This window comes from Meriones unguiculatus, chromosome 8, assembly GCF_030254825.1.
Source record: "Meriones unguiculatus strain TT.TT164.6M chromosome 8, Bangor_MerUng_6.1, whole genome shotgun sequence".
NCBI classification, from domain to species: Eukaryota; Metazoa; Chordata; class Mammalia; order Rodentia; family Muridae; genus Meriones; species Meriones unguiculatus.
In genome coordinates, this window is record NC_083356.1 from 117,644,867 (window position 1) to 117,789,045 (window position 144,179).

The following is a 144,179-nucleotide window of genomic DNA, read 5'->3' on the forward strand; positions in this document are numbered from 1 at the left end:
TTTTGTTGTTTGTTGTCATCAATTTATAATTGTTTCAAAATACACAGTTAAAGAAAATAAGCTTTAAAAGAGTGAAAACAGAAAAAGACACGGCTCTCACGGTTGGAGAGCTGAGTGAATCTTGTACTTTTTCCTCTGCATGCTTCCATGACCGGCTAAATGAATAAATAGTGGAAAATGCAGATATTGGGGTTGGAAGAGACCCAGATCGACGGACCTCTAGAATCTCCGATTCCGGAGATCTGGAATGGAGACCAGGAATGTGTGTTTCCAGTAGGTTCCAAGGTGAACCGATGCTGCTGGCCTGGAAAGGCTTTGAGAATCACTGATTAAAAGGAAGAGAAAAATCAATTCAGTCTTTGCATGTCTGGTTTAATCCGAAAGTGGCCCTTGATCTGGTGGTTAGATAAGTGCTGCTACTAATCTGAGCTATCGGTTCAGATCTCATTTCTTTCAGACAAATAGCAGCTCAGATAAAATGTCTTTCCATTCAAACCCATGGCTGCTCAACCGGATTCTGGAAAAAGGCGGGGGGGGGGGGGGCGGGAAGGAAAAAAGGAAGAGAAATAAGGAAAATTAGCTTGTAAAGGGACAGAGGTCCACATGATCTACACCGCCGAATGAATCAACCCTTCAGAGGCGAGCTGAGGACATCGCTACGAAATGCCTAATCCACCTCTGTTTGGTGCTCCAGGGCACCATATTTTTGTATCTGCCACCACCGAAGGGCTCTGCCATCTCGTGGGGAGAGAGGCCTAGCATAACACAGTGAATTAAATGTGATCTTTCTCTTCCAAGTCTTCTCTCGGTTACATTTCATGCCCTTTTCTCTGAGTGTTTATCACCGCCAAGAGCCGTATTTCTGTTTGAGTATCTGCAAGTGGCTCCCCACTGAACAAGTCAAGAGAAAGGTCCCATAAATCAGAGAGTCTGTAGACCACATCCTCACTCCCAGACCAGCACTAGGGCTCTCAAACATCCTTCAAAACTGAGTACTTCAGAACAGCCTTCTTGACAATAAAGTTTCAACACATAGTCCTGGATGGCATTAGAGAAGCTTCGGGTCCCCAAGAGGGTGCAGCCTAGAGAGGCCCTGACAGTCGGTCTCCTCAGTCTCTTAAAAGCCCAGATCAGGCACTGACCCAAGAGAGTGAGGACCAGTTGCCTGCTTCCCTCTTCCCGTCACAGCCTGTCCGAAATGAGAACAAGATACTCCTGGGACAGCAGGAGACAGAAACAGCATGGAAAATCATGGGCTTGTAATCACCACTAAGAAACTGAGAGGATTAAGCAGAAGGAAGCTCGGTAAGAGCACAGCACTTCCACTTTGAAGAAAAACAGAGGACTTTGGAACATGACTCAATGACTCCCGAGTACTCTCCAGCCCTTGAAGAATCTCCAAGCCCACCTGGCCTGCCCAGCCCAAGTTTGTATTTTCTTGTTTTTGTTTGTTTGTTTGTTTTGATGAAGAGTCTTATTATGCAGCCCTGGCTACCCTGGAACTCTCTGTGTAGACCAGAATGGCCTCAAACTCAGAGATTCATCTGCCTCTGTCTCCCAAGTGCTGGGATTAAAGGTGTGGGCCCCATGCCTGGCTGGCCCAGTCTTCATTCCTTTAAAGCTTCAGTGTCCACAGGGGCACACGCATCTTTCTCACTTTCACAGCGGAGCCATGTGATACCAGCCTTTTGGGAGGAAGAACATCCCTGGGGCAGCCTTCTAGAGTTTATGGCTTCACCTCACTTCCGGTGTGCTCTCTCTGCTTCCTGTGTGCTGTGGAGATGACATCAGCTATGTGGACTCTGCCTCTGGAACCATAAGCCGAAACAAACCCTTTCTTCTGTAACCTGCTTTTGGTTGTGGTATTTTTTAATCATAGCAATAGAAATCATAGCAATACAGTGATTGATGGAGATAGTACCATAAAAGCTGTTAGGAAAAGTGAGGATGTCTGTGGTCTTCCTCTCCACCAGAGACTATTATTCTGGAAAGCTCATTAGATTCTGAATCCAAACATCACTCTCAGAGAAGCACTGAGCCCTATTTAACATTCCCTCATTAGACTTCTCAAATAACTGGCAGTTTGAGTTTGCTGAGCCTAACTGCTGGGGAAAGTTTGAGACACACTGAATGATGACCCATCTTGGAAAGACTGAAAATTTACCAGAGAGCAGTTGTAACTGTTAACTTCTTTTCTCTTGTCTTTCAAGGCTCTTATTATTTGTGATGAACCCACAGACACTCACAATGGAGAAAGAGAAGCTGGAGGGAGGGGGCTTCGGAGCAGTGATGGACAATGGAGAAAATTTCCAGTTGCTGGTGTTTCAAAGGCTTCTTGATTGTTTACATGCTACATACCTTTTAAAGGTAAGGTTTTGTGATAACCACAGTAACTAGCAATGTTCTTAAATATCTAAAGCTCAGATTCATGGGCCATTTCAGCACTCGTTTCAAAACATTCTAACTACAGAAAATGCAGACTTTTTCAATATGGGATTAGAATACTCTTTCAACTTTCTCTCCTTCTGAAAAGACATCTTTCAATAAAGATATACTTGGGAATCTGAGGTAGAGAATTTGAGACTATATAGCGAGTTAAAGACCAGCCTGGGGTACACAGCAAGACCCTATCTCGAAATACCAAAGAGGGGGGAAGGGGAGGGAAGGAGAGAAAGAGCACATGTAGCTCGCCTCTATACGTAAGTATTTTGTAAAGTATTAGAGAAATTCATCTCCTCAAAAAGGCCTTGCTAACCTTTTATGTCTTTACAGTTTTTCACGGAGCATATTGAAGGAGCAACTGCCTTTCAGGAGCTGTGTCTTGAGGAGGAAGGAGGCATACAAACCTGAGGAGAAGCAATACAACTTGAAGTCAGAGCACCACAGAATGCCAGGGCAGGGAAGGGAGAGACCGTTTTCAAGCTTGAAGATTAGAATGCGGCTGATGGAGGTTGGGATAAGAGAGGTGAGCTCTGAATGAGAAGAGATGCACTTGGTTTGGGCTCAGAGAGAGAGGTGGCAATGAGGCATGGACTTATCAAGCAATCACTATAGAAACTGGCAGGGGGGGTGAGTAAAACAGACTAGTCTGCAAAGGAATGAAGAGTGACACAAAGCTTCGTGAAGGACCTATGGTTTGTTTGAACCTTAAAAGAGATGAATTTGTTGAAGGTGAAGTAGAGTCAGTTAATGGCAGAACTGTCAGTACAGGAGGCCTTTCAGATTTCACTATCTGGGAAAGAGACACGGAAGATGTTTAGGCGATAAGTGATGAAAACAGTATATTGGGAATGTCGGAGTTTCAACCCCCTGTTGAGAGAAACTGGAATCAACGTGAAAAGGACAGATAAAAGGCAAACTTTGAAGGAAAAATAGATACAACTGTGAGTCAAAATGTCAGGGAGCCAGAAGACATGATAAATGAACCTAATGGAGAGATTTCTGGAGCTTTTGACAAGGACCAGAAATAGAGATGAAGAGGGAAGGGTGGTGACTAGAAAGAAGATCAAGCCAGAGCGGGCCTGGATACATGGTAGCCAGAGGGAAAGTAAAAAGGCAAGCCTCCAGTTTAAGGTAGTGTGGATGGCTGCTGTCTTAGCTGGCCTGCCTACCTGAGAACAGATACCTCCTTAAATTTACACCCAGACCTTAATTCTCTCCCTCTAGTCCTTGTCCTTGTATAAGTTGAAATATGAATTTAAGCCAGGTGTGGTAGCCCATAGCTGCAACCGAAGCATTTGAAAGGTGGAGGCAGGAGGATCATAAGTGTGAGACCGCTTCAAGAGCTTCTGTCCCTGCCCTTCCCCGCAAACAGCTGAAGTACAAGGGTGTCCTCAGCAACTTAAGAAGATCCTGACTCAAAAGGTAAAAGGAAGGTAAAGGGTGCCTTGCACCCATGAGGCTGTAGGTTCAATCCCCAGTACTGCAAATAATAGTAATTATTATATGATTTATAATTTTATTACATATATGAAACTATATATTATATAAATTATATACTTTTAAATATGTAATATAATTATGTAAATAATTATATAATAAAAAGAATTATTATTTTTAAAGGGTAAAAGAAAGAAAGATACATGAACTCAATCAGACCATGGCTATCTGGACGGAGTCAAGCGAACACAAACTGAAGGCAGCAGGGAGGTAAAGTCCAGAAGCTGTGTAACTGCAGCACAAAACCCAGAAAACCTTGCGGTCTGGAGATGCCTGGTTTATAGGGATAAGGAAAAAGTCTCCACATGAACAATGCCCTTCCCCCACTGGACCCCAAGATGGGAACCTGTCTTATGGATGCCAGGCAGGCTTTCTCTCTGAGAAAACAAGCTGAGCTGAAGAAAATCAGGAAGTGAGAACAGCTTGCCTGGTCCCCCATGGGGACTTGGAGAAATGGACACAGCAGAGGCATGCAATCCTTCTCTTGATGCACGCACACTCACGCACGCACACACACACTCAGTTTCCAGGGCAGGGCAGAGACTTACTCTCACAGATAGACAATAATGGGTCACTAGACATTTAGAAAATATGTCTAAATGAAAGAGGAGAAGGAAAGAAACAGGGAAGAAGAAAGCAAGAAGAAGAGAAAGGAAGGCGTAAGGTGAGGAGTGATTAGATCCAACAAACAGACAAAGTAAGGACTGAAAAAAAATGAGCAAGGTCCTTAAAAAATGGTAAGAAAAATATTTTAAGAACAGTAAAATAGTCATAGAAATTATGATCTCAGAAATGAAAAGTAATAGAATGATCAGAAGAGATTATTGAAGAGAAATCCAAGAAATATCTAGATATGAACATGAAGAGAACTGGAGTAAAAAGCTTAGATAACCTAGAAAGCCTAACTTATCAGCTCTACAAAGAAAACACGGGGTAAGAGGTGAGGAGGAAGCCATCACAGAAAGGAAGTGAGAGAGAGAGAGGAAAGAGGGACAGAGAGAGAGAGCAAAGAGAGACAGAGAGAGAAAGAGAGAGCAGAGAGAGACAGAGAGAGCAGAGAGACAGAGAGAGAGACAGAAAGACAGAGAGAGACAGACAGAGAGAGCAGAGAGAGACAGAGCAGAGAGACAGAGAGAGAGACAGAAAGACAGAGAGAGAGAGCAGAGAGAGAGACAGACAGAGAGAAAGAGAGAGAAAACTAAAAACAAAAGACCCAGGAACTTCCCGAGCTAGATTATTATCCACACCCATCCCAGGAAAGGACGACTGTGGCATCACAGCGCAGAATCATGAAATTCCAGAACTCTGGAAACCAAGGCAGGCAGAGGAAGCGTTGGTCACAGAAAAAAGGACCATATGCACAGGAAGACATCAAAAATCTTCACGTCAGATAGGAAGCTAGAGAACAATGGGGAGATGCCTGCAAAACAGTGGGGGTGGGGTGATGTGCATACTGAGATTCTCCTCTCAGCCAACCTACTGATCTCTGGACTGTATGAATAAAGTAAAAACTGTAAGAATAAAATAAAGAGTCTCGCAAAAAAAAAAAAAAAGCATCTTTTTTTTTTTTTTTTTTTTGTACCTTTTATTGGAAATCTGATTGAGTAGAGACTTATTACCCAAAAGGATGGCTCAGGCAAGGAAGAGATCCGGAGGATTCAGAATCCCTAGGAAGAAATGCAAATGAAAGGTCAAGGATGCTTGTAAAAGGAGCTTGTGCGATGGCACTGAGCAACCAGCCTAGAGAGAAGCAGGTGCCACAAGGTCCTATATGGAGTGAGAAAAGGGGGTGTCCCAAGTGTTTGATGTAGTTCAGAGAAGATTTACAGCTCTGTCACAGATCTGCGGATAGACTAGAGCAAAGGTGGAAGGAAAAGCAGTTGAGGAAAGAAAGCAACCGCTTCCCAAGGAAACAAAGTATCAGTAAAGAAAAGGATCTTCTGCCCCATAGCTCAGCTGTGAGGGTGAGAGAGCTGTGAGAAACACTGAAGCCATGACCAAGGGGAGGAAGCAGAGATGGTGCCTGAGGCAGAAAAATTAAGAACGTTTAAGGATGTTTCTCAAAGTGAACACAGCATTCTGGAGTTTGTGTGTTTGAAGAGTGTAAAGTAGTTGCATTGTCTGGAATAGTTTGTCTTTTAAACTTTTTCACATTAGCCTGGCATGGTAGTGTACTGTTGTAGTCCTAGCACCTGGAAGATGAAGACAGGATGATCATGAGTTCGAGGCTACTATCCCTCTGACACATAGGGCACTCCAGGCCAGTGTGGACAACATGAGACCCTGGCTCAGAAGACAAAACAAAACGAACAAACAAAAATGCAGAAATTAAAAACTGAAATCATATGACTTTAAAATAGAGAAAAAGAATATAGTAAAAGAATTAAATATAATAGAATGGAGATAGCAAAATAAATGTATATTTTAGGAGCAAATGCAATTATGAAAGCAAATGCTCATCTCAAATGTACTGACAAAAATAATTTTAAACTTCCCAGCTCTAAGTGCTTTTCAGAACAGAAGGAGGCAACTGAGATGATTAAGCTAAGTACACTTTAAAATCCTGTTTTCTGTTCTTCTTGATAACACACATCAATCTCTCTTTCCCAAAGATACATTCATTACATTCATTCTTGTATCCAAAACAACAGTGGAAAAATGTTCAAGTAAAAGATCTCCAGTTGTCAGACATTCAAAACTTTACTCCTCATGTCTTCCAGGAGTGTGTCTGATGGAAACCTTCACTGATTTCTTCCTTCCTTCTTTTCTTTCTTTCTTTCTTTCTTTCTTTCTTTCTTTCTTTCTTTCTTTCTTTCTTTCCTCTTCTTCTTCTTCTTCTTCTTCTTCTTCTTCTTCTTCTTCTTCTTCTTCTTCCTTCCTTCCTTCCTTCTTTCCCCCTTTTCTTTTCTTCTTTGGTTTTTCAAGATAAGATTTCTCTGTGTAGACTTGGCTGTCTTAGAACTCTCTCCATAAACCAGGCTGGCCTTGAACTCAGAGATCTGCCTGCCTCTGTCTCCTGAGTTCTGGGACTAAAGGTGTGTGCCACACCTCCCAGAGGCACTTATTTTCTTTTTCAATTCACCTTTTGAATAACATTTCCCATGTGTAATCCTAGCTCCAAACTGTGGTTCCCTGCTCATGTCGACTTAAACACGTAAACATTCAGTGGGCCAGGAAATGGCACTTTATTCAAACAATAGATTAGGAATGAAATAGTGGCTTTAAGGTTGTTTTTGACACTTAAAAGGGGCTGAAATATTTTTATCCCTTTGCTAGCTGTTGTTTTTCTAGAGACCTAATAACTTTGAAGAGACAATTGCAGCCGGTTATGTGCGATGAAACCCTGTCCGATGCAAAGTGATATTTTCTTCTCTATTTTTCATTTCTGCATGCTGGCTCCAGTCAACAATATAATCACTTTCTTTTATTGATTTTCTTATAAAATGTATCCTTGTTAGGTTCATTGATGACTATACATTACCGAGGCATCTGATAAAATTTCATCGTGCTATTACCACTGCACAGGAAATGCGATCGGCTGGATGAAAATAACTGCTTCTCAAGGAGCCAAGGATGTGGGTTTTGATACAGAGAGCCAGAGAAGGGCCTATGTATCTAAAGACTGACAGCCCCTAGGCTCTCCCTGCCCCCCCACCGCTTGTCAATTCTTTGTTGTCTTCTGCTTCTGAGATACACTGTAGCGCTGTAGCAATCTCAGTTCCCCCATTTAAAAGAAGAGGGTGGAGGGCTACAGCACTTATGGCTCTTCCAGAGGACCTGGGGTCGATTCCCAGCACCCACACAGCACCTCACAACCATCTGTAATTCCTGTTCCAGGGGATCTGATGACCTCTTCTGGCCTTCACCACCATTAGACATGCATGTGGTATATATACACACATGAAGGCAAAACACTTATGTATATAAAATAAATAATTTAATGTTTATATAATCATATATTATATATAATAAATACAATAAAATAAAAGAATACTGAGAGAGTGTTTCACTTTAAGTACTTAGCAATCTAAAACTTTTAATTCTTCAAAACAAATTTTTAGGTTTTCATGATTGTCCCACTACAATGCATAATCTTTGGTGAACTGTGTCTGATCATTTGGGTTAACTTGGGTCAAAAAACTTGTTGAAATATCTCACTGGGGCTCAGGAGATAGTTCAGTTGGTAGAATGCTTATCATGGAAGCAAAAAGAATGAGTTTGATCCACAGAACACCACACACACACACACACATACACACACACACATACAAAAAAACAAACAAACAAAAAACCAAACCAACTAACCAACCAACCAAACAAAAACAAACCCTACAGGCAACTAAGGAATGCTGAGAGAGGGAGAAATAATAATTTTCCCCAGGAAATAGCACATCAGTTGGTTAAACAATACCAAATGGTCAGCCCTGAGAACATATGAGACTAAGCAGGGTGTGTTTACATATTTAGAAGTGTGTGTGTGTGTGTGTGTGTGTGTGTGGCAACAATTGATGAAAAAAAGGCTATGAATTTGAAAGGGGGACTGGATGGAATGGAGGAAGGAAAGGCAAGGAGGAAATGTTGTGATTATATTATAATCTCAAAAATAATTAAATTAATGAAACAGTTGTGAATGAGAAGGGCCTATTCTAGGCTCATATGTGTGAACGCTCGGTCACAGTTAGCTGAACCGATTGGGAAGGGTTAGGAGATGCGCCTCTGTTGGACCAGGTGTGTCACCGGGTGAGGGCTTTGAGGTTTCCAAAAGCCCATGCCAGGCCCTCTGTCTCCCTCTCTGTGTGTAAAACAGGGTATAAAATTTTCAGCAGCTTTTCCAGCACCGTGTCTGCCTGGACGCTGCCATGGCTCCAGCCATGAGAATAATGTACTAACCCCCTGAAACTGTACATAGACTAGCAACTAAATGTTTAAGAGGCTTTGGCCATAGTGTCTCTTCAGAGCAACAGAACATTAACTATGATATGACTCAGTCTTATTAAATAATTGAGTTTTAAGTTAAATTTCCTTTTAGCCTCTTACTGTTCCTAACCGGTGGCTCACGCAGACACTGTTCAGGCTTCACGTCGGCTTCCTGGTTAGGGGAGTGAGGGTTATCTCTGACACAGACTATGTTGCCTGCTAACTGATCACTTCCGCCTGGTGGGACTTCCCTACCAGGACAGAGGGGAAGAAGAAGAATTCAGTCCTCATGTGACTAGAGGAGCTGGGGTGTCTGGATAGGGGGGCTCCCTTATGCTGAGGAATAAGGAAGAGGGAATGAGGGAGGGAGGGTGGAACAGGGAGGGGAAGAGGGGAGGCCTATGACCGACATATAAATTGAATTGATTAATAAATAAAATAAAATAAAATAAAAAAGTTAAAATTTCCTCTTCTTGGAAAATGATTTTTTTAACCCAGTTTCCCCACTTAAAATTATTGTTAATTTTGCAGAATGAAAGTATTCAGAACCCCAGAAAGATTAGATAACAACAAATTCATAAGTAGAGCTAATTTTTCAAATTAAGACATTCAATGCTAGCACTTTTCTCCTACATGAAAAATGACACAAAATACTGGACTGCTCCTTAGTTCCGTCTTATCTGAATTAGAGAATATTTTAAATCAATGCGGCTTTATTTCCTTAAACCGCACACAATAACTCATACGGTTGGCAGGGTTCTACTTAATAAGAAATCATTTAGGGATCCGGTTAACAAGTAGAGAAATGCCCCGGTTAGCATGCCCCACTGTTCAGGACTGGCTGCCTCCCTGGAGTTAGATAGCCTGTGCTCTAACTTCTCCTCTGCTGGCTCCTGGTTTTCTTGGCAAAGCGGCTCTCCAGTCTAGCGGTGAGAGCCCATTTCTTATCTCACTTTCGGGCTGCACATTAGCTAGATGTTCTAAAGCTGACATGTTCCTGATTAGTTCCTGCCTTTGGCTTTCGCTGGGGCAAGATATTTGTATATCTGAAACCCTTAATCTCCCCCATTTAAAATCGGGGCCAGTGGTCAGTAAGGTCAAGAGAGTTGACGGTTAAAAAGAACTTGATGCTTAGAGAAATAACCAGGCAGATAGGATTTTTCTCCACATATCATCTTAAGGGATTTCTGACCATTGTAACATCTCCCTTGGCCATTGTAGTAAATGTGTGTAAACAAAGCAACTCATTCAGCCATTCTAAAAAATATGCACTAAGGGACTTATAAACAGCATATTTTCACTCATTAAATCATTTTTAAAGTGGGCCATGAATGGCAACTTAAAAGCGCTTAAGAAAATATTATTCATTCTGCAAAAGAGTTACTCTGGCCTAGAACACAAACTGGTCATCTGGGACTATCTGAAAATTGCAAGCAGGAAACAGCCAGGGTCACTGCACAACTCCCTCTAAAGCAAGCCAAGCTTCTGAGGCTTGGCCAGACAAGTCAAGGGCGGGCCATCGCTGGGACTTTTGCAGGCTGGGCCCGAGCAAGTTTTTTCACTTGAACACCAAACAAAAACAAACTCACAGCAAAGCAAAAGAACGTACGCTGTGATTCAGATTTTATATGAAAACATTTATTCAGGCTTCTAGCTGAGTCCAAGCCCCACAGCCTAAAGGCATTAAACTGTATTGAAGCTCAATGGCCTGAGAAGTGTCCTTTTGAATTAGGACTCCAGTCACTGAAGTTGGGGCAGGAGGTGTGGGGAGGGCATCTGCAACTAATCTGAAAACTCCATTTCAGATCCTGGACTGGGAGAGCACAAACGCTATCTGTACAATGCTTTCACATGGCACAGGAGAGAGTTATCTTTCTGACAGCTGCATCTTGGGAGCAGAACCCAGTGAAGGGACTTTCCGCTAGTGACGGGTGACCTGTAATATAGAAAGGTTTAGATGGGTGCTAAGAGAGAAAGAAAAAAAAAAAAAAAAAAAAAAAAAAAAAAAAAAAAAAAAAAAAAAAAAACAACAAAAAACCAAACTTCTGTAAGTCTCTCAGAGCCTTACTACGAAGGCAATTCTAGAACCTCTCATTTTGCAGATGAAATGGGACCCTTGATTCCAGACCAGTGGATTTCAACACAGAAATGAGTCGTGTCAGTACAGGCACAAGATTTTAATTTTTCACTTAGGTGATCTCTAATTTTTGGTTTGGTTTAGGCGATGCATATGTAAGATAGAGTGTGCTCATAGCTCCCCGTCACCCATCTATCTATCATCTATCTACCTATCTAAATAAATGTACCTGTGTTGAGGTACTCAGTCAAATAAATCCAAGACAAATAGATTCTCTAGACAATAACCCTGAGCCACAGCCAGCCTCGCTGTAGGACGAGAGAAGGATGAAACTGGAGGCCGTTTTCTCAGTCTGTCTTACCCTGATCTGCACACCGCAGGAAGGCACAGCCCCGGTGGCTGAGACCTGCGTGACACTAGCTCTGGGCAGATAAAATTTCTGTTCTTGAACCTTTTTATTTCTTGGCTTATTTTTCCCCCAGTAAGTTTGTTTTTAAAACTTCTTCCTAGGAGAGTAATCAAGCAAGCAGACAAAGGGAGAGAAGTGAGGCCTCTGGCAGTCTGACTTTTAGTAGCAACTATTCAGCAGTATCTCTCTGGGGCTCAGTGCATATCACAGCCATTTAAAATGTACAATATATGTATTCATGCATAAAGATACCAATGGCCTATTGACAGTGGGGAATGATAGATTTCAAGCATTGTGTCTTATAATGGAATCATTTACAGAAATGTTTATAGCATAAACACATGGCTGTTTTTTAAAATAATGATTCTTTTTAGAAGGTATGATTGGTTTTTTGTTTGTTTAAAGATTTCATTTATTTTATGTATGAGTGCTCTATCTGCATGTACACCTGCATGCCAGAAGAGGGCATCAGATTCCAGCATAGATGGTTGTAAGCCACCATGTTGTTGCTGGGAATTGAACTCAGGACTTCTGAAGGAATGGACAATGCTCTTAACCACTGAGCCATTTCTCTAGCCCCCAAGAAGTATAATTGTAAATGAATCTCTGTTCCTACACAGTGTTTCAATAGTTTATCAAACATATTAGAAAACCAAAAGACAAGTCCTATTTAGAAGATACAATGCATTGCAAATAATTTATAATACAGCCTTTGCTTTCAACCCTACAGCAAAAGTACTAGACTTCTAAAGAAAATTGCCAACATGAAGACAGAAACCTAGGCTAAAGGGCTCAGTATAATGAGGAAAGGCTGTTGGAGAAAGAAACCGAGCAGAGGACAGAAGACAAAATCCAACATTACAGTTAACATCAGCAGCAGGAGAAGAGAAAGCTTGAGCTCACAAAATAAAATATCATTAAAAAGGGGCGACAAAACCAACAAGGAAAAGTTTTTAGGAAATAAAACTGTGACGGTCAAAAGAAAAACTCAGGAAGAAAATATAAGTAATAGACAAAAAATAAAAACAAATAAAAAAGCATGAGGAAATGAGAAGGTCAACCCAGAGTATCAAATGGCAAAAGAAAGAAAAGAGAAAAGGGTTGGGAGAAAATTATCAACTGAATAATATAAGAAAGACTCTTGGAATGGAAGTCTATGAATCTGAATAATGACAGCCCTTTAAGAGCCTAGCATAATTAATGAAAAATGCCCACATCTGGAAATTTTAGACCCCTGGAAATGAAAAGGAAAGTCCTAATAATTTTCAAACGGGCAGGTCAGAGTGCAGGTAGATTGAAATGATCAGGCAGAAAAACACACTTGACGTCTCAAAGGCTACATACACCAGGTCCTAGAAGTCAGTGAAGCGCTGGAAATGTGATCAGTTTATAAGCCTGTAATTGAACCACCCTTGGGCTGGGGGACAGACAAAACCATTTTAATAGCTTCAGGATATAAAATTACCGACTCCACCCTTTTTCTCCAGGAACTTGTCTGCCTGTCCTCCCCTCTCTCTCTGACAGAAAAACAAAAAAGAAGACTATAAATGCTTCAAGAAAATGAAGGATCAATGTAGGAGAGAGGCCAGGGAAACCCCAACAACCATGAACCCCCAAAATCTCCCAGTCAGATGGCAGCAAGAAGGCACAGGCCTCAGAGGAGAGATTTCAAAAGAAGAGAATGCTGGGGATGAGAGCTGACAGCGACTTAAGGATAACCATGATAGGTATCATACTGAAAGCACTAGAGACAGAAAATAAATAAATAAATAAACAAACAAACAAACAGATAAATGGGCAGAGAAGGAGAGCCTGGGGCCTGTGGATATTTAGAATATCATCTTGATCTTTGAGAATTTAGAAACAACACTGGGGTATATGGACCATTTCAAAAAATATTTTTAAATATACACAGTTAATTGGGGGCATGGAGTGTACATCTTTAATTTCAGCATTTGAGAGACAGAGGCAGCAGATCTGTGAGTTCAAGGCCAGCCCGGTCTACACAGCAAGTTCCAGGACAGCCAGAGGTACATAGTAAGACCCTGTCTCAAAATAAAACAAAACCAACCACACAAATGTGCATGGCAGTTTCCTTATGTCCCACAAGAAGTTATCAAGCAAACAAGGAAGATGATGATGGTACAATGATCAAAATGTTTTTTGCATGCTCCATGGGGGATACAGAGACTGCAAATCCCGAAGTTGTGATAGGGTTTCTTTCTGCCTTGATACATTTGTCCTTGCTTGTTTCGTGTGTGAGAGTTAAGATTAAAGATTCAACAGATCAGCCAGGCAGTGATGGCAATACGTTTAATCCCAGGTAGAGGCAGGTGGATTTCTGAGTTTAAGGCCAGCCTGATCTACAGAGAGAGTTCCAGGGCAACCAGGGCTACACAGAGAAACCCTGTCTCAAAAAACAAACAAACAAGAACAAAGATTCAAAAGTCACAGATACAGTTAGTACATACTAAATGCCTTTTTTTAATGCCCATTAATAATGCTTTTTTTTTTTAATAATGCCCATTATTTCTGTCTTCCTGTATTTTGGAGATTTTTTTTCCTAAAGTTTCTCTCTGATTATCTTGGCTCTTTTCTTCTGAAAACAGCTCTTGGTGTCTCAGAGACAAAACCCGCTTTTAAACCAGAGAAGCTGAGGTTTAATGGAACTCACACCTCACAGACCACACATCCAAGAACCCCCATACCCGACAGGGTCCTGGGCAGAATGAAACAAGAGGCTCATAATAACCCTTCCAGTCTAAAGCTGTCTCAGCTTTTTGCCAAGGGCTGAGAAACATGTGCAGCCTCAAGCTCTTGTTTCCCAGAACAGTCAGAGGAAAGAAGAGAGGGAATAATTTCTTCTCTTATTTTTTTTTCTGTTGACTTTTAGCATATTAACCAACCAAATAAATCCTCACTATAAGTCTGTTTTATCTAGCACCATTTCATTTGAAAGATTAAAAAAAAAAAAAAAAAGCAAAGGTCAGAGAGGTTAAGTAACTAATCTAGCATCACAGAGCTAAAAGTGATGAAACTTTAATTTGACCCAAGCAATCTTGTCGCAGCATCTCAAATGGGGAAACTGGGTATTTCCTTCCGGGACATGGATGGCGATGGATGATAGACAAAGTAGGAACAGATGAGCCCAAGCCTGGAGGCCACTCATCAATAGGAAGTAAGTCAGAAGTGCAAGACGAAGACTGTTTGTCTTGTAACTGGAGCCCTCCTGGTTATCTGTAGACAGAGCACATTGGAACATTGTGCCAAATGGCTCCCATCAGAGCACATGAATGGCATTTGCACACCCGGCTGCTGCTCCTGGGCCCTCAGCTCAGGCTAATAAGAGACAGCTAAGAGATAATACAGCATGTAGTTGAACGGTGTGGGATACAGGACAGGTTTTTTCAGCTCCACAGAGGCTTGCCCATTAGCTAGAGGAACCATGACATGTCTGGGGAAGGGGAGGATGGCTGAGCCCCCCCCCCCCAGAGGCCTCAGGGTACCCGACAGGACAGCGTGCAGGACAGGAGCAGTAGAGCTTCTAGGAAGCAATACCCGTTGGAGCAAAAATAAATAAAAAGTAGAGAGAAAACAGAAGGGCTGGTGTTAGCCAAAGTCAAAGAAATTCTCAAAAGGCAGGCCAGCAACGGTAAGGACAGAGGTCCTGCAAATATCAAACTGGGCCGTATATAATGTCCCTGCTCAGCCAAAACATCTGCTTTCCCCAGCGCGTGACGGTCCAGTATTCTTTACTCTTGGGCATTCCTTGTGAGAAGACATATGTGAGAGAGGCTTTATTTGACACTTTTCTGTGAACTACCAAATTTGAGGTAGCTTTTAGAACAAATTATAGTTCAAGAAATAAACAGGCACCCATAGTTGACTCAGGCTTAAATACTGGCTCATATTTTTTAGAATATGTCTAAGAAATTCAAGCTGACTGAAAGGTAAGAAAAATCATGTTAGTTCCTAGTTTATTAAACAGTATGGAGTTTTTTTGTTTGGTTTTTGTCCTTTTAATCCAGCAAAACATGCATGGTCTGTTCCTCAGTTTCTCTAACCGTAGATAATGCCATTGTTTGCATAGACACCCAACCTCCTCCTGCCCCCAAGGCTGAGAGGTGGGCTTAATCAGTTGGGTTTCTGTAGCGATGATGATGGATTTGCTCTAATCCTCCCTCACCCTTCCTCCCCTTTCTGCTTGTGATGAATGGACACCATTACAAGATGGCGGCTGAGGTGAAGCGGGCAGCCTAGAGAGCTCACCCCCACAAGGGAATCAGATGCTGGACTTTGGCCTCTTTTGAGTGATGCTTTAACCTACTGAACCAAATCAGCCACAGAAAAATAAGGATGCCTGTCACTGCCAAATAGGAGTGCTCTGAGAATATATTAACCAAAAATGGGGGTGGGGGTGAAAAGCTTTGACTCTACTGAAAAGCAGCTATTCAAATAGCAACTAATGTTACTGTAAGTCAGGAGCAGAGGCAGTGCAATAAACTTTGATTCTCCCAGTCAACAACTGGCTGGAGACTACATGTGTCTACAAAATGAGCTTCATAAGGCTGTGTTTATTTTAGAAGCATCAATACTAAAACAGCAGTAACAGAAAGTGATCATCCCCTTAGTTTAAGCCCTGCTTGGATATGCGTTTATCCAGGCAAGCAATAACTGAGCAAACTCCTCTCTTCAATTCCCCCAAGTTCAAGTACATAACTCTGAGCACACCACAAGCTTTACAAAGCAGCCTAGCCGTTAAGTGTGCAATAATCACTCATTTCCTGGCCATTAATCCAGACATCATGCAATCACTCAAAGGCATCCATTTTCCTTTGCTATTTCGGGGACTGCTGTCCTATTGTCATCCCTGCCTCAGACCCCTGACTTAGTCATCTTTTAATTAGAGCCAGCAAGAGCGGTAGGCGGGGCCAGCCGGCTGTGGGTCATCCATCACATGGCTTGCTCTGCTCCTTGGCCTCTTGGATGACTGTTTATAAACAGGACATCTTGGGGACTGAGATAGCTGTTTAAGGAAACAGGAGACCAAATGGTGACCATTTCGTCAGCCCCCTCTGTGAGATTATAAACTCTGGTGAAGAGCTAGAGCATGGCACTTCTTAGTTTAAGTATCTAAAGACATTCTCCCTGTGATGGCTTTTCTGTTTTAACTGAGCCTGGCCTCAAACAAGTAGATAGATGCCCTAATTGAAAAGTTGCCTAAGGTATTAACTAACATGCTAATGACTGGGCAGTTGAGTTTATTTGAAAGGGATCTGCTTCTTAGCTCAACCGCGTCTATGCTGTCCTCAAACATAAAAAATGAAAATCGCCTCAAAGTTGGTAAGCTACCTCACTGTTGTTGTAGAAAGCACTCAGGGTATTGCTGTTCAGGATTATCTTCCCAGGAAAACTGATGCAGGCCCACTGAACCCAAGAGTTAGCCCAGGGAAATGACATGGAAAACTCAAGGTTGCATTAGATTGAGATTCAAATCCAGACCTATGTGGCAGGTCGGTCCATGGGCTAGTTGCTGGGGTGACAGAAGTCTAGCCCCTGTGCATAGCTGAAGAAGGATGTGAGTGGGAGGCAGTGGCCCTGGTGAGAGTCTGAGGACAGTTAGGGGTCATGCAAGAGAGAGGGAGTTAGCTGACTTGATGCCCCGGGGCTCCTTCACTTAGCAGCTACGTGACCATGACAGCTTACTTAAGCCATTTGCCTCTTGGTTTTGTTAATGCCTTCATATATTTCTTCCCAGTCTTTTCCAATCCTCTACAACAAAATGAAATGAATATTTCACATACTTGCATCTTAAAATTATGAAAATATCAGAAGCCTTTTTCCATAGCAATACAGGTACCCCTCAGTATCCACAGGTCCCACCACAAAAATACTCAGGAAAGAAAGAAAGAAAGAAAGAAAGAAAGAAAGAAAGAAAGAAAGAAAGAAAGAAAGAAAGAAAGAAAATCACGCAGCACAAGTCTTGATAATACTGTTAACAGAACAGCACAACAACTGTTCAGGGTGGATACACATCGTATTGTAGGAAATCTAAAGGTGATTTTGCATATACAGGAGACTGTGTGCAGGTTGTGGGCAAATGTTGCACCATTTTACAAAAGAGACTTAAGCTTATGTGATGCTGGTGTCTGCGAGAGGTACTGGAAGAAACACCTAGGACATCCCAGTGTATGCCTATCATTTTTTTGTAAGTATGTAGAAATAAAATATATAGCTATATTAGGGCTGGAGAGGTAGCTCAGTAGTTAAGAGCACTTGCTGCTTTTCCAGAGCTCATGAGTTTGATGCCAATTACCCACCCGGTGGCTCACAATCATCTGCAACTCCAGTTTTAGGGGATCTGACACCCTCTTCCAGGCATCAGGCACCAGACATACATGCAGGCAAAACACCCAGATACATTTAAAACTGTACAGATACAGTGGCTTACCAAGCAACACCGTATTGTTGAACACCTTGCTTCCAATTTCCGCTGCAGTTAGGATGAACATTAGCTTATCATCTAAAAGGTCTTCAGGGTACTAGATTGAAATCTTTCAAGGAGTTTTACATCTCAATGGCGAATTTGCCTAAAATGCAATAATTTAAGAAGTAAACTTTTTCAATCTTCCATGTTATTCATTTTGTATAATAATGTCATTTTTAAGATACTATAGAGTATAGCTTAAATCCAATATTGGTTGATCTCCAAGCCTATTACCAGATACTGGTCTAAATGCTAGTGAGTGGCAGTGAACAAGATGAATACTGAAAAATACAGCAGATGGGCAGTGATGGGCGCTTTGGAAAACACCGAAGGCCGTGAGGGAGCTGGAGAGGGTCCTAGCAGAACTGGTGTGCTCGTGGTTAATGCAGTGGTCAAGAAATAAGTCTGAGAAGATGATAAGTGGGAAGAGAGAGAAGGGAAAGATGGGAAAGGACTGGGGGGGGGGGAAGGCACAAGTGGGAGAAGGGAAGACGGTAGGAGATGTATTCAGAGAAGTAGCCGTGGGTAGTGCACTGGGAGCTAGTGGGCCTTTGCAGGGACTTCGGGATGGTAGACATACATTCTTAATAGATGTTTTCATGTACATTCTGAAAGCGCTTCTTTTTAAGTATGGTCTCCAAAACAACATTATTTGGGATGAATGCCACGTATTGTTATATCCTCTCCTTCCATCTTAATCTACCAAAATGTATTCCATTGCAATCATTCATATCCAAATAACTACTTAATACACTTACTTGATCTGTCTTTAAAAAACCGTTGTCTGGGCAAAAAGAAGAATGTTATATTGGCTAGCTTTTTTTGTTTGTTTGTTTTTGTCAAGTTGACACCAGTTGGAGTCGTCTGGGAGGAAAGGACATGAACTAAGGAATTACCTCCATGAGATTGACCCTAGTCAGGTCTGTGGGGCATTTAAATTAATGATTGTCGTGGCAGGCCCCTGCAGATGATGCCATTCCCATCCCCAGGTACCTGGGTTGTAAACCGTGTGAGCAAGCCAGGAAACAGTGCTCCTCCAGGGCCCGTGCTTTGGTTCCTGCCCAGGCTCCTGTTTCAGTTCCTGCCTTAGCTTCCCCTCATGCTGGACTGTAAACTGTAAGATGAAATAGATCTTTTATTTCTCAAGCTGTTTTTGGTCTGTGTTCTACCACAGCAGTAGAAGGCAAGCTAGGGTAGACATGCAAAGGTTAAAAACAAAAGGGAAGTGGAAATTGGTATTTATATGGGTTAAAAAAAATGATTTTCTGGGTTTCCACAGAGCTCAGAATCAGGATATTCTGATGATTTTTAAGTGAACTGCAAGAGAACACACAGGAAAGGTCTCTGATTATGGCGATGCCAAGATCTCCAAAGTGTGAAGCAATGACAGGATGGGAGAGCAGAAGGATCTCTCAGAGCCGTGCTTTGATATACGAAGTTGGAAGGTAAGTCTTAGTATTTAAGAGCCACCTGGCAAATACCTATGAGGATCCAGGATCCGGGTTTTCAGATCTGCCTAGGTTCAAGGGCTTGCTTTATAGACACTGCCCCTGTACAGGCCTGGAAGCAAAGACATGCTTGAAAGCTGAAGGGCACTAGGAAACATAACCCAGACATTGTTTCTCTCAATAAATATGCACTGAACACAAGCCAGGTGCCAAGGGCTGTGTGTGCTGTTGGAAATGCAAGGCTTGTAGCCCAGCAGGCCAACATATGAATTAATGGAATTAGTGAGTTCTTCCCAGGTGCTGCATGGGAAAGGGCACCTACCCTTGACTGAAGGGCTCAGGTTGGCTAAAGGAAGTGGAGGGACTACTCCGGATATGAGCGGACTTGGATTTGGCATCCCAGAAAGAATCGAAGGCCTACAGGAATCCGTGGGCATTACAGAGCTGTTCTGTGTAGTCAAAATGTAGATACAGAGAGGTGTCTTCTGACGTGCCAGCGGGAGAGGCTAAGGCTTACCCTTACCTTTTATCTTAGTCACTTCACTATTGCTGTCATGAAACACCATGACCAAGGCAACTTCCAGAGGCAGCGTTGATTTGGCAGGGAGCAAGACAGCAGGAAGACCAACATGGCTGGAGCAGCTGACAGCTCAGCTCCCCAGACGGGAAGCAGAGAGAGACAGAGAGCACACTGGGAATAGCCTGAACTGTTGCAACCATAAGCCTGTCCCCAGTCACACACCTCCTCCAACAAGGCCACACTTCCAAATCCTCCACAAACAGCCACCCAAGCATTCAAATGCCTGAGACTGTTAAGAGACACCTCATTCGGATCACCATACCTCTCCTGGACACAACAGCAAGACTGTGTTTGGAAAATGGCTTGCAACTGTGGGCTACACAGTGATGCTAACTCCGTCACTCCTGGTTCTCTACATCACCAAGGACTGGTGTGCGCCAAAAGTTTAGATAAAAGGCAACTAAATAACCCCTTGAGTGAAATGAATTTCAAGAAAGAAAAACAAACAAGCAAAAAGATTTGGATCATCAACCCCTCATTATAATGTTGAAATATCTAGGATATTTAAATAAGAGCTAGATCAAAAAATATGATGTGTTTCTTCAGCAGAACCCAGGAATTGAATACTAGGTGGTACCAGGCCCACCAGGGCATTTTAGACATTAATCCCATCAAGAGTAAATTTCTTCTAAACTTGACAATCAGAGGGTTCATTGTCATGTTTACGGTGGTGGTTTGAATGAGAATGGTGCCCACAGGCTCATCTAGTTGAATGTTTGCTCCCAGTTAGAGAAACTGTTTGCAAAAGATTAGGAGATGCGGCCTTGTTGGAGAAGGTATAGCAATGGGGTAGAGCTCTGGGGTTTCAAAAGCCCACAGCAGGCTCAGTTTCTCTCTCTCTCTCTCTCTCTCTCTCTCTTTCTCTCTGTCTCTCTGTGTATCTCCCTCTCTCTCTGCCTTGAATTTTCAGTTTGGCTATGAGCTCTCAGTGTGAGCCAGAAGCCCCCAGACGGTATTAACTGTGCAATTGTCTCACTGATCACACTGGCACATGCCAACCCTCAGTCCCTACCCAGAGAGCTTGGAGCCCCTTGCCTGGCAGCACTCATCAGATCAACAACCTGGACTATCACCTAGTGGATGGGACTAACCCAGACCCTGCTGCTTTCCTCGTCGTCACTAGGATATGGAACACAAAACACTCCGTTTATTATTTGATGATGGCCAGCTCAGTGTTATAAGGAACTGTATGGAACTTCAGCCTCCTTCGAAATCACTCCCTGTTGTTTCTAGCCCCAAGGAAGAAATCCATTCAGGATCTCTCTCTTTCTCAAGAGCCACCATGAAGAGTTGGCATTATTTAAAAACCATTTGGCAATCATGAACCATCAAAGGAGGTCCCACATGATAGGTCCAGCTTCTCCTGTCCACTGCCCTCTTTCCCCCTCTCCAAATGCTCTTCCATAAGCCCTCATTCCTCCCTTGGCTCTCTCCAGCATAAACAAGCCAGAGGTAAGGCCTGAGATTAGTGTTCCCATTCCATCTTTACCTTATCCAGGATTTTGCTGCAGCCTTCCTGACAAGGTGTGGCTCCCATCTACTTGTCAAATAATAGATTTTCCCATTGGCAACAACCGTATTAGATAGCATCTCCCAGAACATCAGAGAACTTTCAAAAACCTATCTAGAGAGTAGAAATTGTCTTACTAAATTTCAGTGTGGTGGCATTTGAAATACTTAAAGTCAGAATCAATAAAATTATGGGATTTCAGTATCCTAGGGACCATTACAAGTTCCAAAGAAGGAAAATGCTTTTCCTGGGATTTGCATAAGTTAGCCAACATCTGGAAAACATATGCAGCTTAATGACTATGGTGCATAGACACTTCAAAAATGCACTTGCATTTCAATAGCTCATAATTAGTGGATGTGGGCCCAGCAAGGGCTCAGTTAACTGTCTTAGAAGCACAACTGTCTCTCGAGGCCACGCAAAACTTCTAAGGTTAAAAACAAGGATATGATTTGTATTAGCCTGAATAAAATTTTATATCTTGCTTTTTGGTCACTTTGCTACTACATAAACCTTCAACAAAAGAGAAAAGTTCACAAATCACTCACTGACAGATGACTCACTGACATGCTAAACAAAAGCGCTTCTGCTGTGGGAATCGTGTTTATACTTAATAGAAGATAGCCGGGATCTTGTCCAGACCAGAATCAACTTCCTGTGGACAAGTGACTTCCACGTTTGCATGAGGGAAGAAGCCATCCCTAAACAGAGACACTCCTGAGCAGACACCCAGTGGCCTCATCACTTGTTGAGTGCTTAGACCTTTAAAAGAGCTCTCCCGTTCAGATGCTTGCCCTGGCATAGGTATGCTTTGTCCATCACTCGTTCCTCACCTCACCGAGGACTGGTCTCTTGGAAATACAGACCCTTACTTAGAAAAGAGGACAGCTCTCTCCAGAGAAAGTGTCCTCAGATGCATAGGATAGCCAGCTCTTCTCATTATTTAACATTTTGTGTTATAAGACCTTTTTCAAAACAAATTATGACCCAGCATGCTTGTTCATCTGGCATGTTTGTGGACCCTAGGCATACATCAAATGTTAATGCCCTATTTTCTCCTCAAGCCACTGAATAATAGAGCTGAAATGCTTCTTTCAATTAAACTTGTGCTAGATCTAAAGATCTGGCTTGTATGCTCATTACAATGGGAGCAACACAGAAGAACAATGCCGTTGCTGGTGGCCCTGGCTACCAGACATAAGGGGGCAAAGTCTTTACAACAAGTTTCAAATTGAATCTTTGTATGAGTGGATTCAACTCCTTTCAAAACAGACAGGATCAGACATCAAAATTCAATAAAAGGAACCCCTGGGCATAAAAACCCAGTAGTTGTGAAATATTCAACAAAAGCCAAGTATTGAATTTGGCCTTGGAATTTTGCTCCTCTGGTGACCTGTTGGAGGTGAGGTGGGATGCCAGGCCTTTAGCTGAGCAAGAACGTAGGAGGTGGAGGTGAACAGTGGGTAACAGAGAAGCAAGGAGCCCCCGGGGGGGGGGGGGAGTTCAGTACAAGGACAAAGTGAACACGCAGGTTTGGACTTACCTTAGACATACTTTCATGCCGAACTTCACAGATAATTAAATACGAGCAGTGCTGAGAAGTTATCCTTCAAAGACCCCAGCTAGGACCAGCAAGTTTAGCAAATAACCCGAAAACATCTTTAGACTGACGCCTGTGACATTTTTTAGAGATATTTACAACAGTGGATCATTCTAGTTTTTAATAATGTGTAGCTCAAATTTTTAAAAGCTTAGTTTTTTTAAATATTGAGATTAGGGGATATGCTAATTAGCTTGATTTAATCATTCCACTTTATATAACATGATGTGACTGGAGTTAAAGTAACTACATGTTACGTGAAGTGATTATATGTGTAATTAGCATATTCACATATATAATTTGTCAATTTATAATAAAACTTCTATTTTACTCTGAGAGGAGAAATTGGGTTGAATACATCAAAATACATTATATGAGCCTGGTGGTGGTAGCACAGGCCTTTAATCCTAGCACTCAGGAGGCAGAGACAGGTGGATCTCTGAGAGTTCAAGGCCAGCCTGCTCTACAAAATAAGTCCAGGACAAGAAAGCCAGGACTGCACAGAGAAACCCTGTCTCAAAAAACAAAAACAAACAAACAAACAAAACCTCAACAAGTAATTTTCAAAACAGAAAATGTTTTGAAATGTTAAGAAAACAACTATAAAAAAGAAATATACAGAACATCAGTTAAAATTTAACTTGGTGAATGGTTATATACTTTTGAGTTGGTACATTCTGCGTAAGACCTGGGCCATGCTCATATTAAATGCATATTCAGTCTTTATCTGAAACTCAGATTGAGCTGGGCATCTTGTGATCCAGCAAAGCTATCAGCTCCCACCGCTGTCTACACCTGAATTCATAGATAAGAAACTGAGTTTGAGCTAATTTGTCTGCTTGCTGTCACCTGGAGACAGTGCTTTCACCAGCAATAAACCCCACCCGGAGGGGAAGCCTCAGTAGCTCCGCTGAAGTGGGCCTGACAGGTGTGGTTGTGCCTTTGTCTTTGTTAAATTCCCTTCAGTTAACAGGAGGTGAAGCCATTGCATCTTGGGGTAGCCTGTGCAAACCAGCAAGGTCACCTCTGTGGGATGTTACGTGCATTTCTCATGGGACTGCCCTAAGCAGGAATTAAATCCGAGCATCTGTTTGTTTAACAAAGGGGGAAAAAAAAGCTGCTGATGAGGCCCATAGACTGAGAAGCGTCAGATTTGGGGTGGTTTCTTTTCTTGTGTGGGGTTTGATATGTCGGCATAAATGTGCTTTAGGGTTTCACTCCTCACAAAAGGGCTGTGTCTCAGAAAGACACTGAATACCTCACTGACAGAACTCATCTCACTTTTTTGTGGGTAATGATAAAACTACCAATATTTTGGCCTTACGCAGAATATGTGTATTTTCATAGGTAGGTACATGCTAAGCTCATGCAACACCTCTGACTCAGCAGTTATTTAAATTACAAAGTCAGTTTACGGTGAATGTTCAGCAGGACTCAAGCTCACATTCACGTGTTTCCGAATGCACGGTATACCTTTGAGGAAAGTATCTATACCTGTTGACGTTTCTTGTGTATTCTCAGGGTTTCTTTGGGATTTTGTTTGTTTTAATTCACAGAATCCTATTTTTTCTCATTACTGATCAGGCTCTCAGAAACTGCTTCTAAGAAAACCTGAAGCTTAAACCTTTAATCTAGACACCAGGCTCCTGTGTTTATCTGGAGGGCTGACTCTACCGGGGCTGTTTCATGGCCTGGCAATGCTGAAGCACAGTGGGGGCCAGGATGAGCCAACAGGATCTGCTTGGCAAAGACTCACATGTTAACATCGTAACTTGCATTTCATCACATCAGATTTATAAGTTACGGGGTTTATATCATTTGACTCTCAGGAAACTGAGCTCTGCCTCTGACACTCCTTGACACTTCAGCTCTAAGGCCTTCACCTGGCCGAGGCTTTCTCTGTACCCAGGAAGGAGCTCTGTGCACGCCTCAGCAGGAAGCCGCAGATATTTCGGGATCAAGCCAACTTTTCCAGCAGACTCTCCCGAAAAAGAAGCAAGGGTCCCGGCCGTCTCTGCTAAAACCATTCTTTCAAAGAAATAAACACATCCCTTTCTCTGTAGCATCCAAACTCTAAATAGAGTGACATGGAATTTAAGCATAAGTTACTTCACCAATACAATAATCAGAAAGTCAAGATCACAGCTGCCATTTCCTGGCTGTATTGCTGTTGCTCACAGAGAAAGATAATACCAACGCTTTAACAAAGAGGACAAGGAGACACTAGTATGTAATAGTTGAACAGCCCAGCATCTATGAGGCAGGCAATAGGGTGCTCGATACAAACGAGGAAACCGAGTTCCCCGAAGTTACAAAACTAGGAAGTGTTAGTGCTAAGATTTGAACCCAGATCTGATTAATTCCAAAGGCTTTACTAATGCATAGTGATTCTCCCAGCACTTTCTCCCAACTATTCCAGGAGCAGATGGCTTACAGCAGGCCAGCGTTGTCCGTGGCTAGCCATTCTGTGCACAAATCTAAGACTAGACCAGACGAGTCTTGTATTTGAAGGGCAGCGGACAACCCCGTCCCTGTGGGAAATGCCCAAACCAGGGCGGGTCAACTTCTTTAGAAACTGCACGGGGACACAGAGTTAGGCTAGCACAGAGCGATAAGATATGCTGTTACCTCCTTTGTTGTTTTGCTCCAACTTCTGTTCTCCAGGTTTTTCTCGCTTGCTAGATGAAGCGCCAAGGTTAATGTCTCAGTCAGACTCCCCCTTCCCAAATGACCTTAATCCCAATTACCCCTCCGTGCAACACCTGCTTCAGAAAAATTAACCTTCAAAATGTTCCTCAAATAGGACATTTCTCTATAGATCACTTCCCGCCAAATAGCAAGTGCCTTCCGCTCATTCTCAACTTTTGCCTGCAGTTAAACAGGCAGGTTATGGAGTTAATGTAACACAACAAACGAACCAGTAATCGCCAGGAAAACAGAGAGTTAACTAACAAAGTCTCAAATATCAAATATTGTCTTTTCGGTACACTAATGAGGAGAACAATAAAACTATTAAGAAAGCCTGAATTAGACTCAGAGCAAGGAAGAATTTTTTGCATTTAATAAACATTTCAAGTTTAGGATTTAATAAATATTTAAATCAGTGAGGGAAAATTGACTTTTTAATAAGAAGCATTGGGTCGCCTGGAGAGTTACATGTCACAAAGATAAAACTAGATGCATTCGTCATATCACATAACCAGGACGTGTGCCAAGTAAAAGATTTTATGTTTTTAAAATGAAACTATACAATAACACTGGATGAAAATGAATGGCTTCCTCCACGCTTTGGGTGGGTTTAATTAATAAGTTTTTATATTACATATACACATATGTGAACTAGCTTCTCCATAGCAAACGATGTTTTCTGAAAATAAGGACACCAATACAAATTAGCAACTTATTTCATACAGTTAATATCTTTATTTTTACACACAAACACATGCATCTGTTTATAAAGTATATTACACAGAGTACATGTCTATACATGCACAGAGAGAGAGAGACAGAAAAAGGGAGCGAGAAAGGGACAGTATCCAATAAGATCACAGAAAAACAGGCTAACAAAAGGAAGACAAGTTGTCTTTAACCATCTGGAAAAATATCCAAACTCTTAATAGAGGGAGTGAAAAACAGCTTTTTGCTTCTGACAGTGAGACTCATCTTTCCCTTTTAAACTACATAGAACATGTAACAAAAATAGAAAATTCACCCCTTTTTTTCAGCTAGACAACACTAAGGACCCCCCCCCAAGGGAGCTATGAGATTCAAGTCACCCAAAACACGCCATGTGGCACTCCCCTCGTCCAAGTGTGAGTATCAATGTGGCTTTCCTTTACGTTTGTACACTGGCAGTGATAGTGGGGGTCTTTCACAGGCTCAGTGGGACAACGGAAACTCTGAATGTGTTGATTTGGGTGACAGTCACACAGCTGTGTATATTTTTTCTTTATTAATTACACTTTATTCACTTTGTATCCCCCCTGTGGTTCCCTCCCTTCTCCCATCCCAATCCCTCCCTTCCTCCACCCTCTGCATGCATGCCCCTCCCCAAGTCCACTGATAGGGGAGGACTTCTTTTCCTTCCTTCAGATCCTAGTCAATTAGGTCTCATCAGGAGTGGCTGCAGTGTCTTCTTCTGTGGCCTGGTAATGCTGCTTCCCCCTCAGGAGGAGGTAATTAAAGAGCAGGCCAATCAGTTCATGTCAGAGACAGTCCCTGTTCCTATTACAATGGAACCCACTTGGATACTGAACTGCCATGGGCTACATCTGTGCAGGGGTCTTATCTCCATGCATGGTCCTTCGTTGGAGTATCAGTCTCAGGAAAGACCCCTGTGCTCAGATTTTTTGGTTCTGTTGCTCTCCTTGTGGAGTTTCTGTCCTCTCCTGATCTTACTATTTCCCACTTCTTTCCTAAGATTCCCTGTACTCTGCCCAAAGGTTGCCCATAAGTCTCAGCATCTGCATTGATGGTCTGCTGGGCAGAGCTTTTCAGAGGTCCTCTGTGTCAGGCTCCTTTTTATAGACCCCAAATATTGTACACTTAAATTTTACATTTTAAAATGTAAATTACATGACAATAAAATGTATTTCTAAAATTAAAGTAAGGCACTATTTCTTATCTATGAGATAAATAAAAATGAAATCATTAAAACTCAGTTTCTAAAACCCAATACAGGGGTCACATAACTGAATGTGAAAATCACAAAAACTGTGGGAATAATTAAGGGTTGCTGAATGCTGGACAAGCAAAAACTTAATTCCCACCCCAAAGCACGAGGAGGCCAGGATGTTTGGGCAGTGCCGGGCTGTGCCATGAGACTTCACTGCAGACCTGTGAACGCAGCATGAGCTCTCCATACTCCATGACACCAAACCTCAACACGCCAACAGAAACTGAACAAAACGCTCAGACTCCAGGCCACGGCACACTGCGAATCACAGTGTTTTGAGTACATATAAGGTTTCTGTCCTTGAAAAATCATTGGGCTTAACTACGGACAGGTCGTCTAGTAACTTTCCCCTGGGGTTCCTCAGCGTGCACCAAGTCAATCTACTCTGGGTTTGTATTGTGTAAGAAAGCTTAGCTTGTAAAATGCTGTTTGAGTTGTTGATGATTTTCATTTAGAAAGACGAGACAGTTTTGGCTTGGGTTTGGGGCAGAATTTCTAACGGTTTCTGAAATGCTTCTAAACATACTTGTAGCATACATTGCTAAATGTTTAGGGAAGGAAAAGTGGAGTTCTTAGCATTGATTATGAAACCAAAATAGCACCGACTCTGAAACATGAAAAAAAATGCACCTTCGAAGTATATGATGGAAATAATTCACTAATCAAAAATTATACAATGAATAAATGGAAGAAGACACCATCAGTAAACCCAAACTATAGAAAAGGCTACAGGACACATACCTACCACCCCAACAACTAAATTCCAATTTAAAAAAAGTTCTTCAAACTTAAGACAGACCAGCTGATAGAAAAGTGTGGTCTTTAATTGGGTTTTACTTAAACAAACACAATTTCTTTTTCACTGTTTTGTTTTGTTTTGCTTGGTTTTTTTTATTATCTTTTTGATATAGAGTCTCCCTATATAATCTTGGATGTCCTGGAACTTGCTACATAGATTCGGCTGGCCTTGAATTCACAGAGACCCGCTTCCTCTGCCTCCACGAAGCGGGGATTTAAAGCATGTATTATCTATCATATGCAACCTGAATAAATACAATTTCAAAACTACATTGTGAGAGAACCAAGAAACCTAAACTTTGATTGCATATTAAAAGAGTATGACAATTTTGCCATCATGATATGTAAGGCCTCAAAAGATTTTTATTAAATGCATACTTTATGTGAGTTTGTTTATTATCTCATATCTTTGTCAAAACCAAGGAGCATGGGGGCTAGTTGTCTTGAGGCAGTAAGGTTGTCCTTAGAGCCATTATTGCTGAAGCCAGATGATGAGGACAAGAAACTCACTATTCTATACTCTGTCTGCTCAAGTGAGTGTGTTTTTTTCATAATGAGTTTTTAAAATAATTATTATGTAAAACAATTGAGAGACAGAGAGAAATCTAGGCCTGGACATGTAAGAGCCACAAGTAGATATTAAGAGGTCAGACTTTGTAAAAGGCACAGCTATAAGAATTACAAATTATAGCCAGGCATGGTGGCACATGCCTGTAATCCCAGCACTTGGGAAGGCAGAGACAGGTGGATCTCTGTGAGTTTGAGGCCAGCTTGGTCTACAAAGCAAGTTCAGGGCAGGCAGGGCTACACAGTAAAACAAACAAACAAACAAAAAGAATTATAACTAACGTAGAACATAGTGACACACACCTTTAATCCCAGCAGTTGGGAGGAGAGCAAATAAATCCCCATGAGCTTGAGGTTAGCCTGGCCTACATATAAAGTTCCAGGGCAGCCATAGCTACATAAAGGGACTCTGTCGCAAACAAAAATTATAAAGAATAGCCAAAATTAAAGAAGAATTGCAAACTAAAATTAAAAAGAAAACCCCTACAAATGTTAGTGTGAAGATAATATTTGGAAAGTCCTGCCGGAGAGAAATAATGCACAGCATCTGAGAGTCCGTGGAGCAGAAAGAGGAAAGCAGAACACGGACCTTGAGGAAGCGTGTATTCAACTAAAGCAGGTGGTAGGACAGGAGTGTCCTTCTGAAAGGACTATTTAGTGAGTCTTAGCAGAGGGATGTGGTGGGTCTGAAGCAGGGGAGGGCAGCAAAACAGACAGGTAGTGGGTTCACCAGCAGCTACTGACAGTACAGGACAACACTGAGATGAAAAATGAGTGTTTAAAAACGATTCAATTCAACCAATGTTTACGGAGCATCTTGTACCCAACACAGTATCAAAGACCTGTAGAGTAACGAAAATGGAAAGAACTGACTACAGCATAGACGTGTTTTATAACAGAAATTAGCATAAAAGGTGCAGGACAGAAGGGAGAGCACTGAGTTGGTGAAATTAAGCAAGGACGTGTTCCTGAAGAGCATGCAGGTTTGGAGGCACACACGGGCATCCGGCCACACAGGCTCAATCGAAGGAGAGACACAGAAGCGAAGCTCTCCAGCCAGCAAACTGGCAGCAACTCACAAAATAATGGCTTAGTTAAGCTTGTTGGAAGACAATGAAAACAATTCTGCTTTCACATTTAGTCCCTTAAATATAACATTTGATTGTATTGGCATCCTCATCAAGCCTAAAATTTTTGTTTAACTTTGTTCTGAGTGCCAAGTATGCTCCAATTTAATGCTACTATAAAGATTTTCTGAAATCATCTAAACTTAATGTCAAATCCCCTAATGTACCGTTTAAATGCACCATTTAAGACAGGTTAAAACAATTTGTCTGTAAATGCATGTCTCGGGGCACTTATCAGACGGCGATAATTACGACAGCAAACTGATCGTGGCTACCTGGCATACGAATAAATACTATTTCAAAGATGGAAATGCAATAAATCTTTTCTAAGGGCTGCACCGTGAGAGGCAGCAGATGCGGCTTTGTTGATATCACAGAGTGGAAGCAACTTTGCCAAATACAACAAATCATATTTCTCTGGGAAATCTTGCACTCGAATTCTGAGTGCCCTGTTTTAGAATTTATAGTTTTCTTATAAACTCTGGGAAATTGAGAAACTCTCTCTAAAGGTCATTTATCAATTGGCGCAAATATGTGCGGTACAGCAACGACTCCGATACCTTTTCAAACATTTGCTCCGGATGGTTCCACTGTTAGACGCAGTTCTCAACACCAATCGCTATCGACTGCTCAGTAAGTGAAACATGACATGTAGCATTAAGTTCATACAATAGAAGCAAGGACACCACAGGCCTGCTGTTTAATCACCGTTTGCAGCTAAATTCTTGGGCTGGGAACATAGGCAATAATCCACATACGGATTAACGGAGGTTTGGACATATCCTGGACACTTGCATACTAACTTTGAACGAATGAAGAAGCATGGTTAAGGAGGAGCCCCGTGTGAAGCCTTTTCAGTCCTGCACAGCCTGGGTAGCTTGGTGATTAGAAAGCTAACACTCCCATAAACAACCTCACTAACTTGAGGAAGGAACTAAAGTTGAGTAATGGTGCCGACGGAGAATTTTATTCGGGCACCGCCTTACAAAGACGGGAAATGGAAGAGACGGCCTCAAGACCCCCATGCTACGGAATGTGCGCTTTTGTTTTTATCTAAGCAATGTGTGTGATACAGTACATGACTAAACACAATCCAATATGATTTGTGTTGCCATGGGTCCCCACAGAACAAATCTGTAAAATTACAGCATGTGAAAGCTTTAACACAGTGATATAAAATGGCAGTGGCACGGTTCATATCTTAAACTGACAGACTGATGGTGATTATTGCAAGGACAATGCCCTGCATATGTCAAACGATTTGCAAATAATTTATGTCACCTTCCGTCCCATTATTGTTTTTGCAGAGGACATAAACTGTGTCACCGATATTAAACTGTCTGCAAAAAGAGCCGAGCTCAGCTTTCTCGTCTCTGAGAACACAGAGCCATCTGCACCCAGACAAACATGCATATGGCCATCATTTGTCCAACACCTTACACAGTGTGAAGGTTTTTTACTTGAAATGCCAACCTGTGTGGCAGATGATGTATGTGTTTCCTCAGTCCTGTGATTACCAGGCCCGCGCCGCTGTGCAGCGCTCTCACCTCATCAGTTCCACAAGCCGCACTCCTAGGTGTGTGAGGCATTTGCAGCAATATGGCTTCTGACACGCGGGGAGGTAGAAGCGCCCCGCCCGGAATATCTGACTCCGGATTTCGTTCCAATCAGGGTCAAAGTCCGACCCGCAGGAATCAGTGTGGGTAGAGATTTAGGACTCGAAAACAGCAATTTGAAAACTGGAATGAATATATTTTGATAAAGGGGAAAGCTTTGTTGGCCCTGCTTGACTGCTGTGCCAAATGCCTTAGAAATGACCTGCATTTTGTTCTTCTGGAAGAGAACGTACAGGGCATATTTGTTATCACCGGCTGTAAACAGGGCAAGTTACTGCTGCAGCTAGCAGGTGCAATTCATTTCAAGGATTTGCTATTACTCTAGACCTGGGCTCTCCTGCAAAGTGCCAAGACCAAGCTGCACCTCTGCAGATCACTGTGGTTCTAGAGACACGTCAACAGAATTTTCTTATATACGTGCGTCACATCTGTTCTTGATCATGCACACACTACATGACATACACAGTTTTAAAATTTTAAATACATGCAAGCTTTTGAGATTGTAAGCTTTATTTCTCCTTTTAAGGAATGTTTTATTTTCCTTTTAAATCCAGACATTGACTTCAACTAAAGCACAGCATGTCTCTCACGTTATTATTCTCCGTCTTTATCAGGGTGATAGAGGGAGTGATAAAGGAGGATAACTAAGAATTTTAATGACTGTCCCAAAGGATTCTGTTTGGACACCAAATAATACCCACAAAATCCTTTTTTTATGGGTGAAGTGTAAATCAGTCAGAAGCAGATGGGGTTGTTTCACTATAAAATTCACATGGACACAAACTGCCTAGATGAAGACATGTGAGGCATTTCATTGTCATCCTCCGCCACAGAACATACTCAGACTTTAAAAGTTTCCAAATAAGGATTTTGAAGATCAGTCCAAGTCTCTCATTTTAATTCAAAAGTACGTTCTAAAGCAAAACTGGCCCCTCCAGGTCTTGATGGAGACGCTTTATGGATGTTCAACACGCTTAGAATAAAGGGTGGCACAGCACTCAGGCTGAACAGGACGCCCATGACACCCCCTCTAGGGGACTCCTCAGGGAATGCTGGGGGAGAGAATGGAAAGAAAGGGAGAGCCAACAGACAGGAAAGGAGATGCTCCTTCAGAGCACAATACAGCTACTGCAAACGTGATCTCACAGGGGCTTCAGCTGCCCACACTGGCCCTGTCAACAGCCAGTTGTGGATGGGGAGTGGCTCACAGGACCTCACCCCTCCTGGCTGAGCTACTGGAAACTGAGTGGCTTCTAGGAGAGGGGCAGCCATTGCTTGCAGTTGTATAGCAGTGAGCTCACCAGGCTACAATGGATGGTTTCATTCCCAGTGTCCTGGTTAAAATCAGAGGGTCACAAAACAAAAGGCATGAATGTAAACAAAAGGAGGTATAGGGAAGAAGCAGAGGGAGCAGGGATGCAGAGAACTAAGAGGAAGTAGGGAATAAGAATATAGAGTGCACTATATATGCACGAAATTGTCCAAAAGAAAATTAAAAAAAACAACAAAACAACCCACTTAAGTATTCTAAAAAGGAAAATCACACATAAGATAGGGATGCTTTGTGATCCACAGCCATCAAAGGTGTCTTGGTGGTGTTTCAACACGATTTCCAGAAATTAAACACTCACAACTGAGCAGGCCATTGGCAGGGCTGTAGCTAGACAGTAGAATGTCTGTCTGGCATACACGGAAGCACTATGTCCAATTAGCAGTACTTAAAAAAAAAAAAGACAGTAAACAAAATGTCCATCAAGATTAGCCACTTGTGATTACCTGTCACTCTTTCAATTAATGGCAAAATAGGGAAAAGGGACCATACATATGTTAACAATAAAACTAGGAGGAAAATGAGTGTGATGGATTTTGTGAAGTTACATTTAGGGAGTTTATAAGATGAGGCCAGCAACCCGCTAGAAGCTTATTCTGACAAATTCAATTTACATGTTATAAAAGGAACAAAGTCAAGGCCATTTCCAGGCCATTTGTTCTCTTAAGGCCTTAAAATATTAAGTACATGGTTACTGAGTATCTGTAACACCGCAGATGATGACCGGGCGGCTTTATTGGACTATGAAAACCAGTGCTGTTTAAAACGGTCTAGGAGAGACTTCCTGTTGCAGGACCAACTCAACACACTGGGGCTCTGAACCCCACTTTTACATCATCACATCCAATGACCCCCCCATCCCTGTTAGCCCTTCCTTCTAGACTTTTCTCAGGCCTGTGTCCTTTTTTTTTATTAGTCTTCCTAATTTAGGTACTTGCTACATAAGCTTAATAAAATGACCTCTCGCCCCCCTCCCCTTTTTGTCTCTTGGCTATGGGTGGCATACTGCACAGCACTTCCTGATCTACCTGCTCAATAGCCAATCAAATCATCATACTCTTTTCTCCATTAAACAAAAAGCTTCGGTTTCTGGAGTATTTCATCATCCACAATAACCATTTGACCTCTACTCCAAGAAAGCAAGGTGGGCGGAGTCAGTGTTAAGATTGCCACTCTGTGCAAGGAATCTAGGAAAGAAGGGGAGATAGTAAGACCTGGAAGAACAGGGGCTCCACAAGGAGAGCAGCAGAACCAAGAAATCTGGGCACAGCGGTCTTTTCTGAGACTGATACTCCAACCAAGGACCATGCATGGATATAACCTAGAACCCCTGCTCAGATGTAGCCCATGGCAGCTCAGTGTCCATAAGGGGAACAGGGACTGTCTCTGACATGAACTGATTGGCCACCTCTCTGATCACCTCCCCCTGAGGGAGGAACAGCCTTACCAGGCCACAGAAGAAGACAATACAGCCAGTCTTGAGGAGACCTGATAGGCTAGGGTCAGATGGAGGGGGAGGAGGACCTCCCCTCTCTGTGGACTGGGGAAGAGGCATGGGAGATGAGGGAGGAAGAGTGAGATTGGGAGGGGATGAGAGAGGGGGCTACACCTGGGATACAAAGTGAATAAACTGTAATAAACAAATTAATTTTTTTTTAAAAAAGATGGCCATTCTGTAAATGAGGAAACTCAGACTCAAAGAGGATGTAAGCCAAGTGGGTCCATATCTACACTGCTTACCAACTGGGGCCAGGAGTCAGCCTCAAGTATTTTGATTCCAAGTTCAGTGCAATGTCCAGGCACAAGTGTGTCTAAAATTAACGTGTATTGCCTAAATGTCTAAGTTATTTAAATACCCTCAAAGCCCTTCGTAATCTAGTTCAAATTCACACTTCTAATTTCATCTTCCATGACCGTTCCAAAGAAACTTTGTGTCAACCACACTGCTTTAGTTATCCATGGCATGTGCTATCACTTTTGTATCATGGCCTTCTAATCTACATCTTTTGCTATTCAGCTTTCTCCATGAAACTTCCCACAGCTTTTCCATTAAATATCACTAATTTTTTAGAAGCACATCTATTTTTTGACACTATCTGTGGTATACATCCCTTGCTAAATTTGGCACTCTTGTTTGATTTTTTAAAACATTTTCATCTTTAAAAAATTATTTTCATTTATTCATTCATTCATTCATCCATTCACTCACTTATTCATTCATTCGTACTGGGCACCAAGCTCAGGGGCCTATGCATGCTTAGAAGTACTCTACCATTGAGCTACATCCCTGGGCCCATTTTTGTCTTATCTACATGTATAGATTGAAACTTCTTGAGAATAGGAGCTGTCTGGTTTTGCCTGTCCTTCAAAATTCAACAAATACAACATAAAAATATTCAGTAAATATCTGTTTGAATTCAGTTGCTTTTTCCCATATATATGTGGAAGAAACTAGGAGGGGGGAAGCACCTGAATTATATATATATTGGGCAAAATAATGGGCACCAATTTTTAATTTTTATATTAGTTTATTCACTTTGTATCCCAGCTGTAGCCCCCTCCCTCATTTCCTTCCAATCCCACCCTCCCTCCCTTACCTTGTCCCATACACCTCTCCAAGTCCACTGATGGGGAGGTCCTCCTCCCACTCCATCTGACCCTAGCCTATCAGGTCTGCATTGTCTTCCTTTGTGGCCTGGTAAGGCTGCTCCCTGTGATCAAAGAACCAGCCACTGGTTTCATGTCAAAGATAGTCCCTGTTCCCATTACTATGGAACCCATTTGGATCCTGAGCTGCCATGGGCTACATCTGAGCAGGGGTTCTAGGTTATCTCCATGAATGGTCCTTGGTTGGAGTATCAGTCTCTGAAAAGACCCCTGTGAAATAATGGGCACTACTGTGATAGTTTTAAACTTGTATATACAGTGCTTTGATCATATTTTTATTTCCTGCTCAATCCCATGTTCCCTGATTCCCAGCCTCTCCCCAAAGTCTCCCTTCTGCTTTATGTCTCCCTGTCCCCATATTCCACAGATGAGAGAAAACATGGCATTTGTACTGAGTCTGGTTTATTTTAACAGAGTTCTCCCATTCAATCCAGGTGTCCCACAAACATGGATTTTCCTTGTTTATGTCTGAGTAAGCCTCTACTGTACATACACAGCACACTTTCTTTGCCATGCATCCTTTGCTGATTCTGTAAGGCTGTTAAGAGGCCGTGGCAAACGCAAATGAGCAGTGTCTCTATTAGATCCTGACTTGGACTCCTTCAGGAATATACCGCAGAAAGGTATAAATGGATCACAGGGCAGCTCAGTTTTCAGGCTTTAGAAGCACTGGCTGAGTTCTGTTAGTAGGTGGCTCTCATATTGTGGTTTCTGTCCTGGCACTGTAACAGGAGGCCAAATACAGAGATCCTTGACTACACTTCTGTTAGGGCTGTCTTTGATTTGATATATTTTTAAAAGTTAGTTACTTTAAGCACTATATATAATCCTCCATATTAATCATTGTCAAAGGAGCTTAAAATAAAATCACTCTTTCTCCTGGACTATTTCAGAAGCAAAGTTCTCATTTGATATACTGTATTCAGATTAGATGTGCATGGACATAGTGTTCATTAACTGCTGTTAAAGAGCACAGGAAGCTGGAGCCTGTTACTGGTCTACAGCGATTACCAAATGATTATCAAGCTTTGACAAAATACCAAATAAAAAGGAACATTGTTTATTCCCATAGATAAACACACATACACATCTATATCCACAAATATATACATAAGATATAAAAATCACAAGGTAATTTCTAATGTGACAATAAAATTTAGCAGTTGAATCTGTCATTCAGGATTATTTTCTTGTTTGAAAATACAATTTTTTCAAGACTTTCAATACTCAGTACATTTCCTGAAAAGCAAACTATATAATCCTGGTTTCTTTACATCCAGTCCTTAGCACATTCAAAGTCCTGTGTCTACAATGTGTGTTTTCATGGTTTTCAAGTATATGGGAAACATGGTCACTGCCCACCCTTGTCTAGTTCTTTACATGTGCCATGTTTAGGCCTAGTTCTACCAATTGATTTTTCTCCTCCTTCCTTGTACACCTGTTTGTTTGTTTGTTTTTTTCTCCTCTTACTGGATGCCAGACACTAATTTTTACATTATTGGATACTAGAGATTTGTGTGTTCCTTAACTAATTCAAGGCTTTGTTTTAAAATGTTGCCTGGAATCTATTCCTTTCTGTCAAATTTTTTCTAGGCTTTCTTTAGTGGGTCTAGACAGCCATTAGTAAAGGCCTAATTTGGCCCCACCTGCCACAACCTGAAGAGACCTAGAACTCGGGGGAATGAAGAAACACTAGACGCATATACAGAAAACATGGGATTGGGTGGGCCGTGCATTCTGCTGGAGACACACCAATGGCAACTGGGAGACTCAGAGCACTAGCTAATCCAGAATCTCACCTCAGGAAGAGGACATCTGTTAGAGACCAGTCTCTGGTTGCAGCTGTCTGAGAGGGAGAAGCTATGGCTGAGTTTCTGGACACACTGGTTTTAGCCAAGAGTTAATCTTTAGCAACATCTGTACTTGGACCAGAAGGAAGCTTCACATCTTGGGAAGACTTGCTATTCCCATCATGAGTGGAACCTTCATTTCACATATTTCATCTGATTTCTTTAGTTATTTAAGGCACAGTCCTTGTTATTCCCATCATGAATAGAAAAGAAAGTTCTTAATGTCATTATAAAATAAAAACATTTCTTAATCAGTGAAACCAACTGCCCTATTTTGAAATTGTCAGAGACCCACAAAAAATGGACTCATTTTTAAGCAAGCCCTTCATCAAGGGCGTTCAGCAGAAACCATAACAATGTTAGCATTTTTAGACAACAGTTTAATTTAGCTGGGCTTGGTGGCACATGCTTGTAATCCTAGCTATGCAGGATCTGAGGCAGGAGGACCATAAGTCCAAATTCAGCCTGGGCTCCACAGTGAGTTCAAGGTCATCCTACACAATTTGTTGAGATCATCTCAAAATAAAAATGAAAAAGCAAGCTGAATAAACAGCTGAGCAGGAGAGAACTTGCCTATAATGCAGAAAGTCCTACATCCAGTCCCCAGTAATGGCGGTGAGGGGTGGGTCAAATGCATTGAGGTCACAAAACATCTTCAAGGTGATTCACCTGTCCTGGCTCAAAAATCATTATGATACCTTCAGAGTTACAAAGACCATTGTTTCGGGCTGCTTGTGGTGGGGCATGTCTTTAATCTCCGTAAGGGCAAGTGAATTCTGTAAGTTCAAGGCCAGACTAGTCTCCATAGAGGTCTAAGCTAACCAAGGGCACACAGTGAGACACTGTCTTAAAAAAAAAGAAAATCACTGTTTCAATAATCATTTTAATATTTTCTAATGTAATATTAAAGCAAGTTATTTTCCAATTTTTATGTTTTGGCAATAAAGAAAACAAAAAACTGAACAAAACAAAACAAAAAAAGCCATGATTGCAGCACAAATCTGTAGAGACAATAAGAAGGGAAAGTAATGGAACAAACACTGGCCCGAGCAAGCCGGTCCTGCTTTTTCTTACACGCCCCGCTTTGTATTGGTAAGACCAGATAATGAGTCGTGCTTTTTCTTTGTAACAATTCATTAATCAGAGAAATGATCCTTGCTAGTGTTTAGATGTTTTACTTAATTTGGTACCTCTGGCCTGCTGCCCCACTCGTGCCAAAATTATTATTTCTCACCCAGCAGGTGATAAATAACAACTTCACTCGTGATTAATACCACGAATCCTTCAACCTGACTAATGCAAGGGGGGAAAAAAACAGAAAACAAAAACCACAACTGGAGACCTACAGGCAAGTGGGTGATAATTGTGAGAACTGCAGAAGCTCTGCTCCACTTTCGAGGGGCCACCCACGGGAAATGAGGCGTTCGCGAACCGTCCAGCTGATCCCCTGAGGCTTCATTAAGCTCATCTCAGCAATATTCGCCTCTGCAGCCCCAGAGCTGCATGTTCTTGCTCCTAACACTAAGTTCTAAGTACCTTCAGAGAACAGAGACCAACTCACTTCTGCCTGCATTTAAATACATATTAAATGGATGACTGACCCAATAATAAATGAGAAAATGGAATTCTTACCCAAGTCTTAGACACTGTAATGGGTCATTTGGGAGCTACCCGTTCTCTTGTTACTTCTGAAATACTGCAATCGTGCACAAATGTAGTTTTGCTCAAACCCACAACAAAGTTAACATTTGCTATTGGCAAAAAGGAAAGCTCTTTGCAATGGCCAGTAACTGAAGTCACACGATGCCGTCAGCTTTATTCCTATCGCTTAGCACTAGACACAAGCAGTGGCCAGGCAGAGAGAAAGGACCCTGAGCCTTCTCAACACACTCCTTTACACAGTACTTCTTTTTGGTGTGTGTGTGGGAGGTAACTCACCTACTAATCTACTAACCCTGGATGCTCTGACATACATAGGTAGCATGCACTTTGGCCACCCATACTTCCCAGTTTCAGTCCCAAGTCAAATGGGTTTAGTCGATCAGGTGAATATGGCCTACAGATGTTTGGCAAACTAATTTTCTCCTTGTTTTAATGCCTTTACATAGGGGGATTCTAACATGGCAGAGCTCCCACCGCTAACACCGGTCCGCCTCACTCTCCTCATCACCTTTCTGCCTGAGTTTGGGGCTGCTTGCTACAGAGAGACATGGGGCAGTGAAAACAAAGCACAGTAACATGGACAGGGGTGTATGACCACAAGCGGACATCCTCAGGAATCACAGGTTAAGCACCTACTTCATCTAAAAAATGTTTTACCTCATCTACAGCAATGTGTGACAGAGCACCAAATCACTTAAAAACTGTACAGTGGTTTAAGAGGCGAGGAAACTGAACAGGGCTGAAACCAGGGCTGGGTGTTAGGGTTAACCAGAATCTGAAATGAAAAAAGAAACAATCTGGAACAAGACCCACCTTTACTCATTAGCCAGGCAGGGAAAGCGAGTCACCTCCATCTAGAGCTGATGTAGCACAGGCCTCTCCTTACACTAGGCGGGAGCAGAAGACCTGAACAAGTAACCAAGTGTAAGCTGGTACTCAAGAGCTTGGGAGTCCTAGCCCGGACCAGCCCCCAGCCCCCAGCACCAAAGCTAGTAACTTTCAAAAGGAAATCTATTTTCTATGATTACGAGAACAAAGTATTATCCAACTTACTGAAATAAACTTTATTGGGCTGTAATTTACATATAGTAAAATGCAGTTTGATAAATGTATATACCTTATAAACATCAGAATCAAAATAAATTCTAATTGTCCTCTAAAAAACATGTCCCTCTGCATTTAACCCATTAAGAATAAACACTCTGACTGCAGGCAGCCAGTAGGCTGTTACTATAGGTTAATTCTGATCTAAATTTCACACGCTGCCCTCTCCAGAGTGATTACTTTACACAACCTTGTCTGTGTGTTGAATGAACACAGCACTCTGGGGGCTGGGCTGGCAGATAAGAGTGGCCACTGCTCTGAGGTTCAGATCTCAGCACCTACAATGCAGCTGTGTGTAACTTCAGCTCCAGTGGACCTGGCCTCTGAGCATACCAGTGCACACTTGGTATACATACAAACATGCAAAGACTCACCCACAAGATTTTTAAAACCTTTCAAAAAACAAAACCCGAAACTGAAGTGGGGCAAACGCCTATAATCCCAGCACTCTGGGGATGGAGGCTTGCAAGTCTCTGAGTTCCAGGCAAAAGCTACATCGTAAGGCACTTTTTTGTTTTTCCCCTCTATGGGATTAAAAGATGAAACTTAATTAGCCCTTAAAAGTTTACCCTGAAGCCTGGCATTGGCGGCACACATCTTTAATCCAAACACTCAGGAGGCAGAGGCAGGCAGATCTCTGAGTTTGAGACCAGTCTGGTCTAGAGAAAGAGTTCCAGGACATTCAGGGCTACACAGAGAAACCCTGTCTGAAGGAGGGGGAGGGCGGGGGAAGTGTTAACTTGGAGATGAAATAGAAATGATAACGAGAAAGACCATGTCAGCATGGAGCAGAGAAGGGCTCCTCCCAAAATCCCACTTCTTGTTGAGAAGCCAATGGCAACTGAGGGGAGGGAAGGTCACTTTTCTCTGGGGGAAAGGAAAGCCCCTGGTAGTGTGCCCCACAACCTACAGCAGATGACATACACGAGCAATTTGACTTAGGCTGTAAAAACTTTCTAATGTTTTTTAAAGACAGGAAGTTGGGGAGGAGATGATACTGGAGAGCAAGTAGAAGGTACTGGGCGAAGTGAGAGAAGGACATGACTAAAATACTTGTATGCATGTATAAAAATTTTTTAAAATTACTGTTTCTGTCTCCATTTCGTCTTTTGTAAACTGGAGGTAATAGCTACCATTAAGCGATCTGTGAAGATTGAGATAGAAATACTTGGTAAAGGATAAGAAGGCAGTACCAAACAACTATCACTCGCAACATATTAATGACAGATTTATATCTGATTCTTTAAACCACCACTAATGGTGTAATGGGACAGAAAACACTGGAAAATCTGAGACGATATATAATTCTTATGTTTGCATATGAATTCCCATCAATATTCCTATGAAAACTACCCTCCCTTCACCAAAAATAAAAATAAAATATCAAGATGTTCTTGTCTCCATAAAATAGTTCTATCACATTGTCCCTGCCCTAGTGAAATAGCATTTAATTCACTTTAGGTGAGAAGCATGTTCAGTCTGTGGCTCACTGATGACCTGTGTCACCTGTGCTTTCTCAGTGCACATCTTTAAATAACTTTCCCACGATCAGTTTCACCATGTACTGAGTACTCTCAGAGCACACACATCAACTGCTTTCCTTAGAGAGTTGTTTATTCTACACATAAGAAGTTCAGTGAATAGCAAAAAAGATCAAAGAAAATGAAACAACCACAGTTGCTTAAGGTTTATTTTTATATGCTCATAAAGAAACAAAATGTCAAGATATAGAATATAATGTAACAAATCAAACAATTGAAAATGAAGGTGTACACAAAGAACAGTACAAAGAACATGTCTAGGACAGTATCAACTTGAGGTTTCAAAAAACAGTTTTTTGGTTTTGAAGTTCTGAAACTGCTATCATATTGTTCAAGTAATACATATTTCAAAAGTAAGATTTTTTAAGTAATAATTGACGTACAAGTCTAAGACAATCTGCCTTTACCCCGGTCTTCAAAATAGTGCTGTTCAATTCTCCTACAGAAAGCAAGGAGGTTGCTGTAGTGTTTCACCTTCTCACAAAGCTCATCACTGGTCAAGCGGGTGGTGAGAATGGTGTACAAGTGGCCAAACACCAGAGCGTCGAGTTCAGTCGGCCTAAAATGAAGTAAAGATGACAGAAGCATGAGAGGGCCCTCATTCTTCTGTTAGAAAGCATCCTATTTAAAAAAGACATTTTATTCATCAATTTAAAAGAAAAAGTCCCAGGAATAAATCCTATCACAACTTGATAGTTTTTTTTCCATTTTAAAACATGAAAAAACCCTACGACTTGATAGTTGTATGGCTTGTTCTGGAAGAATTACTTAACTGCATTTATTATTTTAATTAACAAATAAATAAAGTTTCTAATATTCCAGTACTATGCTAAAGGGAAAAAAAAAGATATTCTAAGACATCACGAACACACACACACACACACACACACACACACACACACACACACACACACACAGCAGGCTCTCCAGGTACTCGTTACATCAATAAAAAGGTGATGTGTTTCCTAGTCCACTCTCAACTGCATTGAGTGAACTGTTTTCCTCACCAGGGTTTGTAAGTTCTAAAGGCAGCAGTGCCTGAAATTTTATGTCCCTAGCTCTTAGTACAGTCTATGTGCTCTCCGGGATTTTGTGCCCTGCAGGGTGTGGGACCTTTTCCTCTAACAATAGTTGTTCACAACCTTTTGCCTTCTTCCCTCTTTTGGTGGAATGATGGAGTACTATCTGAAGTGAGACATGCGGCCTGGCACACTTGGACCCAGTCAGAAACACAGTCAATTCAAGGGGGTCTTGGGTCAGAGAGCAGATTCTTATCTGAAAATAAAATAAAATATGCAACTATTGTCATGTTAAAGAAGGCACACAAAAGATGGCTTTTTTTTTTTAATTACAAGTGCCCTTCAACTTAATGGAACCATCATTTTTTCCATCATAAACGGAGAATCCTTACAAATATCCTTACAAAGAACCAAGGTCACAAAATGGATAGAGGCAGGTTAAAGTACTTGACTAGAAGTTATATAAACACTAACTTCCCTACATCCCTAACACATGTCTTAAAAAGAGAGGTCTTGCACGTGGGGACTGATTGACTTAATCCAATTAGAGTGTCAATCTTCCTTCACTTCTTGTTTGGCTGGACCTTCTTTATCAGTAAGTGAAAGCTCTGGATGAGGTCAACAGTGAGTCTGTGTTCAAATTACTGTGGGTCAGAAGTATCCTTTAAGAGATCAAAATGTCATACAGCTGTGAAACTCCAGTGGCACTGAATTTTTATACATGGCTATGTGCATACAAAGGCTGACAGTGCAACCATAGCTACTTCAAAGTTGCTTTTTATAGTTTATAGTCTATGAGGAAGTGGTATAGTAATTGAACCAAACAAAGCAAACACATTATCAAAGTATATTTCGTATAATCCTTAAAATCTGGGACAATGTTTCCTCAAGTAGTCCTGGCTGGCCTGCAACTTTCTATGTAGGTCTAACCTCAAACTCACAAGTTCACCCGCCTTTGCCTCCCAAGTGTGTCTGCCATCAGGCCCTACAAATCTTACAAATTTAAGTGATGCACATGAACTGACTGTGATTTTTATAAATTACCAATGCACACAATTCCTTTTAAAAAGGACACTTGTGAGACTGGCAAGATAGTCGTACAGGATTAAACACTGCTGTCCAGCCTGATGACTTGCGTTCTATCTTAGGAACACACGTTAGAAGAAGAAAATCAGCTTCCACCCACCCTGCTGCAGAGAAACAAATATAAGTTATTAAGTTACTAAGTTACACAATATATGAACTTCTTAAAACTCATTAAACCAGTCTTAAAAGCGCCAATTTTTCTAAATGTGAATTTGCACCCCTCACCCCAAAGGCAACAGGTTCAGAAAACCTGCAACTCTTAGGAAAGACAAGGACAAAACAACAAAAAATACACTTGTGGCAGAGAGATGGCTCAGCAAGCAAAGGGGCTGGCTGCATGCCTGGTAACACACACTCAATCCCTGGGCCACACACTGCAAAAAGGAGAGAACCAACCCAAAATCCATGCTCTGACCTTCACCCACAAGCATGATCCCCGCACATACGCATACGGCAAAAACATTCTCAAAAATTTACTTTACTCAGCATTTGTCCAATATATTGTTGAATCGTGCCAAGACCGTCATGTATCTGCTCTTCAATTTCTTTATTATACTAAGAAAAACAATATTACTTTCCATTCTTGTGCTTAAAGGGGTCTCCGAGGGCTGTGATTGTGTGTATGGGTATGAGGCTAGTGCTCACACATGCCATTTCTCTTCCTATGATCTTTAAGATATTTTAAAGGTATTATTGCCTTCAAATCGGCAGACTTTTTATTAGAAAAACATTCTAAAATGACACATTCTTAAAGTCCTGCTACCTTATCTTGAATCATCAAACTTTCTGTTGGATATTTATTCTTTCATTTGAATATCAAAATGAAAACAGTACTGCAAAATGTGAACATTTTCCTAATCTTTTCTATTTAAAATTTTCTCCTGCCCATTCTTTTTTCCTAATTTATTATTATCTTGTGGATTTCTATGATAGTCTTTATAGCATCATCTAATTCCAAAACCATTAATTATGTCTAGGTGTCTCCTAATTTTTTTCTATCTTTATTTGGTTTTTCGAGACCAAATTTAGTTTTTATTTGGGGTTCTCTGTGTAGTCCCGGATGTCCTAGAACTCGCTCTGTAGACCAGGCTGGCCTCGAACTTATGGAGATCCTCTGCTTCTGCCTCCCGAGTGCTGGGACTAAAGGCCTGGGCCACCACCGACTGGCCCTAATTTTTTTCTAATAGTATTTATTCTGCCATCTCTTCAAACTGCTAAAAATATCACACACACATAATAGTGAGCTTCAAAACAGCTACTAAAGGATGTTGTCTTCTTTCTCACTTACTGTTCTTGCCATGAGATTTCCTTTAATTTCTTTTTCCTCTCTTTCTAAAAGCAAAGATTAACTCTTTTATCAAGAGCACCAGTAAGGTGGTTTTAATTTTAGAAAGTAAAAGTAGTCTACAAAGAAAAAGAAAATCTGTCACTGTTCAATATATGTGAGAGCCAAGGGTAGGATTCAAGGCTTCTAATTTAGAATCTAATCTATGTATCTTAAGCTAATACCTTACCAGCTAAGATACTGTGTCTCACAAAGAAATTACGTCTGCCAGAGATAAATGAAAAAAAGGTTTGTCCCAGGGCTACACAGTAGTTGCCTTATCTCCAAAAATTAAATAAAATAAAAAGATTAGGTACAATTAAAAATTAAATATACTCTTCAATCACAATTGTTGGCTAGCATCATATAAGTATATATATATGTATAGTGTATATATACAGTATCATATCATATACTTATGTGACACTTATATAAGTATCAAAATTTTGAATACTGACTTCTTAAATACCAATTAACCATCAAATGCATGTGTTCTGTTTTGCAACTGTCTAAATTTCAATTTCTTTTGTAAGTTAAACAGAACTGATTTGTTAACAAAAGTATTATTTTTAACTTTCCTCTAAATCACATGTTAAAAGATCCCTAGTTAATAACACTTTGACAATGACTTTACCTAAAAATTATTCTGCTGCCCTCTACAAAGGACAGCATGTGCAACAAAACTCACTAGTAAATAAGAATAAGACTTCAAAACATAAAATAGATACCCCTTCTCAACTTTCGAACTACTAAGAATCCAGTCTCAGAAAGAGAAAGAACTACACAATACTAGCATTTGGGTGTATTCTTTGTGGAAGGGACGAACCATTGAAACCACAACACTGCTGCACAAGCCCTAACCCCCCGGCCTGGTGGATCCACAAGCCTTCTGCACAGAGATTACAGGCCCCAACTTTTACCTTAACATCATCTTATATGCCGAGTCGTATGTATGTTGTATATATGTGTGTGTGTATTTTTATATTACTCATGTTAAAAAATGATGCAACTGAGCCATTTCCAAATTGTTATCATATTCATTTTTACTCTAAAGGCTACAGAAGATGAATGTCTCTGAAGAATAGAAATCATAGCACAGAAGTCCTTAAAAATCTAGGAGGCCACTGCTCCTGGGGAGGGCCTGTTTGGCTCCCAGTACCCAAGTCACAACTCACAATCACCTGTGATCTCTAGCTCCAGGGCTCTGGCCTCCATAAGCATGTGCACTCACATGCACACAACCAGTCATATAAACAGAGATTAAAATAAACTGTTTAAATTACTGGAGCTGCAGAGATGGTTCAGTAGCTTAGAGCACTACCTGCTCTTCCAAAGGACCCAGATTTGGTTCCCAGCACCCAACACAGCCCTAATTCCAGCTCTATGGGATTCAGTGCTCTCTGGCTCTGTAGGAACCAGCTACCAACCAGGCAAGCATGCACACACAAAAATAAATATATTTTTTTAATTAAAAAGAATCATCCTAGGGGCAGGAGATCACTCAGTAGTTAAAGCACATCCCACATTAGCAATTCAGACCCTGGTGCACACATAAGTGACAGGTGGGCACAGTGTTCCCCTGTCGTCCCAGCTCGGAAGGCAGAGACAAGAACCTCCCAGCAAGCTAGCCAGTGAGAGGAGCCCTGTCAACCAGCTCTGGATTTGACTGTAAGAGACCCCACCTCAAGGCAGAAGAAGGTTCCTCACAGCAGTCTCAGGCTTACACACACAAACACACTCACACACATGCATGCACACCATACACACACACACACACACACACACACACACACACACCACACAAAAACACATGGAAAGAAAAAATTATCAACCTAAAAACATTGTTTAATAATGAGCCAATACAATGTTAGTGTTCTTAAGAAAGCCACTGAGATTAAAGTATTAATTTAAGCTCATTTTATACTGGATTTATAGAATGGACAACTATTTTCAATGCATTAAAATTATAATTTTAATGAAGGAAAAATTTTGCCTATGTTAGCATTATTTTAAAAATTGTAACAGAACGTGAATTACTCAATTTAATAATACATATATTAGATCTATATTCCCTAATGACTAGATTTAAGAGTATCTTCATATCTTTAAGGGATAAACAGTTCTGGTCCATCTGAGTATTCTGTTGCTTTTCTTCATGACTCTCTGGTCCTTGAGCATCATTCACTACAGACTGAGGTTGTGTTAGCAGCACATTCATGGTTTTTTTTTTACTTGAAAGTTGAAGCACAGCAATCTGGGAGGCAGAGGCAGGTGGATCTCTGTTAGTTGGAGGCCAGCCTGGTCTACAAAGTGAGTCTAGGACAGCCAGGGCTACACAGAGAAACCCTGTCTCAAAAAAACCAAAAAGAAAGATTTTAATATTTTGTATTTTCATAGCATCTTGAATTATCTCTATCAAAATCTTTGTGAAATTATAGAAAATGTGATTGATCTACAAGACTGACCTGAAGAAAACTCAATGATAAGGACTAGATTTTAGAAATCTGTTTCCCAGAGCCAGCACTATGCCTAAGAGCCAAAGAGGAGATCAGTGTTTATGAGTACAAAAATAAACTTTGAAGATAAGTCTTTTATGTATGTTATCTCGGCAATGAACCCTGCTGCGTGAGAGTAATACCTGTGGACAGAAGGCCCCCTCCATCCATGACATGACGAGGAGACTGGAGCCCCTTCCTGGCACAAGAAGAAGAGCTGCACAACTGGTGCAAGGAAAGCAGAGCCAGAAGTTCTTCTTGAGAAAAGCCCTGCCTTTGTGACACAAGACATGTAGAGCCTCTATACAAAGCAAAGCCACATCACAACGACAAAACATCTTACTGCTTATTGAAGAAATAAGGCTGTGTTCCCAGTCTCTGCGAAAGGGCTTGACAGCACTGGTCTACGTCTTCTAAGACCTGCACAGGCAGTGAGCCAAAAAGAAAAAAATCCAAATGAGCAAAACAATACAAAGTATGGAAGACTATTTGTATCATAGTTCATGACAAAAACAGAGTCAGCTTAACTTTTTAAGACCACAGACCAGGTACATGACATAAATAATGCTTTTGATATTTATGGGAATTTGAGTATAAAAGACGATTAAATACAAGTACATTTAAGTTAGATCACTTTTTAACAAAAAAAAGTTACTTTAATAAAAAAGACTTTTATTCCCTAAGCATTGTTTTCCTGAGTCCACGCAGTCAATGATCTCGCTCATCTTTGAAGGGGGAGGGCAAGGCGGCAGCTCCATAAAAACGGCAGCTGACAGCTGCCGCGGACTCATCTCACTCTCCCCAGTCACTTGGTAGGCCCTATTCTAGCACACATCAGTGAGATGGCCAGCTAGAAATCAGGGGTAGCCTTGGCAACAAGAACACCCATCAGCTTCAAGATGCTCAACCTAATGACTGAAAATTTACTGTTTTCATTTTTTGTTACATTAGTAAACTTAGGATCCCCTCACCCCCAAAAAGCCAGGTATGTTAACTACTATACTTAATAAAGTTTTTTTTAAGCTCTGATGCTACAGATCTATTTACTGACATAAAAGATTCCCACAGTGTACTATTTAGGGAAAGAAAAAAAATCAAGTTATAAAACAGCAGGCATAATATGATCCCATTTGAGGACAGTATTACTAAGACATCTAGAAAAATATTCTCCAAATGAGAAGAGGCAATTCTGAGGTGGTAGGATTTCAGAAAACTTTATTTATCACATATTCTATAAGCAAATAAACATTTCACAAAACAAATAAAACTACATCTCACAAGAGAGAACAGCAGCAAGTATCTGGCTATTTATGTTACAATATTACACTGACATATTTTGGTAAAGTGTTGTCAATTTTACTGCACAGGGGCTGGAGCTTCTGTAAACTTCACTGTGTGTACTGACCTGGTCCAGAGTCTTGTTACCCCAGCCTATAGCCTTCATTTTACGTTTCACTTCCCATTGCTTTTGATAGGCCAAAATGTGGTTCAGAGGCCAAGGGTAAGGAGATCCATACCTAGTATGAGTGATCTAAAGTAAAAAGACTTTGTGAAATGCAGAATCCTTCCTTTAAAAAAAAAAAGCATTTTATAAACAATTGTAAAAAGTATGTATTTCCAGAGAGTACACATAAAGCAACTAGGGGGGGGGATATATAGCTTACAATATAAAAAATTAAAATTTTAAATGATTCCCTTTAAAAATATATAAAGTTTATGTACTTTACAACCAGTTCTATCAAACAATGACACATAGCTTCCCTAAAATGTATGTGCAAGCAAAATTAAAGTAAGTGAAAAACTGTATCACTAATGGTATAAACCACAATGTTTCATTTATGAGCAGGGACTTGCGATTCTGAGCAAAAGTGTTTTCTCATTAAATTTTAATTAAGATGAATGCTGCAGAACCACTCACCTCCCCTACTGTAGCTTCATCACACCACTGGAGATACAACTAGGAACAAAAGAACAGTCACTGAAACTTTAAAATACTGAAAAGGGTCAAAGTTATTTCTTGCCAGAATAATTCCTAAGAAGCCAACTTCGTGAATCAAATATATGAGCCCCCCTGCCCCTTCTTGGCTAATTCACTACACAGAATTATTAAATTTATTGGCAGTTCTTTACAGAAAACATTTCTTTTTTACAGAATATGTCTAAACATTATTTTATGTGTATTAATAAAGTAAACTTTAAATGGCTAAAGTAAAACAGTGAGTAGAAAAAAAACTAGAGCCACAAACATGAAGAAAAATACTATAGATAATGATCAAATGACTCAGCTGACGACCCCAGCCCGAGAGTCCCACTTTTCATGGCTTTAAGGTAGCCCATAAGGAAAAATTTAAATGCAAAAACAGATTATACAAGATTATATTTTATTTCAAGGCTTATAGAATCTTATACCTCTGCAGTCAGCAGCATATTGTTCACTAATTCCATGTAAGCTTTCATTTCTGCTTTTTGGACTTCATCCAAGCCATCACTAAGAGAATGGCCCTAAAGGGAATTTAAAAAATTTTAAAAGAGCATCATATTAAATACACAAAATATTTCATTTATCTTACTATTGTAACAAGTAATATAACATGTAATTTCCAATGGACTAATTTCCAAAACACTTTTTATTAAAAACAAAATTACTGCCTATAAAATTATACCCGAGCTCGGCAGTGGCAGTGGTGGCACTCGCCTTTAATCCCAGCACTTAGAAGGTGGACACAGGTGGATCTCTGAGTTCGAGGCCACCTGGTCTACAGAGCAATTTCCAGACAGCCAAGGCTGCACAGAGAAATCCCGCCACAAAAAATAAAGAAAGAAAGAACAATAAATAAATAAATAAATAAATAAGGAAAAATATACATAATAGTCAATCACTAAATAGTATTAATTTGTCACTATATAAAAATATATTTCCAATAGACAAAATTATAGGAAGAATTACTTCATAAAGGAGAAAACAATGGTCAGTAATAAACCCTGTATTTTTCAGGAATAAATCTTAAAAATAAAAGAAATGCCAAAAGATGTGCTACTTAAAATATGAGCAAAGAAAAAAGGCCAGTGTTGGTGAAGACATCACAAGGAGAAAGGCATGATGTCCAAACTCTCTAGATACTGTAGACATGGAGAGGTACATTAAACGATATAGCCTTTAGCTCAAACTGACAATCTGCTCCATAGTATTAGACAGTGTGTGCCAAAGCATCCCAATAGCCCACTTGCACAGATTTCTTTCTGTTTGCTGTTTGATTCAGAGTTTTACTATGTAGACCTGGCTAGTCTGAACTCACTATGTAGACCAAGCTGGCCTCACAGTCACAGAGATCTGCCTGACTCTAATTTCTGAGTGTTGGGATTAAGGTATATGCCACCATACCTGTCTTAGAAATTTATCTTAATGGAACAAGTATACATGTATATGCAAAAGAAAATTTATTTTAGCACTCATAAGTAGCAAAATAAATGGTCCCTATCCAAATGCCCATTAAGAACTATATAATGTGTACAATACAACAGAGATTCATGTAACAATTTTAAAGATATGCATCTGTGTGTAGTCATTAATATAAAATCATTTTAAATATATTGGTAATTTTACAGGATAAAATAGCACATAACAGTATGATCTGATTTTCTATCTACATTAAAGTCTGGAAGAATGTTTCCTTAAATATTAAGGAAAATGCTTAACAGTTAAAATCTAAATTAAACAAATGAAAGAACCACTCAAGTAGGTAACTTAATACTTTCAACTTCAAAACATATCCTAAATCTTCCTTCTCAAGATCAACCAGATCTTTAATAAGAATTTAAAGGTTCCATTTATGACAGAAATTCTCATTACCCTGTTAGAAAATTGTCTGCCATTTTCTAAAAATCAACCTACATCCTTGCTATTTTGATTTATATTATGAAGAAGTACCAAATTATAGTTTAGAAAGTTTTTCTAATAATTTACATCAGCATTTTATAAAGCTAGGATAAAATCAATGAACACGTTATGACACACTAGAGGATATGAAAAACGCACTCCAAAGCAGTTGTGGTCAAATGCACTGACTATTTTTTTCATTACCTTGGCTTTAACGAATTGGACTATTGGACCAAGTTCTGATACTACTTGATTTCCCACATGAATAAAAGGTACTTTTCCTGTTGAGGGAGAAAAGACGTGAGAAAACAAACAGTTTCAATAAATTAAAAGTTTATGCTAGTAAAAATAAAAAATAAAAATTAATAAGAAACTCAAAATGTTTTATTCATAAAGAAATAATGTAAAATTAGAGCCAGAAACATCTGCTTAAGTCTAAGTCATTTAAGCAATGACTGTCAAAAATTTTAAAACAAAAGAGCCAAGCACAGTAGCACAGCACTCTAATCCCAGAGCTCAGGAGGCTGTCGTAGGAGGATTCTAAGGTCAAGAACAGCCTTGAAAGTAAAATTCTTTCTCAAAATTCAAAAACAACTAAAATTCAGGCAGGGAGAAGAAAAAAGAACAAGTAGATTCATTTAGAGTTCTTGCCTGGATATATCAACACATCACTACGTTCTCACTTCAGAGCTAACATTATAATAATTACTCAAATTACATGGATCAAGCCAAGACACTAGTTCAAGATGAGTTAAAACTTTCAAAAGAAGTTTAAATGGAATTTCTCATTAGGGTACAGTATAAAACCTCAATCTGTATTGAAAAGTAGTTTTTCTTTTTCAAAAAAAGGGTCTGACTCTGTAGTCCTGGCTGACCTGGAACTCACTGTGTCAATTATACTGGCCTCACACTCCCAGAGACCCACCTGCCTCTGTTTTCCAAGCGCAGGTTAAGGTAGTTTTCAAAAGATTTCTTTTATGATTTCTAATTTTAAATCTGATACCTATTGAAGTAGTATATTTAGTACATAAATAAATGTCTTTGACTCAAAGAATTTACCATCTTAGAGACTATGCTAGTTTGAGTTATGTTCTCCCAACACATGAGAGAAAAAAAGAACAAACAGCATGCTTATGAAAATGTGAACACCAAGGGACATCACTCAGCTTAGAGCTAGTGTCTGAACAGCCTGCATGAGGCCTTAGTTTCACATCTCAGTGGGGGGGGTGGGGGGGGAGGGAGAGAAAGAGAAAAAGAAAACTGGTATCTTTAACCAAATGCCACATTAGAGAGTAATATTCCATTTTGATAAACACTAATGCTTAATACAATTATTAAATCTCTACATAGTAAGCTAGTCCACTCCAAATGTGAAAAGATGGAACACGCTGTCAGATTTAGTTCAACCAGAGTTCACACTAACAGCAGGCTTTCTCCTGCTACTCAAGTATCTTCACGTCTCTGGCTCCGTCAGCCTGAGGGTAATGGATGAGGTGCCTGGCAGCAATAAAAGCTTCATCTGCATCTATGGGATAACACTACAAAGAAAAGGCAAGCCTTTGACACACAACACGCACTAGAGAGATTTGGAAGGCTTTTCCCTCTTACCAATGGTGGATTGTTTCTACTGCTTTATAACTCAGAGAGAGAAAGAGAGAGAATATCTAAACTGGACAAACTCTGGGATTGGGCCATATTGTTTTGTTTTGACTTAGAAAAGATCTTTATTGGAGTAAATACAAGTCATCTGCGATTTTGGAAAAAAAAACTGTTTCATGCCTAGACAATACATAATGAAATATGAAGTGTAAGATTTTTATTATTTGATGTGTGTGAATGTGTGTACACATACATATACATGAACGACAGTATCCACAGAATGAAAGGAATAGGAACTGGAGCTGCAGGTGACTGTGAGCCCCAGAACATGGGTGCTGGGATCTGAACTCTGGTTCTGTAGGAGGCGCACAAGCTCATGTCTCCAGCCCCCTGAAGAATAACATTTTTAGAAGCATAATATTTCTTTTTCAAGAATTCGTTTCAAGTTCCTAGAGGTGAATACTTTCTTTCCTTGAAGATACATTAAATGGGGCTGGAGTGGAGGTTAGTGCTTGCTGCACAAGCATGAGGACCTAGTTCAGACTCCAAGGCCCCTCAGGAAAGGCCAAGAGCACTGTGACCCCAGTACTAAGAGGTGGAGACAGAAAGATCCCAGGGCTGGCTAGTCAATTAGTCTAGCCAAATGGTAAACTACTGGTTCCAAAATCTTACTTCAAAAGAAAAAAAAAATCAACAAAATGGTGGAGAGCTACAAAGAAAGACATTTCAACTCTGCTTCTAACGTGACACACCCACATACATATATGAAGCATTTATAGTAATAAAGCAGGACACAATGTGGCTGGTCAGCTGATGTGCATGTACACATAATAAAGGAACACAGTAAAAGTTCAAGCCACAGATGAGAAGTGGATGATCCTCTTCTCACTAGTTTAACCACAGGCATGTGCAGTCTTTATTGCAGGTAGCAAGCGAAAACTGTAGCGAGACAATTCTCGGCAAAGTAGAACTGTGTGTTGTTTCTCATTTTAGACAGAAGTCACTCCAGATCATTTTTGTCTTTTTTTGTCCATGTCTACGTTTGTATGTCTGTGTGTGTACACATGCACATGTGTATACCAGTGTACTCAACTCATGCAAGCATAAATGTGCAGAGGCCAAAAGTTGCCATCATTGTGCTTTATCATTCTTCTCTCAGTATCCACCTTAGTTTGATTTTTGAAACAGTCGACCACCGGACTTAGAGCTCAAGGATTAGCTAGGCTGACACACCTGTTTCCTATCCCTAGGACTGCAGGAGGTGCTGGCATGCCCAGCTCGGTGTTTGGGTGCTGGGGATCTGAACTCTGGGCCTTGTATGTGCACAGTTAAGTACTAAGCCATCTCTCTAGCCTTAATTATTTCTTTCCTTTTTTTCTCTAAAGAAAGCAATAACATGTTGTCAAGTCTGTATATTCGGAGAATGCTACCTAGAAACTTAGATGGCATCTAATCTGAGTATCTCATGCAACACATGAAGTCGCTGAAGTTCAAAGAGAAGGAAAATCCCCCAAAGAAATAGCTACTAACTGGACAAAATAACAAGATCAATGACTTCCTAACTGTTAGCCAAAAAAGGTTGATGTTCTAACCACCCGATGTTCTCTGCTTTAACAGTCTATTATAAGCTGAATATGGTGGTGCACGCCTTTAATCCCAGCACTCAGAAGGCAGAGACAGATGGATCTCTGTGAGTTCATGGCCAGCCTGGTCTACATAAAGAAGGACACGATGGAAACACAGAAGAAAGTGAACACAGTGAGTGGTGGTCTGAATGAAGATGGCACTCATTGGCTCATAGGGAGTGGAACTACTAGGAAGTGTGGCCGTACTGGAGGAAGTGTGTCACTGGGGGAGGGGTAGACTTTGAGGTTTCAGAAGCTCAAGCCAGGCCCAGGGTCTCCCTCTCTCTTCTTGCTGCCTGCTGATCTGGATGTAGAAGTCTCAGCTACCTCTCCAGCACCATGTCTGCCTGCATACCATCATGCTTCCTACCATGACGATAATGGACTAAACCTCTCAACTGTAAGCAAGCACCAATTCAATGGTTTTCTTTATGAGAGCTGCTGTGGTCAAGGTATCTCTTCACAACTACAGAAATAAGAGAGTGAGCACTTGTCTCTTTACAAAAAGAAAAATAATTAAATATCAAACAGGCAGAATTTTAAAGGAAATTTTGCATCCATAACTCCAAATCATGATAAAGGAAATACTAATTTGAAACAAAATGAAGTATAAATATCTTAGGAGAAAGGCCTAAGGGCAGGGTGAAAAGAAAATTATAAACATAGGTAATTCCTAAATAATCACCATATCAAAATTGACAAATTTTTATATGTATAAAACCAGGCATAGTTGCACACCCCTTTATTCCCAGCACTTGGGAGGCAGAGGGAGGTGGATCTCTGTGGGTTCTAGGTCAGCCTGGTCTACAAAGTAAGTTCCAGCAAAGCCAGAGCTGTTGCACAGAGAAACCCTGTCTCAAAAAGCCCAAAGAAATAAAATTCAACCAAGAAAAAAAAAAAGAGAGAGAAAATTACACACAATCACTTACTCATGAAGGAGTAGTTCTGTCTTAGTATTGATCCAGCAAAACTATAGTTAAAATAATCTGTGACATTATATTTAACATTTAATTAGCTTTGCAGCATTGCATTTCTATACCAAAATTATTTGAATCCTATTTATATAGCATTAGTTAAATCTACTGGCATATAACACACAGAAAGATCATCCTGATCATTACATCTGCTAGCATAACACACAGACAATCCTTATCATTTAAAAGAGTAAAAGTGAAGCTTTAATAAAAATACTTCAAATACTAGGAAAAAAAGTCATCTCAGTGATTAATTTTAACCAAGACCTAGTGACAATTTCATTATTTATTGAGCTTTCTTCTTCTACCTGTTCAATAGGAAACATCACTTAGGCATGTTGAATAATAAACAGATTCATTAAGATTTGCTTTCTGATAAGGAAAGCCCTATACATAAGACTGAGGAAAGCTGACATCATATACGTCCTTAACATTCCCGTTAAACACCTCACGGCAGAGTTGAAATAAGCAAGTAGACATAGGCCTTCATCGTTACATACCTTATAACAATGGGGAAATAATTCTTCAAACAGAAAAAACAAAACCCAAAACACTAAGGACTTTAACATCAGGGGCTAGAAATAAGGCTCGTGGTAAAGCACTCGCCTAGCATGTCCAAGGCCTCAGGTTCACTCCTCAGTATCAAATAACAAACAGAAAACACACACACTTACCAGATGGAGACATATATTCTGCATTTGCCCTACACACCACTTTGACAGGCAGATTACACATCTGCAAAAAGGCCTATAAATAAAGAGAAGTAAAGCAACTTTAATAAAAACGTAGCATATTTATAGAGAACTCTTCCTGAATTCCTTTTCTAAACTTAATAGTCCATACAGTAATACTCCATTAGAAAATGATGAGCCAGTTTAAAGTTTCGAAACAGAAAATCGTTTTACTTAAAAAAAGACTAAGTCATTATTAAATAAATAAAACTTGAAACAATTACATATACTTAAGAAAAGTGTTATTCTCATTTTCCATTACTTTATGTAAGTAAGCAATATCACATATTTCTTTAATGGATAACTAATATCAAAATTTCATTAAGATACTGATGGTTTAATTTTTTTATTCATTATTACCACCTTTCTCATCTTACTGGAAAATTCAAAATGTTGTATCTACTTCAATGTCTTTTCCAGTAATACTCAAAATCCTGATTTGTGGTTTCTATGATAATTAATTCATCATTTAAGACTTAAAATTGGGAGCTGTGAGATAGGCCAGTGAGTAAAGGGGCTTGCACCAAGCCTGACAATTTGAGTTTGACCCACAGAACCCACATGGTGAAGGAACAGAATCCCACAAGTTGTTTTCTGACTTTTATACATACACAGTAACATGTTCTCTCTCTCTCTCTCTCTCTCTCTCTCTCTCTCACACACACACACACACACACACACACCTAATGAATAAACATAAAATTTTTAGAATTTAAGGAGGCATTTTCACTTGGTTTAACGAAAGAAAACTTTTGTAAGTAATTAAATGTCTAACAATAAAGGAATAATAGATAAATCATTATACATCCAAAACTGGAATGTTATACAACTATTTTAAAAGCTTACGCTTGTGAAGAATTTATGAAGGAAAAAAAAAACCAGGCGTGAGGGCACATGCTTTTAGTCCCAGAACTCAGGAGGCAGGCAGCTCTCTGAGTTCAAGGCCATATTGGTGTACATAGTGAGTTTAGGACAGCCAGGACTCCATGGTGACACCGCCTCAAAAAAACAAACAAAAAAACGCATATGCAAAACTGCATTACGAACATTCTGATTCATTTTTAAATGATTTTTAGGACACAAGTCAACTCTACAAATCTATCATTCCTTGTAACACTTCAAGTGTACTCGTCTTGTTCTCTTTCATGACTTTCTACCTTTGTCTTTTCCTCTTACACACTTTTCTAATGTTCTTTCTAAAAATAGTTCATTCACTGAGAAGTCATAAGTTACTGAAGTTCTATTTCCCACATACAAATCAGAAGGTTTTCCCCATTTTCACAAGTTAATGAAACTATAATTAAAAAAAGTCAAATGTGAGTTGCCATGAATTACTTAATTAATCATTAATTATTTAATTATTTAACAAGGCTATTATTTATCACATATTGACATTATGAATACAACAGCCTGCTCATACCCAATACAATTCTCTCTTAAGAGTTGTTTCCTATGATTCCTTCTCCCTTCCGGATTGAAAAGTCAGTCTGAGGGCTCATTAAGTAGTTGACAGCACTGAACACAAACAACATCCTATACAAAATCCCATCTAACCACTTTAAAACTAAGTAAGACTAAGTAAAACTAAGTTCCAGGCCAGCCTGGGCTACATTACCAAAACCTGTCTGAATAAAATGAAATAAAGCTTTCTTATTTTAAAAGTATGTCGATTAAAATTCTAGTCCTCAGTTGGAGGATCAGTTTCAGAAAAGACCCCTGTGCCCAGATATTTTGGTTCTGTTGCTCTCCTTGTGGAGCTCCTGTCCTATCTAGGTCCCACTATCTTTCATAGGATTCCCGGCACTCTGCCCAAAGTTTGATTAAGAGTCTCAGCATCTGCTTTGATACACTGCTGGGTAGATTCTTTGGATAAAACCGAAAACTACTGCTCAGATGTAGCCCATGGCAGCTCAGTATCCAAGTGGGTTCCCTAGTAAGGGGAACGGGGACTGTCTCTGACATGAACTGATTGGCCTGCTCTTTGATCACCTCCCCAAGGGGGGAGTAGCGTTACCAGACCACAGAGGAAGACAATGCACCCACTCCTGATGAGACCTGATAGACTAGGATCAGAAGGAAAGAGAGGAAGACCTCCCCTATCAGTGGACTTGGGGAGGGGCATGCTTGGAGAATGGGGAAGGAGGGTGGGACTGGGAGGGGAGGAGGGATGGGTTTATGAGGGGATACAAAGTGAATAAAGTATAATTAATAAAAATTAAGATAAAAATATTTTAAAAATTTAATTAAAAATAAATAAAATTAAAAAAAAATTCTAGTCCTCTAGAAATACAGAAATGGCTTCCCTCTAAAAAGAAATCATCCCCTTTACTTATAGCCTGACTACTTTATTTTGTAACTTATGTACATCCGATCTCTCCAAGCAAGAGATCTCTTAGAAAGCCAAAGACTATGTTTTCCTTTTTTGTATTTCTTCTGGCCTCCTCACCACCTCTTTCATTTTCCCATAACTAATTTGTAATGGTGCAGTACTTGATGCTAAGCATCTGATGTTTACTGGCAATGTCACTTAAGTGCACCAACAGAAGCAGCCCAGAGTTTACTGGGGCGGATGTTGTTATCTGCCCTACCTCAGCCATTCCTGCCCTCCCCTTTCCCTGCAGTGAAGTCTTAGAAGCAGATTCTAAGTCCAGGTCCTGGTTTATCTCCAGCACTACAAAAGGAACATATTCTATGGAAATAGATGTAGTGAGAAGACAAACAGACAGCGCAGTTGTTAGAGGTGACACGGAGGACAAACAATCGGGTGGAAGGGAGCTGGTCAGAGAACTGGACCTTTCTCTGCACCACAAAGGAGGCAGAGATCAGTGATGACTGCAACCTGACTGAAAGAAAAATAAAAAGACAAGGGATGAGGAAACACCTCAGTTAGGAAAAGTTCAGCTCAAACTTGAGGGCCTGAGTTTGGCTCCCTAGCACCCACTAAAAAGCCAGATACAGAGGGTGACCCACCCACCCCAGAGTAGGAGGAAGAGGAAAAGCAGAATCCTCAAGCTTACTGGCCAGCTGGTCCAGCCACTCACTGACTTTCAGGTTCAGTGAGACCTCATCTTAAAAAATAAGGTGAAGTGGCCACAGTGGTCCATGATTTTAATTTTTAATTTCAGCATTCGAGATGAAGAGGCATCTCTGAGTTTAAGTCCAGCTTGCCAGAATTACCAAACAGTGAGACCCTGTCTCAAAAAAAAAAAAAAAAAAGTGACTGAGGAAGACATCTGACATCACCCTCTGCTCTCCAGACACATGCACACATATGCACATGCAAACGCACAAAAACGACAAAAAAATGAGAATGTGCTCACATTAACTGTGAAATAAAAAGAGAAAGCATTTGTTAAGAAGGAAAGTCTAAGAGGGACCAAGACCTTCAATGATACAAGAGTTTGAAAGAATGTAGTATTTTTCAAAGGCCTGAATAATATTCAACTGTTGATTAACAATCATTAATACAATATGGTGCAAATGGTATGAAATTGTACTAAATGTATAATCATATCAACCAATATTCCATAGAATTTTAGTTCCCTTTTAAAAATAATTATACTGTTGTACAATAAAAACCCATACTTAAACCCAAAATTGTTTATTTCTTTATTAATTTTTATTAATTTTGACCAACTTAACAGTACTCAATGTACAGAAGACATCCACCGAGAGTATACTTGTTAGACAAGATTAATTTTGTAGCATTAATACATGTACTCTTTATCCCTGGTTCTGAAGTAGTTTCTGAATTCATCTGAAAAGAAGTCTGATATTATGCAGCACTTCCATCTAAATATTTAAAATGAAAAAGCAAAGCATTACCATGATTATCCTCAACAATGTGAAAACTTCAAAGTAAAAGAAAGCTCTCACTTAACTAGTATTTATTTGTAGGATGGAAAAAAACTGAAGTTCAAAAGTAGTATTTTCACTTTAATACACTGCTGGGTAGAGTCTTTCAGAGGACCTCTGTGGTAGGCTCCTGTCTTGTTCCTTGTTTTCTCTATCTTCCAAGGTCTATTCCATTTGCCTTTATGAATGAGGATTGATCATCTTACCCAGGGTCCTCCTTCTTGTTTAGCTTCTTTAGGTGTACAGATTTTAGTATGATTATCCTGTATTATATATCTAATATCCACTTACAAGGGAGTATTTATACCATATGTCTTTCTGCTTCTGGGACACTTCACTCAGGATGATCTTTATCAGTTCCCACCACTTGCCTGCAAAATTCATGACTTCCTTGCTTTTAATTGCTGAGTAACATTCCATTTTGTAAATGTACCATAATTTCTGTATCCATTCCTCAACTGAGGAACATCTAGGTTATTTCCAGATTTTGGCTATTACGAATAAGCTGCTACGAATATGGTTGAGCAAATGTCCTTGTTGTATACTTGAGCATATTTTGGATATATGCCTAGGAGTGATATAGCTGGATCTTGAGGTAGCACTATTCCTAACTTTCTGAGAAAGCGGCAAACTGATTTCTAAAGTGCTTGTGCAAGTTTACATTCCCACCAGCAATGGAGGAGGCTCTTTTTCCACATCCTCTCCAGCCTGTGTTGTCACTTGAGCTTTTGATCTTAGTCATTGTGATGGGTGTGAGGTGAAATCTCAGGGCCATTTTGATTTGCATTTCCCTGATGACTAAGGATGTTGAGTATTTTTTTAAGTGTTTCTCTGCTATTTAGTATTCCTCTATTGAGAATTCTGTTTAGCTCTGTACTCCATTTTTTAATTGCATTACTTGATTTGCTGTTGTTTCATAGCCAAACTTTGGGCAGAGTGCAGGGAATCTTATGAAAGAAGGGGAGATAGACCTGGAGGGGACAGGAGCTCCACAAGGAGAGCAACAAAACCAAGAAATCTCGGCCCAGGGGTCTTTTTTGAGACTGATACTCCAACCAAGGACCACTCATGGAGATAACCTAGAATCCCTGCACAGATGTAGCTCATGGCAGCTCAGTCTCCAAATGGGCTCCCTTTGTAAGGGGAACAGGGGCTGTCTCTGACATGAATTCAGTGGCTGCTCTTTGATCACCTCCCCTGAGGGGGGGCAGCCTTAGCAGGCCACAGATGATGACTATGAAAGACAGTCCTGATGAGACCTGATAGGCTAGGGTCAGATGGAAGGGGAGGAGAACCCCCCCTATCTGGACTGCAGAAGGGGCATAGGAGGAGATGAGGAAATAAGGGAGGGCGGTCTTGGGAGGGGATGAGAGTAGGGGCTATAGCTGGGATACAATGTGAATAAATTGTAATAAATTTAAAAAAGTATATTTTTTAAAAATTAGTATTTTTACCTTTCACCTTTTTTTCATATTTTTAAGTGTATAGGGGGAAGGGAAGATGTACACATATGGAGGTGTCCATGGAGGTTAGAGGCTACGTATCCCACTAGAACTTGAGTCACAGGTAGTTGTGAGCCATCCAACACTAAGAACCCAACTAAAAGAACAGCATGAGCTCTTAACCACTAAGGTATCTTTCTAGGCCCTCATTTCTGTTCTCAATGTAAACCACAAACTACTCCATAAAATAGCCATGATACAGCAACCTAAAACACATTTTGTTTTTTATCAGAAGTAAAAATATTTATTTTTATTCTTAGAAGAGAAAAATGTACTCTTGATTATAACAATGAAGTTAGGCTGACTAAACCTCCTCTTCTTCAATTGGACACTTAATTCCAAACAGTTCAAAGAAATTACAACATGAAACAATTTTCTTAGTATATTCTATCCCGATGTTTTGTTACCAGGTTATCTAACATGGTAAGTACTAGCAACAGGTTGCTATTTAGGTCAAATTTAAGTTTAATACCATTGTATAAAATACTAAAATCATTTTCTCAGGCAACCTAGTCATTCTTCCACATTTAAGAGGCATTTATGACTAAGGTCTAAACTTTTGTGGGATGGGGTGATGTTGGCTGTTAGTCTACTGTATAGCATGGGTTATAACATAAAAATGAGGCACAAGAGGCTGACATCATCTAAAAGTGACTAAACATTATAAAAACAAAAAGAGATGGCTCAGCAGCATCCCAAATAATATGCACAGCACATTTCAAGTCTTTATTACCAAATATACTAATAATATTCCAGAAGGAAACGTGTGGGGGGAGGGGAATCAATTAAATTAAATTTAAAACCAAAAGAGTCATCCATTTCCAGAAAACAGGTTAATGACTTTTAATGATTCCTGCAGCCATTCCTCTCCTGACCACATAAGCTTCTCCCACTCCTTAACACCCTCAGGTTAAGTATCCCAGAAGAATCTAATGGATCTCAAAGCAAGCTGAACTGCCTCAGGAGAAAGACCACCAAGAGCAGATGTCAGAAGAATGAGAGTCCCTACAAGTTGGTAACTGGTGGTGAGAGGACACCTGGGTGGATCTTAGGGACTATATTAACTTGAAAGTTCCGTATGTCTATAAACTTTCTAACATCTGGAATAAAACAACTATCTAGGTAGGTTATTTTATATACCATCTGGCACAGAGCACTTCAATATAAGGTTTTATAGTAGTGGTGGAGATGGTGGTAGGGATAGTAACCTGTTTATCCACCTGAGGAGTAACACTAATTTTGATGACTTCAAAAGAAAGCTGATTCCATGTATTTATTACTTTAGGCACCTACTTATGAAAAAAATATTATATACTGTAATTATATTTTTATATAAAACAAAAAGTAAATTTGCAGGCTAAAATTAAAATCTTTAATTAGATACTCCAGAAATAAATAAAATAAACTATTTTTTGAAAGAACAATATAAGTACTGAATTTTTCTTTCTGATTGGATATCAGACTTATTACTGCACATGATCTGGTAGGGCACAGGAGAGCACTGTGGAACCCTCAAAAATGCAGGGCCCACTACTTGCGTAGGGGAGCACTATTAGAGATATATTTGATGCAATCAGAAATGAGCTGCTTCTCGGGACCATGTCTTCAAACTCATCTGCATTAAATTTGGCGAAGGCCCACTTCTTTGAGATGTGGATCTTCTGGCTCTATGCAGACTCTGCAGTGCGACTTGGATGGACACGATGACCTGACCAATGTGAACCCTGGCCACTGTGCCCTGGGATTCCCAACAGCACCACGCATACCTGTCTGAAGCCTGTCAGCCCCAGCACAGGACAACACCCTGTTGATCTGGATGACATGAAAAGGGTGCAGCATCACTTGAATATGAAAGCCATTTTTGCCACAATTCTTTACCATGGATTTATTGACACAAACACAGATGATCTCCAGAGCTTTGAGGATAGCTGCTTGATAGTTGCTCATATTGATCTGACACCATGGAGCCACAAAGTGGGAATTCATCAACTTTTGCCTTCTTTTGTCCAAAGTCAAAAATGCAGCTCTTGGCATGAGAGACACCTTGGCAAAAGCGATTTTGGGTACGGCTTGTTTTTATAATATCCAGCAGTAAAACGCCAGGAGAAAAAAGTAACGATTTACTTCAACACACATAATAACTATATAATCTTTCTAACAAAGCAAAAGCAAGCAAATAAACACATGGTACTGACATAAAGCTTTTACTTTGTAATTATCAAAATCATGCAGAATGATGAACCTTCAGAATGTAGGTTCCATCAGTACCTGCAGATCATGATTGTCTTTACGACCCATCCTTGGCATAAAACTAGGTTCGTGAAAAGCACTGGCAAGATAGTAAAGATTAGGATTTTTTTTTTTTTAATTTTATGGATCCAAAACTCAGTGTGTTAAAAATCCCCTCTTATTAAGTAGTACTTTAAGAAATCAATGCTTACACACATCAACAAACACATTTACAAATTATTTAGTAATCAGAAAATGTAACTCAATAAGCAAAAGGTGCTCTCCATAAGGCAAATCTGTTACCAAAGCACAGATAAAGACAGATTGTATCAGAGAATAGCACCTTCCTTAGTCCACACTCCCATGAAAACTATTCGCGGAATATCTGACTCAACTTTAGATACATCAATATACCACAGCTTGGAAAAAAATTAGATTCTTTATAAAAAGAAACCAAAATCAGAATAGAAAAAGAAACAGGATTTGCTTGTTAGAATTACATATAAATGAAAATAAATCTTTAAGGGAAAATTAAGCAAAAGAAGTATACAACAAACACAGAGAAAGAATAATTCTTGTCCACCGAGAACCTAACAAAACCAGCGGCACAGCTGGCACTCAAGACAGGGGTGAAGGGAAAGCAAAGCTCCTCCTAAACTATGAAGAGTTACATAAAGTTGTGTTTTAGTCCAAACTGAAAAAGATAATAGTGACAAAAGATCTAATTTTTGTAAGCTAAACAGATGGTAAGGACATGTAATATACTTACTTCACTTTAGTGAGGTAATTGTAAAACAAAACTGGATGTTTATCAGTCAGCAGCAACAGCTAGCTTTTTTCGTCTTCTTTATTTGAAGATATGTTAATATTTGTCTTACAAGTTAAACATAGAATACTCTCAACTACTTACTAGCAGTAAATCAGCCAAGTGCCAATAAAATGTTAAAACAATTCAAAATTTTAAAGATTTTCATTAATCAAAACTTAACAGTTCTGAGCACTTTCTATGGCTTATTACATCCCACAGAGCACAGTAACAAACCTACTTCATGTCAAGGTAAGTGCACAGTCCACACATTTTAGGACAAAGATGGCTCACATCATAATTACGGCTAAAACACTTTATGTGAGAATTCATAAGGCTTATTCTCAAGCAGGCAACGACACTTTCAGGGTAGAAAATGAAATGATTCTGAATTTTAATTCCTATCCTGTTCCACAGGCACACAAAGAAAAATCTGTGGTGACAACTAAAGAATTATTTTCTACCTTACCGAAGAGAGATGTTTTAAAATTAAAAACTATGAACAAATCTATCCACAAAATAATTCATTTTATATCAAACACCTGCAGACCCATAATTGAAATAATGTATCTAAGGTTACAAATGAGAAGTGTTGGGTATCATTCTTAAAAAGACATTAAGTTCCTAATACAGTTACAGTAATAGCTCTATTTGTAGTTTAACATAAATTAAGACTGTAATTATATTTGTGACTATTTTAAACAAAATAACAAATTCCTTTGTACCTGTGAATGTAATTTATAGCAAAGCCACGTTCATTTTCCAAACCAATCTATTTCACACTGCAGAGGTACTCTGGTATAGCGGTATAATGTAATTCTTGTGGAATGTTGAAAGAGTAGATTCACTAAAAGCACAGGAGAGGTTTGAAGATAAATGAAGATGCTATTCATTCAAGGGTAATTTCATCTTAGAACCATATGAAAGATGTTTCACTCACACAGTATATGGTCTCAAATTTAAGTGTGTTTTCAGCCCAAATATAATACTGCTAGATCGATTACACTGATACTATACATCTAATAATGAAGAATGCTAGCATTTTTCTAGCAAAAAATATTGTCTTCTTACTACTATGTCTTTATTGTTCTATTTAAGTGCAACAAAATTTAACATACAGCTTGCTATTTACCTTTTAAAGAAACAAACAAAAAAGTAGTGATACTCAATTTATGATTTCTCAGAGACCTATAGAAACAGATTTTTAATAGGTATTTAAATACTTAAATAAATATATTAGAAAATATTACCTGATATAAACTATTTCAAAAATTACTAAAAATAACAACTTAGCCACCTATTTAATTCTGACTATAGAATACTTCATGAGTGTAAACCCTACAAGGCTAGGTCAGATGCTTTACACACATCATACCACGTATGTGCTAAAGAACTAATATGAATATTGAGATTGTTTTACTCTGTTAAGTTCTGCTTACAATCTAAGTTCAGTTTTATTTTATAAACATCACATTTTATACTTATTCATTCTTTATACTTCATAACTCATGCCAGGTGTTGTAAGTGTAACTTACCATCATGACCTAATTAATGTGTTGTAAAACAATAAACCTTAAGAATTTAAATTTAAAATCAATGATATCAAGGAAATGTCTGCAGTCTCCATCTTGCTCAGTTTAGAATAATGAGGATGGCTGTTACTATGTTCTTTTCTTAGTTATTAGTCTTCTCTTAACTCTCAAAATAAATACAAACACCTCATTCTAGAGAGTATAATCAAACTGACAAAAATATATTTTAAAAATCTTTAAATTTATATTTCATGAAAACTATAAACTAGCTTTAATTATTAAGTATTTTCCACAAAAATAGCACTCTATTCATTCTGTATTAAAACATATCAACTGCCCTGATGATGCAGCCTTGCCAGGCTATGGGAGGAAGAGGATTCAAGCAGTCCTGATGAGACTTAAGCTATAGGCAGATGGCAATAGTGGAGAACTCCCCCTTTCCGTGGACTAGGGGAAAGGGATGAGGTGAAGAAGGAGGGCAGGTGGGACTGGGGGAGTTAAGGAGGAGGGCTTCAATCGGGATACATAATGAATAAATTGTGAAGAAAAAACTAAAATGAAAAAAAGAAAAAAAAAACTATCAGCTAAGAACATTCCACTAGTTTTTATATCATGTTTAAGCTGGAATTTCATCCTTCACATAACAACTTGATAACAACAAAAACATATGCAACCCAGCCAAATACTCAAGATTATTTCACCTACAATTCTTTTAATTAATTAATTAATTAATTGCAGTTTATTCGCTTTGTATTCCGGCTGTAGCCCCTCCCTTGTCTTCTCCCAGTCCCACCTTCCCTCCCTCTTCTCTTCTATGCCCCTTCCCTAGTCCACTGACAGGGGAGGACCTCCTCCCCTTCTATCTGATCCTAGCTTACCAGGTCTTCAGGGATGGCTACATCACCTTCCTTTGTGGCAATTCTATAGCTAAGTTGTCTACTGTGGCCATCTAAATGACTTGACAAGGAACTATTTTCATACATTTTCCAATCCAACAACTGACTTGCAATACAAAGAAAAAAGGTTCTCCTCACTGCTCACCTCCAAAGATTACATTAGAATATTACCATTTAACCACTAATAAATACCTCCACCTATAAAGCTTCATTACTAATAAAGCAAAATCAAGGGTCAGCTTAAGTATATATGAGCCCACTTGACATATTAGTGTTCACACCACTATTGATACCTATAAAAATGTTACATTTTTGACAATAGTCAACAGGAAGAAAATAGCTTTTGTTATCTTTCTTTCATTTTCAGAGTTACAAAAAGCAGGAAAAATAAAAAGATTTTTTTTTTAATCATTTTCCAACTTTTTTTTTCTTTTTTTTTTTTTTTATCAGTTACATTTTATTAACTCTGTATCCCAGCCATGTCCCAATCCCTCATTCCCTCCCTGTCCCTCCCTCCCAAATAAAAAGATTAACTAAAACAAATTCTTTTTAGTCTGAGCTTAAATGTCATTCTTAATGTAAAATGGTTACTTTCATGCAGGATTTTAATAATGATCAGCTTGTGACACTAAAAAAAAACATCCAATTTTTATAGCCTCTATATTCAGACACACAAGAAAATCCAGGTTGTTTAAGTTGTCTTCATATGTACTAAATGATATTATTTCTAAACCCCAATAAAAAGTAGTATTTCGACAAATGTATAAGTAGTATTTAAACAAATGTATAAATCTTTGAAGTCAAAACAGGTGTTCTCCATTCAGCATCTATTACTATGGCTTTAATATTTTTCAAAAGAGTTTCTTATCCACTACCTAACAAGCTTACTCCATTTTCAATTCTAAACACTGAGACATGTTTATCTTTCATACTGCAGTGTGCTAGGAAATATCAGAAATAATATATGATTAAAAGCTCATGTATTACTGGGCCAACAGTTAGACCTCTCTGCCTCACCACTCTTCTCTACAGGAAAAGAGAAATTGTAATAGTACTATTTCCACAGGATTGCTATGGGAGAGGGTTGTTTCAACATGTAACACACAGTTCTGGCCTCATATAAAGATTCAGTTAATAAAAATTAGGTGCTCAGCAGTGTTACCCATACACAGAACTCAACCAATCCTTATTTGTTTTCCTCCATAATTAGTAGGCTCTGTGTTATTTGCAAAGACCATCCTGAACTTTAAAGATTTCTACAATGTTTTGTTTTGTGTTTTTTAGCTTTGTTGTTGGTTGTTTTAGGACTGAGGCTCATTATGTAGCCTAGGCTGGCCTGAAACTCATCTACCAATGGCTGGTCTTGAATCTGTGATCCTTTTATCTTAGTCTCCAAAATGCTGGGATTATGTGTGTGCCACACTGATTTTTTTTTTTTTTTTTTTTTTTTATTGTATGGGTGTTTTGCATGTATGTCTGTGCACCATGTGATGCCTGGAACTGCACTGTGGATACAGGGATCTGAGTCTGGGTCCTCTGGAAGAGCAGTTAAGAGCAGCCAGTGCTCTTAACCACAGAGATATTTCGCTAGCCCTGCATCTTAAAAATGAAATAGTAGTACCTTGCATTAGGTTGTTAAGAATTGATCATAACACTCTACATAGAAGCTCTCAGGAGAACTGATTACACACATATATTTAATATTACATTTTAAGACAAATCTTAATATTCTGAGATACTATTAGATTTAACCATTGAATAGTAACACTTTTAGGCCTAGCATGAAAACATGGTAATACATGCTCCAGTAGATGGCTTCATACCTTAGCTTCATATGGGCAGCAGGAACTGGATTTAGTAGGTAGTAAGAAGAAAAAAAAGATACAGGTTGGGAGGTGGGGATGGGAAGTGGATCTGGAAGCAGTTGGGGTAAAGGTAGGAGGTTATATATGATCAAAATCCATGGATGAAATTCTCAAAATAAAAATCAATAAAATCCTGTGTTAAATGTGATTATAAAATCATTAATGTTCATATAAATATAAAACACCCCCCTTAATATTTAGCATATAATATTTATTCCCAGTGGTAGTTTTTTTTAGGCATTATCAAGCCTCCGAGCTTCTAATCATTTTGTTCAAATTGATTAAATGTATTTCTGCCAAGAATCAGGACAGAAGGAAATATTCAACATCCACTGTGTATTTATAATACCAAGTATCTCTAAATGTTGTAAGTACATTAAGACATTCTATTCCCCTCGTCAAACGGACAGTATGTACTTTATGTCTATTTTACAGAGGAAGAAATTTGAAACAGAGTTCTTAAGGTTTACTGTTCTTGGAACAGAGATAAACTGCCCCTTTCACTTTGTGGACTTTTCTATAAAAGAGAACATATTCTTACTCAACAGTATAGACGTAACGTTTTTGTGTGTTGTTGTTGAGACAGGGTCTCTCTAGGTAGCCCTAGAAGTCTTGGGACTCACTATGTGCATCTGGCCTCAAAAACACAAAAAGGTATGCATGTCTCTGACTCCTAAGTGCTGGGATTAAGGAAATAAAATACCACGGCCAGTACTTCTTAAAATTTTCTAAAAAGCATTTTTCTCAAAAAACTCAAGAGTTCATATGTATTTATTCATATTGTAATTCTAATATAGCATTATCCAATGCAAGAGCCAACAGTCACATATGGCACTTGAGCATATAAACTATAGCTAGCACAAACTGAGATGCTCTCTAACTGCATACAGCACACTGAATTTAATATGACAAGAGTCAACTTTGTCTTTACATGACAACATTTGGATATACTGGGTTAAGTGGAACATATTACTAAACTACACTTTTACTGACGCTACTAGAAACTTCTGAGTTACTCAGTGGCTAGCACTGTATTATCTACTGGACAGCTAGTATAAGTTTGGGCCGTAAGAGACAACAGTAACAGAGAATTAGTGATTGTTTTACCCATCAATATAAACCCGAGTCCCTCAAAGTAGCAGCACTTTCAGCTGGGAAATGTCTCTATGTACATGTGAATACAATGCTATACAAATATTGACCTCATGAAAATATAGCAGACTAACTTTTACGACAGTCAGCAATCAAGATTACATTACCACCACGCAGCACTCAGGTAAGCTTATACTTGTAGATAAATGATATAAAGAAAGCAAATCACAGGAAAAATGATCACCAGGAGGAAAACTATTTTCTTTTAAACTGAAGTCATAAAGGTGCCTTGCATTAAAAATAGCCAAGTACTAAGCTTTCAGACTATAATAAACACAGCCTGTGTGATAAGTAAAATTTGAATTTCCTGAAGGCGTAATTGGCAGACTATTAAAAGGCCCAATGTTTGATATGTGGTTATCGTCTAGAAAATATACACTTTATGGATACTAGTCACATTGTTTTGATCAATTTTAGACATCAAACATGAAGCCTTTAGTTGGTTCTTCTAAACAGATGCTGCTCCTCTATATAGAAGAAAATTACTCCATAAAGTTTATATCAGATATGTGGAAAAGTCACATTTATAGTCATGGCTACTATCAGCTGTCAAGCCAAAGAATATTGAAGAAAACCAAGAATTTTTAATATATGCTGGTTAATTTATCATCTAAGTGACATATGTAGGATAAAAACTGAAATGGTTAAGCAAAACTCAATTATTTTTAGAAGTCTTTTGGTGTTATTTACGGTTGCAACTGTGATTTGAGAAACTATGGTGAGAAAAAAATTGATAGGATGGTAACCATAAGAACAGTAATATACACCTAGGTGGTTTTTTTAATTCCCTTCCAGAAAAAAACTTTACCATCAATTTTTAAAATAATGATATTCTGATATTTTGCTTTGTACAGAAACTGACTAACCCGTCTTGTCTTTGGGTGCTCAAACTTGGCATCGTCTAAATTTGGAGCTGAAGAGCTCATTGTAGACAGCTGGCCTATACGCCTATACACTGGACTGGAGCAGCATCCCTGGCGCTACCCAACAGACACCCAATGGCATTCCTCCAACAGTTCTGACAACCCAGCATGTTTAACCACTGTCGTGTCTTCAAGCAGCCAAACTCTCTCTAGCTGAGAATCAGTAGTGTATGCCTACCCACAACATTTTCCTATTTGTTCAAAATTAACTACCACAGTACTCCCTACAATAATATTATTTCATCTTAAGGGATCCAAAGATGGCTTCAGTAAGGAGTAAAACTGCTGAAAACACACACAAAATAGCCTGGGTACATTTTTCTTTTACCACATGCACTGAAAGATTTTCTGTGGGGAAAAAAAAAGTTAATTAGCTTTGTTAAATCCTTAAAGAGCTATCTCCCAAATGACAATTAAAAAGGGTCAAGAAACAGTGCTTCAACTAAAATATTCACTATGCCCTGAAGCTGTCTTTTCAAAGATAGAAAGATTGAAAATATTATTTTACACACAGCAAATAATTTATTTTCACTGCTGTTTATCAGGCAAGATTGCTTCATCACACTAGCAAACCATTTGTACAATATACATGTATTGAGTGCATCATTTATTATAGGCAACTACGTTTTATACATACATACATACATACATACTATATAACATATGTTTTTATATGACACTTAAATTCTATTTATCCCACTAAAGAGATTAAAAGCTGTATGAACTCTACATATATTGCACATAACTGAAAATTTTGTGTATCAAAACTTAAAAAAATTAAAATTAGTTAAATAGCATCTAAAGAGAAAATAAAGGCAAAAAAAATACAATTTATATTCTTGGTGAAAGATATAAAACAAATGTAAAAGAAACATAATAGATCCACCAACTAATAAATTACTGTCCAAGCACATTTCTTCCTATCTTTTCTGCCTTAAAACAAAGATTAACTGAATGCCATTCTATCTGCTGCCATACTGAATGACAGTACTAGATACTTGTATTAAACCCAGAGGTTATCAAATTAAATAAAAAATATGAATAAGATAACCTAAAATTAAATGCTTAGCATTATGTCTCCATGTGACAAAGTGTGACACCGTCTCTCCTCCTCTTCTTCTTGTCCACCAGGAGCTCACTGACTCACCTACAATAACTTCTACGTATCTAAGATCCCTCTTAAATGCAGCAGAGTAAATCTCTGTGATTAAAGCTACATAAACTAAGTACCTTACCAACTAAACATGGGACATGCATGTGTAACTGTAATTTTACAGCCTACAGAAACATTTACTTTTTTCAAGTAAACAATTCCCCACGTATTCTATAGTGCAACTGTGGGTTTACATTGCCAGAAATGTTTTTTGGGATATACTACTCTAACACAATTTAAAGCCATTGCACTCAAGAAGTGGACTGGGAATAATAAACATACAATCAATAGATATATTAGGAGTAGCAAGAAAGACCATCTGCTTCAAGACTGACAGCTGGAACTAAGGTAAGCCTGCACACAATGAGCAGAATCATGACTAAAAATAACTCTTTACAAATAAGTTAGAAAATAATTGAGTCTGTAAGTGAAAGTATCATCCCCAAATAAAATACTATCATATCTAACCAAAAGCAAAATAACTGCTAAGACAGAATGTGCATACCACTTAAAAATACTTTTGCTTAAAAGAATAATGAAGTTTATTTTACATACTGACAACTGAAAATACTGTATAAAATTATACTTCACAGAAGAGTAAGATTACACTGATAATAAGTCACTCAGAAAACTCTACACACAGAGAATCAGACATGCAGTGGAAGGTGGACTGCAACTCAAGATGATAGACATTTTCTGGCAGAAAGAACAAAATTACATTATTTACATATTTACCTGCACAGCAAGAGATGCTGCATTGTCAGAAAGCAGAATTTGCTCCCCTGTGGAAACATAATGAAAGGTGTGAGTCCAAAGTTTAACTGCTAAACAAACAAAATATATTTTAATATTTTAAAAGCTATTTTTTATTTTAAAAATTCAACACTAAAGTAATTATGAAACTTTATATCCATGTTGTTATGTAATAGTTTTGATTAAATTACCATGTATAAATAATAAGACTGTTTTAAATTTTATTTGATCATTTTTCTCATTTTATTAGCAATTAAAATGCTTATTTAAAAACATTCATTTTAAATTTTTAAAAAATATTTTCTTTTCACTAAAATGAAGCAAAATAGTATGTGTTCAAGTCTCTTTAGTTAAAAGTAAAAGCATTCAGAACCGCATAACCAGCTTACAGTTAATACTGCGTAGTGTGTCTAGGTCTGTCACACAAAAGAAAGATGACAAGTTCGCTGCAATAAAAATTCCATGCTTAGAAGACGGGGCTGCTGCCTATTAGTCTTCATTACTTTGCAGTCTTCTGACAACTGTAGCAGGCTGCTGAGCCCCAAATGGGGTCCATAATGTGATCTGATGATATATGAAGAGCTGCTAAAGGGAGCCTGAACCATCCTAGCCTATACATTTTAACAGTTCCTTTTTACTGAGAACCCACTTTACCACAGGACTTCAAAAATCTGCTGTCTCAGCTATTGGTGCAGTAAATCTGCCAAGTGCTCTCGCAACCACATCATTTTACACTGCCTGCAGCAGCTAATATAATGAGTCAATAATAAACTAAGGACCTTATAGGATATGAATAGTTAGTTTAACTGGCAGATACAAGTTTAAGTAAAACCACATAGACAATTTATACAAGGGAATCCCTTCTTTGTGTTTTACATTCTCAGGGCAGAAAATTCTATTAGTATATTTGGGGTTGCACAGTCTCGCTTGTTTATTCGGTTGGTCAGCTGGTTTGGTTTTAGTTTGGGAGTTTTTGTTGGTTGTAGTGTATTTTGATACAAAGCCATTTTTAATTGTGAATGAGAACCTACCTTTCAGTTGCTGATATAAGGTTGCATTTTCAGGCCAAGGTTCTGTAGCTGCAGAAACAAGGCAATGATAATTAAGCACATGGGGCAAAAGAGCATCAATAATCAGCTAAGCTCATCAGTATGTACACTGGCAACCATTTAAAGTCTACTGTTAAGGTGACACCTAACTACTAGCAATGGATCATCCTATGTAGGATTGTATGATAATCTGCATACAAAGGCTAGATTGTTGTAAATGTTTTCTTTATTATGTGCTAATAAGTTTTCATAGGAAAAGATTATCTTGCCAAATTAAAATTTAACTGACAATTAAAAATAAAGTTAGCTTCCTTAAAAACAACTATATCAAAAACATTGTTCATACATACAAAAAAATGCTAGTATTTTTCTTCAATAAAATTTAAAAAAAAAAACCCATATAGTAAAGTGGTTCTACTTTATTATAGGATTTTCAAAAAGTAAAATTTCACACACTAGATGAAAGAACCAAACACATCTGTTAACAGCCTTCCCACCTTCCCATTTTTTAAGGTGCTATTTTAAAAACATAGTATGAAAGGATTCACTGTCTTGACTGCAGGACTGCCGTCCTAAAAAGCTAACAGCCAAGTGGCTTGATAAGCAGTAAGCACTACAATGGGAAACAGTCAGCAAAGCTCATTTTCAGTCTGATATGAAGCTTGACCCTGACCTTTAACTCTCCCATCTTCAGAAGATCCCAGCTACAAAGAAAATGTAACAATCTATACTAGGTGCTGAGGAAAAGCACTCAATTTAAAATAGTGTCTGACCAACTGTGCTTAAGAAGCAATAGTCCATTAACAGAATATACAGAATTACCAGGATGTTATTTACAAAGTTTCTTCTCTATAAAGGACATAAAACAGCAAAAAGAACAAAAAACAAAAACCTAATCCTAATACTGCAACTATGACTGTTCTTAGCAAGAAAGTGGGTGTGGTAGTTAATAACTGATAGCTTTTTTTAACTGTTTTATGCTAAGCCGGTCTCTGACAGCAACAAGTCATTTTTAATATATAACTATAGTTGATCTTTAAAAGACATGTACACATGTAAAGCATTTTTTAAGAAAGATCACTGAAAAGGCAGCAGTTAAAAGAAACCTCTTAAATTTGTTTTTTTTTTACTTTAGAATCAAAATAAAAATCATATTATCAAAGCTGCAAATGTTACCTTTAACCTAATTAATACGATTAAGCTGACAGTGATAAACTAAGAAATTATCAAGCAAATAATGGACCATGAATAGTGTTCTATACTATTAGCTGCAATATTATGCATATATGTAAAGGCTATCGGACTTTAATACCCATACCAAAAAAACTGAAACTAAATACTTTACTGTAAACATTTTAACAAATAAAATTTCAATAAGAACCCAAATAACCTCCATAATACAATTCTTAAAAGCCAAGGAAACAAAAATAAGCTGCCATTAGCAAATTACTCAAAAGTAACCTTTTAGGATAAATTGTATGTTCAACACACTTGTACCATTTACTTCTCCAAACAACACAATGAGACTCACTCATTATAAGCTCCTTAATCATCAAACATTTAATTTTAAGCGTCACATAAACCTTGTTAACAATAGAGCACAGACATAATATTTAAGAAATTTCCAAAGGATCAATATTAAACTCAGTACCTAGGAAACAGATGTGTCCTCTACCTCTGTGGGAGTGGGAGCTCAATGTACCATGTCTTGCATACCATACTTGCCACTGTATCCGTTTATAATGTGAGCTACAATGGGAACATTAATCCAAGCTTCAATAATTCCAATAGTTCAGGGCAGAGTGCTCACTGAGCATACAGAAAGTGCTGGGTTCAAATTCAACCGACACATACACACACGGTTAATTTATCACCTCCACTCCGATAAATTCTTCAATTCTAATTCAAGAGTATATACTTATATAAAAGCTATAGAAACTTATAACATACTACCTAACTGCAAGTAAGTTGCCTATAAATAGCAACTTAGCTATTTATAGGTGTGAAAGACCTACAGTCAGGAACTAGGGTAGAGGGGGTTAATGTTTTGCTTGGTGGAAAAAAAAAAAAAGGTATTTCAACTCATAAGTTATTGAAAATAAATTCCCAGGAAGAAACTCTAAGAAAACATTGAATACTTTCTTCACAAGTAGAATATATCAATTTTAAAAAGAAGGCAAGTAGATTGATGACGCCTACGCAGCCATTTTATTTTAGCAGCTGAGAATTCTAGTGTCGCGGATCAACAGATAAGAAACTGAATGCAGAAAATGACCAGCTGTCTAACTCACCCGAGCATCTCAGAGCATACAAACACCATTAATTTGAACAAAGTCTATATGACCTAGTTTAAATAATCATATTTAAAGTATGATGTGGGAAAACAAATCACTAGTGTTATTCTGTAAGTGCGGCAGAGGTGAGAATCCCATGGTGGATGGTTTGCCGTAGATCTATAATGACCCATGGAGGTGTCATTCCAGGAAATGAGCTCTTAGCTAAGTCAGCAGTTCTCCACGCCACAACCCCTGGTGGTCAAGCAACCCCTTTCACAGGGTTGCTATCAAATATTTACATTATGACTCGTAACAGTAGCAAAATTACAGTTATAAAGTAATAACGAAGTAACTTTACGGTTGGGGTCACCACAACATGAGAAACTGCATTAAAGGGTCACAGCATTAGGAAGGTTGAGAACCACTGCTCTAGGTAAATCCAGGAATCATGAACAAGTATCACCTACACGTGGCAAAATAGAAAGGCTACTTCTTGCTGCGGATAACATTAATTAAAGCCTTTTGTTGTAAACACCCGATAAAAGACGCACTCTAAAAAGACAACTTTTTCTGTTTTTCTCTTCCCTAATGTCAAATAAGTCAATTACCACTTCACTGCCTGCCCCTGAGTTGTAAGTCCATCAAGAATAAAGGGAGGTGAACATTTTTAAAGCATAGTGATAAACATAATACCTGTAGCATTTTTAAATTATTTTTAAAACAATAAAACATTTTCAGTTTTTAGCTGTCCTGCAGTTGACTTGAAATGTTTTAGACCACATTTCCAATAGTAAATAATATTGCACATTTCTTATCCTTATGGACTTTCCACTACTAAAGCCCCTTGTGGTATGAAAGACCATTTTAAACATCCTTAGAGAAACAGCAGCCTCAGAATAATTAGAAATGGGTTGGTAAGAAATGGAAGCTAGGAGAAAGGGTGTCTAGTACTGCCAGGCGCGAGTTACTTGTACCTAAATCATACGAAGAGTTCACGAGCTTCCTGCGGTAAAGACCCAAATCCCCAACATGCCGTCCGAAAGAAACCAGCCCTTTCCACCCATTGTATACACCTACTCCCAGCCCTTCCTTCCCACACTGCACTCCTCCAGCAAGGCTGGATACTTAGCATAATGTCTCTTCTGTAAGCACTGGCCACACAGTTTGTGTGTTTCTCTTATGGTATACACTATTTCCTACACTATCACACTGTTAGGTTAATATTGTATCTCTAGTTTCCTAAGGAATAAATTCTTAGATACAAGTTTTTTTTCTATAGTCCTAAAGTTATTTCTTATTTCTTGGACTCTGAGTTGCTTCAAACAAATCATAGCAGTTTTAATATATGCCAAAACTTGAATTTATCAAATTTTAATTTGTTGTCTAACTACCATTTCAAGCTTATTTATTTGTTCTAAGAATTCCAAAGTAAAAGTAGCTATTTTGGCAGCTAGATAAATGGCTCAGTAGGCAAAGTGTTTGCCATCAAGCGGGAGGGCTTGAGTTTGAAGCCCAGCAGCCATTTAAAACGCTCGGTACTCCAGCACACACTTGTACTCACAATACTGAAAACGCAGACAAGCTCCCTGGGGCTTGCTGGTGAGCCAAATTCGAAAACTCCAGGTTCAGTAAGAGACATGGCCTCAAAAATAAGGTAGAAAGTAACTGATGTCAACTACTGGCCTCCATGTACATACCTATGCATGCGCGCGCGCACACACATGCGCACGCGCGCGCACACACACACACATACACACACACACACACACACACACACGGCCGCATGACCACAACTCATGCATGTAATAAAACTGCGATTATTTTTTCCAGGATTAAGAAACTACTACAGCAGGCAATGGTGGTGCCCACCTGTAATCCCAGCACTCCGGAGGCAGAGGCAGGGGGACCTCTCAGTTCAAAGACAGCCTGGTCTACATAGTGAGTTACAGGACAGCCAGGGGTACACAAAGAAACCTGTCTCAAGAGCACCCCCCAAACAACAACAACAACAACAACAAAAGTAAAAAAAAAAAACAAAACTATCTTTTTCATGCTAAAACAAAGTCACTCTTAGTGGCCCACGCTAACTCCCATTTTAAAATCAGAATTACTGGGGGCTGGAGAGATGGCCCGGTGGTTAGGGCGCTGGTTACTACTGCAGAGGACTGTGATCTAGTTCCCAGCACCCACATGGCCATTCACTACATGGTTCACAACTCCAGTTCCAGTTCCGGGAGAGCTGATGCCCTCTTCTTGACCTCTGTGGGCACTGCACTCATGTAGTGCACAGACAAACATGTAGGCAAAACACTCATCTACATAAAAAAGTAAATCTTAAATTCAAAACAATGGAATTGCAGTCAACTAAACATACACTCATTTTATTAATTTTATAAAGAAATCTATTCCTGTTTTGTAAATATGAAGAAAGAATTAGAAATAAATCCGAGCCCACTAAGTGCATGTCCCAGTCAGTGCTATGGAAAAGCTGGTCGGCCCTTTACCGACTTCCTGTCTGCCCCAGCAATAATAACACCCTGGCTATCTCCTACCTAGTCCTCCTTTACCAAAGGATGCCTCTGTGTCTCAGTCTTTACGGAATAAATGGTTATTTTTATGCAACTGAGCATTTCTAAAACTTTTCAAAATAAACCTTTCTCTATTCTTGTAAGTATTTATGTTGAGGAAGACAACAAAATTAAAAAGGGACAGACACAAGGAAGGTGGCACAACCTATAATTACAGCACTTGTGAGGCTGATGAAAGGGGATCTAAGTGCTAAACTAGCACAGGTGACACAGAGACACTGTCTTAATAAAAAAAAAGATTTTAAAGTTTTAAAAATTAAATTAAATTAAAAAGATAAGTCTTAAAATTTTTCAAGTCTTAAAATTTTAAAGCCATAAAACAATGCATAAATTGTTAGCGATATATATGATAAACAATGAAAAAATGTTCATTATTTTAATTATATGTAAGCTATCCTTAAGCTTTATCAATAAATATAATTATAAAAAATATTCTTTTTTTATTATTTTACTATTATTATTATTAATTACTTTATTCATTTTGTATCCCCCCATAAGCTCCTCCCTCCTCCCCTCCCGGTCCCACCCTAGGTCCCCTTTCTGCATGCATGCTCCTCCCCAAGTCCACTGATAGGGGAGGTCTTCCTCTCCTTCCTTCTGATCTTAGTCTATCAGATCTCATCAAGAGTGGCTGCATTGTCTTCTTCTGTGGCCTGGTAAGGCTGCTCCCCCCTCAGGGGGAGGTGATCAAAGAGCAGGCCAATCAGATTATGTCAGAGGCAGTCCCTCTTCCCGTCACTATGTAAGCCACTTGGACACTAAACTGCCATGGGCTACATCTGTGCAGGGGTTCTAGGTTATCTCCATGAATAGTCCTTGGTTGGAGTATGAGTCTCTGGGAAGTTCCCTGTGTTCAAATTTTCTTGTTCTGTTGCTCTCCTTGTGGAGTTCCTGTCCTCTCCAGCTCTTGCTATTTCCCACTTCTTAAATAAAATTCCATTCACTCTGCCCAACAGTTGGCCATAAGTCTCAGCGTCTGCTTTGATAGTCTGCAGGGCAGAGGCTTTCAGAGGCCCTCTGTGGCAGGTTCCTAGGCTGTTTCCTGTTTTCTTCTTCTGGCTTTCAGAGGTCCTCTGTAGCAGTCTATTATAATACTATTGAAATGACTGGTAGCAAATAAATCCATGTAAGTATACCATTAGGTCTTGTAACGAATTTACATATTACTCAGAGTGTCCTCAATGTCAAGTTAAGTGGTAAGTCATTCTGGTGGCAGAAGAGACCTCCGTCCCATTCACTCAGTAGTGCTTCATAGTACTTCACACTATGAAAGTGGTGACCTAATAAAAAAGTCCAGGTTCCAAGGGCCATTTCTTGATCGAATACGAGAGAACAAGAGACAGGCCATGAAAAGAGGTGCCCTCTGCTGCTAGTTTTTCTCTCTCTTTAAATTCTGCATCTCTAATGTACATGACTCCTCTGGCATATGAATGTAGGTGAAGACATAATTTGTAGAATAATAGGCACTAATATTACATGCCGCTTCAATTCTGTCATTTTCCCAATCCATCAAGTTGATTAATGCTATAATAACTCTACACAAACCTATCATTTGTGCACTAATGAAGTCAAACTCAGTTTATCCTTAGGCAACTATATTCCAAAAGCTCATAGATGTCATTTCTTCAACCCAGCAACACTACTTAGACAGAGCTAAGGAAGGAAAGGAGTAAGACACATGTACAGTTGGTTATCCCAAAACTCAGAGGACTTTCTGCCAAAGGTGTAAATGTAAAACTAGCAATGTAACAAAAAGTTCAAGTAAGCACTTGGTGGATCTCAAACAATCAAAAGTTACAACAGAGAAAACGAGAAATAAATTTGCCAATTTGATAGATGCCAGACTGATGACCTCAGTGATATCAACAAATACACTACGTTTAAAACCCATCATCTTTCAGGCAAATGTAATTAAATGAGCCTTTAAGATAATCAGACTTATAGTATAAGACTATCAAAATGGGAATTTAAGGACTGCTGTATTAGGTATTAAATTCAGCAATAATTCAACCTTCAAGCTACAAAAAAAAAAAAAAAAAAAAAAAGGCAACAACATATTCCAGCTAATAATCACAAGACGATTAAATGACGTCCCCAAGGTACAGTTAAAGACAGGATGTTTAAAGGCCTTATAACAAATGTGTTAAGGAGTGACTCTTCCCAAAAAGGAGTTTAAAACCACCCTTCCAGGGCTGAAGAGATGGGTCAGTGGTTAAAAGCACAAACTGCTCTTGCAGACGACCCAAGTTCAGACGACAGCACCCATGTTGGGCAGCTCACTTGCCTGTAACTCCAATTCCAGGGAATCCAATGACCTCTTCTGGCCTCCAAAGGCACCAGCACTCACATGCATACACCCCCCAAGACAAATATAGTTAAAATAAAAATAAATTTTAAAAATTCTCCCAGTAAAGGACGATGGCACACAGCTGTAATCCCAGCCCTCGGGAAGCTAGAGGCAGGTAGGCTGCTATGATCTCAACCCGGTCTACTAAACAAGTCCAGGACAGCCAAGACTACACAGAAAAACCCTGTCTCAAACAAACAACCAAATTCTCCCAGCACCTTAACAGTTTGAGAGATCAGATCAGGCCAGAAAAATGGCTCATATTTTTAAGAAGGAGAAATGCAGGAGTCATGCTGTCATTTTCCTAAACCTGAAACACAGCTGGGTGGAATTGTGTAGCACTGGGGTAAGGCAATTAAAAATTCACTGCAAGGAAGGGCATATATAAATTAAAGGCTAACAGAGTCAAATAAGGACCGGTAAGGATTCTGTGAGACCTGAAATGTGCCTCAATTATTAGAGTGCTTGCCTGGTGTGCACAAGTACTTGCCTGGTGTTCATAGGGGTTCAGCCACCCATGAACCGGTACCACGGCACATGCCCACAGTCACAGCACCCAGGAGGTAAAACAAGCTGATTAGGAAGTTCAGTCATTCTTATCTTCTTAGCAAGTTCAAGGCCAGCCTGGACTACATGAGATTCTGTCTCAAAAAAAAAAAAAAAAAAAAGGTGACTGAAAGTTATTTGGAGTTACAGCCTTGGTTACAAATTATATAAGACCTTAGGAATAAAAAGCCTATTGATCGCTATTATAGCCTTTGTTGCACTTTGTTGCATGTGATGTGTGAATATATAAACTGTACACAGCATTCATTTCAGAAAGTAAATTTAGCAGGTCTACAGTAATTTTTGTTTACTTAATACATATAATACACACATAGAAAGAATGTCCTGGAGACACAGTGGCACTAAAATAAGATACCATTCCTTTCATTCCTTCATTCATTTAGCTCAGACAAGCTCATTTGAGGATATATGTAGATTAATTCAAAAATATTTTTGACCATCTTATTCTACTTAAGTATTTGTGGATATGGCTAAAAGCTGTGTATTAAACTATACTTCAGCAACATGTTGTAATTCTGAGACTCCCCCCAAAAGTCACATTAAAGCCATTTAGATGGACAAACTATTAAATGCCTAAAACATACAAATGGCTTTAATAAGGCAAAGATGAATATAAATATAATTGTCACTGTACTCCAGAATTTAATTTTACTGAATGAGTAGGGTGAAAGGAAAGAAAACAAGAGGGGATAGCAACCATTTACAACACAGAGGTGAAAACAGGTGGTGCAGAGAAAATGGTGAGATCCTGAAGCAGTCATGTAGATTCTCCCAATCCTACAATTTATAGTCTGAGTAACCTTGCCCAAGCTGCTTTATCTTTTCTTACCACATTATCTTACTGTAAATGGGGAAATAGTAAATGTCTTCTAAGACTGTTGAAGGCATAAAGTTAGATGAATTATATTAAGTATCCTAGTTCCTACCACATGGGAGGCACAGACAGAGATTGCTGAACAAGCTGGCTAGCCAGACTAGCCACTATTGGTAAGCTTTAGGTTAGACTGAGAGATGCCCTGTCTCAGTTAATAAAGTGAACAGCAAACAGTAAGGACAACAGAAGTCTAGACCACACACACACACACACAGAGAGAGAGAGAGAGAGAGAGAGAGACAGAGACAGAGACAAAGAGAAACAAACAGAGAGACAGAGAGCTCATCTGCACAGCAACTGCTATATTATTATTCAAAAAGAAAAACAAAATCCAACTGATCCAATTCATTTAATATAATTCAAATCTTTGTCTACAGGCAGACCAAAAGTCAATCATCTGTGGTACAAAGATAATCTAAATCAGCACACGGAAATACAAATATTTGTCTTTAATCCGTAGTCCATGATTTCTAAAACACAAACACATGGCATGATGGAGAAATCTTTTAGGAGAATATAAATGATTTAATTTTAGGTGTCAACTTGTTTGGATCAAGGGCTACTGAGAGAACTATTAAGGTGTTATTTTTAAACGTGTCAGTGAGAATGTTTCCAGAAGAGACTGGTAAAGACGTAATTCCCCCAGTCAGCTAAGGAACCAGAGGGAATAGAAATTTGACATGTAGGCCAAGCCCACTGTGGGTGATACCATCCCTTTGGAGGTGGTCCTGGGCTGTAAAACAAAAAGCAGGTTGGGGCTAAAGAGATGGCTCAGAGGTTAAGAGCACTGACTGCTCTTCCAGAGGTCCTGAGTTCAATTCCCAGCAACCACATGGTATTTCACAACAACCTACAATGGGACCTGATGCTCTCTTCTGTCATGCAGGCATACATGCGAATACAGTACTCCTATGTAGTAAATAAGTAAGTCTTTAAAACAAAAACAAAGAAAGCAAGCAGGTTGCGCAAGCCATGAGGAACAAACCTGTTGGGAACAACGGACCCATCCAAGGTTTTCTCAGAGGCCCTGAGAAACAACAAATGGAACGTTAGCTCTAAGTCCTTGGCCAGGGACAAACCCGGCAAGGTCTAGCCAGGGGCAGGAATCTGGTTTTCCCTGCTGGAGGGCCATGGTTATCAGTCCTAAGATAGCTATGTCTGAGTATCCTGTGTTCTCTCTGCCAACATTGTTTATTTAGCTTTCTTTTGACTTCAGCCCATTTCCTTCTATAAACAGTATATAAAATACTGTAATTCTTAATAAGCTTAAATAAGCCACCAGTTTATGCAAGACTCCTTTGTCCCAGCTTTCTTATTTGCCTTCTCACCCTCAGTTCTCTCCCTCAACACATGACCATCAGGGACCCTTATTCCTTCCGATTCGGGTCACTAGCCAATAAGCAGCATTCCTCCATGATCTCTGCATCAGTTCCTGTCAGGTTTCTATCTTGAATTTTCTCTTGACTTCCCTTGATGATGGAGTATAAAGTTTAAGATGAAATAAACATTCCCTCTACCACGAAGAAAGAAAGCGAGAGAGAGAGAGAGAAAGAAAGAAAGAAAGAAAGAAAGAAAGAAAGAAAGAAAGAGAAAAAGAAAAATATAAGTATAGAAGAGATGACTCATATTTCCTTTCTTCCTCCTCCTTCCTTCTCTTGCCTACTACCTTCCCTCCCTGAGCAGGGTCCTTGCCTCCTGACCTGGGACATCAGAACTACAACAATCTTTGGGCTCTTGAACTTAACATCACTCATTTCCTGGGTTCTTTCAGGCCTTCAGTCTTGAACTGAAACATAAGCTTCCCTGGTTCTCAGAACTTCAGACTTGGACTGAACCCACTTCCAGCATCAACCTGTGTGAAACATCTCATCCTCCATAATCAAAAAACCCAATTCCCCAAATAAATTCCCTCTCATGTCTATACCTATGCTATATTGACTTTCCTCCTCTGTAGAACCCGAATACAGAGGAAAATATGTAAAAAATAATTCATAATTCCAACAATCATGAACAGCCAAAGAAAAAAATCCAATTATCAGTTAGTAAACATAAGTAGTTCTCATCTCTAACCAAATCAGTGTCTTTAACTGATAAACGGTAGTAGTAAAAACAATGACAACATAATAAACCTCTAATAAACATGCAAATCAGAAACATTACTTATAGTTCAAGATGTTCATAAGCTTTGGTTTGTTTTGGGGTTTTGTGGTGCTGAGGACTGAACCCAGGGCCTAGGAATGCTAGGAAAGCATGCTGGCCAAGTGTTCTACAGGGCTATGTTCCCAGCCCCAAAATATTTCAATTTAACATAAAGACTAATAAACAAAGGAAGATAAAAAATGGCCAAATTATTAGTTGGCAGCAAGGAATGATGGCCTATTAATACTAAACAGATGATAAAATTTATTTACATAAAGTTTTAGTCAATGCTTGGAGTTGACCATACAATAAAATATATGTGAAAAGAAATTCTATTACATCTAAGAATGTTATATTCAATTAAATACACACTAAACATTTTTAATCCAAGTGAAAATTAAGTTACAAAGAAATTTCTGAGGTTTAGAAAAGTTCTTAGTGATAAAAATATACAATTAGCACAAAAACACAATGAAATGCATTTTATGGCTTCTATTTTGCGAACACAGAGTTAATGGAAATTGTCATGACAAAATGATTGTTTTTTATGAAAAGAGCCTTCATTACTAACCCATCAAATTTCATTTTTATTACTGATGTAAAAAAGTTCAAAACCATGATTCATTGATAGACTATACAAAAATAAGAGTTCAGGAATAGAGGGTCATTTACAAAGCAATAAAAAATTAAAGCATGAATTTTTCTTTCTGGCAAGGCGAATACTTCTCTTCCACATATAAATGAGTTTAGCTAAATTTACAGATTATAACTTCTGTCTTTAAAAAAAATGAAAAGTCTGAATTTTCAATATCTTATCTATTTGGTATCTTTATCTAATAACTACTTCTCAAGTTATTTTTTAAATGTTTGAAAAATGTTAACAAGTTTGATGATGTTTTCTTTCAATCTTCACTCAACTATGGAAAGCTTAAGCTAACATTAATAACTCAAAAGAATCCACAGAGATAATACTGACATATTTTACAGGGTACCCATCACCAAAATCTTTTAAGCTAAACCATTAAAAATCATGCAGCTGTGAATATAGCTGAGCGGGAGAGTATTTACCTCACATACTCAAGGCACTGGGTTCCATCCCACACACATCTTAGAAGAGATGTTATTTTAGAGTAACAAAGTATAATAGAACTTATAATTAAAATTGACATTATACCTCAACTGCAGACTATTTCAGTAAATATGTCTTTCAAAGAATCTTAACAACATTAAAGTTTTCAAAGGAAGCGAAGTATTGCCTATAAGAATCTGGTTTGCAATGTTTTCATGACTACAGTAGGATCAAATAACAGGCCATGCTCCTGTCAATCACTGCATCTCTTCTGTAGTATAACCTATTTTGTCTGTTTGGCTTCACCACCTTCAATATCAACTTCACATTTACCAACATGATAAGTTCCATAATATAATACTATCTATATGACTGATAATGAAAAAAAAAAAGGATTATCGGAAATGTGACAGACAGTTCAATAACTTCTCAGTAATTCTTTGGTACCTTTCTAAATGCTACTGGGAAATTCTGTGAACACCGAGTAAAAACAACTAAGAAAATATTTTGTTTTCAGGAGCAAAAAAATTAAATGTATTGTCCTCAGCACATTTAAAATATGAATGCATTTCTGCAATTATTTGTTCTAGTTTTCATCATTAAATACTTTGAAAGCTCAATATGGTCTTGTCAACAATACCATCACTCTCCCTTTATATGAAAGCAAAAGAAGGTGGTATTAAACATCAAACTAGGGCCTTGCAGATGAAAATGTTCTTCCCCTGGGCTATACTAACACTCCTACCAATATTACAAGATTCTTTCAGCCTCTATTTTCCCATTTATTTCAACCTCTAGAACCTTTCTTGGTGTGATAAAAATCTTTACTGTCCTATATTAACATAAGAAAAACAGAACAAAACGTACTTTATTATCAACATAAAAACATTTTTAAAATGTTTTTATTTTTGTGCATGTATGCATGTCTGTGTATGATGCCAGGGAGCAAACCCATGGTCACCCACATGACAGGAAAATGCCTTACCACTGAGTTGCATTCTCAACTAAAACATGCTTGTTTTCATCACACTTATTTTCAAGATACTTATATTGAGGGACATATTCATACTCAACTAACTATAAATAAGTAAATAAATAAATAGTCCAGAAACTTATGTATTAGGAAAGCTTGCCATTAAAAATGCAATGAAAATTTAAACTACAGAGACTATAAATTTTTTAGGGGACTGGAGAGATGGCTCAGTGGTTAAGAGCACTGACTGTTCTTCCCAAGAACCTGGGTTCAATCCCCAGCACCATGTGACAGCTCATAACTGTCTGTGACTCCAGCCCCAGTGGATTACACCATCATACAAACACGCATGTACAAAGAAAATAATGTAAAAGAAATTTTTAAAAAAGTTTTTTTAGCCGATTCAATATCCAGGACAATGTTTTCAATCCTTTTAAAATTCCAAATTTTAAATTTTTACCTGGTCTAGAATAATCTAGAGAACCAAAGTGTTCATTCAAAGTCATAATTTATTATTCTTTCCATATTACTTGTGTAAAGAGTAATTCAAATTCCTCTTCCACTTTTAAGAAATTTATCTCACAAATGCAAGCACCACTGCAAAGAGAGCTCCACAAGAACAACAGAATCAAAATACCTGGGCCCAAGAGGCCAAACAAGGACCATTCATGGAGATAACCTAGAACCCCTGCACAGATGCAGCCCATGGCAGCTCAGTCTCCAAGTGGGGTTCCTAGTAAGGGGAACAGGGGCTCTCTCTGATATGAACTCAGTGGCTGGCTCTTTGATCATACACCCCCCTAGGGGGTGCAGGCTTGCCAGGCCACAGAGGAAGATGATGCAGCCAGCCCTGATGAGACCTGATAGGCTAGGGTCAGATGGAAGGGGAGGAGGGCCTCTGCTATCAGGGGACTAAGGAAAGGATATAGGGGGAGAAGAGGGAGGGTGGATGGGACTGGGAGGAGGTGAGGGAGGGGGCTGCAGCGGGGATACAAAGTGAATAGATTGTAATAAATAAATATAAAAAAAGAATGTAAAAAGAAACTATTAGGGGCATCTAAGTGCATGCATAACAATGTAAAAGTCAGTTGTCTAAACAAATAGACTGAACATCAGTCAACCAGAAGAAACAATAAACTAACTTAATAGTCAAAAAATAAAAAGAGAGAGAGAGAAATCATATACACTTTCAATGACTTTGACACACATTAACTTGACCAACCTAACTTGCCAAATTCCATTTTACTCTCTAGTTAATACTGGGCTGCCAGAAATATTACACAATAAGTGGTAGGAAGGCAAAACAAGACCAACAGCCATCATCAGGCATGCAAAAACACCTTCTCCTGGTTATTCTAATACCAATGCAGGTGCTGCTGTAAAGGGATTCAATTGACATAATTAAAATCATAATTATATGACTCTAAAAAGGAGATTATGCTGGGTAATCTGGCTTAAAAACTTAAAAGCCCATTAAAAGAGGGACTAAGTCCTCCTTGAGATCAACATTCCAAACAGCACCTGGTCGCAAACTGCTTTCTCTTCCTCCTAGTTCCCCTGTACCTGACTGCTTTTCAATTTTTCAATTTGCTTGGTCAGCCATACAATAGGAGCATGAGCTGATGTGGGTATTCCTGTGTAGTCACAGAGCTCTACTGTCTCCAATCTTTCATTTATACTGATTGTTTCAATAACCTAAAAAACCCAGCCTCAGGAAACAGAAGCAGATGCAACTCTGTGAGTTCAAGGCCAGACTGGTCTACACAGCAAGATTCAGGCCAAACAAGCAAATCTACATAGTGAAATCCTGTCTCAAAACAAACAAACCTAAAACCCCATCAGACTATGATTTCACAAATAAACTATGGTTTCTTTACTACAATGAAATACTACATAGCCATTCAAATATGACAGCATATAATTTCATCATAGACATGAAAAGAAATCCCATTATATCTATGACAAAAGAAATGCATCCTCTACATTATCTATGCCTGCGGTTTTAACTTAGGAGAAAGAAATGATAGATTTGCTCAGCAAAGTTTTGAATATGAAATGGGATTTTAAAGTCTTAATTTTGGCAGTAGCCTGTCAGGTAATTTTTCACTTTATTCCTTACAGTTCTCTGTATTATTTTCATTTTCTATAATGACCAAGGCTCATTACTATTATTATTTAAAAAAAAATAATCTCATCTGACAAGGAAAAAATGTCAGAGGCACACACATTCCAATGTGTTAAGTCTTAAGAAGAAACAGGAGTTGTTTGAGTGGACACTTCAAGCAGATAGCAACATTGCTAAAGATGGACATTACAAATAGTTTGGAAAGGCTGGAGGTTCTGGAAAAACGAGTGACAAGAGATGAAGCTGAAGTGGCATACGTGGACTTGGTTATAGAGACACTTAGCCTCTTAGCCCTGCGGACACTGAGAAACCAAGGAAAGTGTTAACACTAGAGAAGTCACAGCAAATATTTTAAGAAAATAAAAAGCTAAAAAGACAACAATCCCACTGAGACTTGTAATATAAAGATTATTTTAGAAGCAGGTGAAAGAGACTGGAAACGCAAAAAAAATAGCTAATTCACAGAGTAATAAGCCAAGTGGAATTAACAAAACCTTGAAAAAAAAAAAGTTAAGAGCTGTGGAGACAGAGAGCATCGCACTAAGGGGTGGGAACGGGAAACTGCAGGAGATACACTGCTAGTGAAGAGACAACAGATCACTTCCACTGAGCAAGTCAAAGAAAGCCTCTCTAGCTGTAAGTTTTCCATAACTCTAACAAAATAGCTGAAATAATCAACTTACAAAAAAGAAAGGTTTATTTTCCCTTAGTTTGGGAGGTGTTGGTTTACAGTAGGGCTTTACAGTAGGGCTTTTGCTATATACAGTAGGTATATAGCAAAACAAAACCGTTCACTTCATGGTGAGGACACACTAAAAAGAGACGAAGGTCTCACAACACCACCTCCTAGAGTTTCGACCAGTTACCAATGCCACAGAAGGGATCAAAACTTTGGATAATATGGGTCTCAGGGAGCACTGCAGATCCACACTACAGCATCTGACAAAATCATGTCCTTTATACATCAGTCCATCAGGGAAGGCACTGCAAAACTATTAGATACCAGACACCCTGAATGCTTCCAAAAGGAACTCACTTGCTCAAGTCCACTACAGGGAAGAATAACCAAACTATCATGTTTGTTAAAACTTAGCGTTCCCAATTATAAAAATCTATAATTATTGTTATAACAGGATGATATAAATACAGATCTCTACCCCACAGAATAGCCTCATCCAAGAATCCTAAATTATGACCAGAACAGAATACTGTGGATAGCTCTCAGATCTGAGTTACATTTATAAATCACTTAAAATCAAGCAAAGTCAAACCCAGATTATTTTCTTTTCAATTCCTGACCTAGTATAATCTCTTAATTTGAAATTTAATAGTCATTTAAATTACAAAAGTAAACATGGTTCCTTCACCCTCTATCAACACTTTTTATTAAATTGAATTCTTCTAAATTTTTTCTTTGCTTATGTAAACATATACATGTCTACGCAGAATGTATTTAATAAGTTCACATAGGATATATATCATACTATAACTTCTTACTTAATATAATTCTAGCTTGCCAGCTAACATATATAACATTTCTTAAATTTCAGTATCTATAAACACTCAAGTATACCCACTGCTTTCATAAATTTATTTTACTTATCTTTCTTTTCTTTCTTTTTTTTTTTTTTTTTTTTTTTTTGCCCTAAAGACAAGATCTCTCTATATGACCCAGAGCAGCCTGGAACTGCCAATCCTCCTGCCTCTGCCTTCCAACTGCTACCTACTATCACCATGTCAAAATAAGTTTGCTTTTTGAAATGATGTGATGCTTTTAACAAAGGTACATACTGTATAAAAGATTAAATCAAGCTACTTAAGATACCAGTCAAGTTTTCTGTGATAACATTAGAAATCTATCCCTTTGGTTATTTTGAAATACACATTTATGCTGGTTGGTTTCAGTCAGGTGTTTGCAAACCTAGACATATCGTGGAAGGAATCTCAACTGAAAAAAATTCTCCCATCAAACTGGCCTGTGGGCAAGTCTGTGGGGGCACTTCCTTCCTTCCTTCCTTTATTTTTATTACTATTTTGTTTTTCTCTTTTTCAAGACAGGGTTTCTCTGTGTAGCCTTGGCTGTCTTGGACTCAATTTGTAGACAGGCCAGCCTTGAACTGACAGAGATCTGCCTGCCTCTGCCTCTCAGAGTGCTGGGATTTCAGGCGTGCACTACCAGCTGGCACTTCCTTTATTAATAACTGATATCTGTGGGCCCAGTTCAAAGTGGGTGGTGTGCCACCCCTGGGCGGGTGTTCCTGGGTTGGATGTATCAGAAAGATGATTGAGAAAGCTACAGGGAACAAGCCAGTAAACAGTCGTCCCTCCTCCACGACCTCTGCTTGAGTTCCAGCCCCGACTTGCCTTCATGATAAGACTATCAACTGTAAACTGAAATACACCCTTCCTTCCCAAGCTGCTTTAGGCCATGGACTCTATCACAGCAATGAAGGACTCTAAGGAAGACAACATTACTATCAATGAAGGAAAACAAACGTTTACAAAGAAATGTACTCCTTGGGTCTAAACAAAAGGTTGTGCCCTCTGACCAACTTCTCTCCTTTACTCCTCTCTGCTCTGGACCCACTTCCCATCACCCCAGCCTCTGGCAATCACTGTCTACCCTGTTTCTACAAGATCAACTCTGTTTAGATTAAACATAAAAGTGAGGTCATACCGTGTTTGTCATTCTGTTCCTAGATGGTGTCACTTAACATGCAGTCCTCTAGCTCTGTCCCTGTCATCTTGAATGAATTACATTCTTGTTAAGGCTGTATAGTATTCTTTTCCTATATATGCCCATCTTTTTGATCCATTCATCTGCTGACAGCCACCTAGTTTGCTTCCATATCTTGGCTATTATGAATAGTGCTAACAATGGAGTACTCGTATCTCTCTGACAACTCATTTATTTTAGGTACTGAAATGAAGCTGTTGGATTGATATATGAAAATCTGATATATATCTGAGACATTCTTTTTTTACTATCAGAAATAATGTTATAATGAAGATTATTGTATAGTTCTTTGAAGAACTGGTCCTCAAATTTCTATCAGATAAATCCACATGCACACGATTTCTGGGTTAAACTATAACATTTTAGTAAATATTGCTATGTCAGGCTCCTAGAGGGAGAGCCCAATTTACACTCCCTAAAAGTCAGAAAGTACTGTTTCTCTCCTCTCTCTGTCTGCCCTTGACAGTACTGGAGATTATCATGTTCACTCTGCCTGGCTAACGAGCAATTTTCTTCAAGGAGCACATCTTTTCACCTGTCCACTGTCTCCTTGTTCTTCTCCTTTTATGGAATACTTATTCAGATTATTTGCCTTTCTTTTGAAAAGGTTTCTTTTTTAATTAAATATTTTTCTTATTAATATGTTTATTAATTTATTTATGGTGGGAGCTTTATTGTTGATGCTGTTGTCTGTTTTGCCTGAAACATTTTCTTCCTATTAAGCCCATGCTGGCTAGTCTCAGGCCTGCAATCCTCGTCTCAGCCTCCCATGTGCTTGTAATTACAGGCAAGCGCCCCACACCCAGCTATTCATAGTGTCTTTTAACATCAAAAGCTTCCAATATTCTTATGCAACCAACTCTACCCATTTTTTCTATTATGGAGTATATACTTTCTGTTTTGCTTTAAAACCCCTTCTTTTATTCAGTATTACTAAAACAATATCCAGTATTTGTCCTTGTAATTTTCTAATTATTTTAATATAAATTAGTTTGTGTTACATTTCATTCTTTAATACATCTAGAATTTATTCATGCAGTCCTTTGACTTAGGAGCTGTTCCAACACTATTTACTAAATTATCTAGCTTTAAATGCTTTCTCCTTCCATAATACATCACTATAAATGGCTAAGACAGCATACAATATTTCTGGGAAACTGTTAAGTTCACCAACTGAGATAGAATTCTGAGTTTATCAAAAGTTTATCGAATAATAGTTTTCTTGTTGAAAAGAAATCACATACTAGGATATATGCATGCAGAATATGAGCACATACTGTAAGATGATTAATAACATAGTATCAGTCTAAATTAAATCACTCATCTCACTACATTGGCCTGACTTTTTCAACCTAAGTGGTAAAATCAGAAATAACCATTGCTTGAAATCTCAGTGTTATTTACTCAAGTCATGGGTATTTAAAGAGAACCATCTGACAGGTTCCAGGATACAAAGGGGAACAAAGCAACCATTCCTGCTTTCAAGACGCTTACAATCAGGAGATTCTCCCCTCTCCTATAAATGGTATTTTAAAGGAAAAAGGAAATCCATGTTCACACAAATTCAATACAGGGAAAAGCACTGGGAAAAGTTTATAACACACTGTACTTTGCATTTCCAAAATGCTACTTTATCTCAAATGTACCTGTTTATCCTAGCGGCTACGTCCCTATCATACTCATGCTGAAAACACTGCTGGAGTTAACATTCATTCCATTAACCTAAACTCTTCACTTTCTCTACCACGGTCACTTTCACCAAACTAAAAACCCCGATTAAGAAAAAAAAAAAAAAAAAAAAGTTATAAACCTATTTACAAGTTTTCACCATCCAGTCAAAAGTGTTCACTTTTTTCTTTTTTTTTTAAAACTTCATGCGAATTAAGAATAGTTCCAAGAATCCCACAGATTCTGCAAATGGGCTTGGAGAAGCAAGAACCTCGGCGGCTCGTCAACAACAGGCAAAGAAGGGCAGCTCAACAGTGGCAGTCACCTTAAACTTGAGAACCCACGACCCGAGAGGCTGCCCCACTCCCACAGCAGCCCTGGGGGCAGGGAGATGGCCCTGTGGCCACGCCCCCGCCTCCACCCCAACCGCCGGCCGCCGCCACTCACGCAAACCGCCGAGCAGAGAGGCACAACGCCACGGGGAGAGTGAGAAATGGACTCTGCCCCCGCCGCGTGACCTTGCCCGTGCGCCCTCGGTTTCCTCATCCGGAAAGTGAGGCCAGGCCTCCATGGACGCCTCCGCCGAGGCTGCGGGCCCGGCACTCTCGACCCACGGCCAGCCCTCCTCCCACGCGGCTCCACGCGGCTCCCCGCCGCGGGCCCGCGACGACCCCGGCCCCGTCCGCGCCCACGCGGGATACCTGCGATCTGGGAGACGAACGCTTCCGCCACCAGAGACATGTCGGCGGCGAGGCCCTGAGCGCGCGCCTGCGCCCCGCGGCCGTCGGCGCCCTCCCGCGCGACCTGGGCAGCGCGCCCCGCGGCTGAGGAGCCTCGCCGGGCCAACGCTCGGACACGCCGAGCACACCTCCGCTGCGGCGGCCGGGCCCGCAAGGTTACCGCCAGGCCGGCCGGGGACTTCCGGTGTCGCTGCCAGTGCGCGCCGGCACTTCCGGCTGCTCCGCCCCGTGCGCTCCGGTTCCCCGGGAGCCTTTGAAGATCAGTCTCTTGTGTAGTATCTCTAGGTGCATGTATTCACACATGTATTTGGCGCTCTTGAATTTTATCGCGTCCTTCCAGCAAACCCCCAAGATAGAAATACGCTTAAAGAGGTTAAAGAGCCCAGGCCGGTACTGCTGAGGCCCAGAAACCCAAATTCCCTCCTTTCCACTAACTGCAGCATTTGGGGACCATAGACAGATATTGGTGTCAATTATTTATTCAGATGAGCCAGCAAGGAGGAGGTTTGAAAAACTTGTGAGCTGAAACATGATTTGTCCTTCAACTCCATGTACCCAAAATGAAGCTCGGAGAATAAAACACTTCAATTTCTTGTTTCTGAGTGTAAAGGGAATAGTAAAGGAAGGACACCAGATCCCGTGAGTCTTTCCACTTACCCTAATCATTTCTTTTAATTATAGGTTACAATGTAAGAAAAAAAATCATAAATAGTACAGAATTAGAAGCATGAAGTTTCACTTGTAATAGGTTTCAGAGATCAGGAATCCAACTCAAGTCCTCAGGCTTGGAAATAGCCCTTGCATACACACACATCAGCTTGTACAGGCCAGTGGTTACTGACAAGTTCCTCTTCAGTCCTTCTCAGTCTTTTTTTTTTTTTTTAAATAGGGTCTCTCACTGAGAATCAGGGTCACAAGGACTAGGCAGGCCAACCACACTCATAGCTCTGCCTGTCACTGCTCACTTCCCTCCCAGTCCTGGCTTTTACATAGAAGCTAGGAACCCAGCCAAGTTCCTCATGCCTTATCCAATGAGCCATCACCACAGCCTGGAGAAGACTGACTTATTTTTATTAACAGCACATCAAAAAGTCAGGACTGAGCAGGTATGGCTCTTGTCTAGCATGCTTGAGACTCTGCTTCCTCGGCACCACACCCACAAACAAACATCACGTAGCTTATGGAGTTTGTACATGGAAAAGTATTGTCTCCTTTATGTCCATAGATCTCTGACCCTCCATTACAACTTATCGTTCATATTTCTGTTCACATACTTAAGTAATATATTGCTTTCTTAAAGATGCCATGCAGATTTCCCCACACTGGGTGGTTAAAACAACAGATGTATTTTTTCTCTAATTCTGGAAGCTAGAAGTTTGCAGTGAAAGTGTTGGCAAGATCTTGCTCTCTCTGAAGAACATAGACATAAACATCCTTCATAGCTTCTAGGGTTCCCAGTGCTCCTTGACATTCTATGACTTTAGACACATCACTTCAACCTCTGCTTCCATCATCACATAACATTTTCCCTGTATGTGTCTTTGACCAAAATTCCCTCTTCCAATGAAAGTACCAATCATTGAATTAAGGCCCACTCTATTAAAAAAAAATAATAACCTCTTCTAAATATCATCTGTGAAGAGCCAGTTTGCAGATAAGGTCACATCCATAGATACCAGAGGCTAGGATGTAGAAGTCTTCTCAAAGGACATAAAATGCTAGAAGGTTTTGAAGACATCCATAAGCAATATTTGCAGCGCCCACAGCAAATAAGGAGCTTGATAAACCATATTTAAACTTACTCATTAAATAGACACAAAGTACTTCTAAAAGCATCTTTTCTCTGGCTGAAGGTCAGGGTTGATAAAAGGCTTATAGAAACACAGGAAGACAGTAGGCTGCTCTTGTTCGCACTGAGGGAAGAAACGCCAATAGTAGAGTATGTGGTACCCAATTTTCTCCTTATCCTGTGATTGATACTGACCCAGAGAAGTGAGCTGTTCCAGGTATCTTCCTGCCAATCAAGTTTTCCATTTTTGTGCTTCTTTGAAAAACTGAAAGTCTATTACCATGTCAAGTTGTGCGAGCCTCTTCTATCTGTTGCCTTTTTAAAGCTACAGATACTGTGTTCTAACTGTTTGGACAGATTTAGTGTTCCCTCTCATAACTTGAGCCAAAGTTCTGAGATGACAGTCCTAACAGCTAGACTATGAAACCAGTAAATAAGTATAGGGATAAAGGTGAACCCCAAAATGAAAAATAATGCTAGAGCCAGTGGCTGGGGATATAAGCCGGAGCAAAAGAGCATGAGTGAGCAAATAGAACACTTCTGCATAATAATACTCGAGCCATGCTAGACATAAGGAACATGAATAAATTGGGATACCTCTAAAGTACTGAGTTAGGACACATCTTTGCAACTATAGCAAGTTTTTTAGCCGGTCTTAGATGCTAGAAGAAAATACCCTAAACTGCTTAATTTGGGGGTAGTTTTTGCTGTTGTCGTTTAAGGCATCATCTTTCTACATAGTCCTGGATGTCCTGGAACTATGAAGACCAGGCTGGCCTCAAACTCAGATGTGCCTGCCTCTGCCTCTGTCTCCTGAGTGCTAACATTAAAGGTGTACACCACAACACCCAGCTAGACTGGGTAATTGATAAGCAGCAGATTTGTTGCTCATTTTGGAAAGCTCTGAAATCCAAAATCAAGGCTTCAGTAGATCCAATGTCTGGTAAGAAGAACAGTTCCTCATGGGCCTTACCTTCTCCTGCCTTCACATGATAGAGGGGAAGGGGAGTAATAAGTTCCCTCAAGCCATTTTAATAAGCGTTTTAATTCCATACATGAGGAAGGAACCCTCCAAAAGCCTCTCCCTTAAATACTATCATATTGCTGATTGAGTCTCAACATTTGAATTTGACTGGGTACCAGCATTCAAACCACAGCAGCTAGCCTTTTGGAAAAAAAAATTAAACATGCAATCTGCTGGGGCACTGTCTGGACTGAACTCTTTTTTTTTTCTTTCTTTCTTTCTTTCTTTCTTTCTTTCTTTCTTTCTTTTTTCCCTTTTTTTTTTTATTGTAGCCAAGGAAGCTGAATCTTCCACAGCATATGGATTTACTTTTTTCTCTCTGACTGACAGTTCTTTTGCTTCCCACACAGGCAAATTTAGACTGAAAAGAATGTATAATGTGGGAGGTCTTTATTACTAAAAATTAAATCCAATAAGATGCAGATGTCCTGACTGTGCCTGCAAACAAGCTTTCTTTGTAAGGAAGAGCCAACTGGAGAAAATATATTTATGCATCTGTATTAGAACAACTGGCAGACTTAAAACTGAAGATCTGTTTAAGATCACCACAATTAAGGGAAATACAAGAAAACAAGCCACTGGAATTTTTAAGAATGAGGATATGAGACAAAAGTGCTGTGGAATCCATATGTTACTAAAAGGATAGTCACTCGATTATTTTAAATAAATTATTAATGCATGACATTAACAGTCTTATTGTTTGCCCTAATAAAATCACTTACTTACCAAATTATCATAGGATAGCTTCATATCTCTAACCTAGACTTTATGTTACTCTATTACATAGTAAGAAAATATTCAATTATTGCTATGGATGTATGTAAATATTTAAAAAATAGGGCATTTTGTCTACATTTCATTTTCTGACAGAATATTAATACTTTAATGCAAATATTTTTGAAAGATGTCTGCAAGAGAAAGCCCTTATCCATGATTCTTTCAAAAGGATACTGTGATAATAAAATAGTAAATTAAATTGCAGACTTCTGAAGTTAGTCTCGTCCTCCGCTATAAACAGATTTAACTATGGCTAAGTCAGTCAACCCAAATAGGATGTTACACAGTTAGGAGACAATAAACTAAAAAACTCCAAGTTGTTCCAAGCAATTTTTCTTTCTTCTTTCTTTCTTTCTTTCTTTCTTTCTTTCTTTCTTTCTTTCTTTCTTTCCTTCCTTCCTTCCTTCCTTCCTTCCTTCCTTCCTTCCTTCCTTCTTTCTTTCTTTCTTTCTTTCTTTCTTTCTTTCTTTCTTTCTGTTGGGGTGAGGGAGAGCTTGCTGTGTATCCCAGACTGTCCTCAAACTCATCTTCTTGGGTACTAGGACGAAAGGCGTGTACCACCATGCCTAGCTTCTCAAAGATGTTTACAGGGTTCAGAAATGTAGTGACAGTTCATCCTGATAGCTCTTCATTCCTTTTCTCTCCCTTTTGAATACCTAAGGAACATAACTGAACAGGACTACCAAGTTTATACCTTTCCCCCTGCTTTCTGATTGTAACACCTTCTGTTTTAGACCTGCACTCCATTACATGAACTACACACTTACTTGGCCACTTTCTGAGAAACTGCCACATGATTGATTGTTATGGACAAAGATTTTTCAAATTGATTGTTATGTGCAAAGATTTTTCAAATATTAACAGCTTTTCAAAACAAATTAAAATGCTAAGTTTCCAATTGTTCTTCTAAATGTGTTCTTGCTCACTTCCATAAGCTGTTATTAGAAACTGTCTTTTTGTTTTACTGACTACCATTCAATGGTAGTGGTGGCTTATCTACAAGTACCGAAACTGTGTTAATTAGGACATTTGTGGTTGCAGGTGATAAAAACATACTTAAACCTAAACTTAAGCAAGTTTAAGTTCATTGTCCCATTGTGATTAAAAAGATAAAGCAATAATTCACAGAATTAACGAAGGCCTGTTGGACCAGACATCTAAACTTCAGTAGCCTGTCTCTGTGTTTTTGTCTATCTGTCTTCCTGTCTCTGTGTCTCTCTGTCTCTGTCTCCACCCTCATCTCTGTTTAGTTCTCTTCTTTTTTATCTAAAACTGCACCTTCTCCAGGTAACTTGCAAAATGGCTGCTAGCAGCACCAACTTGGCACCCTCCCCCTCATAAGATACCCTAGAAGATCTGCAGTTGTCCTCAATTGTGTGTTCTCATTCCCACTTCCAGTACTTTATCCGAGTGAGTGTTGGGGCTAGCTGAGCAGGCTGTGGGGGTGGGGCGCTGAGGCCTCTTACAATAAGGGAAATGAAGAAAATACACAGGCCAGCCAACACAATAGAAGCACTGTGGACAGTAGGACTGAGGGGGGGGGCTGCTCTGTGGCTATCACTTGCTTTGGAACTTAGATGAGTCATTTAAGCTCTTTAATATTTTCACTTCCATAAAGGAAACTGCAAAACGTAATGATGCCTTAATTGCAGCCCCTGGCACACAGGAGGGAAAGAGGAATTCCGATGAATGTGTTAACTAAAAGGAACAGCTAAGGACCAGCTGCAAGAGAGTAACGTGTCTCATCCTTGGATGTGTGTGTTACCATTCCAGACCTGGCTCACAAAGATATACCCTCCCTAAATCTATAATTAGTATGTATAAAGTCCATATAACAGCATGGAAAACAGTGTGAATGGTGTAAGATTAAACAAGAAAACAGCAAAATAAAAAACATATTTTATTGTGAATTTAATTATATAAAGACATAGTTATAAAAATTGCAATGATTTTTGTCAAAATCTTGTTTCAGAAGGGAATGGGATTTGAGTGTTTTAACACTTTGCTCTCTTCTCAATTTTCTGCAGCATTTTTGTGCCACTTAGAAAAAAAAACTGTGTTAATCAGGCATAGCAGCACACATTTGTAATCTTAGCACTCTGGAGTCTGAGGCAGGAAAATTATGAGTTCAAGGCCATGCAGAGCTATATATTAAGACCCAGTCTCAAACACAAACAATGACAACAAAAATACTCTTCTATCACACAGGCTAGAATTTCTTTGAAGATGACTAATATGACTAAATACTTGGACAATTCTGCCTCCAAGTCTTGCATGATACAAGCCTCATTAATTGCTGAGCTGCACTGCTACATTAATAACAAGAGAAGAATATACAGAAATAACAACATCCAAAGCGCATTCTTTCTTGATTACAAAACCTTACTTAGACTCCTTACCAATAGGCAAGAATAATGGGTGATCTAGAAGCTGACAAGCTTGGTAAATCAGTTGCAGACACTCTTGCTTTTGGCAGTAATCCGGTGTGAATTATAACTCTTAATCAACTTGTCACATTTTACCTTTTAGCTCGTTAGCAAAGCTGGAGGGGTGATGATGATTACTAAGGTAGCCTAAGGCAATGCTTTCCACAACGTACGTGACACAGTTGGTGAAGAGATAGTTCTGTGACACTAAAATCTGAAAGGTCGCTGGAGGCACTTGGAGTCCCTTTGAGGAAAATGCCCCATGTTGGAGAGAGAGGGCACCTCTGGTGTCAAGCTGGCACCTAGAAGAAAATGCCGAACAACATGGACACCACCGTCTTCCTTGGTCTTTTCGAATAAAATGTTGGAGCATAAGACTCATTTACTCACTCATTCCCATTTTGGTGCTTGGCCCTCAACTAGGTCCTAGAGTTACTGAAGGATATGACATTTAGTGTCTGCTCTCTGGGTCCTTACAATCCAACTGGGAAGGTGGACACACAAATAGGCCATTTGCATGCAGTGGAGTGGAGTGCCAGAGAAAATGTGAGCCTGTGCAAGTCAGTCTGTGTCACCTAAAATGGTTTAAGGTGCAAGGGTGCAAGAGCTAACACAATTCTTGTAAGTGAAATGCCCTTGCCAAGATACAAACACCCTTCTGAAATTTGGTATCTAAGAACAAAGCTCTGGGCCTTGTAGAGAATGCCTCCAGTGACTGAAAGGGCATCTAAAACCATGGCCTTTGCGGAGAGAGCAAACAACTTTGGTACACTCCTTGAACCTCACAATCCCCCAAAGGCACAACATGCTTCTATTCGTTATAACACTTGAGGGTTTTTCCCTTCCTACATAAAATGAAAACATCATACTCTATAACTCTTCAAAATCATTCAAAGAAATCACTTTAAGATGATGATCAGGGTGAAATATTTGGTGTCTTGCCAGTTTGAAAAAAAATCAGAAATAAAATACAGAAACTAAAAAGGAACAGAAACAAACTGATCTCAGATAGAGTATCCATCTGCCAGTCACAGCAATTGCTCCCATTTCTCCCTCTGGAATCTTTTTAAGTGACTGGATGTTTCTCTTTCTGTTGAACTGTCACTCACATGAAACCACACAAACTCTATCCAGATCTTCTGCTTAGTTTTGTGTATATTTTAGGCCAAGAAAGAAGCTACTTTTAAGTGAAAATACCACTCTGCTTCCGATGTGGTTTGTTTGTTGATGCCTCTGGTGTTTGTTAAGTTGGGTCTATATTGCAAGCAGTATTATCTAATATAGCAGTCAGGCTACTAGAGTGCTGCTACGTCCATCAGGCAACAGAAGCAGGGCTCTCGGAGCTCATAGGCGCTTCAATCCAAGGCTGAAGAGTCTAAAAACTCAAAGCCACCTGTGGTGGTATAAGTATTCAAGAGGTTGAGTCCAAAAGAAAGTGTGCTTAAGAACAGCCTAAGATATATACCAAAACTCTTCCCTCAAACAAAAAAAGTACAACACACACACACATGCACACATATCATGAATATTTGTATATGATATATATATCGTGAATGTACATAGAAAGATAGTGGCATATGTAAAAACATAATATATGTGTGTATATATACACAATGAGGAAACCCATTTTAATTGTATGCTACCCAAAAATTTAATAGAAATAAGTAAAATATATGAAAACAAACAAACAAAAAAGATTAACAAAAAACCTGAAGGAGAGAGAAAAGAAAGCCAATTTTTATATCTACGAGCGAGTAATTAGTTGCCAGCCCAGAAGTGTGGCCAGGCTGGTAATCCCAGAACTCAGGAGAGTGAGTTCAAGGCTGGTTTAGAGTGCATAGTGAGACTATTAAAAAAAAAAAAGCAAAACAAAAAGATAGTGGTACATGTAAGCAACATAAATATGAAAATCATCATGGTCTTGAGGTTAGGATGAATAAAAAGAATATCTGAAAGACTGAATCCCATTTTTAAAATTACTTTGATCTTAAAGCAAAATAAAGACTGACTATATGATTAGTCTATATATACTTCTTTTGATAAACTTATATATATATATTGCTTAGTATCGATTATCGTGTTAATGAACATAGAAACAACAAGGCTTTTAGAAAAACTTCTGCCTACTTGAAAACAGATGAAAGGGAACGATGCCACACACATTTGATCTTGGGAAGCAGAGGCAGCCATATTTATGAGTTCAAGGCCAAGCCAGCCTGGTCTACAGAGCAAGTTTCAGGAAAGCCAAGCTACACAAAGAAATCCTGTCTGGAAAGAAACAAACAAACCAATAAACAAACACAGTAAGCATACCATCTCTGCCACGTTGCTTATGTAGTAAGAAAATATACATTTACATGTGAATCAGATTAAAATATACCACAATGAATCAAAAACCTGAATATCACAGTTTTCCTAATAATTTTTTATCTTGATTCTTGAGTATTTACATACTTACTACTGATAACTAAGATTCTTTCCCAACTTATCTATTTAGTTTTTTTAGTGCATTTGGGGGAGTGGTTTTATTTATATATATTATTATTATATGTGTATGTGACTGTTTGCCTGCATGTATTTTGCTTATCATATGCATTCCTGGTGCCCTCAGAGGCCAGAAGAAGGCTTTCTGTAGACAGTATAAGCCACTGTGTGGGTGCCATGACTGAAGCCCAGGTCCCCTAGAAGAGCAGCAGCAGCCAGTGCTCTTAACTGCTGCGCCATCTCTCCAGCTCACAACTATTTTTAACTTTTGATTGTGTGTTTGTATCTCTCTCTCCCTCCCTTCCTCTCTCTCTCTCTCTCTCTCTCTCTGTGTGTGTGTGTGTGTGTATGTGTGTATATGTACATGTGTACAGATGCCCTCGGAATCCAGAAGAGGGAGTCAGATCTCCTAGAGCTGTACTAACAGGTGGCTGTGAGCCACCTAACTCTGGTACTGGGAAGTGAACTCTGATCCTCTACAAGAGCAGTCCACTCTAATAACTGCTGAGCATCTCTCCAGCCTCCTATGTGTTGGCTGGTCTTACAGTTTATAGTTTTAATGTCATTTTCCAGGTTGGTGCTTTCTTATCTACTTCAGTGTTATACATTGCTCATTTAATATACTTGGGTTTATTTCCCCTTCTTTGTATTCTACCTCTGGTTTCCCTCACAGCCTGGCTGAAGTTACTTTTATTTATCAGAGAGGGGATGTGTGTCTCATTACCATAGCTCTAAGAAGCAGTTACAGAAAAAGAGCTATTTATAATGTCAAGTGTATTTGCAAACACCATCATGAGGCCCTTCATTCTGTATGCTAACTTTTAAGATTCGTTTTTTGAAAAGCCAAAACAAAAGAACAAACGAAAATAAACAAACAGAAAAGATTGCTTCAGAAGTACCATTGCCTTCTCACTCTGGCTGTGCCTGCGTTCTCCCCTCTCCCATTCCTTTCTACACCCTGCAGTAACCAGCCTCGGTTCTGCTTTATCTTCTTTGCATGTCTTTAGCACAAATGAGTAGACAAATGTTTATTTTCTTAAAATCCCTCTCCATTTTACATGAGTCATTTCATCTTCTACAATGTCTTTCTTTTCTCGTAATTTTTGTCTTTCAGCGTTGTCCTGACTGTTTATTCTTCCACGTGAACTTTGTATCAACTTCTATCGCTCCGTTTTAAAAAGCTCCTTGGAATTTTTATTAGAACTGTGTTAGCTCTATAAACTGACTTAAGGAGAACTGGCATCTTTACAATGTTGACTCGTCTGCCACGAGGACTACTCTGCACTTGCTGGTCTCCGGCTCTGCCTGGCAAGACGCTTTAAGATGTTCAATTCCAGGTTCTGTGTGTTTGTTACTATGTTCACGTTCAAGTATTTAATCTTCTTTATTGCCACTAAAATGAGTTTCTCCTCTAACTTTATGGGCTAAAAGTGGTTATTGTTCATCTATACGAAGGTTATTCATGTTTGGCATTTTATTTTACATTTGAAATGTTAATGGCTTTGGTGGCCAAATAGGACTGATTCTTGGTGATAAAAACAGAATTAGATATAGTGTCATGCCTGCCACTGCAGTCAGGTACCTGTGGTACATTATATAGACTTGACACAGCTGAGTTTCAAACAACTCTTTTCCTTAGTGTCCCGATCAATGGAAACACGGTAGAAAGACAGATATCTATTTGAAAGAAGCTTTTAACTTAATATTTACAAAAAGCATTTTCTACCCAAACCCAAAATCCTTGCAACAAGTCCCTGATGGAAGTCAGAAGGCGGTGGACTTTTGTAGGAAGAGAAGCATAGAGGTGTCAAATCTGAGAAGCCAGCAGCACCGACCAGAGCGAATGACCTAGGGCCACTTTAGAATGCAAAACTAGGGCTCCAAAAGAGACTTAGCTCTCTTAGAGACTTAGAGGAGCCTTAGTTCCCTTTCCAGCTGTTGTGACAAGATACCTGACAAAAGCAATTTAGGGGAAAGAAAGGTTTTGTGTAGCTCAAGGTTCCCGTTTCAGTTCGTCATTGTAGGGATGCCAAGGCCTCAGGGCTAGACACATCCATAGGCAGAAGCAGAGGGAACAGGAATGCATGTAGGCTTGTGCTTAACTCACTTTCACCCTGTTTCATAATATCTGGACCCAAAACGAAAAGAATGGTGCTACCTGCTTTAATCCTGGGTCTTCCTACATTGATTAACATAATCAAAGACAATCCCCTGCAGGCCAACCCAATCTTCATGGAGACTCTCTCCAGGCAATTCTGGATTGTGTAAAACAAACAAGTAAAAGAGCTGAAACCAGAATGGTGGAGAATACCCAGGCAGGAGCACAGAGTGGAAGGAGGCAGAGCATCAGAAAAACAGAAGCCGAGGAGGAAGGGAAGTTCCTTCGGGCCTTTATGGCAAGCACTTCCGTAGCAGCAAAGCAAGTGACTACAGTCGATGCCGGCACCAGTTGGCTCTGGGATTCTCCTGTGAAAAGCATTGATCATTCTAGTTCTTTGGAGAGGATAAATAGTACTCGAGTGACACAGGTTAGGGAAATGGTTCAGTGAGTGAAGACAGTTACTTACTGCACAAGCCTGAGGACCTACCTGGATTTGGATTCCCAGAACCCCTATCACAGTTGGACGCAGCAACACAAGCATCAGTAATCACAGCTAACTGGTTGTCTCTAGAAACTAAAGGGCCAGCTAGCCTGGCTCACCAGAGAGAGAGCAGAGCCTGTCTCATAACAAGGCAGAAACATAAGGACTGACACCTTACAGATTGTCCTCCAACCTGCACACACTTGCATCTTGCGTGGACGCACGTGAGCATGTACTCTCGAATATCACACACAAATAGTACAAAAAAAATTAAATCAAGTTTGGAAGACATTATTTTTTTTTCCCTCCTCTGTGCTGGGGATTGAACTTGAGCCTTGTGCATGTTAAATCCACACCCTGCCACTGAGCTTCACCCTCCACTCTGAATAGATTTCTTCCCTGCAGGGCCTCTCCGAGTTACTACTTCTCATTAATTTCTGAGCATGAGAGCCGTAGGCAGAGGTTTACACGTTTCCCTTTTTCCTTACCTGTGTGGGTGGTTCTCCAGCACTTATGTTTATACTCCATACAGTGCATGGCTGGTGCCTGTGGAAGCCAAAACGTGTATGTATGATCCCTTAGATCTGAAATTATATAGCCAGTTGTGATCTGTCACATAGCTGGGAATTGAACCTGAGCTTTCTCTCCAACTCCTCTTCCCTTTTGTTTTCTGGGGTAGGGGAGAATAGGGTCTCACTGTGTAGCCCTTGCTTGCCTGGAACTCACCATGTACATCAGGCGGACCTCAGACTCATGTGTACCCTGAGTGCTGGGATCAAAGACATGGGTCACCACACCCAGTCAAACCTCTTTAACCAACTGATCTAAAAACTCCTTAACTCACCTTTTCTTCCAAAAGGATTTCTTGAGATGAGCTGTGTCTTGGAACACACTCCAGAAAGTTTAGAAAACACTGAAAACTAGCTCTCTTTAGCCCCTTCTCTGTCTTCAAAGGCAAACACAGCAGCTAAGAATGGGCTGTTTTGTTTTACAGGAAGCAGCCCTCACTAAAGCTGGAAGATCTCCCCAGCGTTACTCTAACCTGAGCTGGCGCTAAACAGCAGACCAAACACCTTTCTAACGCTAGAAACTGAGCTGAGACAGTCATATGTCGTTGGGAGGGAGAGAAGAAAGAGTCCTGGGCAGGGGAGAGAAACAGCCATGAAGTCAGAAGGTCCAGAGGCTTCCGGAGTCCTGATGTAGCTGACGCCATTAGTTCCCGAGAGACTTGATTCTGGAGGTCAGAAAGACCCCCTGGTTCTCAGAAGCATCCCTTCCACCTGAGCAGTAAGGCTCTCTCCACAAGGGAGAAAGCTTGTCTAGACAGAGCCTGTAAATGGACAATAACCTGACAGGCACACAGGTTGGGACAGAGCTGACACTTCTAAGCCTGGGCAAAAAAACTCTTAAAAAAGCTAAGATCACTTTTTCTACGATGAAAAATCACTTTCCTTTATCAGCAAAGGAAAAGGTGCAAATTACAGTGGCAATTGAAGCAAGATAGCAAAGACCTGAATGGATTTATCATAAATGTGTTCACTGAGACACAGCATTCACTTAAACAGAAGTTATGGAAGTACAGCAAGAAATATTTTGTGTGATATTTTGTAGTAAATTAAAGGGGTGACAATTGTTTTATTATCCAAAACTGATGTAAGTTTATTATTATTATTATTATCATCATCATCATCATCATCATCATCATTATTTTAAGGCTGAAAGCCCTTGCAGTCTAGAGATAAGTGGATATGTAAATATAGGTAATCATATCAGTGCCTGTTCTATGGAAAGTCTTCCAATATTAGCTGTAAGTTTGCTCAAGTTCTGGGAAGTTCTAAGAAAGCCCAGAGCATAGTGGAAGTTCTATTCACATGGGTATTAGGGTGCAGAACTGGTCTTGTTATTCTTTATCTTGTATCTGGGGTGCCCATATTCAAAATCTAAACTGTCTTCATTGTTGATGTCCTCTCTCTACGTACCTAATCTACATTGTAGGTGTGTGTGTGTGTGTGTGTGTGTGTTATATGATATATATCCTACAGACAAGCCTTCTTTGGTGGATCTTGACAATTAACCTACTGATTATCAGGTCCTATTTCTCACTCCCTGCCCAACTTCCTCCAGGTTCTCCAGAAGACCTTGTCTCAAAAGAATAAGGTGGAAAGGGACATAGTAGAACACCTGTGTTTTTTTTTTTTTTCTGGCTTCCATTTCCATCCTTGGGCAAATTTCTGCTTAATTTCACAAGTATTTATCTAGCAATGACTAAGTATTCTGTACTGTGGCAGATGTTATGGAAGTTCAGTGAGCAAGAAAGACATAACCCTTGGCCTCATGGCGTCCTTTTATCCCAAGCTGCCTCCTGGTTACAATATCCCCGAATCTCGTTGTGCCCTTTTCTCAGGGCTCTGGCCTGGTGACTGGTGGCTTACCACCTGCCAAGGTAGGATGGTTTAGTTTGAGATTTTGTTTATTTGGTTATTGTTGTTTTGGTGTGTGCGTTGTGCATACAGGTGTGTGTGTGTGTGTGTGTGTGTGTGTGTGTGTGTGTGTGAAGGAAGTAGCAATGAAAGCATTTTCTGCAATTTTTATATATTTTTGTAGAGGGTGGGGAAAGATGATATATCAGCACTTAAAGTTTAGTGTGTTTGGGAACAGTAGGTAAAGATGTATTGTGGGAGCAAAGAAAAGCAAGAACACTGTCCTGGAGCTTGTGGGGATAAAGGACCTGGACCAGATCTAGAGGTTTAGGGCCTTCACTTCACCCGGACAATCTTTCCCATCCTGGTATGGAGACCTGCTTTCAGTCTGAGTCACGGGAAGCTTCCCTTAAAGCCCTGAACTGGCTACATGAGCCTATTTGATTTTTACTTATGGCCTTTTTAAAAACACTTCCATTACTTTGTCCTGGGGTTCACACATGCCATGCTCACATCTGGAGGTCAGAGGACGATCCGCAGGAGCTGCTTCTTTCCTTCCACCACGTGGATCCCAGGGACCAATCTCAAGCCATCAAGTCTGACAGCAAGCACCTTTGCCGGCTAAGTCATCTCCTGTTGCCCTTCTGCAGCTGTTTGCAAGAGCAGCTACTTCGTTGCATTAGAGCAAGAACCTTCCCAAGGCAACTTTAGGCCCCCAAAGAGTTGTGCACTACATGAAGAGACTGTCTGCCCATGCTCTGTGTCAGTGTTACATTCTGAGACACAGCGGTCATTTCCCTAGCGTTAACAAAAGTAACTGTAAACACTTGGATAGTCTGATATACCAAAGGCTAGCGAAATATAGCAATAACAGTTACCACATTTGCTAAAATAACAGCTAAGCCACTGTACACAATTTGGGATTAAAGGCTCATTAAATAATAATACAGTTCTTTCCAACCAAACTGCCCAGCCCATTATTCTAAGACAGGCATTGACTACTCCAGCTCCTGTATTTCTGGTGGCTTCATTTATTCCATCTGTCAAGTTCTTCTCCCCTCTTGCACCTTGTTCACCCTTCACAAGGGCTATCTGTGAAGGGCTTCCCAAATACGCTGGCCCTTCTGGGTGTGCATCCACTTACTTCATTAATTTTAATCTATTGGATCCATCTTTTCCGATGGGAGAGAAGTCTTACACGTTTCAGTACCCTTCTTGCCTAGCACAGCATAGCACAATCATGGGCGCCTGACATCTCACTGTTGACGGTGCCTAAAGGATAGGAACTAAATAATTCACGTGGTCATAGATTATTAGACATGAAAACGCTGGGCACTCAGTACTCTCAACCTAACACCTGAAAGACATTGTTTGTCCTCACCTCAAATTAAAGAGGGGTTAAAAGCATGGCTCCCAACTAGGAGTTCCCAGATATACATGTTGGCTATTATATGCAAAATCTAGCTTATTTTTTAAAAAAGACATGAAAATATAAAGAGGACTATTAGGTAGGACTAAAAGGAAGGGGAGAGATAAAAGAGAAGATGATGCCACTGAATATAATGCCATGTTTTATACATACATACACACACACACACACACACACACACACACACACACACACATATATATATATACTGCTGATAGGACAAAAATCAAACTATTTGCACTGTTCTGTCCTTGTTACCAACTTTCACAAAGACAAAGTTGCTACAAATGACCAAATCCTCCAAAATGGAGACATGGCTTATTTAATGTTGTAAAAGTACCTTGCTTTATTTTGTTCTAAACACGCTATATAGAATTCAATCAATTGTCTTAGAACATAAGTGTTTTTTGTTTGCTTGTTTTTTTTTTTTAATTTTCAAGACCGGGTCTCACTGTGTAGCCCTGGCCACCCTGGAACTTGCTCTATAGATAGACCAGGCTAGCTTGGGGCCCACAAAGATCTGCCTGCCTCTGCTTCCCAGCGCTGGGATTAAGGGTGCGGGGAACCACTGCCTGGCAAGGCTGCTCATTTTAGATGGACGTGTGTTTTCTAAGTTCTCACAGGTAGTGGTAGCACAATGCCTAACGGAGAGAGTAGCTTTCTTGTCTTCCCCCGTATTTTAAGCTCAGAATAAAAAAGCAATATGAATTTTACTTTCCAGACAATTTATTCAGCCTTGCTCTTGTTATAATCTTCAGGGACGACATTTACATTTAAAAAAATACTGTGATGTACAAATGTGCATACCCTGCTCAGCCTAACATATCATAGATACTATATAATAACATCTGGGAATATTAAACTCTGCCTTTACTGGCAACCCGCTTGGCATCTTTAAATCACAGTGCAGATGTTTTATGCTGATGTGTTTTGAAAATATTTGAAGTATTCTCAAGACAATATTCTGAGGTTTCTGCAGTGGTCCACTTTTGTCTTTTGAAGTTCTCTATACAATAGGATGCATACATAGATTTTCCAAAACATGCTTCAGTGGGAACAGAAGAAAAGTTCAAGCTGGCAGCACACATAGCTTCCCTGAGCCGTCTGTACCTAATTCCTTTTTGGCACTATCATTTTGGCAGTCAGGGAGCTTTCTGAGACCAATCTGATAAAACAGTTCCGCCTACTTTGTAAAATCTAAGTCATTTTTAATGGCTTGTATTTATGAAACACTCATATTTCTAAAGTATAGAAATAAAATTTTAATTTTGTCTCTGAGTACATGGTATTTTAGCTTTGCATTTTCCGGAGGGGGCCTATGATGGCAGTTATGGCCTTTGTGTACAGAAGAGGCTGATGTGGCCAGTGTATAGGCAGGAGTCCTTCCTTAATACCTATGCCAGACATGTTTCTTTCACTCAGTCGGTTCTCATGGAACTTGTTTCCATTTCCACTGAAGCACAACTCAGCTTTTGTTTGAAAGGAACTGCCTCAGCCATCTGTCCAGGTTCGGTGAGAAAACCTGTACCCAGTGATTAAAGAAAACTCCCAAATTGACCTCTGGCTGCATACACACACTACATATACCCACTCATACACACAGAAAGTGCTCTCTGATGCTCAGTCCTTCTTTTCTGGTGTCGATATCAGGACCTTGCTGATTGTGGTGCAGTAGGATTTACGTAAGAGGACATATAATGAGCATTTTCCGCAAACCTCTGTTGGGGCATGCAGTGGCCATTCTCTGACCCTACTTGACTAAGCCAGTATTTTTGTTTAATTATTTCTTTTATTTCTTGAAGATCACAATATAATTGCATCATTTCCCCCTTCTATTTCCTCCCTCCAAACCTTTCCATATAAACTGCTCCTTGCTCAATTTCAAGTTCATGGCCTCACTTTCCATTGATTGTTGTTATGTGGATTTCTAAATACATACACTCCTCTCCATCTGTATGTTACTTGTATGTATGTTTTAAGAAATAAGCATCTAATATTGGATAACCAACTGGTATACTCTTCCCTGAGGAAGACTATTTCTCCCATTCTCATTTCTTAGTTGCCTGTAGTTCTTGGTGTAGGGCTGAGGTCTCCTGGCCATTCCCTCATCTGCTTTAGCATGCTTGTTGTTGTCCTTTTTCAGCTCACATTTAAGCAGCCATGTTGGTGAACCTTCATGGGTGTAGCTTCTGACGTTCCTGGGAGACACAGCCTCACAGCAAACTCCCTGACCCTCTGCCTCTTACAACCCCTCACTTTCTCTTCAGCAATGTTCCCTGAGCCACTGGGATGGGGACCCCCAACTCTGCATTTTCATTGGCGTGGTTTTCAGTAATGGTCTCTGTCTATTGCAAAGAGAAGTTTCCTTCATGAGGGGTGAGGACTGCACTTATCTGACGAGATCCTGGGGAAGGACACGCCTATCAGCCCGTTTTACAACATGCACTACCTGGTTTGGTTTTTGTCAACTTGACACAAGTAGAGGTATCTGGGAAAAGAAAACTCAACTGAGAAAATGTCTCCATCGGATTGCCTGTAGGTAAGCGTGCAGGGCGTTTTCTTGATTAATGATTGATGTGGAGAGTTCAGCCCACTGAGAGCTGGTGCCATCCTTGAGCAGGTGATCCTTGTTGTAAAAAAAAAAAAAAAAGAAAAAGAAAAAAAAAAAAGGCAGGGTGAGAAACCCTGGAAGGGCAAACTGGCAAGCAGTCTTCCCCCTTGACTTCTGCTTTGGTGTCTGCCTGGAGTTGCCACCCTGACTTCCCTCTGTGGTGAAGTGGGACCTGACTCTGGTATTTTGGGGCAGCAATAGAAACCCTAACCAATGCATTGCTTATGTAACATGTACCCCAAGTCTATGCAGTGTTGCTGTTTCAACTCCTCCAAGCTCCACCTCTTTCTCATCTTTTTTCATCACAACAGATGACTTTGATTTGACCAAGATGCTTGAAGGAATCACAAGAGAACTTTCACAGCTCTGTGCCATTTCTTCTTGTAAGACAATATCTGTGTCACTATATATTACCTTTCTCATGCTTCTTAAGGGCAATTGCCACACTCCTAGCATTGGACCTTTGACTCAAAAATGTTGCTCTGAGATCTTCTCCCTCTCTTTCCCTCCTTTCCCCTCTCCCTCTCCCCTTCCCCTTTCTCCGTCCTTCCTCTCCCTTCCCCTTTCTCCCTCCTTCCTCTCCATTCCCCTTCTCCCTCCTCTCCCTCCTTTACCCTCTCCCCTTCCCCTTCCCCTTTCTCCCTCCTCCCTCTCCCTTCCCCTTTTTTTCTCTACACACTGCTAACAAACATCTTTAACTCCATCTGGGTCCAAGGAATCCAATGCCCTTATCTGATTCCCCTGGACACTGGGCATGCACATGGCATATATGTGGTGCATGCCTTTAGTCCCAGCACTAGGGAATCAAAGGCAGACAAATGGCTGTGAGTTCAAGTCCAGCCTGGTCTACAAAGAAAGTCCAGGACAACCAAGGCGACACAGAGAACTCTGTCTCCAAAAACCAAAAAAGGAAAGAATCTGGTCACTTTGAAAAGTTACTTGAAGGGGATGCTAAAGAGATGGCTTAGCGGTGAAGAGCATTTCCTGCTCTTGCCCCATAGTCAGTTCCCAGCCCCCAACATGGGTACACATGACTGCCTGTAAGTCCAGTTCCAGGGAACCCAGCACCTTCCTCTGACCTCCATGGGGACTGCATGAACATGGTTCAGAAACTATCATGCAGACAAAGCACTCACACATATAAAATAAATAAATCTAAAATGCAAATGTTAAGTTACTAGGTGGGGTCATCAAGACGAACGAGTCAGTGGGTGAAGGCCCCTGCGGTGAAAGCCTGACAACCCGAGCTCAGTCCTCGGGGCCCATGAAAAGCGAAGAAATGACCACAGCAAGCCGCTCTCCGACCCCCACATGTTCTCCATGCCGTGTGCCCGAGCACACACACTGTCATGCACATCTGCACACTAACAAATAAGAACTAAATAGAACCTTTCAAGTTGCTGGGAATTTTGTATGGTGGCACATGTCTGTTATCCTAGGCACAGGAGGCTGAATCCAAAGGATTATGAGTCTCAAAGCCAGTCTGGGGTAGCCAGGGAAACCCTGTCTCCAAAAACATTTATTAAGGCAAAATTTCTCCTCCTCTACTTTTCTTTGAAAATATTTTGAGCATAGTGTTAAGACACCGAGGAAATAAGCTGACAACTGTTTTGCACGGCTACTGCTAATGTATTTAAGTATACTTAAGCAAGTATCTTAACATACATATTGATTTCACAAAATGATACTATGTCACTATGTCACATACTATGTCAAAGTACATGTGTCGCCTACTTTGCTCATATTCACCTTCCCCACCAGTTTTTGTAGTCCTAAAATAGATTATAAAGATGTGTGTAATACAAGACTCTTGGGTCCTTAACAGCTTTTCATCATTGTCACACTTGCTCCACTAAGTATGTCCCACATTCTAAAAAAAAGATTTTTTTTTTAAATTTGCTGCATCTTTGACATCTGGAGATCATTCTGTTGCTTACCAGAATTCATCCAATGATTTCACATTTTAGTCTCCAAGCAAAATACTTTATAGGTCTTATTATTAAGGAGGTATATTAAGCGGGGTGTGGTGGTGGCACACACCTTTAATCCCAGCTCTTGAGAGGCAGAGATAGGTGGATCTCTGAGTTCAAGGCCAGCCTGGTTTACAGAGCGAGTTCCAGGACAGCCAGGGCTACACAGAGACACCTGTCTCTGAAAAAAATAAAAAAACCAAAAAACAAAACAAAAGCAACAAAAATATGTATTAGTACTTTTCTTATTATTGTAACAAGATTCCTGACAGAATCAATAAGGGAAGAAAGATTTATTTGAGCTTGTGGTTTAAGAAGGAAAACCATCCAAGGTTATGGAAAGGCAAGAGCACGGTGTGTCTGGTGACATTGACTCCCAGACAGGAAACAGAGCACATTTGACTTCTTTGCCATCTCTTTTTCAATTTTATTTTAAGTATATGAATGTTTTGCCTGCATGTACGTTTGTGTACTCCATGCATGCCTGGTGCCCACAGAGGCCAGAAGAGGACATTGGATCCCCTGGGGCTGGGGTTGCAGAGAGTTGTGAGCCAGCATGTGGGTGATGGGGGCTGAACCTGTGTTCCCTGGAAGGGCAGCAAGTGCTCGCAACCTCAGAGACGTCTCCCAGTCCCACTTCCCCTCTTTTCTATTTGCCCCAGGCCCCCAGTCCATGGGATGTGCTGCCCACATTCAGAGTGGGTCTTCCTGCCTCGATGAAATCTTTCTGGAAACATCCTCAAAGACATACCTGGAGGTGTGTCTCCTAAGTAATGGCAAATCCGCTCAAGTCGCTGCTGAAGTTGAACCCTCGGAGAAGGTTGTTATGTAAAATCCTTTGGGCGTTATCATGCTCTTGATTAAGGAGTAATGGGTTCCCTCTGTGGACAGAGTTAGGCTATGGAGCTAGTCCTCCACTTTGCCAATAGTTAGAGAAGAACCGCTTTCTTGATTCTAGCATTTTTTAAGTTTATAAATTAAATTTCTAGACATTTTTATTAGCATACATTCATTGTACAAAATAATGGGTTTCATTATGAGATTTCCATACATGTGTAATGTACTTTAATCATGTTCACCTCTATAAATTAAATTTAATGCTGCTCAAAGCAGCCCACAAGATTTTATTAGTATTAGGTAAATTAATATCTTTAAATAGTTTGTGGAATGTGAGATGTTAAATAAAATATCCCCCATTATGTTTGGTCCAGCCAAGGGAGAAAATCACACACATACATATATAGTTTATATAATTTAAAAGGCAAAAAATTCTATAAAGTATAGCAATCCCAAGGAAGCTCTTCCATCTGTGCATGCCTGGCACCCCTCTCTTTTCCCTTAACTCACTCAGGGGATACCTTGATCTCTTCAAGGTGCATTTGTTAAGAAAATACCACAAAAACTTACCAACAGTAACGCCCCCAGGTTTCTCCTGAACACCTGCAAAGGCAAGCTAAACAGGACCGTCTGTCAATCCACTTGGGCTGTCAAAAGAAAGAAGAGAAGAAAAATTATGCAGGAAGTAAAAGAGCCAATGAGACAAATTAGGGGAAATAAAGAATTCTGGTATGGATTGAACTGACAAGCTCAAGAACAAAATGATAAAGACCTTTAATCACGTCAGAAAGTCTATAAAACTGTTGTAAGTACAAGGACTAGAAAATGTTAATAATAAAGCCTCTCCTATTTCACAAGAGACAAAATGAACTGCCACAGCCTCGGAAAGGTCAGATCTATCATACATTGTATCTGTATTGAATCTCATACTGAAAACTAATTGGAAGTTTAATGAAGAATTTACTAAGAACGAACAATCTTATAATGACTCAGATGCTTTAAATATGGAAGCCCCTTGGACTCCTGTGACTGCCTGACGGTCCTGGCTGGGTGTGCCTGTCTTGGAATGAGAACAAGGAGGACATGGGCTGTCCCAGTGGAGCCTTAGCCAAATCCGGAAACATCACATAGCTCAGGCCAGCCAAGATCAGCAGAACTTCGAGGCCGCCATGCAGCTCAGACCCAACCTAAAGAGCATGCCAGTTTGCGGAGTACAAACCCAGGGAAGAGAAGGCACCAGCAGACATCTGCTAAGCTGCCTGTGGTGGTTAGAATATGATACTCATTGATTCATGGGTTTGGATGCTTGGCCCATAGGGAGTGGCACTATTAGGAGGTGTGGCCTTGTTAGAGAAAGAGCGAGAATGTGAAGGTGGGCTTTGAGGTCTCACATATAAGCTCAAGCTACATCTTCAGATCAAGATGTAAACTCAGCTCCTCTAGCAATGTCTGCTGGCACACTGCCATGCTTCCTTCCCATCATGACGATAATGGACTAAACCTCTGAAACTGTCAGCCAGCCCCAAGTAAATATTGTCCTTTGTAAGAGTTGCCTTGGTCATGGCGTGTCTTCACTGCAATAGAGCCCTAAGACACTATTCATCTGTATTAACACACAGAAAAGGTGGGGTGGGGGATGGGCCCACTGTATCCTCTGGAGTGATGTGCACTGAGCACTTACCCCCACCTTGAAAGTGGCCTTTCCTTGACGCAGAATCATTCTTGTCTACCTACTAATTTATAGAAGACATGGGGAAAGAAAGCATATTAAACAATTACAAGGTACAACAAAAGCATCAAAATCCAGGCTGGAAAAATCCTACAGGGCTGTGGAATGTAGCTCAGCAGTAGAGCTTATGTATGTGAAGCCCTGGGTTCAATCCCCACCACAGAAAGAAAGGGGAGGGGAGAAATAAAGAAAGGGCATCGGAGAGGAGGGTTGGATTCTCAGAACCTACGTGCTTGCTTACAATCATCTGTAATGCCAGGTATGAGGAATCATACACTCTCTTCTGGCCTCCTCAGGCACCAGGAGTTTATGTGCTGCACACACACGAAGGCAGGCAAAACAACCATAAAATAATAAAATAAAATAAAAATGTTTAAGGAAGGAAGGGGGAGAGGGGAAATGCTACAGATAAATTATCTGGTTTTACAGCAATAAGGGCTAAACAGCCAAAAAACAAGCTGAAGAGGAAGTAAGCAGCCAACTGAACAGCAGATTATAGTCTCTAGAAAACTCAGCTCTTTTAAAAGAAACACACTTCTGAGCCAGCTTTGGGCTGAATACTTTACATCTACAATACTAAGAAAAGAGTGCTTTATTTTTTAAAATGATGTGACCATGGCTACTTATATTTCAGTCTTTCTAGAAATATGTAATAAAATACTCCTAGATGAAAAAATATACTTGTATTTTCTCCATAATAATATGTATAGGCAGCAAAATTGAACATAAATTGATATTTATTTGAAGTTGGTTTATAAGTATGTGGGGATTTGCTATATTATTCCTAATACCTATCTTTACATGTTTTAAGTTTTCCACTTTAAAAAAACTGTCTTTCAAATAAGCCTGCTGTAAAACCAGTTGCTCTGGAGGCTGAGGAAGGAAGATTGCAAGTTCAAGGCCAGTCTGGGCAATTTAGACCTTGTCTCAAACTAAAAACTATAAAGAGAAGGTAGAAGTGGTGAACACTTGCCTGGCACGCATGAAACCCTGGCTTCAGTCTCCAGTGTTGATGAAAGAAGAAGGAAGGAAGGAAGGAAGGAAGGAAGGAAGGAAGGAAGGAAGGAAGGAAGGAAGGACACTGAAGGCGAAGGAAATGCTAATTGTTCCAATTTTATTATTATATACGGTATATATCGAATTATCACATTGTATTCCGTAAACATATACAATTATTAGAGATCAATAAGAAAATTTTAGTTGTTTAAGAAAGAAAAAAAAACAAGCAGGGCGTGTAATCCAAGCACTCAGGGAGGCAGAGGCAGGCGGATCAGATCGTTGGAGGCCAGGCTGGTGCAGGACAGGCGGGGCTACACAGAGAAACCCTGTCTTGAAAAAACAGGGCGCTCAGCTGGGGCAGCCTGGCCCACCGTGAAAGCCGCTGGGGCTACCACTGCTGCTGAGACCGAGGCGGTGGCTCAGAGGGGAGTGCCCCGGGCCCAGGCTTGGCACCAGCTCCTGCTGCTGAGTCTCCCACCCCCACCCCCACCCCAGAGGCCCCTGAGCGGCCACATGCAGCTGCTGCGCGGGCAGACCCTGCAGACGGAGATTCCAAACTTTGGCAACAGCTTCGTTGAGCGGCTCAATGAGCAGCGGCTACAGGGACCACTGTGATGTCAGCAGTGGTTAAAGGCCGCGCCTCTAAAGGCACGGTGCTGTGCTGGCCGCTAGCAGCTCCTACTGCCCAGGCCTGCTCAACAGCAGCCTCGCCGTCATTCCCTCATTCCGTCATTCCATCATTCCGTCATTCCGGAAGGTCTGCACGTTTTGCTCTGCAGGCCGGCTGTGCACGAATATGGGGGACCAGTTCCTGCTCATCTACGCTGCCGGCTTCCTGCAGATCCAGGAGATCCTGGAGAAAGGCATCGAGTTCTTCCTCAAAGCTAGGTCTCCAAGCTGTGACTCCCAGGGCCCGCACCCGGAGGAGCGCCCATCCTCAGAAGCTGGCATCTCTCCCAGCTGAGCTTATCAACCGGATCGGCAATCGCTGCTGCCCAAAGCTCTACAGTGAGGGTGACCCAGGGAAGCTGTGGCCCGTGACAAACACCAGTGTATACATCACAAGGGCACACAGCTCAGGAACTGCCACGTCAGTGCAGGCACGCTCGAGGGCTTGCGGCCGCGGCCGCGGCCTTGGCTTCCTTCTTTGACCGGAACACACTGGCCAATAGCTATGGCACCGGCGTGCGTTCTTCCACCAGTGACCCCAGACGCAAGCGGACAGTCGCATCCTCCATGCTGACAAGTACTACTCCCGGAACTTGGTGCCCAGCTTCAAGGAGAGCTAGATGAAAGTCATTGCAGCCGATATAGGCACCATTGCCCAAGACCCAGCCACTGTTCGTGGTGGAGGGTGATAGCTGCGAGGCCACCAGCCGCCGTTGTGAGGCCGGCCCTTCAGCTGGGGTTATCCAGGGGACACCCCCTTTACAGGATGTCCTGCTCCCCCTCCTGTCACACACATACCCCCACTGCCTTAGTCACCAGCTACTGTCTCTCCCTCCCCAGAACCTGCGGCCCCTCAGCCTCCCTGCCATCCCACACCTTTCCCCCCAAAGCAAGCCGGACTGGGTCAAGAGAGGACAGGCATCAGGTGGGATCTGTGACCTTCCTCAGCACTCATGGGGAGCCCTGGTTCCCCTTCCTCTTAGGCATTTCCCAGCACCAGGCCTGGCTAGGGGATGGGCGGGGCTCAAAAAGAGCCGGCCCCTCACTGTGGCTGCTCAGGACTTCGCCAGGCCAGGGTTCTCAGGAGCCCTACTACGACCCCCCCCCCCCAGTGTTTCCATGTCTCCTTTCTGTCCCTCTCCTCTGTCCCTGCACCTTGGGGGTAGGGTAGGTGAGGCCAAGAGTGACTGTCGCTTTACTTCTGGGGAAACAAGCCCCAAAAGGCTTAGGGAGATTCTAGGACTGACCATCCTGCTCTTAATCTCACCCTGCTCTGCCTCTGTGGGTCCCCTCAGCGTAAAGGCTACGTTCAAGACAGCCAGCCTGCGGGCAGGCAAGGGTCTCAGCACAAGCTTCCAGTGTGGCAGAATCTGTGCATGTATGTGTGTGTGTGTTTGCTTTTAAAAACATGAAGACCAAGAGGCAGCCAGAAGGGCTGGAACCAGGGAGCAGGCTGGAAGGCTGATGCCCTTCTCCAATCACACCCTGAGCAGGGCTCCCAGGCACCACCCCCTGCACATAACTTATTGAAACTTTTTTTTTTTAGATTTTTTAGATTTTTAGATTTTTTTTATAAGACTCCTTTTGTTTTTACATATCAATGGAAATGTGTCTGAGGTCCCCTGGGTGCCTGGGCTGTGGAAGGCAGGATGCAGGGAAAACTGATTGTGAGTGTGTGAGAGTGTGTGTGTGTGATGTGGGCGCATGTTTCCACAGGAGCCCAATCTCTATGCCCCAGATCTCCTGTGGCTACAACCTCTCCCCCAGGAGACAACAGTTTAAGGGTGTTCACAGGTCCCAGCTGGCTGAGCCCACTCCTGGGGGATGGAGCAGGGCAGGGTCCACATCCACCGTTAGCAGTTTGTGGTGTTTTCTCTGGCCATTGCTTTCTACTCTAGCTCTCCAGGAGCAAGCTGAGTTTCATATGTGAGCACAGGGTTTCTGTTACTCCCCTCCATTAAGGTCATTTCACCATCTCACTCGTTCTGTTCTAGCCCTGACCTTCCTCCCTCCCTCCAACTCTGCGTCCTGGCTGCCCTCTCAGCAGCAAAGGGCTGCAGGATTGGAGAAGGTGAGATGGAGCCTTTTGAGTCAGAGTGGACACCAGATCCAGGCCAGCAGCACCCTCTAATCTGCTGGGATCCCTCTTAACATCCGATGGTGAGGGTGGGGTGTTGGGTCTGACATGGCCTCCAGTTCCTTAGCCCTGGGTGGAAAGTGGAGGGGAGTTGACATTCCTAGCTAAAGCACAGGGACCTTTGTGATACCCCCTCCCTTCACCCTTGCCCAGGGCCTGTTATCCCAACTCCCTCAGCGAAGATCCCAAAGCACAGTCTCCTGATAACTTGGCAAGCAGCTGAGCCTGGCCATGATGAGGGCAGCCCTGCCCAGGCTTGGTTAGGGGGCGTAGTAGGGGCTTGGAGCTAGGGGGGCAGGGGTGCAGGAGAGAAAACTACTCGATGTGAGCCAAACACAGGGTGGTGCCTTACCTCAGGAGCCACATCCATGCCCCTCCTCTGGCAGTCAGCTACTTGCCCTGCCCTCCTGAGAGCTGCATGGTCCCTACCCCAAGCACCCAGGAGAATGAAAAACAACTCACCTAGCAGGAAAGACAACTGGGGGCAAACACAGTGGCTACCCTCCAATCCATCCACACCTCTCATGGAGACAGGCCATCACCCACTGGCCCATGTGAAGTGCCAATGCCCTCCCCACCCAGAGCCAAGCCCCCACCCTTCGCAGGCCCACAAGCGAGACTGCACATTAACTACTGTACGGAGAGGAGCAGTGTTAGGAAATGTGAACCCTGAGAGTCAGTGATGCCGGTAAGGATAAACAAGACACCTTTGTAACAGCGTGAGTTCCTGAACAGCCAGGTTTACACAGAGAAACCCTATCTTGAAAAACACGAAAACAAACAGACAGAAAAACCTAACCCAACTGAACTTATAGCAGAGGATAGAATGAGTAAGCGGAGACTTGGTAGGGGAGCCAAGGATTGTTGGAACAACATAAGCCTCAGTTAGAGATGAGGAATGAGGTTTCTCCAGATCTGCTTCGTGAGATACTAGTTACAGTTATTAACAGCAAATCATCACTTCAAAACTGCTGAAAAGTGTCATGTGTCCTCACCACAAAAGGACTTGTACTTGAAGTGATTGTTAGGATAATTAGCTTGTTTCAACTACTTCAAGTTGTGTCTGTAAATACACACAACTAGAACTTATCAGTTCAAAACAAGATTTTCTAACGTTTGGAAAGAATAAAAGGCAAGCACACACAAGAATAAGAGGAACGCCCACGCGCACCTTGTACTCTGGACGGACTGGCATGTGCTGTAGTACATGAGCTAACTTTTCTGTTACCGTGATGAATACTGTGACCAAAAGCAACTTAGGAGGAAATTCACTTCCGCTTACAGGGCACAGCCAGGAACGCAATAGGAGCCTGGAGCAGGAGTCCAAGCAGAGACCGCGGAGGAACACCTCTGACTGGGTTGCTTTCAGGCTCATGATCGGCTTCCTGCAGCCCGAACCCACCTGCCTGAGGATGGCACCGCCCACAGCGGCCCTCCTACACCAATTAGCAAAGGCTATTCCCACTTCCGGAGTAACTCTAGGTTCTGGTCAGGTTGACAGCTAAGAATTATAACAGTACACCTTTTGAGTGCCTTCAGCTGTTAGTTAGCCAAACTTTAAATTACTCAAATAAAATAATGTTCATCCCTACCCCACCCCCAAAATAATGAAAGATAGAGGAAAAAAAGTTTTAAAAAAGTACAGAATTTGGAGAAAAGGCAAAAAGCGAAAGTTCTTGCTCTGAATACCAGATCTCTCAGTTCATGTAGTCTTTTCTTTCTTTCTTATTTTTCTTAATGAGTGAGACAAGGTCTAATGTAGCTGAAGCTGGTCTGGAACTTCTGCTGCTCCTACTGAGCTTCCCAAGTACTGGGATTGCAGGCACAGAGCCAGCACACCTGGCTTCCACTTTTGCATTCTATTCCCCACCTTCCCATCTCCCCAAGAAAGAGTTTCTCTGTGTAGCCTTGGCTGTCCTGGAACTTGCTCTGTAGACCAGGCTGGCCAAGAACTCACAGAGATCCACCTGCCTCTGCCTACGGAAAGTGCTAGGATTAAAGGCGTGCGCCATCACTGACCAGCCATTTTCACATTCTTGAGTGTACATTCAATAATGTTTGATCATGTGTGTATGAATGTAAGTCGTTTAAAAAGAGTATTTGAGTAAGCACAAGATAATGTGTCTTTAATTTTATTCGAAACCACTACTAATGTATATAAGATAGATCTTTATTTTGTAGCAACACGTATTTACCAGAAAGCATGCAGCTTTAACCATAGCCCCTTTGTCAGGATTTTTCATGTCACCCTAACATACTTGTAGCTTTTTCATTGATCATTTGAAAACATAGCTGAATTTTCACCCTAATATAGAAAAGACACATTAAAATAAAAACAAACTAATAGCTTATTCATCACTGTTTATTTAAGCCTTTCAAACTGAAATTGCTTAGATAGATTTTCCTTTGAGGCCACTATAGTACTGCCTCACATCAACAAAAGAATACAGAATTTCAGAGCATGAAAAGAAAAAAAAACAAGATTGGTATCTTTACTTTTTTTTTGTATCATCTGCTCAAGATAGGAGAATTAGTTATACTATAGACACATGCAACAGATTTTTCAAAATATATTAAAATTGTGACGGGTTTTTAATACCAGCTCACTGTAACTTTTAACCTTCATTTTTCAAAAGTTTTAAGGTTTGTAGCAACAACTAGTATGTTCCAGTCTGTAAAAATTGAACCCACTAATTTTCACACAACAATTTCAGCATCGGCTAGAAGTTCCTTCTGGCATGATAATTCTTTAAGCATTTTCAGATTCGTCTGAAGCTTGAGTCAGTTACCGTGTGTTTTGTTCTGTTCTACCTCAGTTTTTTGAGGGTTGTTTGTCTGTTTGAGAGGTTTTGTTTGTTTATTTTTAGATTTTTTTTTCTGTATTGCTCAAGGTGGCCTTGAACAATTTATTATGTAGCCCTCTGCCTTGGTTCCTTTCCTATTGTTGTGAGGAGATGACCATGACCAAGGCAACTTTTAGAAGAAAGCATTTAATTGGATGCTTGCTCACAGCTTCAGAGAGTCAGTCCATGGCCATTATGGTAGGGACCATGGCAGCAGGCAATTCTATAGCTGTTTGTCTGCATGTTTGTTTGTTTGTTTGAGGCAGGGTTTCTCTGTGTAGCCTTGGCTGTCCTGGAACTCACTTTGTAGACCAGGCTGGTCTCAGACTTACAGAGATCCACCTGCCTTTGCCCCATGAGTGCTGGGATAAGGCATGCACCACCACCGCCCAGCAGAGTTCTATATCCCAATGTACAGAGAGCAGGCAGAGAGACTAGGCTTGGCTTGGGATTTTGAAGCTTCCAAGCCTAACTCCCCCCCATGACGCACCTCCTTCAACAAGTCCATACCTCCTAATCTTTCCAAAATAGTTACTCTAACTGGGGACCAAGCATCCAAACATATGAGCCTATAGGGGAAGGGGGCACTCTCTTTCAAGCCTCACTCCAATGGCAATACTCCTGCCCCAACCTCCAAAATGATAGGATTACAGGTGTGTGAAACCAAGCCTGACTTTACCATCCTCCATCTCCTCCCTTCCTCTCTCCCTCCCTCCCTCCGGATTTCTCTCTCAGACAGGGTATCATGTAGTCCAGGCTAACCTTGAACTCACTAACAAAAGACCTTGAATTTCTGAGCCTCTGCTCCACCTGCATCCACCTCTCAAGTGCTCAGATTGGAGGTGTGCACAACCACACCTGATTTACTTGGTGCTATGATCAAACCCAGGTCCTCGAGGATGCTAGGGAGAAACTTTGCCAGCTGAGCTATGGCCTTCGCTCACCATGCTATTTGTAATACTGTTTTTATTAGCATGTTTTATTTTAAGTGTGTGTGTGAGAGAGTGTGTGTGAAAGAGAAGGAGAGAGAGAGCCACGTGCATTCAAGTGCCCTGAGGCCAGAAGATGTTGCGACCCCATGAAGCCGGAGTTACAGGTGATTGTGAACTGCCCCACTTGGGTTCCAGGCGGCAAACTTGGGTGCCCTGGAAGAGTACCAAGCACCTACCCAGTGAGCTGCTGCTCCCTGCCAGCATGTGCTCACAACGATTATTGGTGTTTCGAATTTGTGAAGAGGAAAAGTAACAAGGGTCACATTTGCTTCGGTTTCATATACTGGGCTGGCTTCGTGGGCACGGCGACCTGCACAGGCACACAGGGCCTTAGGTTCACGACAGACCCATACTTGGACTGCCTCTTTGAGGGTGTCATTTTGAAAGTGTTTTGTGAGTGAAGCTTTCAGAAAGGAATGGCATTTGTGCATATGCGAAAGAGCACAAGCATGTCCACCAATCCTTGCATGCACCCTATTTGTGAACAACCTCCCTCCCTCCCTCCCTCCCTCCCTCCCTCCCTCCCTCCCTCCCCCATTGCCTGCCTGCCTCCTCTCGAACTGGGGACCAGACCCAGGGCTTTGAGCATGCTAGGCAAATGTTCTCCCATTGAGCCTCATCCTCAGGTCCCTTTTTACTTTGAATTTTAATTAGAGTCTTCCTAAATTGCCCAGGCTGGCCTTGAACTCCTCGCATTTCTCCCTCCTGAACAGCTGGGATTACAGACCTGCAGTACCAGGCCCAGACACAGGTAATATTTCTGGTCTTGCATGAACATAGCAGATCCAGCAAGAGAGGAAGCAAGGTTCAAAGCAGGTCCAAAGTAAGCATTTTATAACTTCTGCAGAGTGGGGGTAGATGTGCATGTGCGTTGAGGTGAAATAAAAGTCTGTTCTTAGGGTTTTTTTTTTCTTTTTCTCTCCAGATTTCTACTAAGAGCAAAATGAATATGCATATATGTACTGCAAAATATAAATTGCATGTCAGGGATTCTGCACACAGGTTAAATATTCTTACATCTAAAACCGGGGGCTCGAAATGTAAAGATGAACAGTAAAAATCATGACAACCATTTAAATTTAATGTTTTATTTATTTAGAGAAGCTTTCAGTTAAAAAGATTAAAAAAAGCATTAAAATAAGAAAAATACAAGAAAACACTGTTAGCCAAGTGAAAGACTGGAAGAAGTTTTTAAAAACTTTGTATGTTAGTGATTTTAAGTTGTTTTTTCCTGCGTTTAAACAGGAACCCCACGGGGCTTGACGTATGGTTCTGGTCTGTCCAGGGAATGCTGCAGGAAGCCCCTGCCTCCCATCCTGAGCTCATTAGTTGGTTCTGGCAGCCGAAAGAACCTCTTTATTTTGCCAAATGGGCAGAACCGGCCACAAAAGCAACGTACCAAAAGGAACGGTGATGCATCGTCGGAGCTGGTGTGGCAAAACGCTTAGGCCCAGGCGTGGGGGCTGCCTCTGCCTGCGAATTTCCCCACGCTGCAGAATGCTGTCGAGTACGGTAAATATTTTCCCTTCTCACGCCCTAGAGAAGCTCCAGATTCCCCCTGTGAGGCCGGACGGTGGAGTTTCTGTTTCTCTCAGCCAGTAGAGATGAACGACTAGCCAGAAGCCGCTGACAATTTTTGTCAGTTCTCCTGACGTTGTGTCTGGCACGCCAGCTTGAGAATTTCTGGCTAAGTGTTTGGGGGGCGCCAGTTCCATCTGAGAACCACTGTTCTCGAGCCGTGCTCTGCACGGTGGAGGAAAGAGTGCCCACCTGCAAGGGGGTGAAGCCGGATGGTCCTCCAGAGGGAATTTTGCCTGGGGCCAAAACGTGAGAGCCGTCGGTTCGCGGAGAAAGGTCTCTGGGGGTTCTTTTCACACACGCTAGAAAAGCTGTATTTCGTGGACACACGTCTCTCCCTAATGGCAAACCGAACCCGTTAAGTTAACTTAATGCACCCCTGGACGAGTACGTTATTGCTGCAGGAAATGGCAAAAAGGGGGATTGAAACTGTTACTCTTGTGAGTTGAGTTTCCGTTTTCCTGATCTGTAATACCAAGCGTGGAGGCACTATTTAGCAGAATCGGACCAAGCTGGAAGTCCCCAAGCCCCAAATCTGTGATTTGGGGGAATTCCACAGACAATGATCAAAACCACTGCTCGCAGTGCGTCTGGCTGCTTCGGGGCTCCAGAGGCCGCTCTGGGCCCCTGTGCACCTTCATTCACTCTTCACTCTCGTGACGAGCCCCTGATACCAGGCTCCTGAGAGTCGTGCATTTGGTCTGATTATAAAAACGTTCCTAAAAATGATTGAAAGCGTGTTTGGAGCCATTCGATGCTGGAAGACAAACTCTGAGGGACTCGTTTTGTGGAGACGCGCTTTACTGCTGGTGATCTCCAGTTGCTGCGCGCTCTTTCCTTCCACCTGACAGCGGGTGCTCGGATTTTTAGCTGAGAGAGAGCCCAACATTAGCTGACATTTCTCAGCTTACAGCACGGCCCGTATTCTGTGTAATACAAACATGTACATATAATGTCCCTATTCCTTGCTGGCTGAACTGCGGTCCTGAAAGCTGGACCTTTGCTGGCTGCTTTGGACAATGAGATGAAATTGGAAAGGTTGGAAAACAGAAAGACAGGAGGAGCCCAGCTCCCTGATGATGACGTCAGTAACTACCTGCCTGGGGGTTTCTACATGGATGGAAACTGAAACTCCATCTTGGCTCTTCTATTGTAGCCATGTCTAATTTTAACTAATAACAGGTTAATATAGGTTCCAGGTTCACTGCCCAAGTGGATCCATTCGCAACACCTATACCTTTTTCTATAGCCTAAAATTCCTGGATTGGAGCAAACACTTGGTTAAGGGCACTGGCTGTTCTTCCAGAGGACCTAAGTTTGTTTCCCAGCGCCCACATGAGGCTGCCCACAGCTGCCTGTGAGTTCAGCTCCAAAGGCCCTGGTGCCCCATGCGGCCTCTGAGGACACCTGTGCTTGTGAGCACGTACCCTCACACATGATTAAAAATAAACAAGCCTCTCTCTTCTCCTTTACTCCTTTAAAGATCTCTTAAACTATGTGTATGCTTGAGTGTCTGCTCGTATGCCTGTGTACTGTGTGTGAGAGGACACAAGATTCCCTGGAATTGGAGTTATCAATGGTTGGGAGCCATCATGGAGCACTAGGAGCCAAACCTAGGTTTTCTGAAAGAGCAGCAAACTTCTAGGAAGTTCTTAAGGAAAATTATGTTTTACACAATTCCAGCTACTTAACTATTATTAATAAAAATAGCAGTTGCAAATAGAAGCATAGTAGCTGTGAAGAACAGTTACTAGTCTGTCAATATATATCTATTTTAATTCTAAGAAGTGTTTGGCTTATTTAAACCACTCAACACTAGGCTATCTGCTTGTTTGCTTTGTTGAGGACTGAACCCAGGGCTTTGTATATGGAAGGCAAGGACTCTTTCACTGAGCTAGGTTCCCTAACTCTTTGTTTCCTGAGATGGGGTCTATCTATCGCACTTGCCTGACCTCGAGCTGCTTGGGAAGCCCAGTGCTACCGTTATTTTTCTGTTGCTGTGATAAAACACCATGATGGAAGGCAACTCATAGAAGGGAGAGTTTACTTATGCTTACAGTTCCAGAAGGACAGTGTCCACCATAGCCAGGAAGCACTGCAGCGAGTGACAGGCATGGTGGCAAGAGACGGAAACTAAGAGATCACATCTCAACCATGAGCATGAAGCAGAAAAGCAAATTGGAGGTGGCAAGAAGATTTAATCTCAAAGCCTGCTCCAGGGGCTGACCTCCTCCAAGCGGGCAGCACCATATAGACCTCCCCAGACAGCGCCACCAACTGGACACCAGGTCTTCAAATGCCCAAGACTATGGGGGACATCTCTCATTCAAATTACCATACCTATGCTAGCCTCAAACTCTGGAACCCCTCTCCCCAATTCCTAAGTGTTGGGATTACAGATTACACACCCAGCTAAATTGGTTTATAATCCTGTTCTTCTTACTAGATACTACAATTTAATACTTGATTAGAAAAAAAGAGAAAACATTAAAGAACATGGCCTTTGGGTTCTACCTGGAGCCTGGAACACGTCTAATGGAAATGTCATTTTCCTTTCCTAAGTAAGCTTGGGTTAATACCTTCTGAGGGAGCCATGGAAGAAATTGATGGAATGGGAGAACATGGAAATGACAAAATTACATGCAGCCAGGTATGTTCCCAATCCAAAGGGAGAAATGATAACAAACTAAGGAGTTGAAGGTCTCCAGCGAAGAGTAGAAAGAGGATACAGTGACCCAGACCAGCATTACAGTCAGCATTAGGGGTCTACAGCCTAGTGCCTTACAGTATGGCATAAGGGAGAAGCACCAATGGCCTAAAGACTGAAAATACTGACTGTGGGAAAAATCCTACAAAGATGAGATAAACATGCTAGCAGAAATGAAAACTTAAAAAAATATAAGTAGATGTCATTGGGGCTGGAGAGATGGCTCAGTCAGTAACAACACTGGTTGCTGTTCAGGAGGACCTGAGTTCTATCCCCAGCACCCATGTGTCAGCTCACAACTGTCTATAACTCCAGTCTCAGGGGATCCAACACATTTTCTGTCTTCCATGGGTACTTCACATATCGTAGTGCACAGCCGTACATGCAGACAAAACACCCACACACATAAATAAATTTTTAAAGAAACACCTCACCACATTAAAACAAGTTTAGGAAACATATATCGACATAATTATAATTCTATCATTGATATAGCTGCTTAGTTTGAATGTGAAGGGTTCTTTGTGGAAGAGGTAATATTATCACCAAGTGACCAACATAAAAACTATTGTCCACTAGAAACTCTCCTCAGCTCCCTTGTACAGAGCTGGTCCCATCATGAAGACCCTGATGCATCCAATAAATAAAATTTGCCTTAAGTAAAGTATAGAAGATCAAGAAGGTTAGAATTTTTTGTTTCACTTTGTGACTTGAGCCAGTCTCACTGTGTGGTGCAAGCAGGCTTTGAACTTTTGACGAGCTCTCTACCTCAGGCTCCCTAGTGCTAGGATTAAATATCTACAGCCCCACATCCAGCTTGAGAAGGTTGGAAATTAAATTGGTGTCAATATAAACCAGTTCCAAATAACCTCAAGCTATATTGGTTGAGACAAGTGGGCACTTCAGGTCCTTAAAAATAGTGAGGAAGGACTGACAAGATGTCTTGGCATTGCCATTTTAACAATCTATTTTATTTGGGTTCTTATATCTACCACCCTTTTCTACCCCAGTCCCTTTCAGCACTCCAACACCAGGAAGGAGAGAGAGAGAAGGTTAGTGGGGAGGAGGGGTGCTGAGATCTTCTTAGGCTACTTCCTGCTGATGAGGGTGTGAGTTCCTTGGGGCAAGTCCAATCTTCATCTCCGCAGGATATCTCCAACTTGTCTCTTTTCTCTCCATCACTTGACAAACCAGCAGCAACAGCAACAGCAGCAGCAGCAGCAGCAGCAGCAGCAGCAGCAGCAGCAGGAGCAGGAGCAGGAGCAGGAGCAGGAGCAGGAGCAGGAGCAGGAGCAGGAACAGGAACAGGAACAGGATTAGGGAGATGGCTCAGACATGAGACCCTGAGTTCAGATCCCCAGGACCCACATAAGAAGCTGAACATGGTGGTAAACTTTGTAACTCCAGCATGGAGGAGGGGAAGATGGGAGCTCTAGGAGGGTCCCCCAAATCTCACTGGTCAGCTAATCTTAACAAATTGGTGCACTCTAGATTCAGTAAGAGACCTTGACTCAAAATAATAATGATAGTGATGATGATGATGATGGTGGTGGTGGTAGTGGTGGTGGTAATGATGATGATGATGTGGTAGTGATGATGGTGATTATGACGATGATAGAGGAAGACATCTTGGCATCAATAGGTCTAGTTAGTGACAATAAGCTTGTGTGTCCAAGTACCTACAGAAAACAGGCAGCACGCTCCAGACAGAATAAGCTGAGGGGATGCTGGCAAAGGGTCTCTGTTTCCCACACAAGCCACTTAGCAAGGGACAGTACTGTAGGGCCCTCAGACTGTTTACGCTTGGCAGTATGAAGTAAAAGTTTCTGGTTTCTTTGGAAACTCAGTTGTGTCATGTGAATATGTTTTTTGTTTTGGTCCCAAGTGTGGGATATGGGAATGCTGCTCTCCCCCACCACTTCCCGAGAGAAAAACAGCCCCTGTGAAAAATCGAGTGATGTTTGTCAGCTAAAAACTTCCTACTGCCAGGGGCGTGGTTTTTGTGAGCTGGATCATCCTCCCTTGTGCAGACTCTGAGAAGGGATAAATAGAAGCCCACAGACAGTGAGGCAACACCTTTTGCGTCCATACACTTTACATCGCTTTGCTGGTTTTTGCAGAGAGAAATGCTCCAGAGAAACTTTTTTGTGCTTATTTGCCACTTGGGGTTTGGGCCTAGTCTTGCCGCTTGTGTTAACTGGTACAGGTCAGTGTTGCTGTTGCTGTTTACTGCTGAGGTTTGCTGCTTTGCTGTTTGGCTGGACTGCTGGTGTCCTAACAACTGAGATTGCTACGGAACCCAAACAATCCAATTACCCCAATCATCAGGAAGTGGATAAAAGAGGTCTACAGCCCCTTTCCTTGCTAATTTCCCACTTAAGGTTGGAGCGTGGGAGGGGACAGGTGGAGGTGTTTAAGAACCTTTAATAAAGCAGGTGTTTGAAAAATCTACACCTACAGCAGTAGACATGGGGTACAGAGAGGTCGCTGAAATCTGAAGACACCAAGGCTGTATAGCAAGGTCTGTGGCCATGACACAGCCAGCTGGTGAAGCTCTGAGAGGAAAGCAGAAATAATTACCAGCTCTGCCCTTCGAATCTCCTTCAGGGGAAGCTAAAGGGCCAAGGGGCCTTTCTTGCTGGCTGTCTCCACAGTGGGGGATCTCTCCAGACAGAAAGACAGCTGGAGAATGGTGGGTGTGTATCCCAGGGGCAAAGGGGGGACTCCAGCCAGTCTTCATGAGTTTGTGTCTATGTGAAGACTTCTCCTCACACCTAAAAAGTCCTTCCTTGTAGAGCTAATCCTTACATAAGCTAACACGAAAGTCACAAACAAGTCAAATTACAGAACCAGGGCCTAAATTCTAGTCCCACATGTGCTGTGTGGTGTTGCAGACAGCCAGCTCTCTGTAGGCTTTGTTGCTTGTCTGTTCACAGCTGCCTCCTGAGAATAGTGTGAGGATATTTGATTCTCCATTGTATGTTAACCTTCTTTATGAAAAAATTGCAATTACTTCCCTTAATAGCTTAATAACAAGGAGCGTCTCTGGTTCTGTTAGTATGCATTTCTCCATATTTACCTGATATTGAAATCTGCCTCGTGGGCATTCGCTGAAGACTTCTGTGGTTTCAGTCCATGTCTGTCGCATCTGTTGCTCATCTCTGTAAAAGCTAATCTTTTTTATTCTAGGCTGAACTGCCCCAATGATATCTCTCATATTGTCATCACAACGTGTTAAAAAAAAATAAAATGGTTCACAAATATTGTTCAAAACCTCCTGGCAGTTCAGTATGTGGCAGCAACAATAAAACACCAGATGCCATGCAATGATGAGGGTGAGGATGGTTGCTCTGGTTTGGATCTCAAATGTTCCCCAAAGGCCTTTGCGCTGGAGGTTGGTGACCAGCCTGTGGTGCTACTGGGATTTAGTGAGTTCTTTAGGGTTTGGGGTCTAACCAAGGGAAATTAGGTCATATTCCCTGGAAGACTCTCCCTCCATCTCCCTCCCTCTCCCTCCCATCCCACTCTGTCCCTCCCTCTCAACCCTTACAATGAGTCGAGCTGAGCGAGTTGAGCAACTTCCCAGTGACTGTAAAATACTGCTCAGCTTCAGGACTTAGATACCCCCAGACCACGGTGTTGTGAAATTTGAGGGCTGAGCACAGGTTTCAAACCCTCTGACCCAACACTTTCCCAAATCCGAAAGTAGGTCAGCACTGTGGTGGGACTAGACAGTGAGGGTGGCTACACAGCATTACCTCACCCTTAGCGTCACTGATCACACACTTAGAAGTGGGCAGAGTAACGAATCTTGTCTTATGAATTCTTACCACAACAAAATGAGCTTTTAGCATTCAGTCAGAACAACAGCAAAAGCAGCATTTCAACTTTTATAAAAAGGACATGTTGCTTTAAAATACACCTAAATTCACTGACAAATTAAATATTACATGCATATATTATCTATCCCGTTTCTATGTATTTTCAAGTTGCCAGAAAACATTTAAACTATTTTCTGGTTGCCAGGTTCGGTGGTGCATGCCTGTAATCCCAGTGCTCAGTGAAGCAGAGGCAGGCAGATCTCTGTGAGTTTGAGGCCAGCCTGGTCTACAAAGAAAATCCAAGACAGCCATGGCTACACAGAGAAACCCTGTCTTGAAAAACAAACAAACAAACAAATAACTATTTTCAAGAGATGAATTTTTAAACATTATTTATTTTAGGTGCATGTGTGTGCCTACATGTACTTATGTGTACTGGGTACGTGCAGGAGCCTGTGGAGGTCAAAAGAGGGCATTGGATCTCCTGGAACTGGAGTTACAGATGTTGTGGGCCATTATGTGAAAGATGGAAATCGAATGCCAGTCCACCACAAAAGAGTAAGCCACTGAGCCATCCTCCAACCCTGAGAGGGGATTCTTTTAAGAGCTTGTTAAGCATGGAAAATTTGTATTTAAAAAATTAATTGTTTTACACAGCAAGTAAAAGAAAGATACAGGAAAGGAAAGGGGAAGAGAAAAAGGGGAAGGGAGAGGAAGAGAAGGAAGGAAGAAGAAAGAGGAAGTAGAGAAAAATTAAAAACAGCTTCAGAGGCAATGTGATCAAATTTTGCCACCTATCAATGACTGAGGGTTATTCAAAAAGTTACTACAGCCACTGAGAGATGTACCCAAGGAAGAGACTGGCACGGAGAAACGTAAGTGATGGCAAAATAAACAGTGGAAAGGCAGTAGCCCATAAACAAAGATGCTGGAAGCTACATTATTTGTAATTGCAAATAAAGCACGAAGCAACCGAAATGCCCAAGAATAAAGAAGAAATTAGCTATGTGTTGCAGTACTCTCCTTTGAGAGAATACTGTTCAGCCAGTAAGAATCATAAAAATGAAGATTTTCAGAGTCACATGAGAATGCTTATAGCACTTTTCTGAACTGAAAAATTTAACTGAAAAAGAAGATGCAAAATTTTTATCCACCTTATGACTACCAACAGCATACAAATGTGAGCAGACTGAGGTAAAGCACGAGGGGCCTGTGGCTAAGGGAAGGGGCTGTGGATTTTCCTCCCTCCTTCAGGGCCCTGTAGCACCCTTTCATGGTGACCTAGAATGAATGGAGTGAATTACCCTAAACCTTGGAGGCTTCATCACTGAGCACATATTTTCTCAGTCTTGTGCGTAGAAGCTGGACGGACAGCATTCTCTGGTGCTCCAGTTTCGAGACTGTCGGACCTAGGCCGTGTCCCTTCGCAGGTGCACCCTGGGAAGAATGCCGGGACACGCTTCTTCCTTCACGCTCATCCAGAAGCCCACCTGCATTCCATACCACTTGGCCTGTCTGCAGGACAGCTAGTGTTCATCAGGGATAAGCATGCGAGAGAGCTCTCCGGGACAGGCACAAAGGGAGCCAGTGTTTTTCTGTCTCCTCATCTCTGGATCAGAATCTTATTCTTTTTTTCACCTAATTCTGTGGTATAGATGCACACTTCTGGGTACAGCTCACACTTAAGAATTCAGGATCATCTCAAAGTCACCTATCATACTTGTCATTAAAAAAGAAACTTACAAAATGATTTTTTTAATCACCCAGAAGGGCTCATTCTTTGGTACTAGGATTTAGTACCTTTTCCTAGCTCACGTAACAGCAGAAGCCAGTCCAAGGCATCTACGTATATTAAGGTTATGCTTCTAGGCACGTGAAAAAGGCCCCTGGGTTGTTTCTGAAAGTGATGGATTAGAAGTAGAGGGTGAGGAGGGGACAACACAGAAAAAAACAGGATGCTCCTGGCATCTAAGACGACAGTGATATTATTGCGCCTTCCCTTAGATTTTACAGGATTTTATGGTTAAACTTTTGTGTAAACATTTATTTGTTCATTTACTTACTGTTGTGTTTGTGTGTGAGAGCACACACGTGCGGATGGATGCTACAGTGCAGTGTATGTGTGGAGCCTGGAGGACAGCTCACAGAGTCCATTCTCCTTCCATCACGTGAGCTCTGGGGACCTAGCTACAGGGCTAGGCCTGAGCAGCAAGTGCCCTTTACCTCCTGAGCCATTGCTCAGCCAGGAAATCAGTCCTAGCCGAGCTCAGTGTGGCATTTGCAACAGCTGCAGGAGTCTGCCAGAACGTTAGCATACATTTTGCAGAATGACAACACATACCTTTCCACTGAGGGGACTGGATATCCCTGTCAAATCAAAAAACACAGCACGGAAGAAGGAGACAGGACAAAGGAGAAAGAAAAATGACCCCTTCTTCCTCCACCAAACGAGCAGGAAGGAAAAGATCATCCTGAGTGAGGTATCCCAGAAGCAGAAAGACACACACGGTACATACTTACTTATAAGTGGATACTAGACTTATAAGATAGGATAAACATACTAAAATCTGTACACCTAAAGAAGATAAACAAGAAAGTGGACCCGGGGTAAGATGATCAATTCTCACTTTGAAAGACAAATGGGATGGACGTTGGAAGTGGGAGAAAACAAGTAACAGGACAGGAGCCTACCACAGAGGGCCTCTGAAAGACTCAACCTAGAAGTGTATCAAAGCAGATGCTGAGAGTCATAACCAAACTTTGGGCAGAGTGCAGGGAATCTTATGAAAGAAGGGGGAGTTAGTATGACCTGGAGAGGACAGGAGCTCCACAAGGACCTAATATATCTGGGCACATGGGTCTTTTATGAGACTGTATCTCCAACCAAGGACCATGTATGGATATAACCTAGAATTCCTGCTTGGATGTAGCCTATGGCAGCTCAGTCTCCAAGTGGGTTCCCTAATAAGAGAAACAGTGACTATTTCTTACATGAACTTGATGGTTGGCTCTTTGACCTTCTCCCCTCCCCAGCCAAGGGAAGAGCCACCTTTCGAGGCTACAAAGGTGGACAGGTGGCCATTGCAACCAGTCCTGAAGAAACCTGATAAGTTAGGGTCAGATGGAAGGGGAGGAGATCTCCCCTATCTGTGGACTTGGAAAGAAGCAGGGAGAAGATAAAGGAGGGAGGATGGGTTTGGGAGGGTATGAGGGAGCAGGCTACAGCTGGGATACAAAGTTAATAAACTGTAACTAACATTTAAAAAATAAAATAAAGAAGAAAAATAACTAAAAAAAGAAAAATATGGATGGATTATGGAAGGATGGCATCTATGCTATAAAAAAAAAAAGGTATCACTTTGAAGAACTGCCCTTCTAAATTCGCCAGTAGTGACTTAGTACCTACAGGACTCCAACAGTTCATGCCAATTAACTTTAGGGAAAGAGGAAACCCATGCAGTTGCCTTTGGGGTGGGTCAGAATAGAATGATAGTGCCGGCTCCCTCCCTTCTTCCCTCCCTCTTTCTCTCTCTCTCTGTGTGTGCATGTGTTGCATGCATACATGCATTGTCAAATGTGTGTCTGCACACTTGAGGACGGAGATTGACGTCCCATCTTCTCAATCGCTCTCCACCTTATTCTTTCCAGCAGGGGCTCTCGGTTGGACCCACAGCTCCCTGATGGGAGAACGTAGCTAGCCAGCTTCCTTCTGGAGTCTCACCTGCACCTTCAAAGCATTGGAGTTGCGAGCTAGGCCTGTTAGCCTACCAGGCCTTTGCCTGGATTCTGAGCATTCCAACTGCAGTCCTCATCTGTGCACCGCAAGGGCTTTAGTACTGAGCTGTCGCCTCAGCACCTACAAAGACAGCGCTTTAAACTTTGCAGACATCTGCATTCAAGCAGATTTACCCCGGTTTGCTACTAAAATGGGAGGAGAGCCACTAAGAGCACAATTAAAACTGCTCCTTGTGGCTGCCTAAATCTAAGTCTTCCCACAGCAAGCAAAGCTCACTTGGATATGTCATTCAAAGTCAATTATTTCCTATCCTCAAACCAAATGACAATCTTGAACTGATAAAGATATTTTATTTCACTCTCATGGAAAAAAGAAAATTGTTTCTTCTTAATTTTTTTTTCTTTAGTGGGAATATGAAAAGATTGTTTTTTCAAGTCTATCATAGATAAAAATGTACACATACTGAGCCAGGCATGGTGGCACATGCTTTCAATCACAAAACTTGTGGGGAAGGAGGGTGGGAGGGGAGAGGCAGATCTCTTGTGAGACCAACCTGGTCTATATAGTAAGCTCCAGCACAGCCAGGAGTACAAGAAAGACCCTGTCTCAAAAAAGAAAGAAAGAAAGGAAAAGAAAAGACCACAATCCAATCTTCAGAATCTGTAAATATATTATATTATAGACCAAAGGGAAAGTCAAGTTACCGGTGTAATTATGATTGCCAGTCAGCTCACCCTAAAATAAGAAAGCCCAGCCTAGTGGTACAAGCTATAAACCCAACTATAAGAGAGATGGGAAGACAGAAGGTTCAAAAATTCAAGGCCAGCCTAAAAAAAACCTTTTGTCTCAAAATAAAAGCCCAAGATGGATAAGGACAGATGTGGCTAAGTGGTGGAGAGCTTGCGCAGCGTGCAGGGACGCTAGGTCAATTCCTGGAACCACACATGTGGGGAAAAGAGCAGGGCAAAGAGGATTCCTCTTTGCAGGAGTCCGTGAAAATGGAAGCAAGAGGCAGAAGGATCAGTGCCCAAGTGATGTGAATATAAAAGACTCACAGGATCTTCCTGTTTTGAAGATAAAAGGGACCTAGAAGAAGAAACATGATACCTCCTGAAGCTAACGTGAGAAGACAGAGCCTCCGGGAAAGAACACCCTAGCAACACGTAGCCCAGTGAGACGCAAGTCAGAATTTCACCTCAGAACTTACAGATGGGCTGTCTTAAACCGCTCTGTGGTTCTTGAGGAGACAGCCATAGGAGGCAAGTACAGGGCACACACCAAACAACCTGTGGAAGAGGAGCCCACTCTGGCTCGGATTGAATGGTTCTTCAGGGGAGCAGCGTCAGGACACACTGGGCCTGGTAGCTGGGCAGACCCGTCGGAATGCTGTAAAAACACCCATGCTCCGAGGAGACCCTCAGCGGTGACGCTGGAGACAGCAGTCTCTAACTCCTCGTTGACTTTTCCACAGAACTGTGACTGTAACTCTGATCCACTGGAGAAACTGATTTCAGCTCGTAGAGAAATTGAAAGATGCAGGCTTGATTATTTCAATCAGAATGAATGGAAAAATGAAAATATTTCTCTTCTACTGAGACTCAGAGAACAAAATTGGTTCACAGCTTTCTGTGAGCCCCAGAACTCAGAAACAAAACATTTCAGCCAATACCAAAACATGATGATGATGATGATGATGATGATGATGGCGACAACAGCAGCAAATATGTCCTTTAATGACCATGTAAGGCGGGTGCTGTTTGCTTTGGCAGTCTCACTACATAACTCAGGCTGTCCTCCAAGGCCTCCAACTTACTAGCTAGTCTAGACCAGCTTGGAACTCAGGCTCTCCTGCCTCTCCTGGGTGCTGAGACTGTAGGCATATTCTACCACTTCTAGCAAGATCTGACAAGCCTTGTCCTTCACAGTGTAAGTGAGGTACAAGCCGGGCTGTCTGTTGTAGAAGGGTGAACAGCCAGCCCCACAGGCATGGGAGCTTGTGATTCCAAGCAGTTGGGCGGCATCAACAAAAGCCTGGTGTGAGGAGCAGCTGTGTGCACAGAGATGGACCTGCAGTTCTGCCAAAGCCTCCTAACTTATGGGATTTCCTTTCCTTCCCCACCTCATCCCCCCACATGAGATGGGAGAGTGACAGGTGAGCAGGGTCGTTAAGAGGCCTGTTCTCTGGGTGATGCACTCCGCTGAGCTTCCACTAACACTTAGGGGAATTGTGTGCAACTGTCAGAAGGAGAGTATGTCTCTACGGCTCCAGTTTTAATTTTTTTCAATTAACAATTACGTTCAGTCGATTCCCAGCAGAATTTGCTGGTGAGATTGTGGCTCCCTAATGCAACCCTCTCTCCGGTTAGCCGAGCTAATGCTGATGACCTGTGTTTTAAATTCTGATGTGCTGTTAGGCATAGCCAGTGTCTATCTAAATGCATTTGTGAAGTAAATCTTGTCTGAGAGAGTTTGCTCAATCAACCCATGGATTAGAAATTATATTGGCCCACAAAACAAGACTTGCTATATTTAGTCTGGGATCAGTGCCAAAAATGCATAGTCAGACCAAAGGATGATGCAAGAGGGCTAGAAGGCATTTACTCTAACATCCGATAAAACATTAAGGTTAGTAATGGCACTGTCTAGCACCTAAAATGCACAATTCCAAGATTTCATGGCTTTTTGTGGGGGTCACAATGACATTTCATTGTTAAGGGGTGAGGGAGAAATAGAAGGAAAAAAGAATTGACTGTGGCTAGCCATGCGATCTAGACTCTCCTTACTCAGTCCCTAAAGTGCTAGAATTACAGGCATAAACCACCATGTTGATATTTTTATTTCCATTTCACAGTGAGGAGGCCAACACAGAAAGAGACTAATTAAGACAATTGCACCAAAGTACAATTGAGTTGGCACCAGGAGCCTGACTGCAGACAACACTTGCCTGCCCTTGGACCGTGCACATACCTCTGCCCTATAGCCTTCGCTTGTCCTGGGCAGACAGGGCCGTGTGCCTCATTTCAGCTGGAAAAATAATGGAGTGACCTCGTTATAATAATAGAATTGTTTCAAAAACCCTCAGGAAGAGCAGAGGAGCTTCTGAGTCAGGCTGCCATACCCTTTTCAGACCATCATTTCCCCTTCTCCTTTCCTTCCTAAGAAAAGCACTGATTGAATTAAACATTAAAACTCCAGGAGGAAGAAAGTCTCCAGGAGGGCAGAGTGTAATTTATCTTTGTAACTCTAGTGCCTGGTACAATACCTGGCCAAGAATAGGTGCTTGTCACTGACTATCTGGAAGAAAGAAGGGATGAATAAGCCAATAAATAATTGACTCCATGAAGGGTGCTTTATTTATAATGCTTATTGGAAACACTATTCTCCTTTTCAATGTAAGATACATTTTTGAATTTTTGTCAGCCAGCTTATTTAAATATTCTAAATATTTCTTATTTCTGATGAGTCACAGAAAAACATGGGTGTGGAACTATTTTTCTGTCACTATGAACACACACATACCTAGCACCATAATTTCGTATATTACCAAAATTGAGTTGAAAGAGTCTACAGTCTAAGGTCTGAGGATACTGAGCACACACCTAGCATCTTTTAGAAGGATCTGTTTAAATTTTGTTCATTTAGTGCTAGAGGCTGTGTCCAAGGTTCTGAGTGTGCTTTGCAGCAACGGTACATCCTAGCCACATTCTAGATAAAGAGATCTCAGCCCAGCATGGTGATGTACGCCTTTAATCCTGGCATTCCAAAGGCAGAGACAGGAGGTTCTCTGTGAGTTTGAGACCAGCCTGGTCTACTAATCAAGTCTAGGAAAGCTAAGGCTACACAGAAAAACACTTTCTTGAAACAAAACAAACAAAACAAAAAGATAAAGAGATTGCTAAGAATGGTGACATTCCTAGCCCTCTCTTAAGAGTAATTGCCCTTTGGACAAAATATACACTGTAATACAAAATAATTTAAAAACATGCATAGATAGATAAACGGATGGATGGATGGATGGATGGATGGATGGATGGATGGTTAGATGGATGGTGTTACCATTAACAAGAATTTAAAATAAAAAGTAAAACAGAGCTGGACACAGTGATAAATACCAGTAATCACACACAGGAGAAGTAGAGGCAGGAGACAGAAGGAGGATTAAGGTGAGACCTCTGGCTACAGGGGCTTCCGTCTCTAAACTACAACAACTAACCCAGAAACTTAATTTTGTTAAGTTTAATTTTTTTTTTACAATTTATACACTTTGTATCCCAATTGTAGCCCCCTTCCTTGTTTCCTCCCAGTCCACCCTCCCTTCCTCTCTGTCACTCCCATCTCTTTCCCTTAGTCCTCTAAAAGCGGAAGTCGTCCTGAAAATTACTTTTTAAAATGTATATTAACATATTAAGACTTTGAGAATTCTCAGAATGTGCACCTGCTGTTTTCCACACTGGATTGTTTTTCTAGCAAAAAGCAAACTTTAGGATTTGTGTTAGTCATCTAGAAGTCCATGAAAAACCTTGTTTCTGGGTGAAAAAAAGAAATCCAAAAAACAACAGCAATAAAAAGTACAAACAAAAAAAAACTGTAATGAAATATAAGTTCTGCTTCAGCAAAAAGACCATTCTAGGACATTATTTTTTTTTTATCAAGGATGGGTCATCTTGGATGAAATACAGCAGCAGTTTGTTTTGTTTTATTTATCTTGAGGCAGAAATTTTTTTTGTAATACCACCTTTGGCAAATGTATCGAAATAATGAAAATGTCAATGTATGAGGTCATACATGAGAAACATTGAATTGATTATGTGTTCTAATAGCCTGAAATCTAAATGAAGAGGTTTTTTAATAAGAAGGTAATAGGGCTGCAGAGATCTTCATATAACATAAAATGCACGAGGGTGTGTGTTGTAATGTGAATATGACTAATTGACCACCTTATAAGAGAAGCATTTATCTCAAGATGAAAAATGGCCACACTGTTGTTTGACATTTGGATTGTCGATGGCTTGACCAGGAGAAACCGTAGTTGGACACTCTAGAGGCAAAAGCAGTTCAAGGGATCAGTTGCCTGCCAAAGGTCACTGGCGGAATAATAGGGCTTTTATTCTTCACAGTCTTTAGAAAATCATCCCATACTACTTTCATCTCAGGGAGGAGAAAATAAAATGCTGGCCAAAGTCATCTTTTTTATTAAATCTAAAACCAGTCAGTGTTCCAACCAATATGACAAGAGAAGCTGAGATTTCTCCATCACAAAATCTGTAAGTGAGATTCATGGGCCTATTCCCTTATGCTCGCCATCTGAATTCCATCAAAAATAGGATATTGAATTATTATTGAGGAAACATGGCTAAGAAGCCATCTGAGTAGTTCTCTAGGTTAAAATTACTCAAATATGTAGAATTCTCATTCATTTTTAAATTTCCATAAGAGGAAGAGACCTTAGGTAGTTTTGAAAATATGTGTGATGAATCTGGGGCATGGTGGTACTCGTGTTTAATTCCGGCACTCAGAAGCAGGTGCATCTGTGTGAGTTCGAAGCCAACCTGGTCTACATAGTGAGTTCCGGGACAGACAGGACTATGTAGAGAGACCCCGTGTCAAACAACAAGGACAGGCTGGAAAGATGGCTCAGCAGTTAAGAGCTCTGGCGTCTCTTCCAGTTTGACTTCTGCACCTACATGAGGTAAAACATCCCATCTGTCGCTCCAGTTCCAGGGGACCCAAGGCCCTCTCTGACCTCCATGGACATCAGACGCTAGAGCACACACAGACGTGCAGTCAAAACACCCATACACATAAAATAATAACATTTTAAAGTAACTAGCAGAGAGCCAATGGGCCCCCTCCTCTGCCATGGAGCAGAGGTTATCTGGTAGGAGGGTTGGTCTGTGTTCTTCCTTTCTGTGCACTTTTGCTGATTTGAGCGTTTCCTATCCCCTGAAGCTGCCCACTACCAGAACTTCAGTTTTTAAACTTGCTTGGGATTTTAATGTTACACTAGCAAATAGAACTGAATTTGTGGCAATGCTGAGCTGTGCTGGTGGGCATGACTCGGAGCCTTGGACTTCCTGTCCTGTACCAAAGAAAACACCTCAGACAAGGGCCAGTGTTAGCCGATTCTTCTACAGCTCCCCATGCCAGGCAGTACAGAACTCTATACCCATCTCTGCAGAACTGAATCTGGCTTCCCCACTACCCCTGAATGTTTGCACGGGTGAATTTAAAGTTAAAACTCAGGAGGCAGAGGCAGTTTGGATCTCCGAGTCTGAAGACAGCTTGGTCTACAGAGCGGGTTCCAGGAGAGCCGGGGCTATACAAAGAAGCCCTGCTCAAAAACAAAGACAAAAACAAAAACAAAAGAAATGAGATCAAAAGAATGTGATTTGTTTTCAAATCCGTGTTCATTTTAAAACTTTAATTATTGCCATTATGCTCAGTGAGTAAAAGTGTTTGCCACCACTCCCCGATGACTTGTTTTGAGACAGGGAATTCCTGTGTATTCCTGGTTGGCCTGGATCTCACTAGCAGGCTGGCCTTGAACTCACAGAGTTCTGCCTGCCTCTGCCTCCTGAGTGCTGGGACAAATAGCCAACAAAGCATTTTGGTGTGTTGTGACCTTCTCCACTTGGAGCGAAGGCGGAATTGTGTGTCTTTCTCGTTTACCTCAGAAACCTGAACTTCAGAGTCACCACTCACCTTCCCCACACCCCTATACTACCAATGCTCTTCCCTTGCTCTTCTTGCTCTCTCCAGGGTAAAAAGATCCTAAGAAGTGTTCCTCCAATTCATCCTAACCCCACACATCATCCTGCAAATGGTGTTGGGCAAGAAAATGCACTGACCATTATTTTAGTTACCTAATTCATTGCTGCAGCAAACTGTTTTGACAAAATCCATCTAAGGAATCAAGGACACAGCTAGAAAGTGATGTGTATAAGGAAGAGAGACATCACCCAACACCACATCTTCCGGCACCTTGATTTTGGACCTCGCAGCCTCCCAAACCCTGAGAAATAAGTTTCTGCTACTTATAAGCCAATCTGAGCCTGAAGAGACTGAGACATCCATGGTCCATTTCCACTATGAGATTTTCGACAAGGGTCTAAAGAGATGGTGCCATGGATAAGAACATTCACTGTGAAAGCGTGAGGACCTGAATTTGAATCTCCAGCCACACAAAAAACAACACACCCAACACAGTGGGAAGCAGCAGCAGAAACACCCCTGGGATGCGCTGGCTGCCAGCCTGGCCCTGGGTTCAGCAAGAAACCACGTCTCAAAGGAAGAAAGCAGAGAATAATAGGGCAGGAGACCTTAGGCCTCCATGCCTGCACCTGCACACATACAGATATGTAACAGTCCTGAATGAAATTTAGAATTATTTCAACTCATTTTAATTAGACACCAATTACATATCACTAATGGATGGCTGCTCTGTTTTCACTTCAGAAGTTAATCCACTTGTGGTTTGAGTGAGAATGCCCCCCACCACAGGCTCAGATACTTAAACATTTGGTCCCCAGTTAGAAGAGATATCTGAATAGGTTTAGGAGGTGCAGTCTTGCAGGAAGAAGCATATCACTAGGGACTTTGAAGTTTCAAAAGCCCTGACCATTCCTGATGAGCTCTCTGTTTCTTGCTGGTGACTCGAGGTAGAGCCCTTAGCTTTCTGCTCCTACTGCTATGCCTCCGTGTTTTCCAACTTACCCACCATTATGGTGATGGACTCTCATTCCTCTGGAACCATAAGCCCAAATAAATCCTTTCACAGTGGTCATGGTGTTTTATCACAGCCACAGAAAGGCAGCCAGTACAACAGCTGTGTCAAAAGTGTTTTTCACAGACTTAGGCTGGAGAGATCGCACTGGTTCTCCTCCAGGGGACTGACGTCCATCCCCAGCACCCGCATGGTAGCTCACAACCATCTGCAACTCCAGTTCCAGGACATCCAATGCCTTCTTCTTGACTCCTCAGTGATCAGACATGCACATGCAGGCAGGCAGGCCAGACATGCATACACGTAAAATACACACATGCTTTAAAAGCTGTCTGTGAGAACCTGAGGCTGTCATGTCTCCTCTAAAGAGAAGCACGACTAGCTTTCAAAATACCGTACAGCCATGAAAGCTTTGCAGAACTCCTTACTACGGAAACTTACAGAT

The 144,179-nt window shown here is 40.7% G+C and overlaps 1 protein-coding gene and 2 pseudogenes across 2 annotated transcripts; 1 reads left to right on the forward strand and 2 right to left on the reverse strand.

Moving 5' to 3' along the window:
• Positions 1-42,035: 42,035 nt before the first annotated feature.
• Positions 42,036-94,643, reverse strand: Mtx2 (metaxin 2). Of its 2 annotated transcripts, none has more exons than XM_021650447.2 (10): positions 94,413-94,643; positions 74,331-74,378; positions 73,282-73,328; positions 56,578-56,650; positions 51,910-51,986; positions 50,238-50,330; positions 49,747-49,785; positions 49,234-49,359; positions 48,172-48,248; positions 42,036-42,463 (listed from the first exon to the last, which is right to left on the reverse strand). In XM_021650447.2, exons 1-10 carry the CDS (start codon positions 94,450-94,452, stop codon positions 42,292-42,294), a joined length of 792 nt encoding a protein of 263 aa, XP_021506122.1. In that variant the 5' UTR covers positions 94,453-94,643; the 3' UTR covers positions 42,036-42,291. The 2 variants fall into 2 exon arrangements, with proteins under 2 accessions (XP_021506122.1, XP_060246415.1); XM_060390432.1 differs by lacking the exon at positions 94,413-94,643 and adding an exon at positions 65,751-65,872.
• On the reverse strand, positions 58,908-64,069 carry LOC110556583 (large ribosomal subunit protein uL16-like; annotated as a pseudogene).
• A 23,398-nt stretch (positions 94,644-118,041) lies between the features above and the next one.
• LOC110544582 (nucleus accumbens-associated protein 1-like) lies at positions 118,042-118,886 on the forward strand (annotated as a pseudogene).
• The last annotated feature ends 25,293 nt before the right edge of the window (positions 118,887-144,179 follow it).

Excerpts from the sequence above, each read along its gene's own strand:
- Mtx2 (XM_021650447.2), bottom strand. The coding sequence starts at position 94,452 with ATGTCTCTGGTGGCGGAAGCGTTCGTCTCCCAGATCGCAG. Across the intron at positions 73,329-74,330 it reads CTTATATCAGCAACTGAAAG|GGGAGCAAATTCTGCTTTCT; the intron begins GTAGGTTCTCAT and ends ATGTTTCCACAG. Across the intron at positions 42,464-48,171 it reads CCTTATTTCTTCAATAAGCA|GCCGACTGAACTCGACGCTC; the intron begins GTAAGATGTTTT and ends ACTTCATTTTAG.